This window comes from Primulina tabacum, chromosome 11, assembly GCF_025594145.1.
Source record: "Primulina tabacum isolate GXHZ01 chromosome 11, ASM2559414v2, whole genome shotgun sequence".
Lineage (NCBI taxonomy): Eukaryota > Viridiplantae > Streptophyta > Magnoliopsida > Lamiales > Gesneriaceae > Primulina > Primulina tabacum.
The window spans coordinates 38,958,924-39,103,102 of NC_134560.1; the positions used below are offsets into that span (position 1 = coordinate 38,958,924).

General features: G+C 34.3%; 14 protein-coding genes across 21 annotated transcripts; 4 read left to right on the forward strand and 10 right to left on the reverse strand.

The window, feature by feature from the left end:
- The first annotated feature begins 961 nt into the window (after nucleotides 1-961).
- On the forward strand, nucleotides 962-4,809 carry LOC142519436 (beta carbonic anhydrase 5, chloroplastic-like). Of its 2 annotated transcripts, XM_075622452.1 has the most exons (10): nucleotides 962-1,088; nucleotides 1,166-1,277; nucleotides 1,378-1,445; nucleotides 2,397-2,549; nucleotides 2,625-2,673; nucleotides 2,751-2,864; nucleotides 3,004-3,057; nucleotides 3,323-3,411; nucleotides 3,493-3,598; nucleotides 4,421-4,809. In XM_075622452.1, exons 2-10 carry the CDS (start codon nucleotides 1,194-1,196, stop codon nucleotides 4,619-4,621), a joined length of 918 nt encoding a protein of 305 aa, XP_075478567.1. In that variant the 5' UTR covers nucleotides 962-1,088; nucleotides 1,166-1,193; the 3' UTR covers nucleotides 4,622-4,809. The 2 variants fall into 2 exon arrangements, with proteins under 2 accessions (XP_075478567.1, XP_075478568.1); XM_075622453.1 differs by lacking the exon at nucleotides 962-1,088 and having other exon boundaries at nucleotides 1,095-1,277; nucleotides 2,400-2,549; nucleotides 4,421-4,808.
- A 508-nt stretch (nucleotides 4,810-5,317) lies between these two features.
- Nucleotides 5,318-6,628, reverse strand: LOC142519855 (uncharacterized). The gene is made up of 2 exons (XM_075622874.1): nucleotides 6,439-6,628; nucleotides 5,318-5,943 (listed from the first exon to the last, which is right to left on the reverse strand). The coding sequence occupies exons 1-2, from the start codon at nucleotides 6,626-6,628 to the stop codon at nucleotides 5,318-5,320; spliced, it is 816 nt and encodes a 271-aa protein (XP_075478989.1).
- Nucleotides 6,417-8,245, reverse strand: LOC142518837 (uncharacterized). 2 transcript variants are annotated; one of them, XM_075621661.1, is made up of 4 exons: nucleotides 8,160-8,245; nucleotides 7,666-8,026; nucleotides 7,145-7,440; nucleotides 6,417-6,999 (listed from the first exon to the last, which is right to left on the reverse strand). In XM_075621661.1, the coding sequence occupies exons 2-4, from the start codon at nucleotides 7,986-7,988 to the stop codon at nucleotides 6,686-6,688; spliced, it is 933 nt and encodes a 310-aa protein (XP_075477776.1). In that variant the 5' UTR covers nucleotides 7,989-8,026; nucleotides 8,160-8,245; the 3' UTR covers nucleotides 6,417-6,685. The 2 variants fall into 2 exon arrangements, with proteins under 2 accessions (XP_075477776.1, XP_075477777.1); XM_075621662.1 differs by lacking the exon at nucleotides 8,160-8,245 and having other exon boundaries at nucleotides 7,666-8,144.
- Nucleotides 8,246-22,231: 13,986 nt separating this feature from the next.
- LOC142519856 (uncharacterized) lies at nucleotides 22,232-23,464 on the reverse strand. Its single transcript, XM_075622875.1, has 2 exons — nucleotides 22,478-23,464; nucleotides 22,232-22,435 (listed from the first exon to the last, which is right to left on the reverse strand). The coding sequence occupies exons 1-2, from the start codon at nucleotides 23,462-23,464 to the stop codon at nucleotides 22,232-22,234; spliced, it is 1,191 nt and encodes a 396-aa protein (XP_075478990.1).
- Nucleotides 23,465-52,144: 28,680 nt separating this feature from the next.
- LOC142517998 (serine/threonine-protein kinase PEPKR2-like) lies at nucleotides 52,145-56,066 on the reverse strand. Its single transcript, XM_075620564.1, has 4 exons — nucleotides 55,687-56,066; nucleotides 54,580-55,607; nucleotides 53,253-53,549; nucleotides 52,145-52,763 (listed from the first exon to the last, which is right to left on the reverse strand). Exons 2-4 carry the CDS (start codon nucleotides 55,328-55,330, stop codon nucleotides 52,405-52,407), a joined length of 1,407 nt encoding a protein of 468 aa, XP_075476679.1. The 5' UTR covers nucleotides 55,331-55,607; nucleotides 55,687-56,066; the 3' UTR covers nucleotides 52,145-52,404.
- Nucleotides 56,067-57,669: 1,603 nt separating this feature from the next.
- Nucleotides 57,670-59,330, forward strand: LOC142518210 (uncharacterized). Its single transcript, XM_075620934.1, has one exon. The coding sequence runs from the start codon at nucleotides 58,017-58,019 to the stop codon at nucleotides 59,298-59,300; it is 1,284 nt and encodes a 427-aa protein (XP_075477049.1). The 5' UTR covers nucleotides 57,670-58,016; the 3' UTR covers nucleotides 59,301-59,330.
- Nucleotides 59,331-60,873: 1,543 nt separating this feature from the next.
- Nucleotides 60,874-74,911, reverse strand: LOC142518946 (2-oxoglutarate-dependent dioxygenase 19-like). Of its 4 annotated transcripts, none has more exons than XM_075621809.1 (4): nucleotides 74,636-74,911; nucleotides 61,771-62,009; nucleotides 61,361-61,688; nucleotides 60,874-61,292 (listed from the first exon to the last, which is right to left on the reverse strand). In XM_075621809.1, the coding sequence occupies exons 1-4, from the start codon at nucleotides 74,864-74,866 to the stop codon at nucleotides 61,032-61,034; spliced, it is 1,059 nt and encodes a 352-aa protein (XP_075477924.1). In that variant the 5' UTR covers nucleotides 74,867-74,911; the 3' UTR covers nucleotides 60,874-61,031. The 4 variants fall into 4 exon arrangements, with proteins under 4 accessions (XP_075477924.1, XP_075477922.1, XP_075477921.1 ...); XM_075621807.1 differs by lacking the exon at nucleotides 61,771-62,009 and adding an exon at nucleotides 74,269-74,507; XM_075621806.1 differs by lacking the exons at nucleotides 61,361-61,688; nucleotides 61,771-62,009 and adding exons at nucleotides 73,815-74,142; nucleotides 74,269-74,507 and having other exon boundaries at nucleotides 74,636-74,910.
- Nucleotides 74,912-78,802: 3,891 nt separating this feature from the next.
- Nucleotides 78,803-82,014, forward strand: LOC142518724 (uncharacterized). Its single transcript, XM_075621534.1, has 4 exons — nucleotides 78,803-79,111; nucleotides 80,434-80,897; nucleotides 81,027-81,751; nucleotides 81,900-82,014. Exons 2-4 carry the CDS (start codon nucleotides 80,459-80,461, stop codon nucleotides 81,927-81,929), a joined length of 1,194 nt encoding a protein of 397 aa, XP_075477649.1. The 5' UTR covers nucleotides 78,803-79,111; nucleotides 80,434-80,458; the 3' UTR covers nucleotides 81,930-82,014.
- A 13,569-nt stretch (nucleotides 82,015-95,583) lies between these two features.
- LOC142519857 (RING-H2 finger protein ATL54-like) lies at nucleotides 95,584-97,037 on the reverse strand. The gene has a single exon (XM_075622876.1). The coding sequence runs from the start codon at nucleotides 96,814-96,816 to the stop codon at nucleotides 95,584-95,586; it is 1,233 nt and encodes a 410-aa protein (XP_075478991.1). The 5' UTR covers nucleotides 96,817-97,037.
- Nucleotides 97,038-97,839: 802 nt separating this feature from the next.
- LOC142518771 (bifunctional riboflavin biosynthesis protein RIBA 1, chloroplastic-like) lies at nucleotides 97,840-102,330 on the reverse strand. The gene is made up of 7 exons (XM_075621585.1): nucleotides 102,075-102,330; nucleotides 100,817-101,201; nucleotides 100,506-100,727; nucleotides 99,861-100,183; nucleotides 99,659-99,788; nucleotides 98,658-98,954; nucleotides 97,840-98,207 (listed from the first exon to the last, which is right to left on the reverse strand). Exons 1-7 carry the CDS (start codon nucleotides 102,122-102,124, stop codon nucleotides 97,944-97,946), a joined length of 1,671 nt encoding a protein of 556 aa, XP_075477700.1. The 5' UTR covers nucleotides 102,125-102,330; the 3' UTR covers nucleotides 97,840-97,943.
- Nucleotides 102,331-104,113: 1,783 nt separating this feature from the next.
- On the reverse strand, nucleotides 104,114-110,161 carry LOC142517655 (long chain base biosynthesis protein 1-like). Of its 2 annotated transcripts, none has more exons than XM_075620015.1 (13): nucleotides 110,027-110,161; nucleotides 109,059-109,293; nucleotides 108,885-108,979; nucleotides 108,231-108,322; nucleotides 107,832-107,925; nucleotides 107,653-107,725; nucleotides 107,405-107,537; nucleotides 106,488-106,662; nucleotides 105,746-105,886; nucleotides 105,575-105,670; nucleotides 104,782-104,923; nucleotides 104,521-104,648; nucleotides 104,114-104,444 (listed from the first exon to the last, which is right to left on the reverse strand). In XM_075620015.1, the coding sequence occupies exons 2-13, from the start codon at nucleotides 109,171-109,173 to the stop codon at nucleotides 104,271-104,273; spliced, it is 1,458 nt and encodes a 485-aa protein (XP_075476130.1). In that variant the 5' UTR covers nucleotides 109,174-109,293; nucleotides 110,027-110,161; the 3' UTR covers nucleotides 104,114-104,270. The 2 variants fall into 2 exon arrangements, with proteins under 2 accessions (XP_075476130.1, XP_075476129.1); XM_075620014.1 differs by having other exon boundaries at nucleotides 109,059-109,306.
- Nucleotides 110,162-119,880: 9,719 nt separating this feature from the next.
- Nucleotides 119,881-123,755, reverse strand: LOC142518217 (2-carboxy-1,4-naphthoquinone phytyltransferase, chloroplastic-like). The gene is made up of 10 exons (XM_075620952.1): nucleotides 123,618-123,755; nucleotides 122,805-123,072; nucleotides 122,542-122,645; nucleotides 122,378-122,449; nucleotides 122,144-122,282; nucleotides 121,915-122,021; nucleotides 121,727-121,817; nucleotides 121,499-121,648; nucleotides 121,106-121,171; nucleotides 119,881-120,211 (listed from the first exon to the last, which is right to left on the reverse strand). Exons 1-10 carry the CDS (start codon nucleotides 123,746-123,748, stop codon nucleotides 120,083-120,085), a joined length of 1,257 nt encoding a protein of 418 aa, XP_075477067.1. The 5' UTR covers nucleotides 123,749-123,755; the 3' UTR covers nucleotides 119,881-120,082.
- Nucleotides 123,756-129,894: 6,139 nt separating this feature from the next.
- LOC142519858 (protein FAR1-RELATED SEQUENCE 5-like) lies at nucleotides 129,895-130,785 on the forward strand. The gene has a single exon (XM_075622877.1). The coding sequence runs from the start codon at nucleotides 129,895-129,897 to the stop codon at nucleotides 130,783-130,785; it is 891 nt and encodes a 296-aa protein (XP_075478992.1).
- Nucleotides 130,786-136,084: 5,299 nt separating this feature from the next.
- LOC142519003 (2-carboxy-1,4-naphthoquinone phytyltransferase, chloroplastic) lies at nucleotides 136,085-139,735 on the reverse strand. Of its 2 annotated transcripts, none has more exons than XM_075621877.1 (11): nucleotides 139,408-139,735; nucleotides 138,534-138,783; nucleotides 138,305-138,408; nucleotides 137,979-138,050; nucleotides 137,713-137,851; nucleotides 137,529-137,635; nucleotides 137,228-137,318; nucleotides 137,117-137,155; nucleotides 136,921-137,031; nucleotides 136,714-136,812; nucleotides 136,085-136,593 (listed from the first exon to the last, which is right to left on the reverse strand). In XM_075621877.1, the coding sequence occupies exons 1-11, from the start codon at nucleotides 139,491-139,493 to the stop codon at nucleotides 136,459-136,461; spliced, it is 1,233 nt and encodes a 410-aa protein (XP_075477992.1). In that variant the 5' UTR covers nucleotides 139,494-139,735; the 3' UTR covers nucleotides 136,085-136,458. The 2 variants fall into 2 exon arrangements, with proteins under 2 accessions (XP_075477992.1, XP_075477993.1); XM_075621878.1 differs by having other exon boundaries at nucleotides 136,714-136,779; nucleotides 139,408-139,732.
- Nucleotides 139,736-144,179: the final 4,444 nt, after the last annotated feature.

Below are 144,179 nucleotides of genomic sequence, written 5' to 3' on the forward strand. Positions count from 1 at the left end.
AAAATTTTATTGACATGTAATTCTGAGTTGGGGAAGTTCTATCCTTCATCGGAGCTTCTTCTCAAGCTCAACCTTAACGTATCGACGGTTCGCGCTGGACGAATAAAAATGGCGGCTTTTAACGGAACCGTAATGCCCACGTCTGGTTTTTAGCTAAAACATCAAAATCACCCCTACAAATTCATCTAAACGATCAAATTGATTTGAAACTCATGATTTCAAATATTGGGAAATTGATAGTTTATTTTTTTTAAAAAAAAAAAACAATTGGCACAGCAGGATTCCGATACATTGAATAAATTTTAAAACGTGAAATATATGATAAACTTGAATTATAGAGAAATTAAATGTGATTGCTGGACGATATTCAACTTTAATGATGACGATAATTAAGTCTAATTGCACTTGGTGTTAATCATTAATGCTAAAATTTACATGTTCTAATAATTTATAATATATAATGTGTATTTTATTAGATGCGACTTCATTTTGACAAAACAAGACGTTCACGCTGTTTTCTGATAAAATTCACCAACTTACAAATTTATTTTAATTTTTATCTAATATTATATAAGATTATATCACCATATCACTTCTTGACAAAAACTTGTGTGAGACGGTCTCATGTGTCGTATTTTGTGAGACAGATCTCTTATTTAAGTAATTCATGAAAAAGTATTACTTTTTATGCTAAAAATATTACTTTTTATTATGAATATCGGTAGGGTTGATATGTGTCACATATAAAGATTCGTGAGAATGTCTCATTTAATACTAAGATAGTTAAATTTTTAGATAAATTAGAGATAAGTTGGAGAAAAAATCGATAAAAAACAGAGAAAAATTGTTCGAATTTAATAATAATAGAGATACATTGAGCTAAACTATCCAATTTTTCTTCATTTTATTGATTTATTTATTTTTGCAATACCTTTTTTGTGAGATCCATTTTTTCAACACTCTTTGTCCTCGATTCAATCGATCGATTTTTAACAAATAGAAAACGTTGTTATCTCCGTCTTTCTTGGAGGACACGTGGCCTGCGATCCTACCAACGAACATTTGTTCCAGACTGACACTAGATTCACGTATTTATGCAACTATCAGCTGTATGATTTCTTCAACATTTCTTGATTTATCGTTGGCTTAGCAGCACAGTCTGCAGGTTGGAAGTGCTGGAAATAAATCTGTTAATGGCTAAGGCACTGTTTCATTCTTCACCGCTGTCTTCTTCCTCTTCTGTCGATATATCCATGACTCCAGCAAAAGCTTCCACCGTAAACTTTTGTTCTTCCTCTTGTTATCTGTCTTTGTAAAATGTATGCAATCCTGTCTGATTTAATTGAAATTGAAGTGTTGTTTCTTCTTTTGGAGCAGATCTTTGGTACCCGTTTGAGATCTTTAGAAATTGAGCATACCCATTTCAGATTTCCGGATTCTTTCGGGTAGGTGCTGCAAAGTTCAGATCTTTCTGCTTATTGTTTTCTGTAGGTCTTGTTTGTTGATAAAATCGTTCTTTCTTTTCTTGTGAGCACAGCAGTTGTGTATAGGCGTTTCGTTTGCGATAACATATGGTTTTTGATTAAAATAAAATAAAAGTTTTCTGCATGTCGAATATAACATATTTGATGAAAACTTTGATGTTTTCTGATATTTGGTCATTGAGTTAGTCAGGTCTTACTCGTGGTAGGATAATTGCAAATGATAATTTGAGAAACAAAATTTCAGTCCAAGGATTAATTTGTTTAGAACACCTAACCGAATTCTCCAAGGAAGATCAAGTTTCACATTTCATGCCTACACGTGTTTGTTTATATATAGTGATATAATGAAGAATAGAAACTGGTGTTTGATCTTCTTGTATAGGCAATGTTAGGCAATTCTATGTGTGGCACACATGACATGTTTATTTTGCAGATTTAAGGAATTTGAGTATGTGCCTCTCTGTTTTCGCATATATTCTTCATGAAAGAACAGGTGTAAGTCTTGATGGTGGGTTTATCTCCAAGATTCCATTTTTCATGACCATTTCGTACCAAAACCAGAAACTCTGGCCTTCAGTATCACCAGTAATATTATTTGGAATTTGTAGTAAGATTCTGTACTATGGTTCTACTGAGTTACTAGAGGATTGATTTATGTAGCCTTATAAATCTTATCAAATCCTTCCTACGAATATAAATGGGACAGGGGTATTTTAGGTATATTCGTATTCTCTCGTGGTGTTTCTATGATGTGCTTCACTTTTAAGATTCTAGACTCCCATGAAACACTATGAGGTTGATTCAAAAGAGACAAGCATGCTTCTGTTTAGAATTAAATTTGCGTCTTGAGATATTTGGTGTTGTACTAATTCAGTGTCTTTTATGCTGTCTACTTCCTTTCATGGATACTAGAAGGAATCCAACATTCCGATTGAACGCTTTAATTGAGTCTCCAGTCCTAATTTCGGAGATCATGGATAAAAGTGCAGCAGTAACCGACAAGGCACTCAATCAATTCAAGGAGTTGAGACATCGATTTCTTGGTTTCAAAAAAGAGAAATACTTGTAAGATAATATAAATCTACCTGAAATTATAAAATCAAAAACTTCCTTTGTTTTACATTCATCTCATTTTTGTAGGCAAAACTTAGAACGTTACCAAAGCCTTTCCCAAAACCAAGCACCTAAGGTATCATTTTCGGTTCCTTTACATCAAATTTTAAAAATCTTGAAATCACGGTAAAATTCTAACATTTTCAAGAACAGTTCATGGTGATTGCATGTGCGGACTCACGAGTTTGCCCTACCAGCATCTTAGGATTTGAGCCAGGAGAAGCCTTCGTGGTTCGCAATGTGGCAAACTTGGTGCCTCCTAACGAGGTATGATGTAGACATTATCTTGGGCTTACAAAACTTTAAATTCAGAAGCATGATAGTTTACTCTATATGAATTGATTTTTGCGATGTACTATTAAAGATGCTATCTTGTACGTGCTTCCCATATATTCTTCTGATGCAGAATGGACCTTCGGAAACAAATGCTGCCCTTGAATTTGCTGTTAATTCTCTTGAAGTAAGTAATTATCCGCTACAAACAAAATGATCGAACTTTAGATTGTCTGCCACTCTTATCAATTTTCTCTAGCAACCATCTATAAAAAAATGATGAAAATATTAGGAATTTAGGAAACATCTGCTAAGATATCACTTTGAAAGGTTTTAAGAAAACCACAAACGGTTTGAAAGATAAAAAAAATGTTTTTGTTGCTTGAAATTTGAACATTTTCATTTTATCATAATGTGTCTCATGACATCGGAACATCAACCAATTTCTACAGGTTGAAAATATACTAGTTGTTGGCCACAGCTGCTGTGGAGGAATCAAAGCATTAATGAGCTATCAAGATGAAATACATTCAAATTCAAGGTCTTGGTTAATTTCTCACTTCTTAAATTATGTTCGTCTTGACTTCATAGTGTTTCTTACGCCCTCTTACTTGCGTTACAGTAGCTTCATTAAAAATTGGGTGGTTGTTGGAAAGACAGCAAAGTTGAAAACAAAAGCTGCTGCTTCGAACCTCAACTTTGATCAGCAGTGCAGACACTGTGAAAAGGTGTATTTCCTGTCATTCTCTGGTGGTATTTACTGTCTAGCCTCTTATAGATGTTATCAGACTTAGATTTTTAATGTACCATGTCGTATAAAATGCAATAAAGGTTGTTTTTTAGCTCTTGTATCATGAATATGCCCAAACATGCAAATTTATGAAACTTATAAAAGGAAATCTGTCTTCAATCATACGTTTTAAATGAAGATTGCAAACCCCAAAAGTGGAAGTTGATGTATGATCAAACATGGTCTTAAATTGTTTGTAGATTTGGTACATTATGGTTGTCATAGGAGTTTTCTTAAATAAGTCCTGAGAACATATTAATAAGATAAATTTTAAGACCGATGACATTTTACTATAGCAAAGTTATATTTGATTACAGGGATGTATTCGAGTCTACGGTCTACTAGTGTTTTAGCAGCTGCCTACTTGAACTCTGCTCGAAAAATAATAAATACGGAAGCTTGAGTAGGGTCAATTAGTAGTTTTTAAGCTCGATCTCTATTCTAGTATTTTTTTGAGTGATTTGAGATTGAACTCCATGAGTTCAATTTTCAAGCAACAATTGAGCTCCATTTTTTTTCAATTATTGATATAAATACCCTTCAAAGGAAAGATAATCGTTAAAACATATTGTTATATTTTGAAAAAAAAAAATCTTGTGCTCGAGATACTCCACGAGCCTCATGCCTCAGGGTCCGTCGTTAAATTTTTTGGTCCATATAACAACTCAAGTTCGGCATTGCCATTGTTGGCGCATACACAGGCTAGGGTGCATCCAGTTTCGTGGCTGAATATTCATTACACTCTGTTCAACTTGTGCAGGAATCTATTAACAGGTCATTACTGAACTTACTCAGTTATCCATGGATAGAAGAACGGGTAAAAAACGGGATGCTTTCAATTCATGGTGGCTACTATGATTTCATCGATTGTACATTTGAGAAGTGGACCCTTGACTACGAGGGAATCAGTTTGAAAGCCGATGGTGCTTACTCAATTGGTAACCGAGAATTTTGGAGCTGAGTTTGCTGTCATAGGTGATCCTTTATCTTCGATACCAGACTAGGTTGTTGTATCAGTCTCTTAGAGATTATGTAAGAAATGAAAAGATTAATGTCTGAATTTCAGCTTTTTGTACATTTATCTTTTACAGATACAGAACGTAGACTCTTTGAAAATGAATTTTTTGGATGAACTTGTTGTGCTTTAATTTGATTTCAGTTGACAGAGTTGTTTCAGTTAAACGTGCCATGCAGTAATTAAGAGAAATTCATGTATCCTATAAATCTCATCATCCTGAAATAAGAGAAATTCATGTATCCTATAAATCTCATCACAGGATGTTGAATTTATGAAGATCAAAACTCCTAAATTAAATTGTACTTTGTAAACTATTTATTAATTCAATTGAATTAAAACGGAACTTACAAAATACCCAATAATGTTTGTGTGCATATAGAACTCTTCCACGGGTATTTTCATTTATGATTTTACATGGAAAAAAAGAGTCAGAGTAATGTTTGGTCTAGTCATATATAAGAATATGACTAGGTAAGTGCACGTGCGATGCATGTGGAGATATATGTTTCAATAATTGTGCAATAAATATTATAGAGTAAGCAATTCATTGACAAAAGTTTTCAAACTAAGCAATAGAGAGATAAATCTATATAATAATAAGACTTCGTGTCTATATAAGATATAGTACGATAATAATTTTCAGTCAAGGTTGCAAACAACAAAACAAAGGATTACACAATATACTAAGATCGTAGCAAATAACCTACGCAAAGCAATAGGCATGTGAAAACTTGCTGCCTCATTTAAACACTCAAAATTACTCTTATCACTTTCTAATAGCCCCATACGTTGTGCTGCTTCCTTGAAAGTGAAACAAAATATTCCACGAACAGTGAGCAAATCAGAGTAGGACTTAGGGCCTCGAACATGAAGAAGTAATAAACGATGATAATACCTCTCACCTTCTGCCGGATTTGCCGAGTTAACACGTCCGATAACCTGTCTTTGTTTCTTTGGTTTCCAAGTTCTAGTTAGTCGATCCCAAACAAAATGCTCTGGGAATTCAGAATATAAGAAATTCGTTGCTTCCACAATGTGCGAACAAGTCTTAAAAAATTCAGTCAACATAGTTTTGGAGACACGTTCGCATGCCAACACATTGCCCAAGTTCTGGTAATTTGAGAAGGTGATCATGTGCTTGTCCGGTAAATGTAGAGGCAAATTGATAACTTCATGAGAGATTTCATTCAGATCAAATTCAAAAATGCGCCACACTGATTCTGGAGCAAACACCCAGCGAGCATCCTTAAATGCTCGTATTTCATCTACAAATGAGTTAGAACTATGAGGTGATAAATGAACACTTATTTTGTCATGGCCCTTGTAAATATATTTGTATAAATATTTTACAGCCGTTAGCCCAGAACAAATTTCAACATTGATATGACAATCATAGCGATAGAGTAGATAAGGATTATAAGGAACAACCCATTGAGAATTCAATGTACAATTCCGAACCTCAACAAAGCGACCATCGTTTCTCCTCCTGTACATATATAGGGTAACCATCAGATCGTGAACATAATATTCTAAAAAAGGGCGAGGATAATGGTTTTTGCATTTTTCATTAACCATACATGGGCATTATAAATTTAACGTGCCACAAGGTCCATGCATCATATGTCGTGAGACCAAACCAAACAATCAAGGAAAAACATCTTTATATGGAAGCTCAGTAACAACGTAAGAGTCGAACCTTTTAGGCGAGTTAATCTTATAATTAGATTGCAGGATAATAATCATATGACAATAAGGTAGACCTCGTTTCTGGAACTCGATAACATAAACATAAGAAACAACATGGCCAAATATAGACTTTTTAAGAATCTGGTCCTTAAGATCAAGTAATTTTGCACGAAACACTCGAGAGACCAAATCTGGACGATCATGAGCAAGCTGACCTTCAAATAAATTTTCTCGAATCTCTTTCCAATCTGGATTGCAAGTCATCGTAATAAACAAGTCAGGTTTTCCAAATTTCTGAACCAATGCAATTGCATCAAGATATCAATGTCGCATATCTCTTGGACCTCCTATGAAAGATGCTGGTAAAACAACACGTTGCCCGACCTCACTCCCACGTGATTCACCATTGGCTACACTTTCAACCGCACCCTGGTACAATTCCGACCTTATCTCACTTTGGTGCCTTCTGTAGTAATCTAATCTCGTTGTTTCTAGTTTAATGGACATATCGACAACAAATTGTTGCAATAATAGACCACCATACAATATTAACGAAGTGTTGCTGCCATGAATTTGCAACCTGTAACAATAGTACTCCCTACAAGAAATCATCCTATCATTTTTTCCACGAACAACTGCATGAAACAAATAAAATACACACAAATTAGTTGCAGGACAAATATATAAATATATGCAGCCGACCATTATCTTGTTTGTCTGGGGGAAAATGCAAGAAATAATTACTAAAATTGAGTATGGGGTAAAAGATTAAAAACGCACCACGACTTTCACCAGCAATAATACGATCGAAGGAATTAACATCTGCAAGTGGTAGCACACTTTCATGCACGTCAACATGGGCATACCCATTTTTTACCTTCAGAATATTCTGCTGCCACCCATTGTCCCCATACGGAAAAAAAAACGGATATTGCAAGGAATCATAATAACCATAATAATGTTGTATTTGATGGGTTTGACCATCACGACCACAAGCAACTATGTCCCTGTTATGTGGAATGTTAGCATCATCATTGCCTTCGACCCAAATAGCCGCAACTTGATCATCGGATGGGCTGTTATAACATTTCTGGTCAACAGGAACATTTTTGGAAATATGCAATCTTAAGTTTCTGATTGAAGAATACTGATTTATCCTCTTTAGAAGTTGTGCATAAGGGTTTACTTTCTTTATGTCCATCAGCAAAACCATGAGTTCTCTGTCAACATAAGCGTCCGGGAAAACGAACATCCTATTTTTCAACTCATTATCGTTGTCCCAAAAATAAAGTTAGAAATACCTTGGACCATCCGAATTAGGTATAAGTGGTGGCAATGAATGGAAAATCTGGCCAGGCGCACGAAATGTGTATACCCCACGTTGAAGAGAAGCCGATTCCTTGTCAAGCCTAACCCCAAATGAAGTGAAAGAGAGAACATTGTTGTACAATCGTACTTGACGGCAGAATAAAATAGCTAAGGGAGACGATGGGTCCTTGAATAATTCCAGCAAGGCAATCTGAGTAATAGGAGATGCCAATCTAATCTTACCACAGGCGCAACAAAAATATGGAGCTTCACAAGGGAATCTATGTGCGCCACAAAATTGACATGAAGGAACCATTGGCAAGACACTGATACCAGCAATATCTCCTTCATTGTCTGAATTTTAAAAAGAAATGCAATTGGGGAAAAAACCCACGTATTTCAAGTGCGAAAAAATGAACATAGGAAAACCGAGCAAAAAAATCCAAGTAAAATAAAGGCACGATGAAAACAACAACAGATTACTTACAAATAGGAGAACACGCCAGAGGAACGGATACAATATGTGCTGTATGATGGAATTATGTCATTGAACGACAGCAGCACATGCGATAAAAAAATATAAACAGATCAAAGGGGGAAAAACAATCCAATCGTTGCAAATAAACATGGTGAAAATAACAGAGCAGCCAACGTTGGAAGTAGATAAACCGGCACCACCAACACGCTGAGATTGAGCATCGCTGCTGCCAAATTAAAATGATTACATGAAACTCTTTAAGATAACACACATAGCTAAGAGGGAAAATAACGTTAGGAGAACACATAGAAAATACAGGAACTCGGAAGATGCAAAAGGGCCGCAACAAAGCAAGCAGGAGAGAAATGAAGAGAGCGAAACACATACCCTGAGACAAATCCTGAGATGGCAGCCAGCCGTCTACCCTGCGCCATGAAAAGTAGAAGAAGTAAAACCAAAATAACAGAGAGAAATTGAGGATCACAGCGACATAAACAAATTGCAGGCGATAGAAATCGACGAGTTCACTGGAAGGTGGATGAAATAACCCATCAACAGTAATGACCATGGTGAAGCAGTAATAGGAAAGGAAGAAACGTAGAAAGAAAATAAATGAGAAGGAAATAAATGGGCCCATATATCTATCAAATGGTAGTAAGCAGCGAAAAAATTAATCCTCCATGAAGCCAAATTGCAAAATCTAGAAATATAAGAGTACATAGGGGAAAACATAATTGAAAGTGACATATATGTATGTTAGATGTTAAACTAAAAATTTCTAATCTTTGTCATATTTCAATATCTATATAATATATGATTTTATTAGTTCATATTTAAAAATAAACTTGTTAAAAAATTTACTAAGAAATGTAAATAAATAATTTTTCTGACATAAAATTTAAAAAATAAATAGAAATGTGTATTAATGTCCAAATCCATTTAAGATGGACAATGAATTACAAAAAACTCTTAAAAAACCTATTAATTTAATTTGCTAACTTAAATTAACAAGAAAATTTAAATAAATAATTTTTTGACATAAAAGTTAGGAAAGAAAGAGGAATGTGATTAATGTCCAAGTTCATTTAAGATGGACAATGAATTACAAAAAAAACCTTTAAGATAACCTATTAATTTATTTGCTAACTTAAATTAAATAAATGAATAAGGACATATAAGAAAATTCACAAATGAAAGTGATATATTTATATATACTAGAAATAATGTACGTGCGTTGCACGTGAGAAACATATGTTGAAGTAATTAGAACTTGAAATAAAATTAGTTAACTCAACAAAAGATAATGATAATAGTATTATAAAATTTGACAATTCGTGTTAATTAGCATATGTAACTAATTTGAAAAAAAAAACGTATTTTTTTAATTTTAAAAAAAAGATTTGGACTACTAAAATTTTTTTCATATCTTTTTTATCATATTTTTTTTATTCGTCATATTCTCTCAATAATGCATATATTTTATTATAATATTCAATTATTACAATCTTTTTTGACAATCAATGATACGCAATTTTTTGTTTACAATGTTGTTTGATTATTAACCTCTTTCATGTAAATTGACAATAATTTCTATTGGATGTTTTACTTTCCTAGTCACTTTTAATTTATTAGACACTTATACTTGATAACATATAAACTACACATTATTATTAGGGGTGAGCAAAATTTCGGTTAAACGGAATTAACCGACCGAACCGAGTCAATTTGGAAATTCGGTTCGGTTATCTCAGAAATTTGGTTTTCAAATTAAAAAAAAATTCGGTTATATCGGTTAATTCGGTTCGGTTACGATTTTCAAATTTTTTAAATCGGCTAATCGAATTAACTGATGTAATAAATACTATTATTTAATAAATTTTTATTATTTATCAATGTTAATATATTTTTTAATTTTTAATTTTAAAATCAGCCCTAATTCTAAAAAAAAATTTTGTGATGTATGTGATTTTATGTTTTTACGCATTTGTAGACTGTAGTGTTCAAAAAAATTACATATATAATTAAACTTAAATCACAAATTTTTTTAAAAAAACTAATCGGTTAATTCGGTAACCAACCGAATTAACCGATTTTAATTCGATTCGATTTTCATCGGTTTTGAAAATTAATTCGGTCGGTTCGGTTATTGCTAAATATTTCGGTTCGATCCGGTTAGGATTAATTCGATTCGGTCGGTAACAGAACCGACCGAATGCTCACCCCTAATTTTTATAACAATCTTTCATCACATAAAAAGTACTGATGAATTGATTTAAAAAAATATTGATTAAATGTTGTCATTTATTTGTAATTTATAATAATAATATTTTTGACAATAAATCATCTTTTTACTGACTCTTATGACACTTTTTTTAATATTTCATATTAACTCATAAGTATAATTAACACAATCAAATTATTAATGTCATATTGGTATTATCTCCAGAAAAATAATATATTTAATTTTTCTAATTGTTTAAATATTTTAACGAGAACATTTGTGTACCTTTATATTGAGAAAAATTCGTCGCTTTTATAAAGTTTGAACGGTAAATATAACTTTATAGTATTTATTTAATTTGGAAACTGAATTCATTGTATGACAAACACTTCTTCCATTTCTATTTTTTTGTGTAACCCAAGAGAGTTAATATTTTTCTCCTTTATCTTCTCCAACTCACTGTAAAAAGTTATAAAAAAATATTTAGATCTAGAAAAATATTTTTATTTATTGTTTTTCTTTTCTATATATTTTGTTATATGTGAACATATATTCTAGTTCATTGTCTTAATTGACATATATCTTTACTATATAATTTGTGTACATTGAAGATGAATAAGTTCATTTGTAGTTTTTGATTACGTGGACTTAGGTTGATATATTAATATGTGATATACATAGATATAAGAATTTTCAAATTCAATTTATTCACAACGATTTTTCATAACAAAGGATAACTCAAAATAATAAAAATTAGGATTCATAATTATTTTAAATATTATATAAAAATAATATGTCGAAACTTTTTTGACATTTTATTTGCAAAATACAGTGATAAATGCATGTAGGTGCACTATTTCATTGTGACAATTATAACTTTATTTAAATATCTTATTTCTTACTCAAGGATCAAAATCTGTTTATTTCTTATTTTGATAATCGACAAATCCAATATTTCATTTAAATATTTTTGTTAATAATATTTACGTGAGTTTTATTGTATATTTATCTAATTTGAAAGGGATAAATTATAATTCAATATATAATAATATTTGAAAATTATAGAATGCTTCTAAATTTAAAAATCGAATAACATGTAAGGGATCAATTCAAAACTAAAAGTTGATGCAACATGTTTCTTCTAGCTTTACAATCGAATAATATAGGATCGAGCGTTTTTCGCTTTACCAAAAACTATAACTGATGGTAACTATACAAGTCAAATCTTTAAATCATACAACAGCTCAAGTGCCTACCCATCTTGGACATTTATTGTACCAAACAATCTATCTCCTAATAATTGCACCAATTTCAATCAATGAAAATCAAAGTCGCGATCTTGGCTTTGATGCTAGTTGTAGACTCAAACATTTACTGTTTTATCAAAACCTATAGATTATGGTAACCGTGCAAATCAAATATTTTAAATAGTGTAACAGCTCAAGCACAACATTTCAATTATTCTGCCCAACATGATCAATTATTGTACCCAACAAATAAGTTTATGCAAATAACATTTTACTATATCATATGAATTTATAAGACATTTGAGTAGAATATATACTGGATATTCTACATAAGTAGTAGAGAAAAAAAATCATTTTTCATTTATTTGAAAATTTGTATTTTAAAATAAAAGAAAAATTAGAAAAATTCAAAGTACATCATTTTCTAATTTCGAATAACGATCACATTATTATTACGTTACAATGATAAATAAATTATTAGTTTTAGTTTATCATCATAGTCTTTACCTCAATAAACACATTTTCGAATGTAGGAGTTAAATTTAATATTGACATTAGATAATTATAGTATTAATTCTAACATTTTTTTTAATTCTTCTCAAAACATTACTTTTTCTATCTTCAAATATATTAATCTATTTATTATTGTATACAAAGTATAATAATTATTTGGTTAATTGATCACATAAGATTAGATGTTTAGAAAAAATTCTAATATATCTTTAAAGACCAATAGATGATGAAATTAAATTTGAAATCAAGAAAAAAATTAAGAAAATGTAGAACACTTCAATGAATAAAATTTCGCTTTGTACAGTGACAAAACATAAAGTGAGACCAAGTGAGATAATTATATATATGAGTCTCATTCAACTTAGCTCATTATAATATTTTTATTAACCCACTTTGTCCTTTGTTTTTACTTCACTAACTTTGCAGTGTGACTCATTCAAGCATTAATTTTTTATTTTTTTAGTACATAGTGGCCTCCACTCTCACCGACTTCAATCTTTAGAAGTCGGTATTAGTAGTTTATAGGTAATATACAATTATTTAGTTTTTTATTTTCTGTCTTTTGATTAATTGTGTAATTTTTTATGTTCTACCTAATTCATTTTTAGAATTTTTATAATCATGATTAGAAGTGTTGCACGCATACAATATAAAATTAATATATTTTAAAATGATAATATTGAAGTATCGAATAAATGTATTAAATCATTATTTAAGAACTTTTAGAAAAAGAATATATATCATAATTCAGATTTAAAGATTAACATACAAATAAATAATTACGATGAATATCTTATAAAATAAATGGTGTTAGCCCAAAAAGATAAAATATGATTATTGTAAATGAATTTTTCTTAATTAATTAGAAAATTTTCAGCAAATGCGCTGAATTAATTAGAATGTTTTCAATATAGTATGTTGATAAATGTTTTTCTATACGAGTTAGTGATCGAGTCCTTATGAACATTTAAAAAAATGTGTCTTTAGTTATATTAACGGTGTCTTATATTTGAAATATTAAATGAAACAAATTATCAAGATAAATTAGGAAATTCAAGAATATGTGATTACTCAATTAGTTTAACTGACACGCTCTTTAGTATGCTGATTTAATAAATGTTAAATCCACAATCACTGAGTTTGAAAAGAATTTTTGTAGAATAAAATATAATTATAATAAATTACTTGATTGTATATGTAATAAAATTTTGTATATTTCATATATGTTTGATTTATTTCATTTATAAGGTTGAAATTTTATATATTATGATATAAGATTTGTTATACATATTAACATCGCTAAATTCATTAAAAATTTATATATTAATTTCCGTTACCATATAATTCTGGTTTCGCCCGTTTGTTTGAATTTATTATTCCTCATTTTACCAAGACCCATAATATGTCAAACATGAAAGTGAATATTAATTTAAAGAGATGATAATATTTATAAATTGTAATAAACATATTTACCCATCATGATACTGATAAAACTAACTTAAAAACAATATGTTCACGAACATATTGTCAGGAATCCAAAAATACAACTCAAATGTCAACTTTGACACTCAATTTTGAGTGACTGCCAAAATGTCTCAACAACCCACAATTTTTGGACAAGATAGTAACATCACAATTTTGAAATCAAACAAATATTTTCCATTTTCAAGAATTCATGATTGAAAATCGATAATATTAAATATATAGATATTTAATATAAACTCGTGCGAGTTCATTTAGACTCACATTTAAATGAATCGACAAAATTTCATCCTAACTCACTTAAACTGTTTGGCGGTGCAGGCCAAACCGATAGACCCAACCCAAATTGACGGCTCAAATCACAACGATCTTAATAAACATATTTACCCTTCACGATACTGATAAAACTAACTTAAAAACAATATGTTGACGAACATATTGTCAGGAATCCAAAAATACAACTCAAATGTCAACTTTGACACTCAATTTTGAGTGACTGCCAAAATGTCTCAACAACCCACAATTTTTGGACAAGATAGTAACATCACAATTTTGAAATCAAACAAATATTTTCCATTTTCAAGAATTCATGATTGAAAATCGATAATATTAGATATATAGATATTTAATATAAACTCGTGCGAGTTCATTTAGACTAACCTTTAAATGAATCGACAAAATTTCAACCCAACTCACTTAAACTGTTTGGCGGTGCAGGCCAAACCGATAGACCCAACCCAAATTGACGGCTCAAATCACAACGATCTTAATAAACATATTTACCCTTCACGATACTGATAAAACTAACTTAAAAACAATATGTTGACGAACATATTGTCAGGAATCCAAAAATACAACTCAAATGTCAACTTTGACACTCAATTTTGAGTGACTGCCAAAATGTCTCAACAACCCACGATTTTTGGACAAGATAGTAACATCACAATTTTGAAATCAAACAAATATTTTCCATTTTCAAAAATTCATGATTGAAAATCGATAATATTAGATATATAGATATTTAATATAAACTCGTGCGAGTTCATTTAGGCTCATCTTTAAATGAGTCGACAAAATTTCAATCCAACTCACTTAAACTATTTGGCGGTGCAGGCCAAACCGACAGACTCAACCCAAATTGACGGCTCAAATCACAACGATATTTTACCGTGTTTTATTTAAATAATTCATAAATATAAACCGCAAAAAACTTTTTGTTGCAAAAAACTTTAATTTAAACACATAAAATTCTAGCAAACTGTCACATGAGGACATGAAAAAAATTAATAAGACACCAAAGAAAATTTACAATTCGATAATGAGTTATTTCTAAACTTTAATTAATTTAATTTACATAATGAAAAGATAAATAAAAAATCTAAATCATTGGATTAAAAATAACATATAATAATGTGGGTAGTCATAAAAAAACCAAATACTAATTTACATAATGAAAAGATATCATTGGATAAAAATAACATATTATCATGTGGGTAGACATAAAAAATTAAATACTAATAATCACACATATTTAAAATATGTATAAGGAAAAAGAAAAGACACATTTAATAAGTAATTAATGTAAATCAAATAATTAATAAGGAGATAAATAAAAATTAATAAGGAGATAAATGGAAATTCACATATAAAGTCACATATTTATATATACTAGGAATGATCACGTGCGATGCACGTGTGTGATTAATAATGAAAAATATAATAACGAGATTTAGATAATTTTTAAAATCATTTGAACATCTTGTTTATAAGTATTTATTAATCTAAATATATCATAACACAATAAATAAAAATACATCATGAAGATAAATCATATAAATTCACTTATTTATATAACATTTTTCAATTTGCATGATTATAACATAATGACAGTTCTATCAAATTAACAAAGATATTCTTCATCCAAATATCATTCACAATGGAAAAAAATAAAAATAAAATTAAGAGAATAGTAAATTTACTAAAACCAAAATCATAATGTATTTAAATAGAGTGCATATAGTGATGTCAAATAAAAATCTCTTAATTAACTAAATTATTATACTGATGTTAAAATAAAACCCCTAAACTTGTTATTAAGTTAAATATCAATTGTGTTTTTGCTAATTTTTAACTCCTTGCAAATTTTGTTTAACTTTTTCCTTTTTTAGAATAGATATTATACATCAACTCAAATATTTTAAACGGTATAGTAGCTCAATCGTCATGATTCGATCGATATATCCAACAATGACAATTATTGCACTCCAACAATATCAATAATTACACTAATTGCAATATATATAATCGATCTCATGACTTTGACTCTTATATATACCAATTGTAAGATCATGCATTTGCCGCTTTACCAAATGTTATAACCGAATAACGATGCAACATTAACTAAAATCTTTTAAAATCGTAAAACAACTCAAACGTCATATTTCGATTGTTATACCTTACATAAACAATTATTGCACCTAACAAATATGATATAGTTGTTATTTTACATTCTAGAAATCATTTTTCTAAATCAAATTTATCATCACTAATCAAATAATTTCATCGAACACAAAGTAGTTTTAATTACTAATAATAATTTAAACACAAATATTAATTGTTAGGGTGACCACTCTATGTCCTCACCTATGTTTCATTAAGTTGCAATCATAGAAATAATGCACAATGAATTAGTAAACATAACTTAGTTAATTTAATAAGTGAGTAATATTAAATAATAATTTTGTTATTTTGAAATGTGAAAAATAATTTATATATATATAAATTCATCATATATAATGATAAATTAATTAATATGTAGAAAAGAGAAAAAAATTGTTTTTTATGTATGTAATTTCATCATATACAATTAAAAATTAATTAATAGGTTGAAAAGAACAAACAAGATAACAAATCAATATATTTTATATGATGATTTCGTAATAGAATAATGCTAATATAATCATACTTTATATTATGTTTAGAACGCAATTAAAAATTGATAACAAAATATATAATAATAGAAACTTTAATTTTAAAAACATTATTATTTAAAATATTATCAAAATACATGATTGAATCATAAGTGAAATCAATAATTATTGAGTAACTATTTATTTAATTATTACTTAAATCAATTTATAAAATAAAAGAAAAGAAATGATATAAATATTAAATATTCATTAGCAACCATGAAGAAATACACTAATTTTAGTAACAAATTTTAGTTAGCAAAAAAAAAAAATTATGGATAAATTGATAAATTCAATATGCATTAATATCTAAAGGCATTTAAGATAGACATTAAATTATAAAAGAACCCATCAAAAAAATTATTGATTTAATTTGCTACATTAAATGAATAAGGGTATATTGGAAAATTCACAATTTGAAGTCATATATTTATATGTATGTTAGATAATAGATGTTAGATTATTCAGAAATTAGATAAAGTTAAAGTATTGTTTACAAGAGTTTATTTTAAGCACTCTCAAACTTTTAACCCATAAAATATTTGGAAATTTTACATAGAATCTAAGAATAATTTAAAATAAAATCTTGTAAATACTACCTTAATCTCTTACATCGTGCTCATATTATAAAAGAATGATGAATGCTCGAACTCGAACTTTGTTGCTCTTATCGCAAGCTAGACTTATTTATGTATGCGTAATTGACGTTTCACACAGCTTCACAAGATCGATTAAACCAAGTTGTTATATGAAATCTTATGTATAATCTTATGAACCATTATAAAGTTTATTATAATTTTTTACAAAACTTGACGTAGGACAGAATTATTACGGCTCTTAAGCTAGGTAGACTTGATAACTTTATAGGAGCTTGATTGAAGCCTGTGGAATTTTAAGAAACTCGAGTTGAACACTAGTATATATCATCACCTACCAGTTTGAATCATCATTGTAGGTGTCCAACTAGAAAATTGTGATCTGTATTAACAGATACATAATTGGCATTATCAATAAAGAAGTTGAACTAACCTTTACTTTTCCTGCCAACCAGGCCAAGAGAGCTCTTCTTCTGCACATCCCATCTCTATATAAACAGGTGCATGTACATTTTCATGCATCATCGGGCCAAAGAGAAATTTGCTCAATAATATATTGAATTATCAATCTGTCTTCTGCTGAAAACAATGGCTTATAGCAACAATCATACTATTTTCTTTCTGTTGCTTATTGCTTTATCTTCGATAAGCAGTAACAGGATTCAAGCAGAGGCACGGCACCTGCTGGTAACAAATTTGGCTGAAGTTCCAAAGCCTGAGTTGCCCACTTTGCCAAAACCTGAGTTGCCCACTTTGCCAAAACCTGAGATTCCGAGTCTTCCTAAGCCGGAGCTGCCATATTTGCCAAAACCCGAGCTTCCTACACTGCCAAAGCCTGAGCTTCCTACATTCCCAAAGCCAGAGCTGACAACTTTACAAAAACCGGAGCTGCCCACATTGCCAAAACCTGAGCTTCCTACATTGCATAACCCTGAGCTTCCGGCATTCTCAAAGACAGAGTTGCCAACTTTGCCAAAACCAGAGCTTCCTACGTTGCCGAAACCGGAGCTTCCTACATTGCCAAAACCCGAGCTTCCTACACTCCCAAAGCCTGAGCTGCCAACTTTGCAAAAACCAGAGCTTCCGACATTGCCAAAGCCCGAACTTCCTACACTCCCGTAGCCTGAGCTGCCAACTTTCCAAAAACCAGAGCTTCCCACATTGCCAAAACCCGAGTTTCCTACGCTGCCAAAACCTGAATTGCCTAAACTGACGGTGCCAGAAGTGCCAAAAGCTCCATAAGTTATTGATTGGGATTTTAAAATGATTATCATAGGGTGGAGTGCTAGAAGTTGTTTCGAAGGTCATTTAGGGTGATTGATACAAGATTCTATTGTTGAGTTTGTTTTTTCTTTTTCGTTGTTTTCATTTGCTTGTACCTTTGTTTAGAGATGTTACCTTTCCAGTGTCCTGATGTTCTTCAGTGAATCGTTATACATTTCATATATAGTTTCAGTTTGCTTAATTTCTGTTGCCTACTAATTTGATGATCGCATCTATCACCCTTTCTTTTCTTGTCTTTCTTTCTTTGTTTACTGCACAGTTTCTTTTGTTGTGTGACCTATCTATTGGCATAAAACTCATCGACTTTTTTTGTTTAGTTTAAGGAACAAACAGTATTCATTGATAAATCAGACAGCAAAGCAACCATCCGCAGAACCATTTGTGCAAAAAAAAAAAAAAAATCTGAAATATGCTCATCTAGTGCCTTCATAGAGTTTAGATTTTGAATATTTCCTGAAGTTTTGAACTTTCAGATCTCTACAAAATCTGAACATAAAAGGGGAAAAATATTAAATAATCGACATATGAACCAAGTACCACAGGTCAAATACAGCTTAATGCATGGATGCTGATTTTGGTTTACATGGTTTGTCAAGTCTTTTACCCCTGTCAAGAACCAACTTGCTGCTGGGTTTCAAAATTTCTTGGTTAATCCATCATTTAAACCCAGATGAAAAAATTAAAACAGAAAGTTTTTAGCTTTCCATTCATGATTTAAGCTTATTAAGATGAGGGAAAAGGCCAGCAACTAGATAATGTGTAATGTGCGAAAAAATTTCCAACCAAATCCACCTTTTCCACCTCTCATAATCGACATACATCATCTATAAGTAGAACTAGGGTATCAGAACTTGGGAAATAAAGCAATTTCTGCTGCTAAAAACAAACTTTTTCTCGCTTGTCTCAAACATGGGATACCACGGCTACCCTCGTTTGTTTAATTGTTTCTGCTGATCAAGTTGCAACGATTGTAATCCTGGCAGTTGTTGATAGTCAGTCGTAACTGAATTTACTAGAGCTTCCTTTACCCAAACTGCATGGCCTCTTGGATACATGGGAACTCAGACTTCCACCATTGCCAAAGGTGGAGTCCACTCATTTTCATGGTCTCCCAGAGCAAAGCCTTCCCACTTTCCCTAAAGTGGGATGGACTAAATTCCTAATCTTTGGTCATTTTCTGAACTCTCCGAGATTTTTAAGCCCATTCACTAATTTCTGAGTACTCCGTTGTTTCTTCCCATTTAAGCACTGGTTCCTGAGATAGAAACTGATCAATACTCATGGTTGATTGACAAATTTTTCCGTCAGCTAGATGCGATTCACGGAAAGAATTTCTACTACATGTGCTGAGTGCCTTCTCTGTCCAGACATAAGTTCTCGATATTATCCCAGATAATACATGACATCTATGGTTGACTGTGAATGCCGTTAAACATATCGCTTTTTATTACTGAGAACCTGAGATGCAGAAATATGATTGAATAAGATGCACGTTATTTCTTTGCTTTCATTCATCAACATGAACGCTAACTAAGCAGAAATGAAGATGAATTAGGTAATGGGCCTATACCCCTGGTGCCAAAACGATGAAATATATATGACGAAAATTAAATTTATAGTTCAATGTCATGACGATTATGTGCAGGACCAGCTATGATCATTCCCAACCAAAAACTAAGGTGTATTCCTTATTTTTGAGTAAAAACCATGAGAAGAAGAGAAACTATCAAGCACCACAGTCCATGGTAACTTTAGTTGATAAAAATATGTCGTACAATACAAGATCTTCAGTCCTATAGAGGGAATTGAGGAAAGGAAAAAAAAGTAATTCCTTAAAGTTGGGCATTCATTCAATTCTATTTACTTAACAAAATCAATCTAAGATTATCTACCACTAATTAATCTGCCTACACTAAGTCACAGAGGTTCTTTGTGTCGTTCTAAGATGATTTTTTAGTCGCTTTACGTTAGAGCCAAAGGGGAAAAAGATAGTTCACGCCTGGTGAATATCACCTGGTGGGCTATCCACCGTTCATTGTCTAGAGCCCACGCATTTTGTGGGGTACCTCACCAATCCAAAGGTCATGGCTACACAGGTGAAATTCACCCGGTGTTCATAGAATCCACCAAGCAGAAGTGCCTCGAAACTCAGAAATGGTTAAATCTTTTTGAGGGCCAAAGCAGCCTGGCATGATATTATCACTTACCAGCTCTGCCATCAACAGCATGTGCAAATTTTTATTGCTCGCTGTAACTTTTACTACTCTGGACCACCCCCTCAATTCATGTTTCTTGATGGCATTTATGCATTTATTTGTTACTGTAATATTATATTTATAAGCACATACATGTAGTTGTTTGGTAGTCAACAACCAGATCAACTGCCTTTATAGGTGAAGCTGGAGTAAGGTGAAGTAGATTCAAGAAAAATAAATGCTCAACGGGTGGGGCCGTTCCATATTCAAGAATCCTTATTTTTCAACTATATAAACCCTCTCCCAATCTTTACATTCTTGCACCATTCCGCTAATCCACTCAAACAATTAACCATGGCTTCTTGCAAATTTTTCTGCTTATTAATCCTCATTTCCATGTCATTTTCAGGCATGGAGAAAGCCTCAGCAGCTCGTCGTCTCCTGACCACCCCGCTTTTTTCGGGAATCAATCCCACTCTTCCTTTCCCTTCGATTCCATCATTCGGAACTCCGGGATTGTTTCCACCATTGGTTCCGGCTCCTTATACCGATCCAACGACACACTCGATCCCGAATTTCCCACAGTTCCCACCAACCACTACATTCCCCGGTGTTCCAAACTTTCCTACTGTTCCATTGACTCCAACTTTCCCTACTCCAGATACTACCACCACTCCTTGAAAAGTAACAAAATGTCACAGAGTTTGTATCAAGTAAAAGTAATGATAAGTGTCAAGATTCAAGGAGAAGGGCTATTATTTGCTTTATAGCATGTTTTGAACTGACTAGTGGTATCAGTTATATATATATGCCGTTTAATCTGGTTTTAGATTATATTTCAGTGTGTATTTATGTTTAACTACTGGTTTTAGGGGCTGAGAATGATCTATCTTTGATACTGTTTACAGAAATAAATATGTAGTATTGCTTTTATTATTTGTTAAATGAGTTCTCCCCGTCTAGAGTTTCATTTCTTAACTAAGCTAGAAGCAAACCAACAGGGTCAGACCAGGAGAAGCAAGCGACTGGCAATCAACCGTAAAAAATCTACAAATTTGACACTTCAATATTTTGAAAAAGTAAGCTCTGCCCTTCAATATTTTTAAAAAGTAAGTTCTGCCCTTAATTCTGAGTATAATAAGACATATATTCAATCTCGTAATCGATATCAGAATCATTGTCACGTGTGCAATTTTTATTAATTGTAACTTGTTACAATGATGGAGAGGGTATTATTAGGGAATATCCATTGGTCTATTGTATGGTATGGCTGTCTATGCTACAGAAAAATCAAAATGTGGCATTTGAATCTCTTAATGGCTTAAAAATTCAGAGTTGCGTTTTGATAAAATAGCAAAAACAAAGAAGAAAATTATCGTGGTGACGCACCAAAACCCACTTTTATATCTTTCACTCATTCACTGTCACAATGCATTTACTTTATAATAATAACACCCGAAGTAATTATTAGAAGAAAGAACAACAGGATCAAACTCCTTAGCATATATGCCATGAAAAAAGCCAAGAAAAAGTATCACAAATAACTGAGAAACCTGTCTTCTACCTTCACACAATCAGTTCCACCATTGATGTACTGCAATCCCCTCATCCTTCACTTTACCATACAATGCTAAACACTGCCAATAAGCCCTCTTGCTCCCATTCGCTTCTCCATCTTGCCATTGGTTATTGCACTCCAAGAACAATTCAACCACAAGATACAATGTCCCCTCTTTTAGCATCTCCTCCACCAAATCTGCCTCGGCTTTCATCACGACCTAGTCATCGCATTCCAGATTCTTTGTTAACCAAGTCGATACCTCCGTTCCTTGAACGAGGACACCTTCCGATAATTCACTGTTACTCACGATATCCAAGTCATAAACTTCGAATTCTTGATCCCTCATGGGATAGTTCTTGTAAAACCAGTCAAGTGCACTCGAGTCATCTGAGATAAAGACTCGGCGTGGGTATTCATCCAACGAATCCTTCAAAAGATCAGGAAGGAACTTGATTTTTCGTGATGTAAAGCTTGATTTTCTTAAGAAGGCTTCCCGCCTAGGGGGTTCGAGATATGCATCCTCCAACCCTTTCATTGCAGCTTTCTTTTCATCCACTGTAACGCCACTTAACACTTGATCCGCAGGGGGATTCTCCCTTCCATTTGAGGATCCCCGGTTTTTCCTCATCGCCACCACGGTGTTCTCCAACCTTCTTAGATACACAATCTTGTAATTTCTTAGCAATCTTAGCTCGGTCGAGTGTTCATCACCCAATGGCGATATCACCAATCCCCCATCCTTTACAACACCATCAAACACCTGGATCCCGTTAAAACTCAAGGCGAACACAAAATCAAACAACCTGTTTTCAACAACCTTCTTGTGCTGAAGATTAACTCCGGTGAGCAAATCAATGCCAGCATCCTTCAAGAACTCAAAATCATCTTCAATTTCACCAATGCCAGCCCCCAAAATGAGACCTTTATGGCCTTTCTTGATTAGGCCTTCGTCCAACAAATCACGGAACAAAATAGGCAGAATTTTGAACCCACTAGCGATGACTAAATCGCCACCCTTTTCGTACAGAGTACCATTGGATGAGGCTCTGATCATAGAGCCAAGTGTGGGCAATGCCAGAATAACCATGGCCACGAACATAGATCTTGACATGATACGCAAAACCCGCGATTCAGGTAGCCTGATTACCAAAACGGTCGGAGAATTCAACCCAAATCCAACCCCATTCAGCTTATTCGAATCATACCCAATATTCTTAGCTCGATATCCTCGACCCAATTTATCCATCTTAGGATTAAATTGAACCAAAGAAAGAATTTTTCTGCACTGACTTCTGTGATGTTTTCTACAACAGAAACAAAGCTTAAACCAGAGAATCAACTGTTGAAAGAGATTGAAAAAACTAGCACTACAATGACGGGAGCAATCTTAGCGAGAGCAAAATCTAGCAGCCGTGTGGTTTCCACCCATGAGAGCAACACGAGTACTTCGGATTCTACACCATAGAACCATCAATTGCCTCAATCTTGCTAATTCCATACTCGTCCTATCTCAAACCCCCCACCAAACTTTAACAAATCCATTCAAAGGGTGCTTCTATTCATATTTCGAGCACAAGAAACAAGAAACACTGTCTGAAACTCAACAAACACCAATAAAAGAGAGAGAGAAATACAATGGTTGAAGAGAAAGAAGGGTTGGTGTGGAAAAGAGAGAAAAACAAGAAAAAGCACTGTGCTTCAATGAATGTAACGTGAAAAGGTTGAAATTTTGTTGATGGGTATTTGTGTGGGGACTGTATGTTCGTATATAGCATGGTGAACGGAGGGCTGTGAATGGAATGGGCCTCGCGTGTGGGGACCGTGGGGACTCGAGGATCATTGTTTAAGGATTATTTTTTGCAGGCTAACTGTACTATGATTAAGGGGTTAAGGAGAGACGAAGGGTGCTGCGATAGTTAAGGTTTTTGTTTGGTAGAAATCGATTCTTCTCATTCCATCAGGGTAAAAAATTGATTCTTTACTATGTGAGGGAAAGATGAGCTGTTCAACGGGATTATTCGTGTTATAACCGTGTCTTGAGTTTAAGGTACACTTGAATCTTAACAGTTTTATTTTTTTTCTTATTTAATAAGATGTGTACACATGTAAAAACGAATTTTATAGAACTAACTTAGGTTGATATCTACGTTACGAATAAGTTTTAAATACGTTCGAGAATATCCGACGAAAACTCTCTTGCTAATTTTTTTAAATTACTTTTTATGAGTTTGAGTTTGATTTTGTTTGTTTTTTTTTTAAGTCAAAAACTTATGTTAGACGGTCTCACATATCGTATCTTGTGATACATATATCTTATTTGAGTCATCCATGAAAACGTATTACTTTGTATGTTAAGAATATTACTTTTTAATTTGAATATCGGTAGGGTCGACCCATTTTACAGATAAAGATTTGTGAGACTGTCTCAGAAAAGACATACTCTTTTTTGAAATGAAAATGAAAAAACTTCAAAAAATTGATTTTGTTATACTTCATATTTGATGAAAAAACACAATTTATTTAACTAGACTATGGTACAATGGAAAGTCGACATTTGACCATCAATTTTAACCATGAATGTTACTCATGATTAATAATTGTTTTTACTTTATTTGAAAATTTTCAAATATTAATTATGTGAGCAATAATATTAATCATCTATAAATTAAGGGCAAAAATTTGTGTGAGATGGATTTCTTATTTGGGTCATCCATGAAAAATTATTATTTTTTATTGTGAATATTGGTGGGGTTGACTCGTCTCAGAGATTAGGATCCATGAGACGGTCTCACATTAGACTCATTCTAAATTAAATTCTTCTAGTACGCTTGTGAAAGATATCATTTCAGGACAACACTATCTTTTTTTTAGCACAATCCTAGTAATTCTAATTATTAGTAAAATATACACAAATGTTGTATGTGTTATTATTATTTTTAATTTGATCAAATAATATTAAATAATTGACACGAAATTATTTTCAATTTCGAAGAATTGTTCGATTTAAAAGGATGTTTTGTTTAGATTATTTTCTATGTAAAATATGAAGTGATTCGAGAAGATTTTTAATATGGTAAAAAGAATAATTTTGAAATTAAATATTTTGGTGTTATTTAAATTAGTTACTTAATAATATAATAATATGGACGTACATATTTCTAATTAAAACCACCTCCGTGGTTCATAGTAAATAATAATGACAAATCAATTTTTTTCTTATCCGGAAGCAAAATTTAAAAATTAAATAATTTGCATAAAATATAAAATATATATTATAATTCTAGAATAATCGCCCCATCTTACTCATCTTAATTCGGAGCGTGATTGAGTAGGATTGATTTCTATTATTATTATTATTATTATTATTATTAAAGTAGAGGAATGACGAAAGAGGTCTATTTTGAATAATTCGGTAGTTCACGTGACCACCACTTTAAATTATTTCATACTTTTTATATATAACAATGTAATGGATACATACAATATAAATATATAATATATATGCACCGTGATTGTATATAAGTTGATTAAAATATTAGATGGTATTGAAGTTATTAATTATACGATTTCTCGTGGCGTACTCAAATCAAGTTGACATATATGTCATACGAAATATGAATGATCGTTTGCCGAGCATTTTGACTCCAAGAGCTGCAATAGCTTGTGTTCTAAAAATGTATACACCGATAAATTAGATCGAGTTTGGAGTTAAAACCAAGCGAAAAACACTCGAAATAGTCATTCGTTGATATTTTTGTATATCATGTGTAATTAAATAACTGAAAAGGGGGTAGATTAGTTTTTGCATTCCTCAGTTCAGCTATGGTGACAACTGAACTGACGAATACTCTAACTGATCCAAACAGTTTGAAAACAACAGTTAATCAGAAAAATACACAAGATATGTTTATGGATGTTCGGAGACTTCAACTGCTCATACGTCACCTCTTCTACCTCCTCGGGTAGGATTCACTTGAAAACTTTGTTTTATACAACTCTTTGTACAAACCCACTCAGCTAGGACTTACACTACTGCCTAACTGAACTCCTATACTAGACTAAAAGCAGCACCTTTCAGTCAACACTTCTTTAATCTATATGTGAGAAAGACTATATACACAAGTTTATTGTCTTTGTACAAGACTGTATTTGAGTGGTGTGTGTGTGTGAAGTGATATTTGAAAACTACTCGAAAGTGTTCTCACACACTGAGGAAAATATGCTTCTAAACTAAGCTGATAACACGATGAAGTGTTCCATCTGGGCCGATTGCTTCTTGTAAGCTGATATGCAATATGTGTGTCCTTTCTTTTGTTCTTCACACACTCTAGTATGTGCTATCTCTTCTTGTGTTTGCTGATGGTCTTGAGCGTGTATATATAGAGGCATTGAGACCGTACTTCAAGACTCATCATATGTGATCGTTGCAGCTTTGAATGTGTTCTTTGGTATATGTGTCTTGACTTTTCTGACATGCCTTCAGGAATCTCTCGGCTTTAATCTTTGCTGCAACGTCCATTATTGTACCTTTGATTGTACATGTATTTGTATCTTTGTGCGTAGCTGGAGTCCACTAAGATAAGATAGTCTTGATCTGCAACTGAATGATTCCTAACTGATGTTCCTAACTGGTCATCTGAACTGATCTTCAGTTGGGCTGGTGAAATCAGTTGACTTACCAGTTGAACTGATTTCACTCTTTCAGTTGAACTGGTCAGCTGGGTTCTTCATCAGTTGAGCTCTTCATCATCTGACCGGGCTTCTGAAGGTCTTCTGGTAAACTACCTATCAGTTGGACAATCAGTTGAACCGTTCTTTGAGATATCAGTTGAGCTGATTCAGTTTGGTCGATCAGTTGGTGTTTTCAGTTAGCATCTCGATAGCTTCAGTTTTGGCTCGTTTAAGTTCCAGCTTCCTGCGCACTAAGGTAAATCATTAGAAATAAAATAACAAGTTTTGTTAACAACAAAATCAAGATTGCGAACATGAAATTTCCAACAAATATAACATTTTACTTATGATATGTTGCTTTTCGAAGATTGTGTATATTTGTTATGTATATGTTCAAACGATTCCCGCTTACTGAGTTATGACAATATCACTCATCTTTTAATTTCTCGCCCCAGTTAAGTCTGAAGAGCAAATTGAGAAGTCTATTCGAGTTTTAATATGCTTTTGCAAGTTTGTTTATGTTTTAAAATTTTACGTTGTAAAAACAGTGTCGATTATGATTTATAAATGAGTTGACTAGACTTTGATAAACTAAGTTTGTTTTTTTCAATTGCGTGGTTGTTAAACAACACCGATGTCGACTAACACTGGGCACGTGACGTGAACTTTAAATGGTATCAGAGCAGCGTTATTCATAATCCGGTAGTTGTTAAACAACACCGGTGTTGACTAACAACAGGCTACAAAATTAATATATATTGAAGTTGTGTTTATTGATGAGTTCATCATCAACTTGCTACCTACATTGTAATGAACTTGCGATAGTAGCAGGAAAAAAAAAACCTTAAACTTGCTACCTACATTGTCAAAACAAACTCCTCTTATTTGAAGTACAATTCAACAAATCTCAGCATACAACCCGTAGATCTATGATCGAATACACCCCATTTAGCCATAGTTAGCTTTAGCAGAATATCGTGAATCATCATATTCAGTTTGCAATAATTATTGATCAAAATCTCGATTTGGTTTAAGATTATTGTTTTTAATGATGCATGCTTGTATAACCGGTGAGTTTTACTCCCTTTGATGCATATTTTGGTTTCTTTCATGGAAATATGTTAAACCACTTTGTTTCCACAAAGAGATTTAGAAGAGAAAATTTACATGGAACAACTTGAGATATTTTCTGCAACTGGACAAAAAATAAGGTTTGGAAACTTGTGAAATCTCTATACGGATTTAAATATAGTGAATGCGAGAAATGTGTATATGTAAACTGAAAATGGTTATGTTATTTTATGTCTTTATGTAGACGAAATATTTTTCATTGGTAGCAATGATAAGACGATTAAATCCACCAAGAAGTTGTTAAACACAAGATTCGATATGAAAGATTTTGGCTTAGCCGATGTGATCATTGAGAACATCCGAAGGGCTAGTGCTAATTCAATCACATTATGTGGACAAAATCCTCAAGAAATTCAATAAGGATGACACTACATTGGGTAGAACCCCGATAGATACTAGTCAACATCTATTAAATAATCGAGGTGAGAGTACTCTCAATTAGAATACTCTCGAGTCATTGTAAGTCTGATGAACTTAATGAGTTGTACAAGACCATACATAGCCTATGCAGTAAAAAAATTGAGTAGATTCACAAAAAATCCAGGAGTTGAACACTGGAATGCAATTATCAGATTGCTATAATACTTGAGGTACACTCGTGATCATGAAGTGCACTATAACAGATATCATACTGTTATTGAAGGATACAATGATTCAAACTAGATATCTGATATGAAATACTCAAAATCTACAACTGGATTTGTATCCATTTTAGGATGTGTAACAATTACGTGGAAATCTTCTAAACAAACTATAATAGCCAGATTCACAATGAAATCTGAGTTTATAACTCTCGACAAATGTGCTGAAGAGGCTAAATGGCTGCGTCAATTCTTTGAAGATGTTCCATGATGGGCAAAACATGTGCCGGCTATATGTATACCTTGTGATAGACAATCTGCAATTGAAAGGGCACAAAACAATATGTATAATGGTAAGTCTAGGCATATATGTCGCAGACAAATTACAATTAGATAACTACTCTCAACTGGACTTATCTCTCTTGACTACATAAAGTCAAAGGATAATATAGCAGATCCGCTAACCAAAGGATTGAACAGAGAGTTAGTTGTGAAGTCATCAAAGAGAATGAAGCTTAATCCTATAGAATAAATTGGTGCGAAGAAAAATTCAACATACGCTGACTGGAGATCCTAAGAACTAGGTTTAATGAGACAACCTAATCGCACTAATTTGGAGAATCACTGTGGGAGTTATCTCTAGTCCATTCCTATTATGAAGCAGTGAATGTTGAGGATAAGCTTACAGCTTGTAATGATTATGATGAGATGAAATATAAAATCACCAATGTGAGAGAGAAGTGGGGCCGCTTCGAAGGAATTGATGGGCTCAATTCTAGACTCTCTTGCAGAACCAGGAAGGTGTCCATGGCCAAAACCAACACAATTATGAAAACTTAATAGTATCGGGGAGATTCATGTGTGAATTATATCCTAATTTACACAACTGGCTGTACAGTTCAAAGACATCACGTATACTGTCAACCAGTGAGTTAATGTGCTTTCACAAAGGAAGGTTCAAAGGATAACACCTACCTATCATATACAAGACAAGCTTAAAATGTGTTATACTTTATGGAAATGTAATAATGATTGGTCAAAAGGCTCTCTCTCGCACACCCCGGCACGGGGAGAGGTGCAAATCATAGCTTGATTTGAACTAGAAAAGGCTTGAATTGTGTGCAAGCGTACGAGCTCATTTCCACCCATTTACCCTATCTCCAACCTTCAAGGCGACATGGATCATCGCTCCACAAGCCACCGTAATCTTAAATCATGTCAATGTCTTCAACACCGTATCTCCAAATCCGCAACCATTTTTTTATGGTTTTCACAGTGCACCAAATCATGATTTTCTTGAACGGACTCGTCGAAATCTTCAGCATTCACGATTCTACTCTCAGTATCCATCATGTAACCATTTTCTTGACAGTAATTTTTCATCAGGTCGAAGACCTCATTATAAGAAGATATGGGGATGTGTTATGTTATTTACCAATTTAGACAACACAAACAAATACTCACATCAATACTCAGAAATATGAAATATTTTCTAACCACAAAATAGCAACCTTGCAATATTATTTAAACCACACGAAACACAAGTAGAAAGATATAAAAATCCATTAATTTTCTTTCATCTGCAAAAAATTCCACTTTACATGGTCATGCCCACTTCAAAAAGGCTATTTTCTTGAAATTTATCGTCACGGGAAAGACTCGTTTCCACCCATTTATCCCCTCTCCAACCTTCAATGCGACGTGGATCTTCGCTCCAATGGCCACCATACTTTTCAATCAAGTCAACGTCTTCAAAGCAGTATCTCCAAATCTACCACTATTTTTCTTATGGCCTTCAAAGTTCACCAAATCATGATTTGAACGGGCTCCTCAGAATCTTGAATCTTCAGCATTCACGATTCCACTCTCAGTATCCATCGTGTAACCAATTTTTTGGCAGTATTTTTTCATCAATTCGACGACCTCATTATGATATGATATGGGATGTGTTATGTTATTTATCAATTTGGATAACACAAGCATATGCTCATATCAGTACTCAGAAAAAGAAGAGTTTTTCTAACCAAAAAATGACAATCTTACAATCTCATTTAAACCACATGCAGCACAAGTAGAAAGATACAAAAAATCACCAATTTTCTTTCATCGGCAAGAAATTCATATTTACATTTCCATGCCCACTCCAAAAGGACTATTTTCTTGAAATTTATCTTCACATGGAACTCGGGTTGTTTCCACCCATTTACCACATCTCCAACATTCAAGGAAACGTGTATAATCGCTCCACAGGCCACTATACTCTTCAATCCTGTCAACTTCTTCAACAATGTATCTCCAAATACGCCACCATTTTTCTTCTTGCCTTTGCAGTGCATCAAATCATGATTTTCTTAAACGAGCTCGTCGGAATCTTCAGCATTCACGATTCCACTATCACTATCTATCTTGTAACCATTTTCTTGACACTAATTTTTCATTAGTTTGACGACTTCATAAAACAAGATTTGGGGATGTGTTACGTTATTTAACAATTTGGATAACACAAACATATACTCATATCAATACTCACAAAGATGAGAATTTTTCTAACAAAAAATAGCAACCTTATAATCTCATTTAAACCACATAGAGCACAAGCTGAAAGATACAAAAATCCAATAATTTTCTTTCATCACCAAAAAACTCATATTTACGTGTTCATGTCCACTCCAAAATGAATATTTTCTTCAAATTTATCTTCACGAGTAACCTGACTCATTTCCACTCATTTACCCCTCTCCAACCTTCGAGGCGACGTAGATCATCACTCCACAAACCACCATATTCTTCAATACTGTCAACGAATTTTCAACACTGTATCTCCAACCTTCAATGCGACGTGGATCATCGCTCCACAGGCCACCATTGTCACATACCCAGCCCGGGCCGGCACCTACGTTATTTCACAATGGGTCTCTGTAGCAACTACTTCGTATTCGTAATCGTTTTACGAAAATGGTTAACCCTAGTTGCTGTAGAAGTCCATTGCAGCCCTTTATAAACTCATTTTAAATCTTTAATTTTTACCATGTGGGACAAGATGTATCACAATTACCCATCTTTCGAACGCGACGTCCTCATCGCGGCCTGACCCCTCGATCCACCAGCGCCGAGAATCTAGAGATGACTCCTACACGTTCAAAAGATGGCTCATGTCATGTAGCACATTGCCTCGCAAGTTCAAGAGGTGGCTCTCATACATGTAGCACTTTGCCCCGCATAGCACTTATTTTATTTCATCAGCAAAAAATTCATATTTACGTGGTCATGTCCACTCCAAAAGGATATTTTCTTGAAATTTATCATCACGGAGAACCCGGCTCTTTTCCACTCATTTAGCCCCCCTCTCGAACCTTCAATGCGACGTGGATCATCGCTTCCACAAGCCACCATATTCTTCAACCCTGTCAACGTCTTCAACACTGTATCTCCAAATCCGCCACCATTTTTCTTTTGCTTTTCACAATGCACCAAATCATAATTTCTTGAACGGACTCATCGAATTCTTCAGCATTCATGATTCCAATCTCAGTATCCATCGTGTAACCATTTTCTTGCCAGTAATTTTTCATCAATTCGATGACCTCATTAAAAGAAGATATAAGGATGTGTTACATTATTTACGAATTTGGATGACACAAGCATGTAGTAACATCTGCGCTCAGAAACATGAGAGTTTTTCTACAAAAAATAGCAATTTTACAATCTCATTTAAACCACACGCAACACAAGCATAGAAATACAAAAATCCATTATATTTATTTTATCAACCAAAAATTCCTTTTTATGTGGCCATGCCTACCCCAAAAAGACTATTTTCTTGAAATTTATCTTCATGGGGAACCCGACTCGTTTCCACCCATTTATCCCCTCTCCAACCTTCAAGGCGACGTGGATCATCGCTCCACGGGCCACCATTGTCACATACCCAGCCCGGGCCGGCACCTACGTTATTTCACAATTGGCCTCTGTAGCAACTACTTCGTATTTGTAATCGTTTTACGAAAATGGTTAACCCTAGTTCATTTAGAAGTTCATTGTAGTCCTTTATAAACTCATTTTAAATCTTTAATTTTTACCATGTGGGACAAGATGTATCACAATTACCCATCTTTTGGAACGCGACATCCTCGTCGCGGCCTGATCCGTCGATCCACCAGCGCCGAGAATCTAGAGGTGGCTCCTACATCAAAAGATGGCTCCCGTCATGTAGCACATTTCCCCGCAAGTTCAAGAGGTGGCTCTCATACATGTAGCACTTTGCCCCGCATAGCACTTATTTTCTTTCATCAGCAAAAAATTCATATTTACGTGGTCATGTCCACTCCAAAACGATATTTTCTTGAAGTTTATCTTCACGGAAAACACGGCTCTTTTCCACTCATTTAGCCCCCCTCTCGAACCTTCAATGCGACGTGGATCATCGCTCCACAAGCCACCATATTCTTCAACCCTGTCAACGTCTTCAACACTGTATCTCCAAATCCGCCACCATTTTTCTTTTGCTTTTCACAATGCACCAAATCATAATTTTCTTGAACGAACTCGTCAGAATCTTCAACATTCACGATTCCACTCTCATTATCCATCGTATAACGACTTTCTTGACAGTAATATTTTATCAGTTCGACGACCTCATTACAAGAAAATATGAGGATGTGTTATGTTATTTACTAATTTGGATGATACAAGCATGTAGTAACATCAACGCTCAGAAACAGTAGAGTTTTTATAACAAAAAATAACAATCTTACAATCTCATTTATATCACACGCAACACAAGAATAAAAATACAAAAATCCACTAATTCTTCAGCATTCATGATTCCAATCTCAGTATCCATCGTGTAACCATTTTCTTGCCAGTAATTTTACATCAATTCGATGACCTCATTACAAGAAGATATAAGGATGTGTTACATTATTTACGGATTTGGATGACACAAGCATGTAGTATCATCTGCGCTCAGAAACAGGAGAGTTTTTCTACAAAAAATAGCAATTTTACAATCTCATTTAAACCACACGCAACACAAGCATAGAAATACAAAAATCCATTATATTTATTTTATCAACCAAAAATTCCTTTTTACATGGCCATGCCTACCCCAAAAGACTATTTTCTTGAAATTTATCTTCACGGGGAACCCGACTCGTTTCCACCCATTTACCCTTTCTCCGACCTTCAAGGCGAGGTGGATCATCGCTCCACATACAACCATATTCTTCAACCCTGTCAACGTCTTCAACAGTGTATCTCCAAATCTGCCAGCATTTTTCTTCTGGTTTTCACAATGCACCAAATCATAATTTTCTTGAACGGACTCGTCGAATTCTTCAGCATTCATGATTCCACTCTCAGTATCCATCGTGTAACCATTTTCTTGACAGTAATTTTTCATCAATTCGATGACCTCATTACAAGAAGATATAAGGATGTGTTACATTATTTACTAATTTGGATGACACAAGCATGTAGTAACATCTACGCTCAGAAACATGAGAGTTTTTTTTTGCAAAAAATAGCAATTTTTCAATCTCATTTAAACCACACGCAACACAAGCATAGAAATACAAATTTCCACTATATTTCTTTTATCAACCAAAAATTCTTTTTTACGTGGCCAAACCTACCCCGAAAAGATTATTTTCTTGAAATTTATCTTCACGGGGAACCCGACTCGTTTCCACTCATTTATCCCCTCTCCAACCTTCAAGGCAACGTGGATCATCGCTCCACAGGCCACCATATTCTTCAACCCTGTCAACGTCTTCAACACTGTATCTCCAAATCCGCCACCATTTTTCTTCTGGTTTTCACAATTCACCAAATAATAATTTTCTTGAACGGACTCGTCGAATTCTTCAGCATTCATGATTCCACTCTCAGTATCCATCGTGTAACCATTTTCTTGACAGTAATTTTTCATCAATTCGATGACCTCATTACAAGAAGATATAAAGATGTTTTATATTATTTAATAATTTGGATGACACAAGCATGTAGTAACATCTACGCTCAGAAACAGGAGAGTTTTTTTTTGCAAAAAATAGCAATTTTTCAATCTCATTTAAATCCACACGCAACACAAGCATAGAAATACAGAAATCCACTATATTTCTTTTATCAACCAAAAATTCTTTTTTACGTGGCCATGCCTACCCTAAAAAGACTATTTTCTTTAAATTTATCTTCACGGAGAACTCGACTCGTTTCCACCTATTTACCCCTTCTCCGACCTTCAAGGCGAGGTGGATCATCGCTCCACATGCCACCATATTCTTCAACCCTGTCAACGTCTTCAACACTGTATCTCCAAATCCGCCACCATTTTTCTTATGGTTTTCACAATGCACCAAATCATAATTTTCTTAAACGGACTCGTCGAATTCTTCAGCATTCATGATTCCACTCTCAGTATCCATCGTGTAACCATTTTCTTGACAGTAATTTTCATCAATTCGATGACCTCATTACAAGATGATATAAAGATGTTTTATATTATTTAATAATTTGGATGACACAAGCATGTAGTAACATCTACGCTCAGAAACATGAGAGTTTTTTTACAAAAAATAGCAATTTTTCAATCTCATTTAAACCACACGCAACACAAGCATAGAAATACAAAAATCCACTATATTTCTTTTATCAACCAAAAATTCCTTTTTACGTGGCCATGCCTACCCCAAAAAGACTATTTTCTTGAAATTTATCTTCACGGAGAACCCGACTCGTTTCCACCCATTTACCCCTTCTCCGACCTTCAAGGCGAGGTGGATCATCGCTCCACAGGCCACCATATTCTTCAACCATGTCAACGTCTTCAACACTGTATCTCCAAATCCGCCACCATTTTCCTTTTGTTTTTCACAATGCACCAAATCATAATTTTCTTGAACGGACTCGTCGAATTCTTCAGCATTCATGATTCCACTCTCAGTATCCATCGTGTAACCATTTTCTTGACAGTAATTTTTCATCAATTCGATGACCTCATTACAAGAAGATATAAGGATGTGTTACATTATTTACTAATTTGGATGGCACAAGCATCTAGTAACATCTACGCTCAGAAACATGAGAGTTTTTCAACAAAAAAATAGCAATTTTAAAATCTCATTTAAACCACACGCAACACAAGCATAGAAATACAAAAATCCACTATATTTCTTTTATCAACCAAAAATTCCTTTTTACGTGGCCATGCCTACCCCAAAAAGACTATTTTCTTGAAATTTATCTTCACGGAGAACCCGACTCGTTTCCACCCATTTACCCCATCTCCAACCTTCAAGGCGAGGTGGATCATCGCTCCACATGCCACCATATTCTTCAACCCTGTCAACGTCTTCAACACTGTACCTCCAAATCCGCCACCATTTTTCTTCTGGTTTTCACAATGCACCAAATCATAATTTTCTTGAACGGATTCGTCAAATTTTTCAGCATTCATGATTCCACTCTCAGTATCCATCGTGTAACCATTTTCTTGACAGTAATTTTTCATCAATATGATGACCACATTACAAGAAGATATAAAGATGTTTTACATTATTTAATAATTTGGATGACACAAGCATGTAGTAACATCTACGCTCAGAAACAGGAGAGTTTTTTTTACAAAAATAGCAATTTTTCAATTTCATTTAAACCAAACGCAACACATGCATAGAAATACAAAAATCTACTATATTTCTTTTATCAACCAAAAATTCCTTTTTACGTGGCCATGCTTACCCCAAAAATACTATTTTCTTGAAATTTATCTTCACGGAGAACCCGACTCGTTTCCATTCATTTACCCCTTCTCCGACCTTCAAGGCGAGGTGGATCATCGCTCCACATGCCACCATATTCTTCAACCCTGTCAACGTCTTCAACACTGTATCTCCAAATCCGCCACCATTTTTCTTCTGGTTTTCACAATGCAACAAATCATAATTTTCTTGAACGGACTCGTCGAATTCTTCAGCATTCACGATTCCACTCTCAGTATCCATCGTGTAACCATTTTCTTGACAGTAATTTTTCATCAATTCGATGACCTCATTACAAGAAGATATAAGGATGTGTTACATTATTTACTAATTTGGATGACACAAGCATGTAGTAACATCTACGCTCAGAAACATGAGAGTTTTTCTACAAAAAAATAGCAATTTTACAATCTCATTTAAACCACACGCAACCCAAGCATAGAAATACAAAAATCCACTATATTTCTTTTATCAACCAAAAATTCCTTTTTACGTGGCCATGCCTACCCCAAAAAGACTATTTTCATGAAATTTATCTTCACGGGGAACCCGACTCGTTTCCACCCATTTGCCCCATCTCCGACCTTCAAGGCGAGGTGGATCATCGCTCCACATGCCACTATATTCTTTAACCCTGTCAACGTCTTCAACATTGTACCTCCAAATCCGCCACCATTTTTCTTCTGGTTTTCACAATGCACCAAATAATAATTTTCTTGAACGGACTCGTCGAATTCTTCAGCATTCATGATTCCAATCTCAGTATCCATCGTGTAACCATTTTCTTGACAGTAATTTTTCATCAATTCGATGACCTCATTACAAGAAGATATTAGGATGTGTTACATTATTTACTAATTTGGATGACACAAGCATGTAGTAAACATCTACGCTCAGAAACATGAGAGTTTTTCTACAAAAAAATAGCAATTTTACAATCTCATTTAAACCACACGCAACACAAGCATAGAAATACAAAAATCCACTATATTTCTTTTATCAACCAAAAATTTCTTTTTACGTGGTCATGCCTACCCCAAAAAGACTATTTTCCTAAAATTTATCTTCACGGGGAACCCGAATCGTTTCCACCCATTTACCCCTCTTCTCGAACCTTCAATGCGACGTGGAGCATCGCTCCACAGGCCACCATATTCTTCAACCATGTCAACGTCTTCAACACTGTATCTCCAAATCCGCCACCATTACAATGCACCAAATCATAATTTTCTTGAACGTACTCGTCGAATTCTTCAGCATTCATGATTCTACTCTCAGTCTCCATCGTGTAATCATTTTCTTGACAGTAATTTTTCATCAATTCGATTACCTCATTACAAGAAGATATAAGGATGTGTTACATTATTTACTAATTTGGATGACACAAGCATGTAGTAACATCTACGCTCAGAAACATGAGAGTTTTTCTACAAAAAAATAGCAAATTTACAATCTCATTTAAACCACATGCAACACAAGCATAGAAATACAAAAATCCACTATATTTCTTTTATCAACCAAAAATTCTTTTTTACGTGGCCATGCCTACCCCAAAAGACTATTTTCTTGAAATTTATCTTCACGGGGAATCCGACTCCTTTCCACCCATTTACCCCTTTTCCGACCTTCAAGACGAGGTGGATCATCGCTCCACATGCCACCATTCTCATGTCCACAGCCCGGGCCTGCACCTACGATATTTCACAATGGGCCTCTGTAGCATTTACTTCGTATTCGTAATCGTTTTACGAAAATGGTTAACACAAGTTGCTTTAGAAGTCCATTGTAGCCCATTATAAACTCATTTTGAATCTTTAATTTTAATCATTTGGGACAAGATGCATCACAATTACTCATCATTTCAAACGTGACGTACTCGTCGCGGTCTGACCCCTCGATCCACCAGCGCCGAGAATCTAGAGGCAGCTCCTACAAGTTCAAGAGATGGCTCCCGTCATGTAGCACATTGCCCCGCAAGCTCAAGAAGTGGCTCTCATACATGTAGCACTTTCCCCGCATAGCAGTTATTTTCTTTCAACAGCAAAAAATTCATATTTATGAGTTCATGTCCACTCCAAAAGGATATTTTCTTGAAATTAATCTTCACGGAGAACCCGGCTCTTTTCCACCCATTTACCCCTCTTCTCGAACCTTCAATGCGACGTGGAGCATCGCTCCAAAGGCCACCATATTCTTCAACCATGTCAACGTCTTCAACACTGTATCTCCAAATCCGCCACCATTTTCCTTTTGTTTTTCACAATGCACCAAATCATAATTTTCTTGAACGGACTCATCGAATTCTTCAGCATTCATGATTCCACTCTCAGTATCCATCGTGTAACCATTTTCTTGACAGTAATTTTTCATCAATTCGATGATCTCATTACAAGAAGATATAAGGATGTGTTACATTATTAACTAATTTGGATAACACAAGCATGTAGTAACATCTACGCTCAGAAACATGAGAGTTTTTCTACAAAAAAATAGCAATTTTACAATCGCATTTAAACCACACGCAACACAAGCATAGAAATACAAAAATCCACTATATTTCTTTTATCAACCAAAAATTCCTTTTTACGTGGCCATGCCTACCCCAAAAAGACTATTTTCTTGAAATTTATCTTCACGGGGAACCCGACTCGTTTCCACCCATTTAACACTTCTCCGACCTTCAAGGCGAGGTGGATCATCGCTCCACATGCCACCATTCTCATATGTCTCCAGCCCGGGCCTGCACCTACGAGATTTCACAATGGGCCTCTGTAGCAACTACTTCGTATTCGTAATCGTTTTACGAAAATGATTAACCCAAGTTGCTGTAGAAGTCTATTGTAGCCCATTATAAACTCATTTTCAATCTTTAATTTTTCTCATTTGGGACAAGATACATCACAATTACTCATCTTTTCAAACGCAACGTCCTCGTCGCATCCTGACCCCTCGATCTACCTGCGTCGAAAATCTAGAGGCAGCTCCTACATGTTCAAAAGATGGCTCCCATCATGTAGCACATTGCCCCGCAAGTTCACGAGGTGGCTCTCATACATGTACCACTTTACCCCGCATAGCACTTATTTTCTTTCATCAGCAAAAAATTCTTATTTACGTGGTCATGTCCACTCCAAAAGGATATTTTCTTGCAATTTATCTTCATGGAGAACCCGGCTCGTTTCCACTCATTTACCCCCCTCTCTCTAACCTTCAATGCGACGTGGATCATTGCTCAACAGGCCACCATACTCTTCAATCCTTTCAACGTCTTCAACACCGTATCTCCAAATCCGCCATCATTTTTCTTTTGATTTCATATCGCACCAAATCATAATTTTCTTGAACGGACTCGTCGGAATCTTCAGTATTCACGATTCCACTATCAGTATCCATCGTGTAACCATTTTTTTACAGTAATTTTTCATCAGTTCGACGACATCATTACAAGAAGATATGAGGATGTGTTATGTTATTTACTAATTTGTGATGACACAACCATGTAGTAACATCAACGCTCAGAAACATCAAAGTTTTTCTAACCAAAAAAATAGCAATCTAACCTTCAATGCGACGTGGATCATCGCTCCACAAGCCACCATACTCTTCAATCCTTTCAACGTCTTCAACACCGTATCTCCAAATCCGCCATCATTTTTCTTCTGATTTCACAATGCACCAAATCATAATTTTCTAGAACGGGCTCGTCGGAATCTTCAGCATAAATGATTCCGCTCTCGGTATCCATCGTGTAACCATTTTCTTGACAGTAATATTTCATCAGTTCAACGACATCATTAAAAGAAGATAAGAAGATTTGTTATGTTATTTAGTAATTTTTTATGACACAAGCATGCAGTAACATCAACGCTCAGAAACATGAGATTTTTTCTAACAAAAAAATCGTAATCTTACAATCTCATTTAAATCACACGCAACTCAAGCATAGAAATGCAAAAATCCACTAATTTTCTTTTATTTGCAAAAAATTCGTTTTTACGTGGTCATGTCCACTCCAAAAGGATATTTTCTTGAAATTTATCTTCATGGAGAACCCGACTTTTTTCCACTCATTTACCTCCCTCGCCTCTCTAACCTTCAATGCGACGTGGATCATCGCTCCACGGGCCACCATACTTTGCAATCCTGTCACCGTCTTCAACACCGTATCTCCAAATCCGCCACCATTTTTCTTCTGGTTTCACAATGCACCAAATCATAATTTCCTTGAACGGACTCGTCAGAATCTTCATCATTCACGATTTCACCCTCAGTATCCATTGTGTAACCATTTTCTTGACAGTAATTTTTCATCAATTCGACGTCCTCATTAGAAGAAGATAAGAGGATTTGTTATGTTATTTACTAATTTGAATGACACAAGCATGAAGTAACATCAACGCTCAGAAACAGGAGAGTTTTTATAACAAAAAATAGAAATATTACAATCTCATTTAAACCACACGCAACACAATAATATAAATATATAAAATCCATTGATTTTATTTTATCCGCAAAAAATTCCTTTTAACGTGGCCATGCCTACTCAAAAAAGACTATTTTCTTGAAATTTATCATCACGGGGAACCCAACTCGTTTCCACCCATTAACCCTTTCTCCGACCTTCAAGGCGACGTGAATCATCGCTCCACAGGCCACCATTCTCATGTCCCCAGCCCGGTGCTGCACCTACGTGATTTCACAATGGGCCTTTGTAGCATCTACTTCGTATTCATAATATATTTACAAAAGTGGTTTACCCAAGTTGCTGTAGAAGTCCATTGTAGCCCATTATAAACTCATTTTAAATCTTTAATTTTTATCATGTTGGATAAGATGTATCACAATTACCCATCTTTTCGAACGTGACTTCCTCGTCGCGGCCTGACCCTTCGATCCACCATCGCCGAGAATCTTGAGGTGGCTTCTACAGGTTCAAGAGATGGCTCCAGTCAAGTAGTACATTGCCCCACAAGTTCAAGATGTAGCTATCATACATGTAGCACTTTGCCCCGCATAACACTTATTTTTTTCACCATCAAAAAATTCCAATTTACGTGGTCATGTCCACTCCAAAAGGATATTTTCTTGAAATCTATCTTCATGGAGAACCCGGCTCTTTTCCACTCATTTACCCCCCTCGCTTCTCTAACCTTCAATACGACGTGGATCACTGCTCCACAGGCCACCATAATTTTCAATCCTGTCAACGTCTTCAACAACATATCTCCAAATCCGCCACCATTTTTCTTCTGGTTTCACAATGCACCAAATCATAATTTACGTGGTCATGCCTACTCCTAAAGAGACTATTATCTTGAAATTTATCATCACGGAGAACCCGGCTCGTTTCCATCCATTTACCCCATCTCCCACCTTCATGGCGACGTGGATCATCGCTCCACAGACCACCATTGTCACATCCCCAGCCCGGGCCTGCACCTACAGCAAAAAATTCCTATTTAAGTGGTCATGTCCACACCTATTTATCATCACGGGGAACCCAACTCGTTTCCACCCATTAACCCTTTCTCCGACCTTCAAGGCGACGTGAATCATCGCTCCACAGGCCACCATTCTCATGTCCCCAGCCCGGTGCTGCACCTACGTGATTTCACAATGGGCCTTTGTAGCATCTACTTCGTATTCATAATATATTTACAAAAGTGGTTTACCCAAGTTGCTGTAGAAGTCCATTGTAGCCCATTATAAACTCATTTTAAATCTTTAATTTTTATCATGTTGGATAAGATGTATCACAATTACCCATCTTTTCGAACGTGACTTCCTCGTCGCGGCCTGACCCTTCGATCCACCATCGCCGAGAATCTTGAGGTGGCTTCTACAGGTTCAAGAGATGGCTCCAGTCAAGTAGTACATTGCCCCACAAGTTCAAGATGTAGCTATCATACATGTAGCACTTTGCCCCGCATAACACTTATTTTTTTCACCATCAAAAAATTCCAATTTACGTGGTCATGTCCACTCCAAAAGGATATTTTCTTGAAATCTATCTTCATGGAGAACCCGGCTCTTTTCCACTCATTTACCCCCCTCGCTTCTCTAACCTTCAATACGACGTGGATCACTGCTCCACAGGCCACCATAATTTTCAATCCTGTCAACGTCTTCAACAACATATCTCCAAATCCGCCACCATTTTTCTTCTGGTTTCACAATGCACCAAATCATAATTTACGTGGTCATGCCTACTCCTAAAGAGACTATTATCTTGAAATTTATCATCACGGAGAACCCGGCTCGTTTCCATCCATTTACCCCATCTCCCACCTTCATGGCGACGTGGATCATCGCTCCACAGACCACCATTGTCACATCCCCAGCCCGGGCCTGCACCTACAGCAAAAAATTCCTATTTAAGTGGTCATGTCCACACCAAAAGGATATTTCCCTGAAATTTATCTTCACGGAGAACCCGGCTCGTTTCCACTCATTTACGCCCCCCCCCCCCCCCCCCCCCCCCCCCCCCTCTAACCTTCAATGCAAAGTGGATCATTGCACCACATGCCACCATACTCTTCACTCCTGTCAACGTCTCCAAGACTGTATCTCAAATCCATCACCATTTTTCTTCTGGTTTTCACAATGCACCAAATCATAATTTTCTTGAACGGACTCGTCGGAATCTTCAGCATTCACGATTCCACTATCAGTATCCACCGTGTAACCGTTTTCTTGACATTAAATTTTCATCAGTTCGACGGCCTCATTACAAAAATATACGAGGATGTTTTATATTATTTACTAATTTGGATGACACAAGCATGTAGTAACATCAACGCTCAGAAACAGGAGAGTTTTTTTAACAAAAAAATAGCAATCCTACAATCTCATTTAAACCACATGCAACACAAGCATAAAAATACAAAAATCCACTAATTTTCTTTTATCAGCAAAAAATTCCTTTTTACGTAGCCATGCATACTCCAAAAAGAATATTTTCTTGAAATTTATCTTCACGGGGAACCCGACTCGTTTCCACCCATTTACCCCATCTCCAACCTTCAAGGCGACGTGGATCATCGCTCCACAGGCCACCATTGTCACATCTTCAACTCGGGCCCACACCTACATATTTCACAATGGGCCTCTGTAGCAACTACTTCGTATTCGTAATCGCTTTACGAAAATTATTAACTCAAGTTGTTGTAGAAGTCCAATGTAGCCCATTATAAACTCATTTTAAATATTTAATTTTTACCATATGGGACAAGATGTATCATAATTACCCATCCTTCAGAACGCGACGTCCTCGTAGCGGCATGACCCCCCGATCCACCAGGACCGAGAATCTAAAGATGGCTCCTACAGGTTCAACAGATGGCTCTCGTCATGTAGCATTTTTTCCCGCAAGTTCAAGATGTTGCTCACATACAAGTAGCACTTTCCCCGCATACCATTTATTACCCCGTGTCCCTTGCCGGTGACCATTTCTGATACCATTCTTTCACATCTCAAGCTCGGGACCACGTCTGCGTGATTGCACAATGGGCTCATATAGCAACAACTTCGTATTCGTCCTCATATTAAGAAAATGATTAACCAAGTTGATATATAAGTTAGTTGAAATCCATTATAAACTCATTTTAAATTTTAAATTTTTACCATGTGGGACAAGAGGTGTAACAACCGTACTCTTCAATCCTGTAAACGTCTTCAACATCGTATCTCCAAATCCACCACCATTTTTCTTCTGGTTTCACAATGCACCAAATCATAATTTTCTTGAACGAACTCGTCAGAATCTTCAACATTCACGATTCCACTCTCATTATTAATCGTATTATTTTCTTGGCAGTAATTTTTCATCAGTTCGACGACCTCATTACAAGAAGATATGAGGATGTGTTACGTTATTTACTAATTTGGATGACACAAGTATGTAGTAACATCAACGCTCAGAAACAGGAGAGTTTTTATAACAAAAAAAAAAGCAATCTTACAATCTCATTTAAACCATAGGCAACACAAGCATAAAGATACAAAAATCCACTAATTTTCTTTTATCGGCAAAAAATTCCTATTTATGTGGTAATGTCCACTCCAAAAAAACTATTTTCTTGAAATTTATCTTCACGGAGAATCCGACTCGTTTCCACCCATTTACCCCCTCTCCAACCTTTAATGCGGCTTGGATCATCGCTCAACCGGCCACCATAATCTTAAATCTTGTCAATGTCTTCAACACCCTATCTCCAAATCCGCCACAATTTTTCTTATGGTCTTCACAGTGCACCAAATCATGATATTTTTTACGGGCTTGTCGGAATTTTCAGCATTCACGATTCCACTCTCAACATCCATCGTGTAACCATTTTCATGACATTAATTTTTTATCAGTTTGATGACCTCATTATCAGAAGATATGGAGATGTGTTTTGTTATTTACCAATTTGGATAATACAAGCATATACTTACATTAATACTCAGAAAGAGTAGAGTTTTTCTAAATAAAAAATAGAAACCTTACAATCTCATTTTAACCACACGCATCACAAGTAGAAAAATACAAAAATCAATTAATTTTCTTTCATCAGCAAAAAATTTCAATTTACGTGGACATGCCATGCCCACTCCAAAAAGACTATTTTCTTGAAATTTATTTTCACGGGTAACCCGACTCGTTTCTACTCATTTACCCCCTCTCCATCCTTCAATGCGACGTTGATCATAGCTCCATATACCACCGTACTCTTCAATCCTGTCAACTTCTTCAACACCGTATCACCATATTTCTTTGGCCTTTGCAGAGCACCAAATCACGATTTTCTTGAACGTACCCGTCGGAATCTTCAGCATTCATGATTCCACTCTCAGTATCCATCTTGTAACCATTTTCTTGATGGTACGACCTCATTATAAGAAGATACGAGGATGTGTTATGTTATTTACCAATTTGTATAACACAAACATATACTCACATCAATACTCAGAAAGTTGAGAGTTTTTCTAACCGCAAAATATCAACATTACAATATCAATTAAACCACACGAAGCACAAGTTGAAAGATATAAAAATCCACTAATTTTCTTTCATCTGCAAAAAAATCCAATTTACGTGGTCAGACACATTCCAAAAGGACTATTTTCTTGAATTTTATATTTACGAGGAAGACTCGTTTCCACCCATTTACCCCTCTCCAACCTTCAATGCGATGTGGATCGTCACTGCAATGGCCACCATACTCTTCAATCCAGTCAACGTCTTCAACACTGTATATCCAAATCTGTCACCATTTTTCTTCTGGCCTTCAAAATTCGCCAAATTATGATTTACTTGGACGGACTCCTCGGAATCTTCAGCATTCACGATTCCACTCTCAATATCCATCGTTAATCATTTTCTTGACAGTAATTTTTCATCAGTTCGACAACCTCGTTATAAGAAGATATGGGGATGTGTTTAATTATTTACCAATTTGGGTAACACAAGCATATACTCACATCAATGCTCAGAAAGATTAGAGTTTTTCTAACCAGAAAATAGCAACCTTAAAATCTCATTTAAACCACATGCAGCACAAGTAGAAAGATACGAAAATCCACTAATTTTCTTTCATCAGCAAGAAATAACTATTAACGTTGCCACGCCCACTCCAAATGACTATTTCTTGAAATTTATCTTCACGAGGAACTCGATTCGTTTCCACCAATTTACCGATCTCCAGCCTTCAAGGCTACGTGCATCATCGCTCCACAGGCTACTATACTCTTCAATCCTGTCAACCTCTTCAACATTGTATCTCTTAATCCGCCACCATTTTTTCTTCTAGCCTTCGTAGTGCACCAAATTATGATTTTTTTGAACAGGCTCGTCAGAATCTTTAGCATTCACAATTCCACTCTCACTATCCATCGTGTAACCATTTTCTTGACAGTAGACTTCATCATAAGAAGATATGAGGATATGTTTTGTTGTTTATCAATTTGGATAATACAAGCATATACTCACATCAATACTCAGAAAGAGGAGTGTTTATCTAGCCCAAAACTAGAAACCTTAAAATCTCATTTAAATTACACGCAGCAGAAGCAGAAAGATACAAAAATCCACTAATTTTCTTTCATCAACAAAAAATTCCTATTTGCATGGTCATGCCAGCTCTTAAAGACTATTTTCTTGAAATTTATCTTTACGGGGAACCCGGCTTGTTTCCACCCATTTACCCCCTCTCCAACCTTCCAGGCGAAGTGGGTCATCTCTCCATAGGCCACCATACTCTTCAATCATGTAAACGTCTTCAAAAATGTATCTCCAAATCTTCCACCATTTTTTTTGGCCTTCAGTTGTTCTGAAATTCTATCGACATATTATTTCCATCTATATGTTTATTTCCAAAATTTTCGAATAATTCTGTTCAAACCCTGAATCTGCCCAAAATGGCCTTAATACTTACTGTTTTCTAATTTTTATTATTACTGTTTATTTTAGGGAATGGCTCCACTGGCTCTCTTGAGACCTCGCACTCGTGCACATGACGTCATTCGCATGAAGCATCTTGCCCTCGACAACCAAGACCACCTGATTAAGCGCCTTAGAGCCTGACTAAGTGAGTGAAGGCAAGAAAACGAAGTGCTGATTGCATGTGAGGCAAAATTGCAAGAGAAACTAAAGAAGATTGTCATCACTGTGAACAATTAAGAGGAAACAACATCTCGCTAAGGGAAGATATCGAGACCTGTAAGCACCGAGAGGAGAGACTACGTAGAGACATTAAGGAATTAACTGAGGAAAAACAACATAATGCAAGGAACAAGATGAGGTTAGAGGAAGCCTGTGCCGCCATGAATACGAATACGAAAGTCACAATTAACGATCCGAATTCAACAAAAGGAAAATTGACTACGTATAGGAATATGAATATGAATATGAATGTGATGAATATGTTTATGTTGAAATGAAAATGTTTATGTTTAATTTTATGCATCTTCATGACAATGTTATTTTAGAGACAAGTATTTTCATTGTTGCATGTAAATTGTATATGTAGTACTTGTTATCAAGATTATGGTGTGTTGAGTCTTTAGACTTAATGAGTGTGATTGATGCAGGTGATTATGAAAATAATATTAAGGAAGGTCTTGATGGTTGACTTTGCTGGACTGAAGGTGCACATAACCCGAGGACCAGCGCTTATCTTTCCGCATTTATGTTTATGATTTATGTTAAAGATTTTACGACTATTTATTTATGCCTTTGAGATGTTTTTGAGAGGTTGATAGTATGAGCTATACTTTTCAAATAAGGCTTTTAGGTTTGATAAAATGTTGGATGATTTTATGTTTGGATTATTTTATTTGATTTTCAAATTATAGTTGATTGATTTATTTTTAAAATGGTGTCAAAAATAGTTTATATGGTTGTATATGTGTTCGACCGAATTGTGAGAGTTTAAAAAAAATTTCTAGTACTTTTTTTAAGAAAACGAGTAGTGGACGTTTCAGAAAAAGTAGCAATCATCGAGGACAGACTCAAAGTTGCACAAGACAGACAAAAGAGTTGGGCCAAGCTAATGGAATTCACAGTTGGTGAAAAGCTTATATAATGGTCTCACCAATGAAAATAGTCATCCAATTCAGTAACTGAATCCTCGGTACGTAAGACCATTTGAAATTCTGGAGAGGGTGGGTATATTGGCTCACAGACTAGCATTGCCACCAGATATGTCAAAGATTCACAATGTCTTCCACACAGGGCGAGAACTAAAATATAAAGAGGTCCCTATGCAATGGTCTAACCACACAGGGCGAGAAATTACTTGGGAGTTTGAACAGAAAATGTGCAAGCAATATTCTTACCTTTTCAAAGATCAAGTCAACTCAAGTTTAGAGAACGAAATTCCAATAAGAAGGGAGAGAACTGAGAACCACGGTTTTTGGGCATGTAATTATTAATTTAATTATATACATGTATAATATTTTATTTTCGGAATTTTGGTATTACTTTAAGTAATAAAAGTTCAAAAAAAAGAAATAATATATGGTATTCAAAATTTCAAACCAATAAATATATTAAATTCAAAAATCTAATGCAATATATTAAAGGATTTCGAAATTTAGGACTACAGTATCAATCAAATTTAGAAAAAAATTAATTAATGAAAGGTAACTTTTGCTCAACAAGGAAGCTAATTAATTTAATGTGGTCTAGGTATGTTATGAACCTGTACAAGAAAGCAATATACATTCAACCACCTAGTCCAATATAAATTCGAAAATTATATAAACTCGGGGACTAAGTTTTTGAGATTTAATAAGATTATATGTATGGAAGAATTATCTTCAAATTATGGAAGAAATATCAACCAAGTTATAGTAGGATTTTCACCTCACCACATATCAATACCCGGGTTTTTTTAAAAAATAATTTAATTTTTAAAATTAATTTCAAAAATAATTTTTTTAAAAAAAAGGTTTGCAAAACTACCACAATCCGGGTTTATGAAGCGCGGACGCTGCTCCACGTGAGCAGCGTCCGTGCTTCGTAAGTGCGGACGTGGCGCACACGTGGAGCCACGTCCGCGTGACGGAAACAACCGTCGCTCATATTAGCGACGGTTTAACAACCATCGCTATTCCGAAATTTTGGAATTTTCATTAACATCGTACATTGCACGCTACGGATAATTGTATTAACACGCCGCAGATAATAGTATTAACAGCGTGCACATGTACGACGCGGATAATCTTAAACTTTCAACGGTTTGCATCTTTGCAGCATGCAATGTGTGCTGCGAAAAATAAATTTGCGCGCTGCGAAAAACCATTTTTGTAGTAGTGAAGACAGAGAAAAAAACAGACAAAAATTCATCACGAAAAAAGTTTTTTCAGGAACCTCTACTATTCGACCTGGTTTTTTCAGTGATTCAGGGATGACTGACTTTCTTGTCTGTTTTTTTCTATGTTGAATATTAGAGGTTCCTAAAAAACCCAGTTTGAATAGTAGAGGTTCGTGAAAAAACTTATTTCGTGATGAATTTTTGTCTGTTTTTTTCTATGTCTTCACTACAACAAAAATAGTTTTTTGCTGCACGCAAATTCATTTTTCGCAGCGCACATTGCATGCTGCAAAGATGCAAGCCGTTGAAAGTTCAAGATTATCCGCGGCGTACATGTGCACGCTGTTAATACTATTATCTACGGCGTGTATATGCACGCCGTTAATACAATTATCCGTAGCGTGCAATGTACGACGTTAGTGAAAATTCCAAAATTTCGGAATAGCGATGGTTTTTAAACCGTCGCTAATATGATCGACGGTCTTTAAACCGTCGCTGATTCTATTTTAGCGACGGTTAATAAACAGTCGCTGATTCAATTTTAGCGACGGTTGTCAGCAACCGTCGTTGACTCAATTTTAGCGACGGTTGTTAAAAACCGTCGCGGATTCAATAACCGTCGCGGATTCCATTTTAGCGATTGTTCTTTTTATATAGTCCGTCGCTAAATATTCCTTCGCGCGGACGTGGCTCCACGTGTGCAGCGTCCGCGCTTCGTAAGCGCGGATTGTGGCAGTTTTGCAATTTTTTTTTTTAAAATTAAATTATTTTTAAAAAAACCCATCAATACCCCCATCCCATTCTCGAAAATTACATCTTTAAATTCACTTTATGTTACAAAAATCCTCTCCCCGAGTACTGTCAAAATTTTTGAGTCAAAGTTTTGTCAAGTATCGAAGTGCAACCCAAACGCTGTCTGAATGCATGCAGTGGTTCTTCAAGAATTTTGAACCAAGCTATCCATCTTCAAGTTCTTTTTTATATCAAATTTGAAGTAAATAGACTAGTTTTAAAACTATAAACTTTGTTTATGGCTTAGTTCGTTTTGGAAGCTTCGTTGGTACAATGAGCATTCAACTAGATATGAGTGAGAATCACCAACATACGATAAGTTTATGACCCTTACACAGTGAGGTTGTAACCGTTATATGGCATCACCTCCTTAGATGAGCAAAAATTAGGGATTTATATCAGTAAATCATTGAAAGTATATGAAATCCAGTGCTTATGCGAATGTTATGCTTACGTTTATGCATATGATATATGTTATACGAAATATGTTATGCATGATATTCGTTATGTATTTGCTTGAACAATCTTCGCTTACTGAGTGATGATCATATCACTCACCTCTCACTCTCTCTCCTCAAATAAGTCTGAAGAGCAAATCAAAGAAAAAGAACATGACCAATTTTGGGGCTGATAATAGAGAGGAATCAAGAAGTCTAGTTTAATTATGTTTTTAAAATTTTATTTTAATTCAAGTTGTAAGACGTTTTCGCAAGTTTATTTATGTTTTGGAATTTGTTCGTTGTAAAGACAGTGCCGATTATGTTTTATAAACTAGTTGACTAAACTTTTATATACAAGACTTATTTTCAATTGTGTGGTTGTTCCAACAATATCGATGTTGACTAACCTCGGGCACAAGACATGACAATTTACGGTAATTCAAATTCTAATTTTGGATGCTGACTTATGGTTTAGGAAAATTTATATGAAAGTGTTTTAATAATATATTGTTGTATAAACTTTCTATCCCAAAATATGCTTCCGATAAGAAGAGGAGTTAATGAAAAAGTTAAAGAAAGTAGGTGTAATAGTGCATCTTGATGCTTTGAATGATTTTGAAATATAATAAATATAGTAATAATAAGAGTAAAAAGAAGACGAAATTTTAATGTATCTAGTGCTTAATTGGTGTTCTAATGATAACCTTAGGATGAGCATTTTTAGGGGATTGTGGAGATAACAAATTACAAAAGCTTTGCTCATTTTTATTACATTTTTAATCAAATTTTATTTATTCAAAATGGATATATATATATATATATATATATATACACACACACATCATTTTCTACTCATTTTATGCTGAATCGAATGGTTAAGAAAATCTTGAAATATTAGATTGTTTCATCAAATATATGATATAATAAATATAACATGTAATATATTGTTAAATCCATCGTATGCGAAGAAACATTTCAGGCTATGAGTTGGGTCGAGAATTGTTACACTTTGTGCATTAATAAATAAAACTACATTCAAGTGTTCAGCAAAATGCAAAAAAATAAAGATAAAAAAATGTTTGTTTAAAGTTAAATAAATTTATGCAACTCTATACTTTGGATAAAACATGTACAGTGTAGGTGTGCACCCTTGCTTGTTTCAGTAAACTTCTGAATCAGCTTTCCACTAGTGTCCGAACAAACATATTTAAGGGGTGGGTCAAGTCTGTTCCTTAGAGCCTATTTAGCATTAGACTTCTGATTCGGGCTCCAAGATACAGAATAGCAGAGAATGGAATATCTCTAGGGAGACACAGTTGGAATGAGTAGAAAATGTCGCTCATATTAAATAAATAAGAAAAAGAACCCTCAAATTTCAAGCTCCATTTTCCCTAAAAGACTGGTTTTACTAATACGCAAAATACATTACCTTATCCAATCATCTTAAATTAAATCCAGGGTTCGTTCCTCCATGTACATCGTATGCATACATTCTAGTTTCAGAAGAAGGTTCATAAGTTCAAGCCTGAACAGCAGCACTATCACTAGAAGATGCAGGAAACAAATGAAAACAGGAAACTAACCTCAATATCCCACGACTTACACAAATGATTGATTTCAGCCAATTCTACGCGATCTAAACAATGAGTTTTATGGCAGCCGATCCTGAAATCACACTTAGTTGCATATCATATAACAGGTTGCTAGAATACAAGTATTTCGTCAAATTCCTCCAACCAATAAAAGGCACACTATATAGAAACAAACACTTCATTATGTCATCTTCGCATGTTCACTGGGTCAAACTAAGTTGATAAACAGAACATGATCATTAGCAGTGAATTTCGTGAAGTTAAAGTTCAGTAATTATGTACAGAAGAAGTTAGTTCATCACATACCCATAGTCACAGACACGACTTATTTGCCGCCTCTCGGCATACAACTTTTAATTTATCGTCAATCCCTGCTATATATAAAACTGCGAGATGCATACACCAGGCTATAGTCACGGTAGTCAAAATGCTGTACAGAGGTTGCTACTCTTCAAGTTAGAGGAACACTCCTGCTGGATGGGTCTCGAGGGGCTGCATATCCTGCTTCTTTTTGGCTCAGATATTCGAACATGTGAAATTGCCACTGCTAGAACGTCAACCAGTCCATTGTCATCTTCACCTATTTCAGTAGAACTACAAGAAGCGAAAGCTGGATTAGAGTCGTCACTGGGAGAGTTGAAGGACATTATTTGTTCTCTCTCTGACTCTAGTCTATCAGATGTTAGGTGCCTCGAAGTGGATCTCGAATGGTTCTTTATCTTTGATCTGAGAGTTAGGGTGTTAATAATTGGTTCTGTGTAGAATGAAATCCACGGATGTCCTGGAGGAAAGAGAATTTTTTCAAGTTAGCAAGAACATAACTCATTGTTTCGCAAAAGGGTCTCTAGAGTTGCCATTAGTAAATTCGGGAGCATAAGAAAACAAAAAACAGGTTCAGGTTCAAACACAAATCCAAAATAGGATACCCTCAATTTACTTTTCTTCAATTTAGTTTCCAACCCAAAAAATATGGACACAAATGAACTACATATTTTATAAGATTCGTTAAAACACTTCATCTTGAGCTTGTATCCCATATAAACATTTATGTACAAGCAAGAGTACGTAAAACAATGTCATGTCCAAACCAATGAAATGTATTTTAGTTCATTTGAGAAATAAATCAACATGAAAAGTTCTTGATGTTTTGCTATAGATCTAAATGATCATCCACAAATGATAATCCCCACCAAAGCAAGATAACCACATCTCTCAATACACTATTAATTTACATAAACAATATCGGAATTGATAAAACCAGATCACTTACTTAAAACTTCATTTGCAGTAAACCTCGTCGAGATACTTCGTGTCAACATTCCAGAGAGCAGGTCACGAGCAGATTGAGATATTGTTTCCCACATACCGCCACTAAAATCTAGTTTTTCTTTCTTAATAGCCTCGAACATAGTTTCCAAGGAATCTCCTTTAAATGGAAGCAGACCAACCAAAAGTGCGTGAAGCAGGATGCCAGCACTCCAGATGTCAACCTTCTCTGAGTAATCACCCACGAGAACTTCTGGAGCAACATAGGCAGGACTTCCAACGACACCAGTCAAGCTCTGACCTGTAATGGAAAATGCATTGGCATAAATGTTCCAACACCTTAAAATACCTTTAGCTCCTTTTTCAAACACTGTCACAGGATTAATTTTCCATCATAAGTTTTTTCCTATTATATTTTTAACACACGTGCACCCAAAGTGAGTTGAACTAGTCAACTAAGTTGCAGGAAAATTACTCCATCACAGACACCGTCGTAGCAGAAGTGAACGACTTCCATAAGCTGATAGAACTTAGATCTTGTTGATCCATTTAATCTAGTAGATTACATTTATTCAACGTAGTTTAGCCTTTCACTATCTGCTATGACTTGTTTCAAGTTTCAAGTAAAATAAAATGTCCAATTGGTTCCAATGGTGCTAACAAATTTTGCCTGTTTTCTTTTCAGTCAAATCTTCTCAGACAAATTGAAAGAAGCAAGTCCAAGTCTTTCTTATTCCCTTTCCCCCAACTTCTCTAGCTCAACAACAATGCACCTGCAGCCTTCCTACTATGGAAAGTCAAATACTATGTTTGCTCTGTGTGCGTGCGAGAGAAAGAGAGAGAAGTCAAGTATATTAACTTATCTCCTCCATATTGTAGGAAACAGAAACTTGCAAATACTTGACAACTTAGGACAACATAAACATTGTATACCGGTCCTTGAAATGACCTGCTGACTGATCGGGTGAGGTATTCATAATATAGTCCGCATCTCTCTCAAGTTAAACATACTCTTAGAGTAACGTGATAAGTTTATTCCACTGCTAAATCAAAGTTTAACACAATTGAAGTAAAAGGATAACTTTCTAACTCACGGAAATTCAAATGTTCATTCATAATAATCACCAAGGTATTGACATGGAAAGGATTCACCTAAATCAGAACCTTAATTTACTGTAAGACCGCTCAAACACTAAATTAGTTTAAAATCTGCTGGCCACAAGGCACAAAGTCTCAACGCAAGCAACGAAAGAAGGCATTCCTTAAACAATATAAATGACACATTTTACCCCCACATAACAGGTATCATAAAGAGTGTATTTTGAAATTACCGTCCAAAATTCTGACAGCTAATCCAAAGTCCGCGAGTTTCACTTGTCCAGAAGATGTTAGAAGGATATTTTCAGGTTTTATGTCCCTGTGAACAACCCCCATCTCATGGCAGTATCGCACGGCCAGCATCAGTTCCTTGATCATGTTAGCAGCCTTCTGCTCCGAATACAAGCCATGTTTAGCCATCTGATCAAGCAATCGTCCCCCAGAGCAAAGTTCCATTACTAGATGGAAAGATTCAGCATCTTCATACACTGCTTTCAATGTCACAACACCAGGATGACCCGAAAGATGCTGCATTATCTCCACTTCCCGATGCACAATCTCCTCCCCTTTGCGCAAAATCTTGCAAGCAAACTCCTCCCCAGTTGCCTTGCTCCTACACAACACTACCGACCCAAACTTTCCCTTTCCTATTGTTTTAGCCAACTCATAGTCCTGGTCGATCTTCTTCTTCCTACCTAATCGAGTTGCTGAATCAATGCATCCGATTTTCCTCTTAAGACCTCTACCTGGATGTTCCAAACTTGATGCCCCACATGCCGGAGCAGTGGCTATTCCATTAACAACACTTCGACATGAATCAACAATTTTCGAAACAACTACTTCCTTGCACTTCTTTTTCCTTCTTGAATAATCTTCCAGTGACAAATGTGACCAAAGAATCGCCAATTGAGTTTGTTCCTCAGAAACTTTTTCACATTCTCCCGAGATCTCGACTCCTTTCCTCTTCTTCCCAAGACAATCCATTAAAAGATATCTAAACTTCTAACTTTTTCGAAGTTCGAGAAATCATAAGCACTCTTAAAATCAAAGTAAATCTCACTATTAACTGAATCTCTTAAAAATACTTATCTAAAAAACTTAAACAATCAACTGAATCCTCCCTTCACCTAATTTTCCCAAATTCCGATCAATCTAAAAGCAATCAACCACTGAAGTTAAGGTACCAACCGATTAGAACTCCATATTTATGTAATATCCTGCAATTTTAGCATCAAAACCTAATGCAATCGATCCGACCACCCTGAATAAAAAGAAAAAAAAAGAAGATAGTTTCCTTCAGATATCAACTAAAGAAGTCCCAAGATCTCTCAGACTCTTACCTTCACATGCACAAAGTTTCTTGTATCTTTTTCCTGCAACGTGTTCACGTAAACGGTCGAGAAGTTATACCCATAACCTTGATCCTTCATTTTGCAAAACAATCTGCAATTTATTACGTAATCAATGCAGAGAAGAAACCCTAGGAAAATCCTGAATCAAATCCCCCAAATCTCTCCCGGAGAAAATCAGGAAAAATCAAAAGCTCGAGATCCATATGGCTGAAAAGGGATGAAGGCTACATATTTTTCGGCTATATTTACAGGCAATTCACGCAACGATTCGGAAAAGCTAGAGAGAGGAAGAACGAAAATGGGTAGAACAAAGGAGTCTTCTCCGAATAGGAAAAGGTAAAGCTGTGCGGTACATTTCCTGCTGTATTGTACAGTTCACTCTGTATTACTGTACGGGGGGACGCACGTGACCCTTTAAACGACCGCCGATGTTCTGCATTCGCGCGAATCTGAATCGATCCAACGGTGGAGGAAACACCTTTCGGGTTGGTATTAACGGTGGTGATTTGGTGGCACCATTAGACGGTTGGATTTGCTTCATCATTTATTATAGTTAATAAGTTTTTGATCTTTATTTATTTATTTATTTAAGCATTATTCATAAATTTATCGTTGTTATCTTAATTAATGAATCCTTAGTTTGCATACGTAAAACTTTCCTTTGAATATAAGCAATTAAAACGCAATTAAAACGAAATAATTTATGAATTTCTTTCCTAACACAATATCAATTGTATGATCAGGTCTCTCTACATCTGCGACAACACAGATGAATTGTTTCGATATATATTTATAATAAAAAAATAATAAAACTGACAAAAAAAAACAATATTTTTTACTCAAACTAACATGTATTATATAATATACTTTTGATATACAAAATAAGAACTTATACTAAACAATATTTTTGCATAACATAAATAATAAAAAATGAAATTTTTGCAGTAAAAAATTATACTTTGAACATAAAAGTAATATTTTTCATGGTTCGAATCGGAGGTTCGTCTCATAAATTTGACTCGACAGATAATTTTACAAAGATTTTTGTGTAATTATATATTATCAAAATATGTTGAGGTTGCAATTGGGATTGGTATCCACCTGGAGATAATATCTGTGCCTAATCGGGGCTTTCATGTTATATTGAGCCCACCAAACATGTGGTAGATCAACTTGTGGGTATCAAAGTTTGTTATAATTTATTTATTTATTATTCGGTTAATGTTATAATTGAATAAGTTTAAACTAAAAAATGTCAAAAAACATTACCAATACAAGTCCTTTAAATTCGTAGTGTGGTTGGAACCCGAACCAAACTCGACCTTTGTCATCCCTAAATACAACTAACTCGTTATCGATATTCATGATTTGAAAAATTGAAAAGACATGAATATGTTGTTTAATGTACGCCATTTTCATACAAAATCATCAAATTAAGCATAATATAATGATCTATGGCAAAAACTTGTGTTATCCATGAAACGGATCTCTTATTTGGGTCATCCATGAAAAAATATCACTTTTTATGCTAAGAGTATTACTTTATATTGTGAATATCGATAGGGTTGACACTTCTCACAGATAAAGATTCGTGATACCGTCTCTTGGGTTCCATCATCTAAATTTAGAGATTCCAAATCCAATTTAGTTTCTTTGATATTCTCAATTTTTTTTTAAAAAAAATAATTTCATCGGAGAGTTACATCTTGTACTTATGATAATCAATTTCAATAGTGTGTATTACTTTTATGGCAAAAACTTGTGTGAGACGGTCTCACATGTTGTATTTTGTGAGACATATCTCTTATTTGGGTCATCCATGAAAAAAATTAATTTTTATGCTAAGAGTATTACTTTTTATTGTGAATATCAGTAGGATTGACACGTGTTACAGATAAAGATTCGTGAATCCATATCACAAAATATCTGCTCCATTTTTATTTAGAGAGATTTCAAAATGCATTCCCACTTAATTTACACACTTTTAATTTTTGTTTGACTCAAATTCCTACAATAATAAAAAATCAATTACGGTAAGGCAAATATATGTAATTGAGAGCGTCGGTTGAAAAGCATGATTTCATGAATGTTCTTCCAGTTCAGTCTTCAATTCCTCGATTCAGCCACTTTGATTTAAATAACACCAGAAATTGGTCTATGATTCACGAGAGAGGATCATTTATTGGCTGCAAAAAAAATAGCGATCACTCGCTAATGCTCATAACATGTTTGATCAATTGTCACACTGAGGTGATATTGTAAGATAGAAATTTGAATTTGTAGCCTCATTTGTTAGAATCTGAGATTTTAACTTGAAAATGGGTTCTAGATATTTGCAAAATTGTCTTTTAGGAGCTAAACTTTTAATCGGCGGGCGAAATGGAGTGTTGCATTCAAGACTGGTGTTGTATCATTCCACAGGGGAAGAAGGAGAGGAGATTTTAACGTCGGAATGGTGTGAGAAGGCCTTTCTGAAGTTGAAGAAATGGAGCCATACGCTGAAAGAAGTGGATTTAATTGGTGGCAGGCTAGTGAATATTGAGGACGGTTCGAGAATCGTTGATGAAGCTTTGGAGCGCAAATTGCATGCTTTCAGATCCATTGTTAGGGCCTTCATTGGGATTCCTTTGATGCAAGAAACAATGAAAAATAATTTAATAGCTTCATTTGGTAGCCAAGATCAGTGCAGAGCTTTTCAGTGTTTTGGTAAGCCAAGTGAAAGAGAGAAACTTCAAGTAACTTCTTTGACTAAAGTTGCCGACATTTTGAGCATTTCTGCGCAGCAAAGGAAGTTGGTCAGGCATACCATATGCCCGCAGGTGACACAGCATCACATATGGATGGGTTCGCTTCAGGAGATACTGAATGGATTGAAATCTGATATTGACGTTCTGATTCATTGCCACCATCCAAGTAAACAAATAAGATTGGCGCAGCAAATAGTTGTTGGCTGTCTTAAGTTTCTCAAGTCGTTTACATCTTATGATGACCCTGAGTATACCTCCTGGATGCGGCCCAGACCTATAAAACAAGTGTTGGATTCCACCGAATCTCGCAAATGGGAGGAACTTCTTGAGATGTCCATCGATCTCATTAACTGTCTAGGTGATGAAAAGGAATCAGCTTTCCATGTTTCCAAACTTGAGGTAATGAAAGAAGGGCTCTATCAGATCAGGGATGTGTTGGTAGATAAGAACATTGGATACAAAGAGACTCGGCACCAGGAATATTTGGAGCAGAAGAAGTTGAAGACGACATTGGGTCACTCATCGCAATGTTTATTTACACTTCTGCTGTATTACCTTTATGGCAGTGTTAAAGATATTGAAGTGGAAGTTCGCGGAGGCACGCATACAGTTGCTGGCAGCGGTAACTTGTGCTTGTATATGGGTAAGATTCTTACATCAGATGAGGAAAAGGTCGTGTGGAATGGGGTGAAGCAACTGGATAAGGCTCTTGGCCTGTTCAAGTTTGTATGGGAGACAGCAAACATGGAAGGGAATTTGGAGGTGCAAGGCCATTTGTGGTGTGTTGGGTCTGAGAATAGGTCACTTTCTTATCGAGGGATTGTGTATTTCATACATGGTATAGATTTAAGATGATATTGGCACCCCACATAAAGGGAACTTTAATTTTCTCAATATTCCTAGTCTTCAGTTTGTGCGTCGAGTCGTACTTGAATCCAAATTTTTTTCGGGTTGGTGTCTGGTACTAATTTTAGTACAAACATATATTGAATACTTTTTTTTTAAGTTTTAGATTTTTATGTAATTAATAATTAAGAAAATATTACTCAAAATATATATATATATATAAGGAAATACAAAAGACAAATCCACAAATACTACTTGAAGATTTTTGTATTTGAAAATAGATATGACAATTTTTATTGAAGATGTTTTCGGATTTTAGCGAAGAAGGAAGAAAAAAACAGAAGAAAATTTCATATACCCGACAATTTCGGGTCGGTTTCGATTACCTGACTTGTCGGGTCCCAACAAGATAAACCCGAACCCGACCCGATTTCCACCTGTAACTCCAAGATTGCAAAAACTTGTATGAGACGGTCTCACGGGTCGTATTTTGTGAGACAGATCTATTATTTGAGTCATCCATAAAAAAAAAAATTTTATGCTAAAAGTATTACTTTTTATTGTGAATATCGGTAGGATTGACCCATCTCATTCATGAGACTGCCATACAAGAGACCAACTCCCCCAAGATATGGTCTAATAAATCGTATAATACTTTCAATTCTTCTAAATATTTGCCCAGAGTCATCGCAGAAGCCATAAAATTTTTTATAAAGATATACTATCTATTTTTCTATCAAGTATTTTGATGAAATCGTAGATCATATTTGACTGACACGATGAATAATTTTTTATGAAAACTTCAGCAAATTTAAATAATTATTACATCAAACAACGAACTCAAACCGGCGGAATTGAATTTGACTGTTTTCCTACAAATCTAATAAAGTTTCAACGATCAAAACTAATTCATCGACAATAATAAAATGATATCACTACAAAAAAACAAAACAAAAAATTGCTAGAAAATGAAACGTGTACCAAATATAGTCAAAAGCATTATTGAATTTGACCATATTGTGTATTAGTCCTCAATGGCTACTGTTGTTACGTTAGCTGTTGGTAGTTGGGTAGATCAACTTTATGTGAGACACTATAATTGTTTCTAGAAAAAATTTCCAAATCTAAATTAAACACATAAACTCATCCGCAATCAAGATTTTAAGTTTGAGACGAAGTTTCAGGTTCGAGGCGAAGTTGTAACAAACTACTTTTCGTACTAAAAAATACATAAAATTTTCTTTTCTTATATTCAAAAATAGTCATAATATTCAATATTTTTAATAAACACAAATTCTAGTAAAAATTTGGCAAAAACTTGTGTGAGACGGTCTCACGGATCGTATTTTGTGATACGGATCTCTTATTTGGGTCATTCATGAAAAATTATTACTTTTTATGCTAATAACATTACTTTTTATCGTGAATATCGGTATGGTTGACCCGTCTCACATATAAAGATTCGTGAGACCGTCTCACAAGAGACATATTCTAAAAAATTTATATTCATCATACACTCAAGATTTTTTTAAAACTATAAATTTACTACAACATCTAAATTTTATTTATTTTGCAAAAGATGTATAAGAAAATTCCGTATGCCGCTAAGCGGCAAGTATAATTAATATTTAATACAAACATGGATGTAGTACATATGTCGATCCCATAATAATAAAGGTTGTAAAATCCTGCAATTATTTAAAAATTACACATTATAATTAAGCATAGAAGATAGATGTTCTATTCATGGTAATCAGCTTGGATCTTCAAGCATTCCAGGTTTCCTTTGCCGCCATATTGATTGCTAAGCATTGTCTCCACATATTCTATGTATTTCATCGGACCATATAAGGCGCGACCGTCACGTTTCACCAATTCCTCCGACGGGCTCACAATCACATCCGGTGCTGGACCATTCGCCAGGACCACTGAAATCCTGGTCGCCTCAGTGTTCACCACGGCCCTATGCTTTACACTTTTGTATCTTCCGTTACTAAATATCTGTTCAATAATAAGTTAGTATCTTGTCGAAATCTATACTTGGAGAACTCGATAAAAATATAATTTACCTCGAGATGATCTGCGGTGTTCACCAAAATAGAATTTTTGGGAGAGTTGGTGTGGAACCACTCTCCGTTGTGCTCTATTTGAAGGCCAGCAACTCCGTTGTGAATGAGGAATGTTAGAAGACCATGATCAGTGTGTGGAGGGATCCCGATTGCGAGATCAGGCTGCGGGCATGGCGGGTAGAAGTTTGCAGCGTACAACTGAAAGCAAGAATCCAGGTTCATAGCTTCATCCATGGATCCTGCTTCTAATTCCAAGTTCTCACAAATTCCCTGCAGGAGTTTTCTCAGAACCCATCGGCTTTTTTCTGAATATTCGGATACAACGTCCCTGGATAACACATTATACAAGTAAATATTGTATCCAACCGAAAATTGTGAGATCCATCTATACGATTAGTTATAAATTATACCTTAGATGCTGTGGTTTCTCTGGACAGTAAAAGTTAGGATGAACATAGGACTTCATGAAATCCCTCCACAAGAGAATCTTGTCGTTTGCAGTGTTGGCAGTGCCACTGCCGGCTTTTATGGGATCCGACGCACTCTTAGCCTCGTACCGCCGCTTTTCCTCCTCCGGCAAGTCGAAGAACTCCAAACTTGCGTCGATTATGGCCTTCATCAGTGATTCTGGGATCCCATGATTTATCAGCTGCAGAGGTTTTTTTGAAAAAATCAAGAGAACGTCCTTAGTATTTAATTATTTCCTTCAAATAAAATTATCTGTTAAAAAAAATAAATAATACTAATAACCAATATAGCTAGATTCATGAATTAATTTTACGCTTCTGTTGAAACTCAATTACATATATATAATAAGTTCTAAAATTATTTAATTCAATATAAAAAACAGAAGCTTTTTAAATTATATTTCACTCATTTATTAATTATATAAAAGAGAATCCAAGTGAATGCATGTGGTTGAAGAACATACCACAAAGAATCCCCAATCTTCACAGGCTTTGCGAATATCCAAGAGGGCAATGGACCGTTGATCAGCATTATCCGAGACGAGCATGGAAAAATCGACAATCGGGAGCGAATCCGAATTCGAGCCTTTAGAATCATTGATGAAAGTGAACTGGGAAGGAATAGATTTCAGGTCCGGAGATTGGGCAAGGTCTTTGACGCACAAATCATTAACAGGAGGAACCGTGGGTGCCATTTCTGGTGTTTGTGTGTGTGTATTCGATCACTCAAATATTTTTGTTGAGCAAATGAATATAAGGAGTGGCCATTTATAGGGACCGGGGAGTGCCCATGCAAGTCAATAATATCTGCTGCCGATTTAGTGTAATATATATTAACAGTCACGTATTCATGGAAATTTTAGAATAATTTATAATAAATGTTAGAGAAAATTTGGTTTTTATACTTGAATAATTCTGGGTTTTGCTTAATTCAGTTTCCAACTAACTTCTAATTTTCGTCTATTTTGGTCAAACTGCTAATATGCATGGTATTGGACAAGTCAGCAATTTTCGATATAGCGTTGACACTTTTTTCTTGTCACGGCAGCATTTTCAGGTGTCACGTCAAGACTCCAATAAAATAAAAATGAAAGCCTGAAAAATCAAAGTTAGCGTACCATAACAAAAATCTGAAAACTTTGAAATGGACCGAGAAAGTTATTTATGTTGAATGTTATTGATGTTTGTTCATACAAACGAGATTATCTATTCATAAAGTGGCTTTTTGTTTGTGGAGAAGGTCTCTTGTGAGACGATCTCACGAATCTTTATCTGTGAGACGGATCAACCCTACCGATATTCACAATAAAAAGTAATACTCTAGCATAAAAAGTAATACTTTTTCATGGATGACCCAAATAAGAGATCCGTCTCACAAAATACGACACATGAGAACATTTCACACAAATTTTTATCTTGCTTATATTAAACTAGAGATCAAGAATGGAACACCTAATAAAAAATATTTTTGCTATCCGACAACAAATTTCTCTTAAAAAATGTTTCGATTGAATGTTTGTAATGGTATGAATATCGACTTTTCTTGTTAGAGTGGCCAACTAAATGCAACGGGGTAGGCAAATGTAATAATTAGGTAGGCTCATCATATATTGGTTTTTATGGCATCAATATTTTAAAATTATATTTATGCCAAATTTATCATTATTTAAATATTAAACGTTCATTTTGTAATTAAGATGGTGCAACATCTGTCCAACATGATAATCAAAAAAAAAACTCTTGGTGCATTTTTCCTAGTCAAATTGAATGAATGAATGAATGATGGCTTGTTTGGCTATGTTGCAGAAACAAAAGTTGCCACAAAATTTGCAGCATACACATAACTGAAAGCAAGAATCCAGGTTCGGAGCTTCATCGATATCCTGCTTAAAATTCCAGGTTTTCACAAACAAATAACCTATACGATGGATTAGTATTTAAAAAAAAAATAACCCTTTACGTACGCTCGATGAGTGCACGCGTGCGATAAAATTCATATAATTTATATTGTGCGACGTATTTTTGGTATTCTAAATTTATAATTGATAGATGATACTATATTCTTTTTTTTTATATAATAATAATCATGTTGTAGGTATAATTTTATGAACGATATTATTTGGTATGTGGCCATCCCTAATATCGAGGTTTTAGAACGAAGTCTTTGGGGGTATGAAAGCAGATTGTCTGCCGCACCTATCTATCCCCATCATGTCTTAAATGATTGAACCTAAGTTGGTCAATGGATGACTCGTTAAAAATAAGAAAAATAACGTGTGAATCAGAAGCAGATTGGTCTCACGCTTGTAAAATTTTGTAGAGGTTCAAGTTCGAGTTTGAGTTCGAGCTCGAGTTTGCACACCTTTCTCCGTGTTTAAAAAAAAAGAAAAATAATTTTGAACTTAGAGTATAACATCTTCAAATTTATGGAAATATATACATCGTGCGTGAATATGTAAGTAAACAAACAAGTCGTGTCTTTTAGTTTATATCTAATTGTGAGAAATAAGATTTTGGTTCTTTTAAGTTGTCTTGTTTTTTATTTTAGTTATGTAACTTGTCAAAATTTGAATTTTATCTATTATTCGGAATTTTTTTTTCTTTGGTCTTTTTTTGACGAAACCTATTTGACATATCAAATATTGCTTATTTGACACCGATTGTATCTTACGTGGCTCATACGGTGCAAATAAAGTTTTGTTAAGAAAAAATAAAGCGATAAATAAATCAGAACAATAATCAATATTCAAAATGTGTGGGAAAAAATTTTCATTTTTCTTATAGATTTTAATATATGAAATATATGTTTTATTATCGACACACGAACTATATAGAAGAGTATCAATATCAATTACTAATATTTGTTAGATTTAGTGATTTCGAGAAAAATAAGACACAATATTTTAATAGAAAGTTGATTTTACCCAAAGAGTTTTATATTATTTTTTTGAGTTTACAAGGCTCTATAAATGTTTCTCACATCGGAAGTGTAGAGGCAAGAAAGTTTGCAGTTGAAGTATTTTACCCTGACTTGAAAGTTTGAAGTTGAAAATATTCACACGTTTTTTTGTGGGAATTCTCGTGTCTGTCATCATCTCAAACGTGGAAAAGCCTTTTGTTTACAATACGTAGGAAATAGGTTTTGAATCACAATAATTATTTTTTTTAAAAAAAAATCGATAGAGTGTTATTCGTCTCATAAAAGTTGAAATTTGAATTGTATTTTAGAATATTAATTTGATAAAAACCAATTTAAGGTGAATGAGAAATTAATTATTTGAGATCTGATAGATCTAGGTTTTTATCCAAAGCATGTGATCATATGAAGAAATGCGATCTGAACTTTTCGAATTCGAAATGAACCCAACAAAATTGAATCTGATCAAGGGATACGATAAAGTGGTTATGGCTCGCTCACCAATTATATACCATTATATCAATATCTGACGGATCATATTTAACCTCAAATCTAGATACACAAAAAAATGAAAGTCGTCATATATTTGAATAATTTTATCTTATATCATCAGCACCGCATGTGAAGTAAAAATCGTATTAAGACAAATAGTGGAACTCTAACCTCGATTTCACCCTCTGTTTCAGTTTTGTCTCGGGATTTTTTGTAACATAAACCGCGACAACCTTCAGCCAATTTTATTTTGCACCTCATTCAGGTACCAACACAATATTGAATATAAACTTGTTTGATAGGTTGGAAAAATGACATCATTTTCCTCACCTTACAGATTGAGTTCCGATAATGTTGCTTGAAGAAGGTTTTAGTTAGGGATGGCAGCAGATTAGGTTTGGCTAATCTCGCTATCCGTCCCGGACCTGAAAATTCGAGGGTTCAATCCAGGTTAGACCTATTCATGAACCTGCTTAGAATTAAATATTTTTTGAATTTTAGTCATATACAATAAAAAAAACGTTTAAAAACTAATAAGTCATTAATTTTACTTTCCAATTTTATATCAATATTATCTGGGAACAAAATTTTTTTTATCAGAAGTTAAAATCTATTAATTTATATTCAACTCATAACAAAATAAAAATTATAATTATATATTTTCATTCTAAACACATCATTATAAAATGAAAAAAAATTCAATATTAAAATATTATAAGATAAAACATTGGCTAATTTTTCATGGATTTCTTAGCTAGATTTTTTTTTTCTCTTTTTGCTATAAATAGTCATGCTTTTTCGAGATTGTAAAAATCGCTCAACTTCAAATTTATGAAAAATTCAATAGTATTTTTAACTCAAAGATGAAAAATGTGTTTTGTTATTAATGTTTCTAATAGGAATCTATTTAATCATATAGAATGAAAACAAAAAGTATGTTAAATTCAAAAGTATATATACATTTTTGAAAGCTGAATCAAGAATCCAAAGTGGTCATCTTTCAGCAAGTATGAAATTAGAAATCATATTTAATATATAACTTTATGAATATTGAAGTTTTCTATTCAGATTTAGTACACAAATTTGAATTTCTTGCAATCAAAAGTCACTACTAATAAGTCAACCCAATATATGTTTATTTTGTTTAAGTGAAACTATTATTAATAAAAAGAATAAAAAATATTTAAAAAATCATATATTATTTTGTTTATCAAAATTTTAAACAATAAATAAATATTTTTAAAAAATTCAATTTTTTTTTCACTTATTAGATGAATACATTTTGACTAAAAATGTAATTATCATGTTATATCTGTACATCGAGACAATTTTTCTTTTTATAAATAATATTATTTGTTCTCAAATACAGAGGAATACATCGACTCTCCCATTAATATTTATCTAAAAACGATCAACAAACATAAAAAATCAATAATTGACTCATTTATATACTGAAAATTTTACCACAACTTATTTGCACGTATATTAATCGGAGAGTTGATGTATTCTACTAAATATTCTACTCCTAATTATATTTCTTGATTCGATGTAATAGATGGCATAGTGATATTTTAAAGCCTATGTACAGAAATTGACTCATTGGAAAGAATCAAAATAACACTGTCTTTCGGGAGTGTGCGAGTTGTTTGAGTTGATCAGTGTTTGACAAATATTATAAGTTCGATTCTACTACCAACACTTTCTTATAAGACGCATTTGTCGTACAAAGTTCGTCAAATGTGGTTTATTTGTCTAACATGATTTGAAGGATATTGAATATGTTAGCTCAGTGTTATCCATTGTGCACCAAAAAATAACGATAAAAAATTAGATCTTATAATATTTTTTTCGAGTTTACAATGCTAAATATTAAACCGCATATGTGAAGTGAGTTTTCAGTTCTAGATGCTTTCCGATCCCCTGACTTGAAACTTTTGGACACACATTTTTGTGGCATCTGTAGTCAGTGGAATTTACTAGGGAAAATAATATTGAATAAAATGCTTATTTTTCTAGAAAAAATCTAACTTTGTAAACAGACATTAATTAACTATTTAACGCTTTATGGATTTAGGTTGAAAAACATACCAAAAAAGTTGAAGCCCGTGACTTGTAATACCCCAGGTATTGTTGAAATGTTTTAAGCCTTAATGAAAAGAAATTAAGCAAAGAAAAATTCAAAAGATTGTTCTGAATGCCAAGAGGCGCCCGGCGACGCTGATTGAATAAAAGTTGCGAGTTTTCATGATATTTTGTATCCAAATTATATCCCTTTACGTTTTTCAGCAGACTTTTAGATGAAGAGACACCTCTTAGATGAAACAACATGTCTTTAGTGATTGAGATCTATAAATACATGATCAAATACAACAAGAAAACGCTTTTCATCATCAGATTTTCTACATACATTGCATTCATTTTGCTTTCTCCTCTACTTCCTTCTTTTGAAAGAGATAACACTTCATTTTTCTGGTTGTTGTTCTTACAATTTACAGTAATATTATTATAAGAAGAAGTTGTTGTATCTTGAGAATAAATTGTCATAAACCAAAGCACTAAGAGGGTAAAATTCTTCTTAAGTAGAGAGTGTTCAACACTTGCCCCAACTCATCAATCTTGTTGCAGGATTCATTTGCCATTATCGAAGATTTCTAGGTATCACTGAAAAACAATCTTAAGAAAAATCCTTATCTTGAAACTCGAGAAATGACCTCTTCATCTACTACAACGGTTGTTCCAAATCTCACAAAGAGAAATTCCAAAAAAGTTTAGTAGTGCATAATTTAAAGATGACAACAAAAAATGTTGTTATATCTTATATTACTCCTACCATTCACAAAAGCGATGTTGATATACAAAAAAAAAAAAAAAAAAGTTGCAGTGGATGGATGGAACCAAAGTGATTTTCTATGCAAGAACTATATTTTGAATGGACTAGACAATGTACTCTATAATGTGTATTGTCAAGTCAAAACTGTGAAGGAACTATGGTAGTTCGCTCGAAAATAATTGCAAGGCAGAAGATGATGGCTCAAGAAGTTTATAGTGGGAAGGTTTCTAGACTTTAGTCAAGTGCAAGAACTTCAAGTAATCTTGTACGAGATTTATGCAGAAGGAATGAGAATGAGTTTCAGGGAGTTTTTTCAAGTTGCCGCTGTGATTGAGAAACTCCCTCGTATATGGAAGAAGTTCAAAAACTATTTGAAACACGAGAGAAAGGATATGTGACTCTAAGACATAATAGTGTGATTGAGGATCGAGGAAGACAACCGCAATACAGAAGCCAAGGCAAGTAAAATGGTTGCGAAAGTTAATATTTTGGAATCCAGTAACCAAGGAAAAAAGAGAAATTTTGATTGGAAACAACCACCACCACCAAATTATTAAAAGAAATTCAAATTAAACTTTTATAACCGTGGAATATAAAACCACCCTGCTAAGGATCACAAGAAGCCAAAGAAAGGGAAAGAGCAAGCGAACACGATTCAAGAAATGTTGGTACCATTTGATTTTTCTGAACTTGACTTATTTGCTGTTGTTTTTTATTAACAAACTTGGTGGACAACCCAAACGATTGATGGGTTTATACGGGTGCTACTTGTCGCATATGCTCCGGTAGAGATGCTCTCTTTCATGCACTCTATTTTATGGGAGAATCTCTACATGAGAAATTCTCCTGTATCGGAGATAATGGGACTTGGAAATGTCTTGAAATGACATCGAGAATGGAAGTGACCTTGTTAATGTTGTTCCAGACATAAGAAAGAACATTGTGTCGGGTTCGTTGTTGGTCGAACATGGTTTTAGGCTTGTATTTGAGTCTAATAAATTTGTACTGACCAAGAATGGTCATTTTGTAGGGAATGGGTATCTGGATGAGAACCTATTCAAAATGAATGCAATAGCAATTCGCCGCAAGATTGATGTTGGTAATAAAATTAAAAGTTCTATATACTTGCTTGAATGTTCTGATTTATGGCATATTTTTTATGACACGTAAATTTTAATTCTCTACGACATTTTATGAATTTATAATTGTTGCCTAAATACAAATTTGATTCAGCACATAAATGCGAGATATATGTTGAAGCAAAAATAACCAAAGCGCCTTTCCATTCTATTGAAAGACGTACAAATCCTCTATAACTAATAAACACAGATCTTGGTGATTTAAGGTTTGTGCAAACTAGAGGAGGCAACAAATATTGTGTAGCTTTTATTGACGATTGTACGAGATACTGTTACGTGTATCTTTTAAGAAGTAAAGATTAAACACTTGAGGCATTCAAAAGCTATAGAATCGAAGTTGAGAGTCAACTTAGTAAGCGAAATAAAAGTATTCGTAGCAATATAGGAGGAGAATATAGAACACCATTTGATGAGTTTTATTCATCTTTGGGCATTATACATCAAACTACTGTACCATACTCACCTCAATCAAATGGAATTGCCGAAAGGAAAAAACCAAACTTTAAAGAAAATGATGAATGCCATGCTGATAAGTTTGGGATTGCCACAAAACTTGTGTGAAGAAACGATATTGTAGGCTAATTATATTTTAAACGAGATTTTTCACAAGAAAAATGACAAAAAGATATGTGAGTTTTGGAAATTTCATAAGTCTTCCTACAAATATTTGAATGTGAAGGGGTGTTTGGCCAAAGTTGAAATACTAAAGCCAAAACAAGTCATAATTTGTCCAAAGACGATTGACTGTATATTCATAGGATATGCACTGCAACATTAGCGCATATAGATTTACAATACATGAATATGAAAATTCTGAAATGAGTGAAGACATGACTATTGAGTCTAAGAATGTCATATTCTTTGAAATTATTTTTCCTTGCAAGGTAAGACAAGAAAAAAATTCTAGAAAAGAAAAAGAGAAATGGTGAATGAATGTTCTACAAGTATTAATGAACCTACACACAATGAGGATGTTAGAACAAACAAATGTCTCTCAGAAGAATAGGAACCCAGACGAAGTAAAAGGGATATAACTTTGAAGTCTTTTGGTCCAAATTTTCACACTTTTATGTTGGAAAGTGAACCAAAAACCTTAAAAGATGCATTGCTAGCCCTGAAGCTCCATACTGGAAAGAAGTCATCAGTACATAAATGGACTCCATTATGCACAAATGTACTTGGGAATTAATGGATATTCTACCAGGTGCTAAGGCATTAGGATGCAAATGAATCCTGAAAAGTAAGTATAAAACCAATGGTTCAGTAAAAAAAATACGAGGTCATGTTGGTGGCTAAATGATATAGACAAAAGGAAGGCCTTGATTTTTTCAATATGTATTCACCAGTTTTAAAAATAACTTTCATTTGTGTATTCATCTCAATATCAGTTCTGCACGACCTTGAGATACACCAAGTGTATGTCAAAACAACATTCTTGAATGGTGAACTTAAAGAAAAAATATGTATAGAATAACCCAATGGTTTTATAGTTCGGGTTCAAGAAAGGAAATTTTTTCCGACTCATCAAGTCCCTATATAGACTTAAACAAGCGCACAAACAGTGACATGAGAAATTTGACAAAGTGATGTTGTCAAATAGTTCTAAAACTAATTAGTGTGCCAAATGTGTCTACATTAAAGGCACTCGAGATCCTTATACAATAGTGTGTCTGTATATAGATGAAATGCATCAAGGCAACGAAGAAAATATTGACAAAATATTTTATATGAAATATATGGGTATTACTGATGTTATTATAGAGATCAAAATCTCTAGAACTTCAGAAACAATAGTCATATCTTAATCTCTTTATGTTAAAAGTTTATTGAGAAAGTTTAAAGCTTGTGACTCCTTCCCAGTAAAGACACACATGGACGTAAGCGTCCATTTAGGTCAGAATCATGAAGAACCAGTGTCTCAATCGGAATACTCAATTATTGGAAGCTTTATGTACATCACTAATTATACTCGACCGGACATCACTTGTGTGATAAATAAGTTGAGCCGATTCACGAGTAATCATAGTGAGCTGACTTCGTGACCCAATAAATCTGATAGTACTATACTAAGAAAGGTTCAATGCCAAAAATTACTTATCGTGATGCAATAATTTTCCATGTATACTCTCTTTCGACATTGCATACATTAATTTCATTTATGTGGGGGATTGTTTGAAATGTTTTAATCATCAATGAATATAAATTAAACAAATAAAAACTCAAAAGATTGTTCTGAGCGACCTCTTAGGTGCCTCAGCGCCCGACAGTGCGACCTGGAACAATCAAGGCTGCATGCGCCTCTCCAGTTCCATGGATTATTCCAAGGACATAGGGGAAGTGCCTTAGGGTCTTCCTCACTGCCCTTGAATTTCCAGGGCCATAAAAGAGGCACGTAGGCACCCGTAAAATGGCTCATAGGTGCCCGACGGCGGTGATTGACTAAAATTTACGAGTTTTATGACATCTTGCACCCAAATGGTGTCTCTTGGCATTTCTTATCAAACTTTTGGATGAAGGGACACCTCTTAGATGAAACAACATATCTATACTGATTGAGATATATAAATATATGATCAAAGACAACAAGAAAACACTTTTGATCATCAGATTTTTCTACATATATTGCATTCATTTTGCTTTCTCCTCTACTTCCTTTTTTTGAAAGAGAGTACACACTCTTTTTTGTAGTTATTGTTCTTACAATTTGCAATGTTGTTATTGTAATAAGAATTTGTTGTATCTCGGAGAAGAATTGAATAAACCGAAACATTAAGGAGGACAAAATTCTTCTTAAGGAGAGAATATCCAACATTTGCATTATGAACTCATCAATCTTGTTGTAGGATTCATGTGTCATTATCAAATATTTCAAGATATCACCGAAAAACATTAGTCCCCTCTCTTTGTCGACAAAAAATAATTAAATTTTTATTTTTATCAAATCATATAAATTTTTTAATGAAATCTTTTGGGTAGGGGCCATTTCTGTCTTGGCGTATCCAAGCAATTTGATTTTATATATTAGTGAATAAAATAATCATATGAAATTTATTCTTTAAAAAATCCTAAATACTTAATAACATGGAATACTTATTGAATTTTGAGTTGGTTCCAGGAGGCCACCAACTTTCATCTTACAACCATTTGATTTTCTTGGCCACCTTTTCCTTTGTCCTATTAATTTAGTATCCCTAGTTTGGTCCATGAACGGAGAATCTGATAATAGACTCGGGTAGATGAAAGTATGGAGGTCTTTTTTGGATTCAATTAAATAAGTGAATAATAAGATTTTCTGGTTCGAGGATGGAGACGAGTATTCTATTCTTATTCGATCCAAATACTCAATTAAATATTATATATATATATTTATATACATATATTTATTTATATTAAAGAATGTTAATACTAATATATTTTGTTGAATGAATATAGTTGAATAGAATGAAAAAAAAAATTATTAATATATAGCTTAAAATAATGGTATCGGATAATGGTAACAGAAATCTTTATCCATAATTATAACTGAAAAAATTATAAACTTATCTTATTTTTAATTTAGTCCATAAAAAATTAGTAATTAAGATAACAGGTTTCTAAACAAAATAAAATTCATATTTAAAATATAAATGTCCCGAACCTATGTCTCTTTCCTTTGTAGGAAAGGTTTGTGCCAACTTACCTATAAGGTAGTGACATTATTTGAATATTTCGACTAAGTAATAGATCAAATTTGACTCATTTGTTCAAAAGCACATTCATATTTATATATAATATTGCTTAATTTCTTTTTAACTAATAAAAATTTCCTTAATATGATTATTAATTTTATGTTATAAAAACTTAAGGATATTTAGATAATCATTAAACTTTTGTCAAAGTTAAATCTAATGAATTGGGGAATAAAAGATGATGCCTCTAAAATTGCCATATTTGGGCGGATCTAATCCTATATCTGAAATTGGTCTAACCCATTAGTGGTTGTGCTTCATTATTAACCAGGGGTCGGAAAAGTCCGAGCTCGTACTCTCTTTCAAAGAAAGCCGAGCTCAAGAACATATCAAAAGGGTCCAAGTCTGTGAAAATTCTGACAATATCGAGCTCAAAGACCATTCTCTAAAGTTCCAAACCTATCAGTGTCAGTGAGAAATCCAAACCCAAAGTAAAATTTTGTTGTCCGAAAATGACTAATTCGTTTGACACTTGGAAAGGCTTGTTCGTCACTTCTTCCCCACCCTACAAGTGAAAGGGAAAATGCACACTTGGAAAAGGACACCGAGGACCTAATAAGAGAAGCATTATTGAATTTGGCCACATTGCTTGTTAGTTCTCAACGTGCTGCTACTTGGTAGATCAAATCAATATTTTTAATTTAAAAAAATTGGTCAAATCAATTCAACCATTCAAAAATAACTAAAAATAGAAAATGATGCTTTTGATTTCTTGTACCATGACAAAAATCGTATAAATGGAAAAAATTGTATTTTAAGTGCTGTATCTTTACGATTTGTGATTTTGATCATTTATGTTGTCATATTTCATTCTTATCCACTGTATTTGGTTTTTTCAAGCAATTTTAATTATTTTTTCTAATGTAATGAAATTAATATACCTCAAGATGATCTGCGGTATTAACCAATACAGAATTTTCTGGAGAAATGGTATGGAACCACTCTCCATTATGCTCTATTTGAAGGCCAGCAACTCCATTGTGGATCAAAAATGTCAAAAGGCCAGGATCAGTGTGTGGAGGGATCCCGATCGCTTGATCAGGCTGCGGGCACTGCGGGTAAAAATTTGTAGCATACAATTGAAAGCAAGAATCCAGGTTCAGAGCTTCATCCATGGATCCTGGTTCCAATTCCAGGTTTTCAGAAATTCCCTGGAGAAGTTTTCTCACAACCCATCGACATTTTTCGGAATACTCGAATACAATGTCCCTAAAAATTCTCATAGTTAAAAAAAAAAGAAGTTAAAATCTTTAAATGTATCATGTTCAGAAATTTAGTGTCGAATTAATACCAACTTGGTTACTTCATTATTACATTGGATCGTAAGTTTATTACCGTAGATGTTGAGGTTTATCCGGACAGTGAAAATGAGGATGAACATAGGATTTCATGAAATCCCTCCACAAGAAAACCTTGTGGTTTGAACCATTGGCAGTGCCGGCACCGGCTTTTATGGGATCCGACGCACTTTTGGCCTCATATCGCCGCCTCTCATCCATCGGTAAGTCGAAAAACTCAGAACTTGTTTCGATTATTGCCTTCATCAGAGTTTCTGGGATCCCACGATTTATCAACTGCAAAATTTTTACAATTTAATTAACTTGTTTCAAGAGAATTTAACACTAAAATACTGGAAACCCATTTTTCAAACAATTTTTTTATTGTAAAAGAAATACTTATAAACTGCTGTTTGGGAGCATACCACAAAGAATCCCCATTCTTCACAAGCTTTGCCAAGATCTGAGAGGGCTTGGGACCGTTGATCAGCATTATCGGAGACCAGCAGGGAAAAATCGACGATTGGGAGCGATTCCGAAATCAAGCCTTTGGGATCGGTAACAAAATTGAATTGAGAAGGGATTGTTTTGATATCCGATGAATTGGCTAGGTCTTTGATGGACAAATCATGAACAAGAGGAACTGTCGGCGCCATTTTACTGGGAGGAGCAGATAAAGATTGTGAGGGTGGCGAGATATATATATACTAATAAAGATTGTGTACAATTTTTTTCTAATAAATATTATTTATATTTAAATAAGAGTAATATTATTGTTGTAAACATTAATAAAGGGTTATTCTGTTATTTGAGTAAATTATGTTTATTTGAGATTCATATCATACTTTTAAAAATTATCGAAAGATTAAAGTGTAATTTGAAATAAAACACAAAATAAAAACAAAGTTTAATATGTATATCATATAAGGGCAATTTTGAGAGAAAAAATATGATGTTTTTCTGTCTCTATTAAAGAGATTATGTATATAGACGTATAATTTAAAATCTTCGAGTTGTACTATAATCATCAGATATAAATTTTATTAAAATCGTCAATGAGTTATAATTAAGTAAATAAAAAGTTTATTATATAAGTTGGTCTTATTATGATTTTAGTTTTTTATTTAGTGTTGAAAATACTTATATTCTTAACTGACGCAGGTTGATCCATAATCTCATAATGTACAAAAATAATCTCACCTTTTCACATACACACAGACATATTTTTGGCTCTAAGCTATATTTTTTAAACAAATCAACACATAGTTTATAAAAAAAAACATGTTTTTTGGCTCTAAGCTATATTTTTGAAGCAAATCATCACATAGTTTATAAAAAAAAAAAACATGTTTCCTCATTCTAAACACTAGTGCACCGAAGCATGCAACATAATATTTTTTATAATTCATTTGATTTATATTTAAATGAGGATCAAAATATAATTATAAGAAATAGTGAGGGACTACACTGTAATTTTAATATATAAATTAAAAAATAAATTGAAAATTAAAAGAATAAAAAAATATATAAATTAAAAAATAAATTGAAAATTAAAAGAATATAAAAACGACCTCAGTAAAAATTGAACATATAACATAAACCCCAAAAAACAATGACTCTATCCGTTGAGTTACATATAACTTATATTAAAATTTTAACATTTTATTAATATATATAATTGTAACGTCTACTAGTTTAAAAAGTGCGGAAATATTTTTTTTTAAAAGCTCGCATTTTCAAAATATCATTTAAACGTTTCGCATGCATGCGCTGCACAGAAAAATATAACATTTAAAAATGATCTTAAATATTTGTCAGTAAAAATAGCGCATTTTAAAATAACCAAACACGTCTAAAATCATACGTGAACATAAACGTATAAAAATCTTAAAAATCATTAACGTATGAAAATATTTATCTCCTCTCAATCTCCTAAATCGAAATGCGGAACACATGTGGTCCTCGGGTCGTGTCACCTTACCAGGTCTGCCTACTCAGAGTACCTCCAGTCTCCTCATCATTAAGCTCACCTGCATCACACACGCCTAGTGAGTCTAAAGACTCAACACACCTGTACCAGGAATAACAAGTACATATACATAGCACACAGCAGTGAAAAATATCATACTCAACATATCTTTCATGAATTTAAAAGCATAACGTAAACGTGTCGTGTAAAATCGTATCGTTTCAAAGCATGTCATCTCATGTCATCATATACGTATACGTGTCGTGTAAAATCATATCGTATTAAAGCATGTCACCTCATGTCATCATATACATATACATTTTTTTTTAATTGAATTCAGTTCATTAGTTGTGACTTTCGTATCAGCTCTATCGTATCAGCTCTATCGATGGATCCATCTATGTATAACCACAGTACTGGGCAGCGGGGACACCAGCGACACTCTCATCCGTCAACTGGGCCTTGGCCTATCATATCATCATATCATGTCAATGTAAATACGATCGTCGGGCTCCCTCTGGGGCCTTCTCCCGTAAACGGGCTCCCTCTGGGGCCTTTTCCCTCACGATATCTCCAATCATATCATCATGTCATCGTGTCATCGTGTTAGTCACAACTAAATCACTTCCTTTAAAACGTGTCATCATATTCATCACTTAAAAAAATCATGCATATACGTAATTTTTTTTTCCTTTAAACCAAGCATGCACCGTATTTATCATAATTGTGTAAAAATCATAAACATGATGCATAAACCTTTAAAACATAATGTACTCAGGGCGCTGCCATGACCAAAATTTCACCCCGGGTGTAAATTGACCATTTTGCCCTTGGAAACCCAAAATTTTCGTTTTTCCCTTAGACGTAAAATTTCACTTCTTTGACATTTTCTTAATTCCATTGACTCTAACATGTCCCAAATAATTATTTAAGCCTACATGAACTTTTCCATATTTTTATTTGGCTTAAATCTATGACTTTTAAATTAATCTTTAAATATAACCTATTAATGCGTTTTAATCCCGAATTAAACCAAATCTTAACATAAAATTCCAATTTAAAAACTTAGACTTTCAATAATTATTTAAGCTTAAATATAATTTCTCATAATTTTATTAAGCTTAAATCTAGGTATTTCAATTAATCCTTTAATTAACATTTCGTGAGGTGACTAAATCCCGGATAAATCTAAAACTCATTATTTTGATTTGAAGCTTACTAAACTCTTAAAAATATCCCAAAACATATTTATAAGCATTCCTAGACATAAACTCGAGCTCATTTCATAACTTAACCAAATTGTTTTAAAACTTGGACCGGGGACCCGATTTTAACCCGAATCGAACCGAAATTTAACCAAAACTTTCCCAACTTTTTACCACACGTTATAAACTCTTAAAAGAACTTAATTTCCCCAAAACCAGCCCCTTAGCCCTTCGAACAAACCTTGGACAGCAGCTGGAAAAAGTCCAGCAGCCATCACTCAACCTTTGCCGAGACCCAAGCACGCAATTACCATCCCTACACCATAGCCGATTGTTCCAGCCACCAACCAACCTTTCTTAGACCATCCTAGGACTTTCCCAAACCTACTGAACCCACGAAAATCAGCACATGCATACTGGAACTCACCGCTTCTCGCTAGACTCCAAGGAAACCCAATTCACGAATAATTTCCTACTCTCTCGATCAGCTGCGCTTGAGTCCCTTTACTGCTCGTGCTGAACCCTTCCAACGCAACAAGGTCACGACTCCAGCTTAAAACCTTTCTTTTTCTGTGCTAACAGCCCCTCATCACACATTACAGCAGTCCCCTTGCAACATTTCAGAGAAAACATGAGTAGTGAACAAAAGATGCATGTGTTTGAACAAAAACCGAGGAATCTCCATGATATGCTTTGGATCGTGAATTCCACAAACAAATAAACATAATACAGCATGTATATAACGTGTATGATGCAGCAATAAAAGTACATGGCGTGCCTTGATGATTCCTACGCAAGAACGTCGAAGAAATGAGCAACGGGGAAGCACCGGAGAATTTTGCTTCAAGAAATGAAATTGGCCGAGAGTTGCATCCATGGAGATGCTGAAACCCACATGCAATGTTGAAGGGAAGATGGGAGTGTCGGCTGATGTAGAGTAAATGGGTGTAGGGCATGGTTCGCCGAAACTGGAACGGAACGGCCGGACGGGCGTTTCGGAACCGGAACGGCAGCCACCTTGACGAGGTTTCGGGGTGTGTAGGTTGATGGTTTGTATCGGCGTTTCATATACCGAAAACGGGGATATAACGGTGGAAAACGGGGATGTAACGGTGGAACGGAACCGGAACGCAATTCGCGACGGTTTTTTTTTAAATCGTCGCTACTAGTGACGGTTTTATGTATGTAGCGACGGTTTTTATTCAACCGTCACCGATGTTAAATCGGCGACGGGTTTAATAAAACCGTCACTATAGTTAGCGACGGTTTGAGTAAAACCGTCGCCAAATTAAAATCGACGACGGTTAAATAAAAACCGTCGCTAAATTTATTCGAATCATCACTTCTCTTTGCTTTCTAGTACAAATAATGCAATTGTAGGTCCTAATGCACGTCGTATCTTTGCTTTGTAGTACAAATAATGCAATTTTGAGCACATGCAAATATTACAATCCGATATTCCAAACTCCGGATTCTAAATTTAAAAAAAAAGTATTAAGTCGGAGTCATGGGACGACACTGTCGCGGATTCTGACCGCGACAGTGACACTGAGGAGTCCCGTGACTCCTCCTCTTCCTCTTTAAATTGCACAGATGTCCGCATTTTGCTAGCACACCGAATTTACTTTCTCTGCAAGTTTTCATCTGCACACCGAATTCAATTGCAATTCAACACCACCGATCTTCGCATATTTTCATCCCAAGTGGAATCATTTCTTCTGATTCATGTATTAATTTATTTTATTATTATTGAATTAATGTTGTTTTGTATTGTATTTTTTGTAATAATGTTTAACATTGACATGTTATTATTTTGATCGTTGATCTGATAATTTATTTCGTACTAGTGAATATTAAGATGTAACGTTATTGATTTTTTTAATTATATTTATTATTGGTCGTTGATTTATTCTAGTACGAAACAGAGCATATGCAAGTATTTTAAAAAAAAATAAAATAAAATTAGGAATTTATAAAAGTGTTCATAATAGGATTACGAGTACTGTATTTTCCTGGCCCTTATCCATTGAAGAGCGACTAAATTCATCTTAATAAAATCTTTTGTCGTATCTTAATTTTAAATTAAGCAATTAATATGTTAGTATAAAGAATTATGGAAAGGAAAAAAAAAACCAGACAGTGAAAAAACAAATTAATAAACCGAGTGAGGGTCATTATTATTATTATTGTTTTCTAAAAGATGTAAATAGCTCACTGTAAACTTTATTAGAATCTTTATTACAATAGTAAAAATTAATAATTATGTGATAAAAAATTACATTATTAATACTAACGATAGTAATTAAAACATTTTGATTTATAGGTATTAAATCTCACCCATTATTTTACATTTATGTTGTTAAAGTAATTTTATATGAAAGATGAAATTTTAAATAAAATTACTTTAAAATTTAAAAAATATACTAAGATAAAATTACTTAAAAATATAAAATATACTAAAATAAAATTAATTTACATTTAAAAAATATACGCAAATAAAATTACTTTAAATTTTACTTTAGTAAATTTGATTAGTTACATTTTGATGATAAAAATTATAATATTTGTTATATAATGATTTTTTGTTTGCAAGATGGCTGATTTTTTGTTTCCGGAATATTTGTTATATAATGATTTTTTGTTTGCATGATTACTTAATTTGAATATATTTCGTTAGATTTGTGTGAATATATGTAGTTGGACTTGATATATATATAAATTATAGTTAATTTATTACTTAATTATGTGTACATGATTATATTTTCTAAAATATAATATAAATATTATATCATCTGAATTGACTCAACGACTTTTATTAATAATAGTTTGGCTCAAATATTAATTCAACTATAAATTTATATTATATAATTGTTAAAAACATATTCAAACATTCCTGAAAAAGAAAAAAAAAACAACCAATTTTTTTCTACTTATATTTTTGTGCATTTAAATAAATATATACATTATTATATATTTGGTTTATGATTTTAAAATGCAAATCAGTTACACTTTCTTCTTGATACAATTTGTCAATTTCTTTATTTTAAAGTGCAAATCAGTAAATCCTATGAACAATGGCTCCAAAACTCGAAATTGGTTGGGAGTTTGGTAAATCCATCGGAGGTGATAGAAAGACAATACAATGCAAACTTTGTGGAAAAATTATAACTGGTGAAATTACAAGATTAAAGCAACATATTGCTCATGTTGCTGGAAATGTTGAGTCATGCACTAAAGCTCCAAAAGAAATATCATTGATGTTCCGGAAACATCTTCAAGATACTAAGAACGAGAGAAATTTAATCAAAAAGAAGAAAGAAATTGCTATTAATGCAATTCAACAGAGCATACATGGACTCGATTATTGCAGTGACAGTGGAGATGATGATAAATTTGATAATACCTATGAAAAAACTTTACAAGATACGGAAAATAGGGCACTGCGAAAAGCAATGAAAGAAAGTCGTAGAACAAGAGCATTTGAGGAAGATATGCAAAACCGATATGGTTCAGGTAAATAAATATTTCATTTTTATAGTTGATGCATATCCGATATGGTTCAAAATTATTGTATCATTTTAAAAACTTAATTTTAATGGAGTAATATAAAAATTCTGATTAGATTATATTATTTAATTTCAGGAAATGTTGGTGGTAGTTCATCATCACCAAGTGCAAATCCCAATTTAAGAAAACAGATGACTCGTAGCTTTAGCGTAAGAGAGGGAGCTCAGTTACCATCGAAAGAGATTGATTCTTACATGTTTTCATCAAAACGAAAGAGTATAAAAAATTGGTTTGCTCCTGAAAAGGTCAAAGATGTTGGGAAGGCTATTTCAAAATGGTTTATATACAATGCAATTCCATTTCATGCAGCAGATAGTGGTCCATACTACCAAGCAATGATTAATACCATCGCAGATGTTGGACCTGGAGTACAAGGTCCTTCGGGACGTCAAATAGGTGGTGTTTTCCTGGAAGAGGAGGTAGAAGATATCACTATATATTTGAATACATTAAAATCCAAATGGCCAAAATATGGACGTACAATAATGTGTGATGGTTGGAGCACACGCAACAAGCATCCTATCATTAATTTTATGATATACTGCGATCGCAACATGATATTTCATAGTTCAGTGGATTGCACAAACAAAAGAAAGACAGCCGATTTTATATTATCTCTTTTGAATAATGTTATTGACGATATTGGAGAAGAAAATGTTGTACATGTGGTTACAGATAGTGAAAGTGCAAACAAAGCTGCTGGACAAAAATTGATGATTGAAAGACCTCACATGTTTTGGTCACCTTGTGCTGCACACTGCATTGATCTTATGCTTGAAGATATTGGTAAGATGACAAAGGTAAAAAGGTGCATTGATAAAGCAAAGCAAATAACAAGTTTTATATACAATAGTGACAAAATCGTGAACTTAATGAAAATCTACACAAATGATCGTGAATTGTTGAGACCTGGAATCACTCGCTTTACTACTGAATTTATTTCTTTAGAAAGTCTCGTCCGGTATTGTCAAGATTTGAAGAGATTGTGCACTTCAGTTGAGTGGCATGAGTACAACAATACAAGCAAGAGAAGAAAATATGTCGAAAAAATTACAGCGATCATTTTGGACAAAATTTTGGAAGTCGGCTCGTGATATATGCACATCAATGGAACCTCTCGTCAAAGTTTTGAAGTTGGTTGATCAAGACAATAAGCCAACGCTGTCGATTATATATGAAGCAATGGATAGAGCTAAATTATCTATAAAAGAAAGTGTGAAAGACTGGCAATTGTACTGGGATGTGATTGATGAGCGTTGGTATAATCAATTACACCAACACCTACATGCTGCAGGTAAAATTAGATTATATTTACAAAAAATAAATCCATTGTTGTGGTTATCGTTATATAATTTTAAATTTGTGTGTTTTTAGCATATTTTCTCAATCCAATGCTCCAATATTCTGGAACATGTGTTTACACTTGTGAAGTAAGACGAGGATTGAAGACAGTAATCAAAAGACTAAAGCCCGATTTAAATACACAAGCTGCAATGATTAATGAGGTATGATATTTATAAGTTTTGATTAACATATTTTATATCCAGTATACTATAGTTTTTATCAAACATGTTTCACAGATTAAATTGTTTACTGAACAAATTGGAGAGTTTGGATCCCCACTTGCAAAAATGGCGGTTAAAAAAAGTCTTCTAGGTTTGAATTTCTTTATGTTTTTTCATAGATATTAAAGTTATACAATATATATCATATGTTTCATTTCTCAGCTGAATGGTGGAATGAGTATGGTGAAGAAGCTCCCCACCTAAGAAAACTTGCAATTAAAGTTCTTAGTCAAACATGTTCATCTTCTAGTTGTGAGAGAAATTGGAGCACATGTTCTTTAATACATACTAAGCTTCGCAATCGTTTGGCGATTGAAAAATTGCATAAATTGGTATATGTCCATTACAATATGCGGTTAAGAGTACGAAATTTGATGCAAAAATGTAAGGACCGTGTATCGTATTATTGTAAATCTTATGTGATTATCGATAATTCATGAATTTGATATATGATTATGCAATTGATGTATATTATGACAATGAAATTGAGAAAATGAATATTGAATATGAATTGACGTTGTAAGAGCTCGAGTGGAGAGGCCGGACACCAATATAGTACAAAAATTAATATGTGTACAGAAGATGTGGCGCCCGGGCGGTAGAAAATGACCGCCCGAGCGCCAAGGTATGTAAACTTAGTGTTCGGGCAGAACTTGCGGCGCCCGAGCGGTAATGTTTTACCGCCCGAGCGCGGCATAAATCACACTCGGGGACAGAATGTCTCGCGCTCGGGCACGAGAATTCTACCGCCCGAGCGCGTGATCAGTGGGGATAAGAATAACTTCTTTCCTTTTTTTCCTTCATAATTTCTTTTCAGAAAACTTCGAGGAGAAGTTTGGAATTCGATTTCCTTCGTCCAAATCAACTTCGAAACGCTATCTAAACGCGAAACAAATTATATATTTGTGATTGTCGCGTCGAGGGCTTCTGACTGAGGTAATTTTCTTCTAGTTCCAGCAGCTCTAAATATCAAAGTGCTGAAATAGCCTGTATTTGAAGTTGAAATTCCTGTATGTAGTAGACTAACCGACAATAAACTCATATTTGAAGTCGGAATTGAATTATGATATGATTTGGATTTGATATGAATTTTTTAAGTTTCAAATGATATTTGAAACTCATGTTAATGATTTTGGATTATGTTATTGATTGGAATGAGTATGTTATTGATGTAGATAAAGTGTTATATCAATATCTTCAGGCTACATCAACTGGAAACAAAGAATTGAGGTATGTTGCGACCGGGTAACATACGACAGGTATCTGTATTATATGATATATGTCGGATTGATTTGATTGATTGGAATGAGAATACATGTCTATATGCCTTATTTGTTGATTGATGTGGCATACATGACATTGAGATTGAGATATCGATGTATAAAATAAATGTTTTGTTAACACACATCGTTTGATGCATACATCGATACATGACATGTACGTTGAGCTATGATCCTTGGATACCCTGATATGATTTGATTGGATTCTGGGGTTTGTGAACACAATGCTATGTTTGATATTATGTGACCCTTAAAAACATAGACATTTGTGGCCCCGATGATTGGATATGAGATTTGGGATTTGATGGCGCTTTGTCGACGTTATCATACGAGTATCCCTTATCGAGGCCGGTGTGCCAGCTCGAGCATTGATTTGATAGCGATTCGATTGATTCTGACATGTGCTCAGTGGATGGGCATTTGACCTGATACCTCCACGACATACATGCATTGCATACCATATATCATTGTTTAGATATATGTGGTATATATGATGGTTGTTCCATACAGAGCTTTGCTCACCCCCAAGGGGGGCTGTTGTTGTCTTTGTGTGTGGACAATAGCAGGTACTCCAGGATATCAGGAGACCGGAGAGGGTACTTCTGGAGGGAGCCACAGCTTGGGCTGAGGTTTTATGTTTATGTCTTGTTCCCAGTATATATGTATATGTATCTATATACCGGGGCATGTCCCGAGGATATGAGTTGTTTGTATATGATCGGTTTTGATTACGTGTGGGCATGTCTATGACGTGAGATTAAATACTATTTTTAGTATTCAAATAAAATGATTTGGGCTCATTGTAAAGAAAATTTAAACCCGTTTTCCGCTGTAATTAGTTAACCCTAATCAGATTGCATTGTAATAACGATTAGGAGCTAAGGGCCCCACACAAAAAGTGGAGATGATGGTTACTATAATCCTATAGATCTTGATCACATATTCAAAGATGATGATATTTTAAATGAATGGACTAGAGATAATGAACCCTCTGTGTTGCAAGATGATGACTTAGAATGGTTAGATCAAGGTCATGAAATATCAAATGCCCAAGAGAGCAACAAGAACAAAAACAATGAGGGCACCTCAAGATTATCAAAAGGAAAAGGAAACATATTAAATGAAAGTGATGAAACTGACAATTACGATAAAAATGACGACAATGATGATAATGGTGATGGGAACAATCGGGAAAGTGGCAAAAAACATGGAGATGCTGATCAAGCATGTCAAGATGATCAATATGATACTGGCATGTCATGGGCACGGGGGAAAGAGAATTATTATGCAACACAAGACACTGATCATGGGTATCGTCCTGGGATAGAAGAACAACGTCGCTTTTTAGCAAGTTTGACAGGGTTCTCGAGTGCTGAAGAAGATGAACATTTTAGTGGATCTTCAGATTCATATATGCGTGTTGAAGAGGAAATAAAAAAATTGGGCTTGGGGGGTCACCATCAATTTCAGTTTGGAGATTATTCGAGAAATTACCATTGGAGCTCTCAAGATTTTGGTCGTGGTGCCATTGGATATAATGAACCAGACTTTGGGTATTCTCATTATTATAGCACAAGACATGATGATTTATCATCTCATGATTATGGATCGTCTCAATACACCGGTTCTAGGAATAATCAATTTGAGAGATTTTCTAATAGTGGCCGAAATAGATATCATAACCCTCAAGCACCAGCAGCCACTGGTATTAGACATGATGGTCATGGTTCTATATCTTCAAGTGAGGCCAGTAATTCTTTTGGACATCAAGAATTTGGAGACTACCATCGTCGTGACGATACATTATTAAATTCTCCCTCATTACACCATATACATTCAGTTTCAAATCCACTATTCAATGCATATCCACTAGGACAATTTAACACTGGTTTATATCAGCAACCATATGGTGGAGATCAATTTTCTCAACTGAATCCCGAAGAAGAATACACTAATGATTTTGTTCCTCCACGTCATTCTTCATGGTATTAGTCTCGATGCACTACAAGAAAAAGGCGAAAGACAGCGGTTTTTAACCGTTGTTGTAGGTCAAAAAAACTGTTGTTAAAGCCACTGTTGTTAAATGGTGCGCTCAAAGACAACGGTGAAAAACCGTTGTCGTAGACATCAAAGACGACGGTGAAAAACTGTTGTCGTAGGTCTTGTAAAACCGTTGTTAAAGGCACTGTGGCTAAAAGGGTGAGTTCAAAGACAACGGTGAAAAACCGTTGTCGTAGACGTCTAAAGACGACGGTGAAAAACCGTTGTCGTATAATTGAAAAATCGTTGTAAAACAAAAATTTTGCGACGGTTTTTCAAAATCATTCCGTCGCTAGTAGCGACGGTTTACTATTCCGTCGCTAATTAACGACGGTTATTAAACCGTCGCTATTTAGCGACGGTTTTTTATGACTTCCGTCGCTATTTTTTTCGTAAAATAAAAAATATTTACGGTTATAATTTGAAAAACATAATAAAATAAACTAACAATCTTACTAAATTAATATATTTATAATCTTTAACTTAAAATTTAAGTTTAAAAAAAATCGTAGACAAAACGTAGAGAAAAAAAAAATTGAGAAGTAAAACTAACTAAGAAAATGAGCTGGGGTGAAAAAGAAAATGATTAAGGAAATGGATATTTATAGAGACGTGTGCGACGGTATTTGACTAAACTGTCGCTAGTAGCGACGGTTTTCGCTTAAACCGTCGCTAAATTAAATCCGCGACAGTTTGGTTTAAACCGTCGCTAAAGTTAGCGACGCATATGCGGAAACTGTCGCTAAAGTTAGCGATGGGATTTTAAACTGTAGCTAAATTTAAATTTAGCGACGGTATTTTGTGAAATCGTCGCTAAATATTAACCGATTTTTTAAAAAAAATTAAAAACTACGACAACGTTTTTTCAAAAACTGCTGTCTTTAACCAAATAAAACACTAAGAAACAACAACGTTTTAAAAAACCGTTGTCGTAGTTAAAAAACCATCCGAAAGACAGCGGTTTACACAAATCGTTGTCTTTGACCCTTGACAGAATCTTATATAGACAACGTTTATTAAAAACCGATTTTTTTAAAAAAATTAAAAACTACGACAACGTTTTTTCAAAAACTGCTTTCTTTAACCAAATAAAACACTAAGAATCAACAACGTTTTGAAAAACCGTTGTCGTAGCCCAAAAAAACCATCCAAAAGACAACGTTTTTTAAAAACCGTTGTTGTAGTCTAAAAAAAAACCGCTTATAGACAACGTTTGTTAAAACCGTTGTTGTAGCCCAAAAAAAAGCTCTTAGACAACAGTTTTTAAAAACCATTGTTGTAACAAAAAAAAACGCTCATAGACAACGGTTTTTTAAAAACCGAAAACCGTTGTCGTAGACACATAAAAGACAACGGTTTTTTAAAAGCCGAAAACCGTTGTCGTAGACACATAAAAGACAACGGTTTTTTAAAAATCGTTGTCTATAAGCGGGGTTTTTTAGGCTACGACAACGGTTTTTGTTAAAACCGTTGTTAAAAGAAAAAAGACAACGGTTTTAATAAAAACCGTTGTCGTATGAGTTTTGTTGATTGAAGCTTTTCTTGTAGTGATGATATAACATTTACAGGTACCTTTCTATATAAATGTTTGTTTTCATCAACTTATATTTCATTTCTCATTGTTATTATATTATCATATGATATGAGTAATTTAATAAGCTTAACATTAATTTCACTAGGAACATTGGAAAGCAAAGCACATCGGTTGATGTGAGATGATGAATCTTGAGTCTTCTTCCCGCTGCATCCATCAATGAAAGACTAATAAAGAAGAGACCGCAAGTCAACTATTTCTATTGAGAAATTTTCATTACAAAGTGTGAAAAAACTAAGTTAATTATAAAATATTTCTATTTTAATTGATGTTAAATAATTTGTAACATCACTTTATATAAGATTTGATGCTTATTATTAGTCCATCACTCTAAATTGATTCAAATCTGTGCGAACTTATATATATCCAATCGAAAATATTTTAAAGTTTTAATTAATTAAATACAAATAATTTTTAATATTATATTTAATTTTTGATATGGTTGGAAATATTTTAAATATAAAGACGATATAAATTGTGTTCAATAAATTGTTAATAAAATTTTAAAAATATTTAAATTTCTTATTTAAATCAAATAATCTATTTAAATGATATTTATTTTAATTTTTATATTTCTAAATATTTTCCAAAATTTTTAATTTTTAAATATTTATAATTTTTTTTTTAAATATCCGTTCTGCGACCGTTCCGCGAAATTTCATTGTAACTGAAACGGTAGCATCCGTTCCGATCTCCGCGACCGCGACATCGAACCATGGTGTAGGGTAGCCAAGTACAATATTTAATTAATTATTAATCAACTAGCTAATGGGCCTTAGTGGTTTAATTAAAAACTTAAAAGAGCTTTAAGTCCAACGAGCTTAAAAGTTTACCCATTAAATCCAAACACACTCTCGAAAAATATTTCGTGTTTGAAAGTTTTTTAAAATATTAGCTGAACCCTCAAAAAGTCTCCCGATTCAATAAAATTTACGTACCGTTAAAAATTAAAATCATGCAGGTAAAAATACCCAATAATTCCCAATTCTTGAAAAATACCTTTAAAACATCTTAAAATAATTAATAAAATTTAATCATGTAATAAAAAAATAATTTTCCTGATAATTCTCCGGTCTCCGTTCCTCATTTGAGCGCGAAATGAAACTTAAAAATCTTTAATGTATAACCTTTAAAATTTCGTGAAATAAATTCTATCATGCATGAATTATTCATAAAATGCATAAAAATAATTAAACACATATTAACGAAATAAAAATGCATTTAAAACTTTAAAACAATTTAATAAAATACCAAAGAAATTTAATAACTTGCATGCAGTTTACGTGACCCTTCAAATTTTCGGGACATTACAATAATTATTAAAACGGACCATGATATCAAAGTTAGTTACTCTAAGTTTCTCAAACTTAATAACATAGTATAGATAATATATATTTCAAAGCATCATGCATGTCTCATTGTTATTCAGTATCACCACTGCCCATTGAGACCCTGATAGCCACAATGTCCTACATTCTTCTTTAACAATATATTTCAAAATATAATTCGTAACATCACAAAATAATAATAAAGCTATTCTTTTACTAGAGACATGTGTATTTCTAATGGAATCAACAGAAATGTCTGAATCACTTGATTCATCAGAGTTATTTGATATAGTTGAAATTGAACCCTCATATCCTAATAAAGGAGAAAAACAAGTGAAAAATTCAAGTATTTTTCCAAAAATAATAACTCATGTCAATAACCCTTCAAATCATCTTTAGTGACCAAACTGCAGTTCTGTGTCCTTCAATCCAATAAATATTTGTATATTTTGCTTTTCACTAGGAACTCTAGTAACTATGAAGAATTGCTCACTACTAGTTATCATATCAGGCATTGTGGAAAACGCCAAGAAATTTTCAATGCTATATGGATCATCTTTTGGTGTTTCATGTATAAAATTTTGAGTCCCAAATTTTTGGAGCACACGATCAAGTTGATTAGCTAACCTAGTGGATATAAGACCCAGTTTTTCTCCACTCTCGTTTTTTTTCTCTTTCTTTGCTGCTTAGAGTTGTCAGTTCTCATTCTTGAGTTTTTGTAACTTCTTGGTTTTCAGTTATCACTTTGAAACTTTCCATCTAATTGAACATCTCAATCATTTGTATCGTCATTGAAATTATTATGAATTGGTTTACCCTGATGGTGCTACTGCTCAATATATCCAGCTGCTATAGAACTTTTAAATATTTTTTAAATATTTTTGTCCAATAAATCTAAATTCTTGGGTCCCCTCAACGTAAACTTTTCATATTCGGGATTTTCTTGTAATTTTTAATGTAACAAAAAATAAATAAAAATAATTTTATAAATAAGTTGATAAATCTTAATCCGCCTTAGTGTGCAGTAAAAAATTGTGATTTAATGGGGAATAGTTCGAAAAATTTTAACTTGTAGAAAAATGGAGTAAAAAAGCTGAGATATGATTAAGGGTGGTATATTGTATTGTACCGAAAATTATATATCATATATTATATCGAAAATTACGGTATAAGCAAATTTTATACTTATATTCGGTACGTATAATTAGCATACTGATTATACCGAAATTATACGGTATACCGAGATTTTGCATGTTATCGGTATATACCGTTTTATATAAAAAAAACTTACATTTTTATAAATTTATTGTTTCATATATTTTTTCGATCTTTCGGTATCCCGATATATGCCAAAATTTTAAATTTTATATGGTTAATGTACCAAAAAATTCGGTATCGTACCGTATCGAAAGCTTGAGTGTATCGAAAATTCTGTATTTTTTGGGTACAATAATCATAATACATCGGAAATTCGATATTTTTTTCTCACCCTAGAGACGATGAAAAATGATCGGCTAGTAATTGTTTTGGTTTTAGGTTAATGAGAAACTAGTTAAAAGCACAAAATTTAGGCTTTTAAAAATACTCTATTTCTAGCTTAAACAAGTGCTTTTTTAAGCACAAAAACCCATCCAAACAGATTCAAAATTATAAACGCACTTTTTTTTTATTAAAAATAAAAGTACTTTTCTTAGTTTAGCTTTTATACCAAACGCATATTTTTAGCTTTTATACCAAACACACTCTTAGTCATCCTGTTTCAGTTTTTCGTGAAACACAAATCTTTTGGTTTTTGTTTTGGTTTTTGTTTTTGTTTTTGCAATTAAGAGATTGAGCTGGTGGTAAATTTTATGCATATATACCTTGACTTTAAATTAAAGTGAATTAAATTGTCATTATGGATGACAAATCCCATTATATTTATATATTACCAAGTGGTCAAAGGCGAATTATTGTATATTGACTAATAAATTAAAGTGCTTTCGGAAAAAAATTAAAGGTATGACCCTAATGAAGCTTAGTTATCCACAAAAAAATCTTTTGAGATCATCTCATTAATTAAATTTATAAGACAAATATCTGATTTAATACAATCTATGAAAATTATTTTTTTTATGTCCAAAATATTATTTTTCACTCCAAATGTATCATTTTGTGTTAGTTATGTTATCCAAAAATATTATGTAATACATGTTGATTTGAGTTATATGTATTACTTTTCATGTAATAAAAAATATACAAAAAAAATGATCAAGTTACATGAACAATAATGCAATTTTTCTTATTTTTATGTCAAAAGTATATTATGTAATATATAATAATTTGAGTTAAAAGTATATTTTTTATGTCAAAAGTATTAATTTTCATTGTATAAACCATGTCGACTCATTTCTCGAATTTTAATATATGAGACCGCTACACAAAAGACCTCCTCGATGGTCTAAATGAGGGAAATCTTTGAACGACAGATCAAACCCCCTCAATTTGGAGTCACACTAATTGTATTACATTTTAAATATATTGATAGATTTTTTGTTGTTGATAAATACCCCTTATAAAAGTGACGAAATCATTTGTTATGTTTGGTGCTCTAAACAATGTTATAATATACTCAATCAAGACTCGTTTGCCCGAATTATTAATAAACTAAATTCACCAAAAATTATATCTAAACAAAATACAATAAATAACAGAAAAAATATTTTGTTCATCTCTTTATTAAAATTTATGTGATTTACTATATTTTGTTTATATATATAATATTTGATGCGTTTAATTTTTTTAAAATTTGTGGAAACGAGACATTTTTAAGTGAAATATATCACAGTTTGAAGCATCAAATATCACAATACTCTAAGTCGTAAATTTTGAGGCAAAAGTATTTAAATTTTATTTTTTTTGTGGATTGTTCTTTCTCATATGATCTCTAGTCTCCTCAAAACTGGAAATTTATATTGAATAAAATGCCCATTTTCTAGAAGATCTTACTTAGTAAACAGAGAATAATTAGGGATGTCAATGGGTCCGGGTTTTACCCAGACTCGCAATGGACCCGCGTGTATGGGGTGGGTTTGGGTATACTAAATGGGTCATGGGGCGGGTTTCGGGTCCAATTTTTCAGACCCGTCCGGATATGGGGCGGGTCATGGATCCTATAATACCCATCCCATATATGTATATATAAATACTCTAGGATTTTCGTTTTATTAATTTTTATTTTTTTAGTAGCTCACCTCAAGCATAACAGTCTTAACTATTCCTATGTAAACTGTTGCATTTGAATCTGCTTTTAGCAATAGTGGAAAAATAGTTGGTCCTCATCTTAGTAGACTTAATTCGACGACTTTGGAGGCATTGATGTGCTCGCGAACATGGTTGTGGGGTGAGGTGAAACGTAAATGAATCACAGTTTTATTTTGTTATTGTACTTTCATTTTAATTTTTTTAATGTACTTTCTCTTTTTAAATTACATTTTTTACAATTTGAAATTACAGTTTTGTTTTTTCAATGTACTTTCTTATTTAATTTTGTAGTTAATTCTTCAAGTAGTTTACCAACTTGTCCCACCATTCTTGATGAAGAGGAAAATGATCCCGAAGAATATCTCTGAAATATTGCCTACTCGCTGATTTTATATTGATCTATTTAAATTATGTTATGATTTATTTTTGGAGATGTCAAGATTTTTTTGGAGAGCTACTGTAATTCTTTAAGTCGTGAAAATACTTTGTTTGTTATTATTAAGTATGGTCAAAGACATGAATTAATTTTCCACAATGTTGTATTTAGAGACTTGTCTGTTTCATAATTCAGTCATGTGAAAAGAAAGATTACTTTTTTTATTTTAAAAAAATTCGGGTCTCACGGGTCTACCCGGCCCCGTTTCGTATTCGAGGTAGGGTGGGTCCGAAGAATATTTAACCGGAGTGGGACAGGTAATGGATCAAAGTTTTTTTCATGGGGAGAGTCTTGGGTTTAACCAAACTCGCCCTATATCCGCCCCATTGACATCTCTAAGAATAATCCCTCCTTATTGAAAAACAAACAATAAAGTTATATTGTGTACCATTAATTTGAAATATCCTCACCACATCGCTTTCCTCGATAATAACATATTTATTTAGAACGTGATAATAATAATTTTCCTCAGCCTACCAGTTTTGATCTTGCAACCCAATTTGATGAATCGATACAAATTCATTTTATTAAGGATCAATATAATTATATTAAATCTTAAATAGTCTGAATTAATATATATATATTTTTGACGATATAACTCATAGTCATTATTTTTTGGTGTACACTAAATATGTGTATACATTCTATAGATGTGAGTTTTATAATGGGTGGTGTTTTAAAGGGACGACGAGTGGCGGAATGTAAGTCTATATAATAATGTGGGGAAATCGAGATTTTAGTTTTGTAAGATGACATTTTTTGGATTTTAGTTATATAACTCCTCAAAGTTTGGTTTTCGTCCAATAATTTTTTTTAGTCCTTTTTTCGTCGAAAGCCACTAAACTTATCGAATATTGTTTATTTGATACCGATTATCTCTAATATATGTGTGTGTGTGTGTATGTGTGTGTGTGTTTAATTATAGTCACATGAGTCATGTATGAGAATATCAATGTCAAATAATCAATATTCACTTGATTTAATTATTTCAAGAAAAAATGACCAAAACCAAACGAAATCCAAGTTACTAGATGAAAACCAAACTTTAATAAATTACACGAATAGTATCCAAATGTTAATTTAAGGGTCGGAATAAGTATTTAATTTTCGCAATAGAATCATATATTGCATCATATGAAAAAATAATTTTGATCTTTTTATAGTCGTTGAACTAACACACTTACGGCATCAGTATGAAAAAATAATTTAGAAGTTTACTCATTTTTGTGGGGTTTCTCACGTAACATGATTAAGAAAAATGGAAGCTTCCGTTGAATATAATAATATTGAATAAAATGCACATTTTGTAGAAAATATGCCAATTTGAAAATTTTAATATTTAGGTTGAAAATCATATAAAATCAAATGAGATCTAATACCCAATATTGAACTAAATGGAACACCACATTTAATTTGGTCTAACTTGGTACCCTGTCATTTGACAAAAACTTGTGTGAGACGGTCTCACTGGTCGTATTCTGTGAGACGGATCTCTTATTTGGGTCATCCATGAAAAATTATTACTTTTTATGCTAAAAGTATTATTTTTAATTGTGAATATCGGTAGGGTTGACCCGTCTCACAGATAAAGATTCGTGAGACTGTCTCACAAGAGACCTACTCCCTATCCTATTAATTTAGTGATCCTATTTTCAAAAATTAAAGGGTAATTAATTATTTCATTTATGTAATCTATACAGATTAAAGTTCAAAATTCAATCAATTTAAAAATTATAATATACTTTTTTTTCTAAAAATTTTATGGATCAAACATGTATGTAAATGGTTTTTAAGTTTTTACAAACGTATAATGTTAACATTTATGAAGAGAACTTCATCATTTTTCGCGAATGTGGTTGATATTTTAACAATTTTATACCTGTGAATTTGAATTATATATACATACATATAAACACGAGATAAACTCGATTGAATGCGTAAAATTTATTCACAACTAGAGTGCGAATAACAAAAAATGAAATGTAAATAACAATATTCATACACATACATACATATTTATTTATTTATTTCGAGTTTCAATCATCGGGTTTGTTCTTCATTACGAGGCAGTCAAATACGAATGTATGTATTCCAATTAGCCCGACCATTAAGGTCCTTTTTGGCTTAATAAAACACACACATATATGTACAGTGTATATATATTATATATACATATATGATATATTATATTAATATACACACATAATATATAAATACAGACATATTTACATTATGTATATCTATTTTATTAATATATATGTATGTATGTATATATTTATATTTATATATATTATTATTAATAATTTATTAAATTGTTTTTATTTAAATGTATAGTGTGTAAAAAAAGGTGGGGAGGGTTCACGTTCGGGTCTTAATTTTCTTTGGCGAGGTGGATCCTGGGTTTTGCCGAACCCTGGTCGTTGTCATCCCTAACTAATATGTAGCATATGATTGACACATCTCATTCCTATGTCTGAGCTGTAAATGAATCAAGCAGGTTTGCGAGCTTTTCAAGTCGAGTCGATAAATAGTTGATTTGTATTCGAACTTATCAAATCCGAGCTGAACTCGAACATGTTTGAATTTTTTTCGAGTCGAACTGGAGCCAAAATTATTTTGTTCGATAATTTGCGAGCAGCTTTCCAAATTTAAATTTTATTGATATAATATAATTATATATTAAATATATATATACATGTTGAGACTTTCGGACTTTTTGAGTTTTCGAACCTTCATTCTCGGACCTTAATATCTGGGAATATTTCGAATAGCTCGCGAATATGTTCAAACATTTCGAGCCGAACTCGAACAAAAAAAATTAAAATTTTCGAACTTCGAATCGAGCTCGAACTCTAATATACTTAATTCGAGTCGAACTCGAGCATTAAATTTTTACTAATATTTGGCTCGATTCAGTTCGTTTACACCTCGATCCCCTCCTAATCACCTTGGAATGGTATGTGAATAGGTATTCCCACCATTTGGTCTGGGTTTACTCATTCCATCTCCAAATTTTCCTATTTATATGTATTCCTCCAAATTTTCCTATTTATATGTATTCTTCCATTTTTTATTTTTCAAATACTTTAATAACAAAATTTTATCTTTTATTATTTTTATGAATAATAATAACAATAAAGTAATATTTATACTAACAAATAAATATTAAAAGTTTGGTGGGGTAGAAAACTCTCTGATGTTGGTAGATTTCGAGCTGGAGTTCCAGCTCTGCCACTGTGTCTCGAAAGGAATACTCTTGCACTGCATGAAACTGATCTTTTCATAGAAGAAGACCCTGTTCGGGAAGGTCTCGATGATGAGGAGCTTCCAACTAATCTCAACAAGTTTCGATGGATCCCAGCACTTTTTTCAACAATCCCACCATTTGTTTCTTTCATTTCGAGACCGGAAGTTTCATCAGATTGAGCTGAAGAAGCGTTGGCGATGGCTTTTCTGATAACTGATGCCGATAAAGAATCCACTGAGACTGATCTTCTCGTTGGTTGAATCCCATTCTCTTCTACTCCGTAAATTTCTTTCATCTCTAGTCCGATTCGAGCCCGGGGTTCGTTTTCTTCCTCAATCCTAACTCTCAAGTCCGAATCCTCATTCTCTGCACCAGAAGCTCCAGCCTGATCGTTAGCTTCCTCCACGCTGCCTGAATTCGGAGGAACGATCACGTTCTCTGATGACGGAATAGGCGCTGGGTTGCTCACTATTCGGGCCCGACACATCGGGCAATTCGTGTGTGCTCTGAGCCAAGTATCGATGCAAGGAATATGGAAAGCATGATTGCATTTAGGCAGCAACCTAAGGCACTCATTTTCTTGAAACTCACTCAAACAAACAGAGCAATCTGTTCCTTCTATAATACCACCACCTTTCTCATACTTGACTATCGCAATCGAACTGACCACAGATGGATCAAGACCAACAGTTCTTATGTACCAGATCGGATGGTCGACGACCGGCCCGTGATCCACATCAAGAAACTCTTCCCGGCCCGACTCTTCATCGTCAATCCTGGCTGATCGAGACCGCCATGGCCTCCTTGAGTTATACCAAGTCAAAAAGATCTTGGAGATTATGTAACAAGCAAAGAAAAAGAAAGATGTGGCCAAAATGGCTAAGGATACGGTGAGGAAACTGGAAATAGTAGAAGGTTTGTGCGGTTGGTCATCATGGGGTTCGTGATCCCCCGGCAGCGACAGCGGCGGTGTTGGGGTGTCCATGATCGGAGTTCTGCAACAACCAGGGCATACAAACATACAGTTGGGTGGACATAATCCCTTGGGGTTTATCTTGGGGTCACAAAAATTTATTTGGCAGCTTGTATCGGAATCCGATTCATTCAACAGTTTTCTATGGCGAAAAGCCATGAAAAATTTGGGAGAATGGTGAAGGAAGAGGGAGAATCATTCGGGTTTGCTGTGGAATTTTACCATTTCTTTGGTTTGCAAATTTTTCTTGTTGACTTAGGTATGTGTGGTCGTTGGTCGAAGCGGCGGGCCTGGGATGGTTTGATGTTGCAGTTGCATGCCCGAATTCGGCCCGGATTGACCCAATCCGGGTGTTCCATATAAAATGATTTGAAAATATAAATTTGGATTGCAAATTCTCGCACTCCATCCTTGTGTACAGGATGAAATGGACATTTAGATCTTTATTATTGGCATTGATTTTATAAGATCACCCACGTATATAAATCTTGTTTTGTCTCACAAAATAAGCTCGTACAAATATGACCACAACTATAAATTAATCTTAAAATTTAAGATCCCTGTGATATATGTGGACAATCTAACTTTAAGAGTAGATCTCTTGTGAGACGGTATCACTGAATCTTTATATGTGAAACGGTCAACCCTACTAATATTCACAATAAAAAATAATATTCTTAGCATAAAAAGTAATATTTTTTCATGGATGACCCAAATAAGAGATATGTCTCATAAAATACGACCCATGAGACCGTCTCACACAAATTTTTGCGTAACTTTAAAACACGAAAAACTACTTGATTTATATACATTAAATTAAATTTAATCTCCATTTTTCTTTCCCTCTTTTTTTTTTGGTAAATCCATTTTTCTCTCTCTTAATATAAAACTATAATTGTTACGTTACCTAAATCTTATGTGATTCCAACAATCATCATAATTCAACATGTTGATTTATGCATGCACAAAAAAACTCTTATGAGATTGTCTTATGAGTTAATTTTATGATATGGATATCTGACTCATTAAAAATATTATTTTTTATGTCATAAATATTAATTTTCACTACAAATATAAATAAAATCGACTCGTCTCACGGAAATATATCTGTGAGCTTGTCCCACAAAAGACTTACTCAACCATACGACTAACGAAATATAAAAAAGAATAATAAATGCTCTCTTAAGAATCATGACATGCTCTTATTCTGCCACGAAAAAAGTAAATATTACCGCAATTGCTATTTCGACATCACTACAAGATGGAGGGTTGTAGACATGTAGAGTTCAAGGTGACTCGGGTGCAACCGGAACCCCTGCACTTGGTGGATTGTTCTTGGTGACGAGGGATGGATAGCCATTTGTATCGAGCCCGTAAACATGGCCCATTTTGTCCCGTTTTGTCTCCATGTATCGTTTGTTCTCCTTAGTGATGGTGGTATAAAGTGGAACCCTGCCCGAAACTGCTAGACCGTAGCCTTTGAGCCCAGAGTACTTTGTAGGATTGTTTGTCATCAAATTCATTGTTCTAACACCAAGATCCCTAAGTATCTGCATAAGATTACACAACAGGATTTTCTTGTGATGAATCGAACCATTTTGCATGACAAATATATTTCTATGTCTGAAAGACCAAAGCAAATGGTTAGGCTCCTAGGACTAGGTTTGGGTTTGAATCAGACCAGGTGTCGGCAAACATAATCCTGATAGACATAGGACCATGCATTCCAACTAAACATACAGTGTGAAAATCACACAACAGTGGGGAGTACTTAAACCAGTAAGCCAGTTCAACTACTCAACATATGAAGGTAAACAACAATGAAGATACAAGAGTCGTGGATTAGTCTGCTCGTTTCCACTAATTCAACTTTCAACATTTTGTTGGCCACTAAATTTCTTCGTCCAACAACTAAGCATGTGCGAGGCCAATAATACTGTCCAGAGGTTAGGAACGTTAAAAAAATTTAATGCTGTGCATGAAGTTAGATAAGGTAATACCTGTGCACCAATCCCATACTCTCTTGAATCGACAGGCAAGCCCAACTCTTCATTAGCTTCAACGGTGTCACTTCCCGCATCTTGCAAGTTGTAAGCACGAAGTTTGTGGCCAAGACCAATTCCCCTCCCCTCATGACCCCGGAGGTAAACCAAGACTCCCCTGCCAGCAGCTTCAATCTGTTGCATTGCAAGCCCCAGCTGGTTTCCGCAGTCACATCTGGCTGATCCAAATATGTCTCCAGTCAAACATTCCGAGTGCACTCTCACAAGAATATCTTGTCCATCGCCAATATCACCCTGTTGCACCAGAAATGCCAATGAACAAACTTCGAGATTCTTAAATGAATAAAGCTGGAACCCAAATCCGTATGTTGACATTTTGTTTGCTGCATTAAGAGTGATTTTCGAAATAAAAATAAATAACAATTGGGGGACAAACCAGTTATAGTATATAACTATTTCAAGCCACCTTCGATGAACTCAATATTTTGAAAAGGTGGTTTCTGTCATAGTGTCAGAGCCATCATCACCATATCACAGGTCCAAAACTCCTGTTTGCAATCCCTTTAGTCTCAATTAAATTAGATATTGGATAGTTATTTTGGGGTTTTAGTACTCAATACCCAATTAAAATAAACGTATACACCTTGGGTATGAATTTCAACATAAATTTTGGCCCACGGCATACATAAAGGCCGTGTTAAATTATAAAACCACATTGGACCATGTTCCATGAGCTCGAATTTCACAAAAATAAATGATTTCTAATAAATCCTCGTGGTGTCAAAACAAATAAAAGAAAGGTGCTCTTTACACGTGGGTATTGGGTTGAATAGGGTTTGAGTGTGTGCATAAGCAAAAAAGGACATGCATAAGTGTGCACATAGGGAAGCTCTAGTAAGCAAAACTTAGGATATAGTTTTACAGTATGTCAACAAGGCACCATCAATGATCAAGGAACTTGAAATGTGTCCAAATTTCTCATATTATTAGTTACTCACCTTGACCATTGCAATATGTTCCATCCCGTCCAAAATTGATCTGTAGCAATAAGCTGTGAACGGACCCCAAGTAGTTGGTATACCAGCAGCAGATGCAGGTTCCACCAATCTGTCCCTCTTTCTCCTATATCTAAAAAGCAAGGCCATACCTTTTCAGGATATGTAAGTTTGGCGAAGAAAGAAATTCAAATGAACCAGCTACCTTATCAAGTCAGCAATAGATATAAGCTTCAAGTTTTCTTGTTCTGCAAATTGCCGAAGCTTTGGTAACCTTGCCATGGAACCATCATCATCAACAATCTCACATAAAACTCCAGCAGAATCTAAACCAGCTAGCATGGAAAGATCAACAGCAGCTTCCGTGTGCCCAGCTCGTTTTAGAACACCTCCCTCTCGGTACTTTAGTGGAAATATGTGTCCTGGGCGGTTGAAATCCTCAGGCTTAGAATCTTTTGATGAAAGAGCCTTAACTGTTGTTGCCCTATCACGTGCCGAGACACCCGTAGCTGTACCATGTTTTGCATCCTACAAAAAATCCATACTTTGCTTCCTCAGAGATCTATTTTCTGATATGTCGGACTAATAAAAGCTTCGCAAAGCATTATTTGGGCATGTTCATATGTTCAAAAACTTGTGTTTGATCATGCATGGGTTGAATAGCCATAGACAATAGATACTACAAACCATATCTTGTCTACCAAGACAGTTCTGCTCAATCATCATTCTCAAAACTAATGCGAAACATAACCATAAGATTCGCTTGCTTAGAAAGTAAACTGGAATCAAACAATAAAGAGCAAAAAGAAGTTTATGTTTGATTATTTACATGCAAAGAGAAACAAATTACCACTGAAACAGTGAATGCAGTACTAAGTTTCTCCTCATTTGCTTTATCAATAACCATCAAAGGAAGCTGCAATCTCTCTAAGTCCTGCTCTTTCATGCTTACACATACTATTCCAGTACCATGCCTCACAAAAAAAGCCATAGCCTCGGGGGTTACTTTTGAAGCCGCCATTATCAGATCTCCTTCGTTTTCTCTATCTTCATCATCAACAACTACAACCATCTGCAATTTTGGTATTAAAAAAAAACAAGATGAATTTGTAACCAATTTCTGCAGGTCCCAAATCAAGAGGCATCGATCTGATTACCAACCTTTCCTTCACGAATATCTTCAATGGCCTCAGAAATAGATGAGAAACCTGGTGTTGGCAAGTCCAAATCAAATTCACCATTATCAACAGGAAAGCCACTATTGGTTGGTACCATATCGGCGGCAAGTGCTCCTAATACTACAGAATCAGATTGCACCTTAATGCCAGCCAATCCATTAATTGTGACATCATTTTTTGCATCATTAGAGCTAGTGGAATGAGAATCCGCACCACCTTCTTTGGAAAACAAAACGGATTTAATTTTCCCACTAGCCTTGACGCTGAAACCTACTTTTCCACTCCATTGATTTAAGGACTCCAAACCATTCATAGAACAGATATTTTCATGGTGGAGACCATTGAACTGTCTGAAAATTTTCAAGACTCTGCAATAAAAATAGATTAGCTACTAATTTAAGTCATCATACGGGCAAAAGGACGGAGCTTAACCCATGAAAAAATTGTTTCATGTCACACATGCACACCAGTTGCAGATTCCAGAAACTGGACCCCCTGAAGGAGAGCCATTGGACTAGGATGCAACACAGAAAGAAACTCAAATACTTGCAAACAAAACACAAGTTATTTATTTATTGGTGGTGTTTAGGCTCATTTCCATCACATCCCATGTTCATGGAGACCATGATCAGTCGAGGATATTCTAGTAGGGGCAAGGACTACTCTCCATTCCCGTGCATAATCTAGTTTTCTGTTCATTTGATGACCCTTAAATGACCAATCCATTCGATTTCACAAAAAGAGATCATCTTCATATCTGGTATATCTGAACAATATATATTACTATTCAGAAAATTTTTCGACATCTACCGCACACAAACAGTGAACAGAGATGTAACCAAAAGTTCTTGAAGAACTTTCAGTCCCCTAGTTAACAGACCTCACATCTCAACAAAAGCAGATAAAGAGCACGATTGGTCACTAGCTTTGCTTTAAGATCCAAACAGGAAGAATAATCTCTACTGTACCACATTCTAACATAACCCGTCATAAAAAACATCTCCGTGACAAGATTTTGGCACAACTTAATAATAATTTGATTAAAAGATTATTTTTTTCCCAAAAAAAACAAACAAACAAACAAACCGGAACAACATAATTTAAAAGTAGAAAACGGGCAGAAAGAAAACTCAATTCAAAATCCAAACTTTTGTTCATGACGATACAAACAATCATCAAACATTAATATTTACACGATAAAATACAAAAAGGACACCAAAAAACACAGAAAACAAGCTAACCGAGAGCGAGAAACTGGGGTCAATGAATAAGAAAAACCAATGGATGCCATTCTTTTTCTTGAATTCTGAAGAACCCTTATTGCGCTTTGGGTTTATTACCCTTCAGCAGACGAAAATGAAGAATCAGATTAATAAATGCGAGAACGGGTTGTCACCACCCAATGGGGGTTTGGTGGGCAATGGAATGATTTTCCTTTTCAACCAAATTTTATGTTTTCATGAATCAGTTGTACGCAAATGGGCACCCTTTTGTTGAACAGCAGTGTTTTAAAACACACGTCTAAGTTTCAAGCTCGACAAAAACGCTCAGTTTAAAATAAAAGTGAAAAAAAACCCGTTAAATTGTAGTTTGATCGAAATAAGCATAATTAAGATGTTTAATTAAGTGTATTTAAACATAATTAATAGTATCTATTTATTTTTAAATTTTTATTTTGAAGATATGTTTTTTATTTTAAAATAATAAATTAGGTTTATAATTTAGATGTTTATTTTTAAATTTTAATTATGATTAAACATATCTCATAATGATTTGACAAATATTTAGCATATTTTAATGTGGTCTAGTTGCAAAAACAAATAAAGATTGCAATTTTGTGATTTTTATGCTTTTATAAATATGAAAATTAATGCATCAAACTTAAATTTATCATATTTATGTATTATTTTATCTATTTATTGATTTGAAATAATTACAATTATACTAAAATAAAAAACGATTTTTCACGCTTAAACATGTGCTAATCTCGCTTAAACTTAAAAAGCTTGGAGCTCGACATCCGCGCTTCGGGGCGCTTCACGTTTTTTAGAACCTTGTTGAATAGTCTCATCCTGTCATGGTCCATACAGACTACAGTAGATAAAGATACAAGTTATATATACACCAATATAGGTCTCAAAAAGAGACCCCTAAAATAGCCAAGTTGGTCTCACCTTCTTCCATCCCTTCCCGTAAGTCTTAGGATCGAGCCCAAAAAAAATGTCATCTGAAAATGAACAATATTATATTTTATGTTATACTAACATCCTTCGATGCATACGTTATGTTCATTTGTTTTGTAACTGTCGAGTTTTATGATAAATTGATTTGGATTAATTATTGATTACTCATTTAGTAGATTTATTTTTTTATTTTATTTTTTGAAAAAAATTGAATCAACTTGTTGTTTTTCTACTATATAAAGATAAGTCTCTTGTGAGATGACCTCACGAATCTTTATCTGTGAGATGAGTCAACCCTACCGATATTCACAATAAAAAGTAATACTCTTAACATAAAAAGTAATATTTTTTCATGGATAACTCAAATAAAAAATCCGTCTAATAAAATACCAACCGTGAAACCGTTTCACACAAGTTTTTGCTCTAGATAAAAAGCGATGGATAGATATACAAAGTGCAAATTGCTTCTATTGATTTTTCCAACTTCCACAGTTGTTTACTTTGACTTTCAACTATTATAGGCAATTATTATAATTTCTTTTGAACCATAATTCTATAATTTTTTACATCCTTCAAAATTACAAGATATGACATGTACATTGTACGTGGGTATTCCCGAATGTCCATGCAAAATAGATATATTTCAACTTAAATTAATTTTTTTAAAGAAAAAGATATTTGAAAAACCTTATTTTAATAATAAAATATAAAAAGCATAAAGTCAATAATTCTTATTAATTAAAGAAAGAAAGTGCATGGAATTTTCAACCCTGACTTTTATTCATCCTTACATTGAATATCCAACTTCGTGTACGCTGCATGCATTTTGACTCAATGGAATTCAATGTTGCTCCACAACCCAAATCATAATAAATAATATACCTTTGACATAAAAATCAATTAAAAACCCTTCCTCTTCCATGTCCACCACCCCTCTTGCCGGCACCGTGCCCTTCCTCTGCCAATGACATCTGGGTCGCCGAAAGATCTTGGTGGTGGTGGTGGTGGTGGTGGGTAAGAGGAGGGGTTTGGAATGGACCAGATATTGGGTGATAGGGGTAGTAGGCATGCAAACTCTACCCTACAAAATAAATAGCTACATCCAAACTATTTACTTCTCTTACTAGTAGTGTTTGACAAACAGAAAGTGCATTGATTTCCATGTACAATTTGGTCTATTGTTTTTTGCACTAGAAATTAATCAAGGGGAAAAAAAGAAGCCCTTAGTAATGGAACATAATCCGGAGGATGAAATCATTCTTCTGCCAATACAAAATCAGCAACTTTCTTCAATGATTTGCATGCATTTCTTAGATCGGATTCCGTATGAGCAGCAGACACATACAGCCTAATTCCAGCAGGTAATTTGCATTTGTCAACCGTGGATCGTTTCGAAGTTGCCACAAAAATGGAGTAGTCCTTCAATAACTGTAAGCACATTAAATTATCAAGCATGTTTTCGGGACTATGTTATTCGTCCAAGTGAGAAGTAGACACCACTTACATGATCACAAATATCTTGAAGCACTTGTAGATCTGCCTTCAAGAATCCTGCCGACTTTTTGAGCCTAAGAAAAACTATGGGTGATTGTGGATCACTTGTTGTTTCAAGTCCTTGTATCTCTGACACACCTGGAATATTACACAACGTTGTTATAAAGGGAAAGTGGCAATCGTTTACATAGAGTTCAATATCAGTCAGATGCAACCTAGTTGATTAAATAATGGGAGAATAGCCAAATGATCCACAAAAAAAAGTAGAAACCTTTATGTAAAATAGCTACATTTTCCTTCAATTTTGTGAGAAGATTTGGACTTTCTTCCAAGATATCGATGGCAGTAATTGCAGCACTTGCCAGATAAGGAGGCAAGGAGGCAGAAAATACATAACCAGAACTACTGAGACGCTGCAAAAGGAGTATAGCAGTGACATTAGAGAAGATAAGCGGCACAAAAAGCAGCAAAATATTGTTGACTGCGAATGTTAAAGTACAACACTATTGCTAGTTCACTCATGAAACAGAATTTCTGAAAAAAGCGGTTTCAAACTTAGCATTAGAATCATGGTCATTAAGTTGGTATTGTTTGTTTATTATCAGACCTTTGTTAATGTCTGATCAACATGCACAACACATCTTGATATTAACTCCGGCACATAATATCAGATCTCCGGCATATACATGAGAGTTTATCAAAGTACAAAAAAATTGTTGAGCCACTTCCAATGAGCTTGAGCTAGTGAGAAAAGTGGTTCTAATAGTAGAATCCAATGAAATGGGTACCAACAGTTTTTGTTTCTCAATCCTGAGCAGTGTCTGGGAACCAGTGGAAGTTATGATCAATACTGCCCCAACTCATATCAATTTGTGTCAGCAAGCATTGTTGAGCACTCAACCCTCTAAAAAAACATATGATACTCTAAAACACAGCAATATACTAGTTTGACACAGCAACTACAGACTATTCAAGAGAGTTATACCATTTATCTAAAGAATAAGGGATTAAATTTAGTAGCAACCATGTTTGTATCCCACACAATGACTCAAAAAAAAACCCACCTGATGATCGATAACTCGGGCACTCCCAGTACAAAATCCTCCTTCACTGGCCAATGCATGCCCCATTACAGCAGTAATAATATCTACCTTCTCAACCTATCCCAAAAAAAATCAAGATAAAACTACATGGATATATTTATAACTTGTAGATGAATGGCCAAGGATACTTACCGGAACTCTGCAATGTTCGGTTAGGCCTCTACCAGAACTTCCAAGAACACCAATAGAATTGCTTTCATCTAGGATTACACGGAATCTATATTTCTCCTTCAGTTTGATGATTTCATCCAATGGAGCGATTTGACCAGAATTCTGGAAGTGGCACGTGATTGGTCAGGAATAAACCTTTCAGAAAATTCAACTTCATTTCAAATATAGAATAAGTACAAGACTCCATATGGAAAACTAACATAGAACTTAATTGAAACAGTTCCCAATTTTTCAAGTAGGAAGTGAGACTCTAAGGCACAATAGCTAGTGTACAGGCCATCGGTAGATCCTCAAAAAAAATCTGATGCATTCAATGCAGGTAATAGTAAGATTACGGCCTCTGGATTGTTCATATAGCTTTGGGTGCTTTGGCTGAAGGAAATCCTCCATTCTCAAATTTTCGCAAGTCATTGATCATATGAACTGTGCTCAGAAAAAATGACAGGCTATGTTTGAACTTCCATCATATCATATATCATATATTAACTAAAAATGCAAAGGTTTTTGCTCTCAACCATTAAGTTTCAAAGGATGATCTCCTATAAGCATAAAAAGAAGCTAGTGTTCAAAGTGTAGATCAAGGACTTGGTTATCAGAAGAGACAACTTGGAGTACATGTGCTCACCACATCTGAGAAAAAAGAATAAAAATAGAAATCATAGTAAATGAAAAAACAAAATGCTATTTCTGTTAGAGAAGATACCTGATATATTGCTTCTACAACGATATAGCGCCTAAGCTTCTCCGCTCGTTTGTTTTCATGGGTAACCTTCTCCAAAATACTCTGTAAGGACTTCGTATCATTGTGTTTGAAAAAAATTATTGTACTTCTAGAGAGGTGAAGGCCATTTTGTATCCCCCAGTGGACTCCCTCATCACTGCAAGATATACCCACCACACCCAGCCAAAAAAGAAAGCATAGAAAAAAACAACATGTTATGATTAACAAGAATCATTATAGAAACCCAACATATAGTATTTATATAGAAATTAGATCTCCAGTATAAGCAGCTCATATATTCATACGTCACAGCAGTAAAATAAAGATATAATCTGTGTCAGTGACACAAGAAAGAGGAATACATAGTACATTTGATAGAATGATGAAGGTGATGTCCAGCATTTTCATGACAAGATTAAAAAAAATTCATAGTAATGGAAAAAAATTATTGTACTCTGACAGATAGTTGCAGACATTTTGAAGCATGAATAAAATCAACATGGAAATTAACATGCTTACATTGTTCGTTAGAAAGAGGAATGCAAACTAAGAACAGAATGCCAGGAGCACAATTTTAAAGAAGGTGGAGTAAGTACTGCCAAAAAATGAAGAAGGAATCATGCTTGTGTCAATGAGTTAGATCCCCGCCATTGATATCCGATAATAAAAGCAAAAAAAAAAAAAAAAAAAAAAAAACCAAAATGAAAACTAGATCAGAGTTTGGCCATGTTCAGCTTAGCACTCTCCCACTGGTGCTAAATGATATCAGATTACTTTCAAATTTTCTACATTTAAATAAACCATAACTTGAACCCAACTAAAATTTTCAGGAATTTCCAGAAGGATGTTATGTGGCACAATACAATAAAATGAACCACAAGTATTTCGGAAAAACTCACACGACGACAATATCACCCTTCTTACAAAATGCTGGAATCGTACTAAACATTGTGGAAAGCCCATAGGAATAAAGTATAGAGTCAGTGGTTCCAAGAAACTTTGCTATTCTGGCCTCACAATCAAGGTGAACATCTGCATCAATTAAAAATATCGACTGCATGGTGTTATGGTGAGCAAAATTAAGGAGAGGCACATGATGAAGTAATGGTGCAAGAGCTTCAGTTTATGACAACATATCAGATCCTACCAATTGTCCCATAAAATCCACGTGGACCACAAGAACCAACACCGTATTTTTCCAGCGCTTTGGTACATGACTCCTGCTTCAAAACAACACTATTATTGAAAACCATGTAAAGCAACAAAGTAAAAGAAAAACAGAAGAGAATATTTGCTATTTCTTGACAAGAGGAAACTTTTTCTTACTTGTAGCTTTTCGTGCCCTAAAAAGCCAAGGTAATTCGCTGATGTGAAATTCACAACTTCTTTACCATTGATTACAGTATGTGTTCCAGCAGCACTGGATAATGAAAATAATGAGATAATATGAAATCTGAAAGAGTGTAAGGACTTCAAAATATAATTCTTCATTTGATGAAGCAAGACTAACAGAAATTCAAGCCGACAATCAAGATACACATCATCACTTCTATTATTAAATAATTTTATGTCAGATAATATAGTAAATGCAGTGAAAATTCATGTCATATAAAGAAAGCATATATCTATTCTAATCAACTCTCATCCTTTCTTTATAGTACCAATATCAAAAATTGCCTCTGCCAGAAAATGAACTTGAGAAACAATACAAGATGAAAATCTCACCTTTCCAATACCGGGGGTTCATACTTCATCTCTTTAGTAATAGAAGGAATGAGGGATTCCGGGACCCATTCATCACATAACTCATCTATTTCCTAAAAATCATTGCCCAACCATGTATATCACAGTGTCAGCTTAGATGACAAAAAACAAGATGTTAAAATGGAGAATCTAGGAAAATACAAGTAAAAAGACAAGTCTCATGCTGGCTGCAATTTTAGAAGCAAGCAAGAAAGAAGAAATTTGCTTAATCAGCATGGCTTTCCTAGACGTGAAAGGTATAAAATCCTTCTTCAAAATTGGCTTATCAAGGCATTTGCATAAACAGCAAATAATAGAGCAAGGACCGAGGACACATACTAGCCTGTCAGAACATTTTTCCGCATCAATGATGATTTGTTAAATATATATTATGAATGCTTAATACTGTCCATCAGCAAAATATTTATGTACCACGTTTTTTCTATTCCACAGCATTCATTTACAGCAAAAGAATGCATGAATGAGAAAAGAAATCAAACAAACAAAAAAAAATGAATTAATTGAAAAGAAGCTCATTTCATGTCCTGGCAAACCTTGCATTGGAAGAGCATCGCTGTATCAGTTTGAATAAAGGAAAAGTAAAGAAGATAATAATTCAGAATATGAAACACAAACCTTCTTCGTCAATGGTCTTTTTGGTGGCTTATAACTTTTTTGGGATACAAGAAAAAGAATTACAACCAAGAGAAGACCCTCCACAAACAAATGGCCTACAGAAATATAAACTCATGACAAAATTCACATAATATAGAAACAAAACACAACACACTTTCAAAAAAGATAGCGAACCTCCAATTGGAACTCCAAAGATAACAGCTCGAGTAGAAGGTGCATCAAGTACCAATGTCACCCAATCTGAAAATGACTTCGCCATACTTTCAAATGCCGCCAACATTGTATCCATTGACTCTAGTTGGAATTCACACAAAGGCTTACACCACTTATCGGAACCAGAAGCTAGTACTCTTTAATTCATATCACGGAAAACTTTCACCACGGTTTTGAATGAATGCTTGTTCAAGAGCTGGAACCAACAACTACTAAATCAAACATTCATTATAGTCACTCTCCAGAAATAACTAAGACATTCACGATTGCATCTACAATTCAGACAAATAACACAAGAATGTGTTCATATGAAAGATTGAAGCTTATATTTCATGTTTAAGCCCCCGGACTTGGACCCACTCTGCTGTGAAGGGCAGGCTTACACACAGGAGAGGCAAAAAGATTTAATCTTTCAATGAAATATGCCCAGAAAATGCTAGTGTCGCTTAAAAAAAAACCCCAAAATCATCTCCCAAAAAAGAAAAAGCATTACTCTCTCTTGATTGGATAGATTTGAGATTGGATAGATTTCGAATCATTCCCACTTATTAAAACCACAGGGACGCCGATCCTATAATTACAAGCCCTTCACGTGTACATTAGATCCCAACAATTACATAAGATCGACAAATTTAATAGAGAACACAGTCATATCCATCACAATTCGGAAGGCGTAACACCATTCAAAAACAAGAAACTCGAATTCAATCATTCTGAACAGAGAGCTAGAGCAACACGGGGAGTGAGTCTGGATACTATCAGACGCCAAGTTAGACTGTACACGAAGCTCAACAGGCTCGGATTCAACCATTCAAGCATTCCATATCCTCAATCAAAAATCAATAAAATGGGTGGTCGCCAAAACCAAACAGATCTGCATATTATCATCATATCACAATCCCTTGAATCTTGAGATCGGATACACTTACCTCCAATTCCACCGTATCAATCGTTATCGCAGACAGAAATGGGAGAGAAGATGCAAAAAACTCTTAAGAGGTAAGTAAACTTAACCAGTTTTTTTTAAAACAGGAAAAAGGGAAATTTGTTTTATTTTTCATAAACGTTACAATTTTTAAGATTTTTATATGTACACTGTGATATCAACCATGGATATGAAAATAACTAAAATTAACAAAATTAAAAATTAAAAGATTAAAATTGAAATCTGATAACATATATAATTATAATTACAAATGATAAAATTACAGGATCAAAATGTAATTTTTTTTCTAAAACATAACAGGGGATTCATGGTTCGATTTGAAAAATATATAAATAATTATTAAAATATATATTAAAAAAAAACTATTTTTTTATGAATTTTCTAAATTATCATATTTATTAATAGATTATTTAAAATCATCATCATTTTAAATTTATTATCGATAAAATTTATGAAACTTTATTTTTTTAAATAAACAAATTACTTTACACACATAACTATGATTATTAATAAAGAATGAACTGAGATAGTTAATATCGATGGTTGAGTTAAATGTATATGGGTGAGAACAGTCCTGAGACGAGTGACCTTCTGAGAATTTCTCATACATTAAACTGATGATGTTGTATTGTTTGATCTGGTTGGCTAGACGGACTGTAAAAGAGTGACATCAGACCTTAACAGGTAATATTATTTATGCTGGGGACATGATTGACGATAGAGAAAAGACAAGACTGTTTTTTCTAATGGATGTGAGACAACTAACAACAGATAGACATAGACATCCACAGACTCATGAGCTTACCAGCCCGACTATTAGCACCCAGGTAAATGTACTCTGCGTCGCTACAAATATAAGAAAATAAAGTTGCACATTGGTTAACAGCTCGAGAAGCATATTTCTATACTTTTTGAGAGATGTTGGGTTAAGCGTGCATGTATGAGAGTAATAGTGAGATGAGTGACCTTTTGAAAAGTTATCGTGCGTTAAACTGTTGACACTGAGCCGCATGATTTGGTTGACTAGATGAGCTATAAAAGAATGACGTTAGATCTTAACGAGTAATATTGTCTCTATTGGAGACGTAACAAAATAAATTATAAGACTGATCTCTAAAGGGTATAAGACAGCACCAGCAGATAGACACGCACTTCCCCAAAGTCATAGGCCTAAAAGCTCGACCCATTAGCATTTAAGTAGGTGCACTCTGCGTGCCACAAGTATAAAGAAATGAAATTACTTATTGACTAACAACTATAGCTTTTGGTCTAATAATAAACGTTTGATTCTAAAATTGATGATAAACCAAATCAGCCTGAACCGGATTCAAATCAATCATTTCAGTTAGTATATAAATATTTAATTTTCTGAAATCTGAAATAAAAAAATTTAAAAATCAGAAGTTTTATTTAAAAAAAAATCTAATATAAAACTAAATACAATAAAAAATTACATTGAATTGAAAAATCAATTATTTGGTTTGACTGAATTTTTTGAAAAACATAACCGAAACCAAATTAAATAAACGAACTGATTTTTTTTTTTTAATTAAAATCACTACATTTTCGAATGAAATCAATTCGATCTATTATTTCAATTTAAATAAAAATTGTACTCAACCTAAGTTTCCCTAATATTATTTATAATTTTTATTATTGATTTTGTTAAATCGCAATATTATTAATATTTCTAATATTATTATTATTAACTTATGTGATCAATAAAGTTATTCTTAGTTTATTTCTTATTAATAATCATATGTAACTGAAAATTTAAAAGAAAATAAAATTTCATATATTTCATTAATAATTAACAATTAAAAAACATAGTTTTGATAGATTAAATCACAGAGAAATCATCATCCTACAATTTTCGTATGTTGTGAAGGCACAGAAGAGATTTCAAATATAGAAAACCAGCACCACAAACAAGAAACAAAGATCAAACTAGGTGGATAAGCAGATCTGAGGAATCTTTACCGCATCATTGATTCTTTTCATGCAAGAAGTGATTGCACTTATTGCATTGACTCATCTGGGGCCAAATGTAACTCTGAAATACCAATAAAGTCACTCAAACTCATACATAATGCATGGACGGGATAACCAAACTGATTTGAGAATGCTTCAAGAGTGTCTCAATCACAGAGTAATACAAGTTAAAGAAATTCAAAATTGCTAGATTGGCTCAAGTTACTAACTCATTTTATTAATCCGCATATCCACAAACTTTGCAATCTTGTTTTTTGGCTTATATGGCATGCGATTGATACTCTACAGCATATATGAATGTCCTGTGTTCAGCCCAAAAAGGAAGAAATGGCTCAAAACATCTCTGAAACTACCACTAGATCTTCTCAGACTTCTCTATAATATCTGCGGTGACCCAATTTTGACATTCACAGATTATATTCAAATCCTACTTCTAACAAATAATCGGATACAAGAATATTGCCAAAGGCAGCAAGCTAGTGATAACATCACAAATACTTCAGACGGCTTCAAGACTTTTTACATAATTGATTCTTCAACTTGATTCTCAGCTTCATCCCATAAAACTATACAGTAGAAGCATGACAGTAAAGTTGGGGCATTGTCACAAGAAATGTTGTGTTTTCTGTGAAAGTTCCTACCATTTTACACATATGTTCCTTCCAAGGGGTTGATAACCATTTGATAAAAAATTTCAGTGCGGTCCTACATATCAAAAAACTTATATTCCATTCTGCTATCGATCAAACAAGATAAATTTCACTGGGTAAGGCATGAATATCGTATATAAATTTTCACTTGATAATGAATCTGAATTCTCATCCCTAGCAAATAAAATTCACGCATTTTTAGATAATGAACTTACCATAACAGGATATGCTAATGACATATCCTTCATCTTTCTGATAACGAAAATAATCAAAGAACCTTTATTTCTCATTAATCTTAGTATATTTAACTATTCAAATAGCTGCCACACACTCCAAGCAACAAAAAAAGGAGAAATTTAATCCTACAACATAATCACATTCACTCAAGCGCAACATCAAACATAAACTAAAGAAACAAACGAAAATTGCAAAAAATATCAAAAAGAAAAACAAACTGATGATCCATAGGTGATCACGTCATGAAACCAGTAACATCAGATGTAACAACACCATTAGATGAAAAGAAACGTACAGCCCAGATTTCAGCCGGCACGGGAATGATGATTGAAAGGGTGCAAAACCAGGTGTATCCGACGATGAAGCGGTCGTAGCTAGCCACGTCTGGGCCGGCAAAGTACCTTAGTATTACCCCCACCATCCCCGTTGTTAATGATATCGATATCAAATAAAAAAAACCCCACATTCTCAGTTTCTTGATTTCAAATCTCCTCAATTGTAATTCAGAGATGTTGATAAATTCTTGTAGACTATGTACAACTCCCGCTGAGTCAGAAGTCAATGCCATATGATTGCCTTGTGAATTTAACAGAAGTTGGTTACAAAACAAAAAGGAATCAAGAAATGAAACCGAAAAGGCAGCTAGAGATCACATATACAGGATCAGCAAATATATATAGATATATTCAGAAGGAAGGCGTTCTATATATATGAAGAGGGCTGAGATATCAATTCAAGAGTGTATCTACTTGTGCGAGAAGAAGTGAGATACAAGAGTGAATTGTGGTTCTTTGTGATTGTAGCTAGAAACCGAAGGGATCATTGAGATTGTCTTGTTAACTCCTTGTAACTTGATCTTATTCAATATATTGTTCTTTCCTCCCCGTGGATGTAGATCGTATTGATCGAACCACGTAATTCTTGTGTTCTGCTGTGTGTGTGGTTTTTGGCATCTTACGGTTCTCGTGTTGGTGCTTGAGTCGGGGTTCTTGTCATACAGCGTTAGTTCTGATTTTAGTCACTACAATTGGTATCAGAGCACCAGGTTGTTTTTCTTGATCGATCGTGAATAAAGAACGATGGCAACAAGAGTTGATGTGGAGCGGTTCGACGACAGAGGAGATTTTGGGATTTGGCGAAGAAGAATCCATGCCATCCTCGTTCAACAGAAGGTGGCAAAAGCATTGGGGGGTTTCAAGAACCTACCTGAATCTCTTTCAGAGGAACAGAAGAGTGAACAAATGGAATTAGCTTTCAGCACTCTAACTCTACATCTTGATGATAAAGTGCTCAGAGAAGTTTCATTAGAAACAACAGCAGCCGGCTTGTGGAAAAGATGGGAAGAATTATATCTCACCAAATCCCTACAAGATCGTATTTACTTAAAGAGCAAGTTTTTTGGATTCAAGATGAGTGAAACAAAAACTACAACAGACAATGTTGATGATTTCAACAAGCTGCTACTTGATCTTGAAAATATTGGAATCAAGATCGATGATGAGGACAAAGCGATCATTCTATTGAACTCCCTTCCAAAGTCCTATGCAACCTTTGTTGAAACCCTGAAATATGCTAGAGATTCATTGTCCTTGAATGATGTACAAAAGGCCTTGAGATCCAAAGAAGCTGATGGACTCATTGAAAATCGGTTTCTATCAACTGCAGATAGTCTCATGGTGCGTGGAAGGCCTGAGTACAAAAATGATAAAAGGAAACCTCGGAGCAGACCAAGGAGTAAATCAAGGAATAGAACAATAAAGGGCAAATGCTTCCACTGCCACAAGGAAGGTCATTATAGAAGAGATTGTCCAGAAAGAAAAAAAGGCCAAGAAAACTTCAAAATCCATGGTGAACTAGAAGTCGTTCAAGATGGCTATGAAAGTGCAGAGGTACTCTGTATTTCAAATCAGAAAACTGATGATGAATGGGTAATGGACAGTGGCTGCTCTTTCCACATGTGTCCCAGCAAGATCAATTTGGAATCATACCAGAAATCGGATGGAGGACAAGTGATTCTTGGAAACAATAAGACCTGTAAGGTTGAAGGGATTGGCACTATAAGACTCAAACTCCGTAATGGCACTGAAATGGATCTAAGTGAGGTAAGATATGTGCCAGAATTAAAGAGGAACTTGATCTCTCTTGGAGCACTGGACAAGAAAGAATGTACCTTCAAATCTGAAAATGGAAGGCTTACAGTCACAAAAGGATCACTTGTGCTCATGAATGGCAAATTAATTAATGGTCTGTATGTACTCTCAGGTAATACTATTGTCAATTCCACTGCTCTTGCTACAAAATCTGCTGAAGGCACAAACTTGTGGCATTTGAGGCTAGGCCACATTAGTGATCTTGGCCTGCAAGAATTAAGTAGACAGGGACTAATAACTAAGTCATGTGTCACGCCACCAGAATTCTGTGAAGTGTGCATAAAGGGCAAAGCAACAAGAGTCAAGTTTACCAAGGCTGTGCATAAAACCCTTGCACCCCTTGAGTATGTGCATTCAGATTTGTGGGGGCCTTCTAAGGAGCCTTCACTAGGTGGTGCAAATTACTTCATGTCCTTAGTTGATGACTATTCCAGGAGAGTTTGGGTGTACCCATTAAAGCATAAAAGTGATGCCCTTGACAGGTTCAAACAATGGACAACACTTCAAGAAAACCAAACTGGAAAGAAGGTGAAACTCTTAAGAACAGACAATGGATTGGAGTATTGTTCTAAAGAATTTCATAAATTCTGTCAAGACAAAGGGATTGCTAGACGTCTAACAGTCCCTGGCACACCACAGCAGAATGGTTTGGCTGAAAGAATGAATAGAACACTCCTAGAACGTGTGAGATGCATGATGTTAACTTCAGGGTTACCAAATGTCTTTTGGGCCGAGGCTGTAGTTACTGCAAGCTATCTAATCAACAGATCCCCATCAGTTCCACTAGGATTTCTTACACCAATGGAAAAGTGGACTGGAAAACCACCATCACTAGATTACCTTAAACCTTTTGGATGCACAGCGTTTGCCCATGTTAAGCAAGGAAAACTTGAACCAAGAGCCATTAAGTGCATGTTCCTTGGCTATCCAGAAGGTGTTAAAGGATAAAAACTAAGGTGCATAGAAGCTGGAAAAGGAAGAACATTTGTTTGCAGGGATGTGACATTTAAGGAAGAAGAATTTCCTTTGAAAATGAACCATGAAACAACCACCTCAACTGTTAATGAAGTTCTTGAACCCACTGTCACACCAGTTGAGGTGGAGCTATCATCTTTCCCTCCTGAAGCTGATCATGAAGTAGAAGAGAATCAAGAACCCCCAAACATTCATGAGTATCAATTGATCAGGGACATACAGAAGAGAGCTATAAAACCACCTCAGAGATATGGGTATGAAGATATGGTTTCTTTTGCTTTGACAGCAGCTTCTCTCATTGAAGAAAATGAACCAGCCTCATTAAGAGAAGCCATGAACTCTGTGGATAACAAACATTGGCTGAGTGCTATGAAGGAAGAAGTTGAATCACTCGAAAAGAATAACACCTGGGAACTAGTACCCACCGCAAGCAAGCAAAAGGTCATTAGACCAAAGTGGATATTCAAGAAAAAGGAAGGTATCATAGGAGTAGAAAATCCTAGATACAAGGCCAGACTTGTTGCTAAAGGTTATGCTAAAACTGAAGGTGTGGATTTTCACGAGATCTTCTCACCTGTTGTTAAACACAAATCAATAAGGAGTATCCTATCCATAGTTGCTAAGGAGGAATTAGAACTGGATCAGTTGGATGTCAAAACAGCTTTCTTACATGGTGAATTAGATGAAGTAATCTACATGCGACAACCTGAAATGTTTGAAGTAAAGGCTGATATCCCAATGGTGTGCAAACTCAAGAAATCAATATATAGCTTAAAACAAGCCCCTAGGCAATGGTATAGGAAATTTGATGATTTCATGATGAGTAACAATTTCAGAAGAAGTGAGTATGACTGGTGCGTGTACCATAAAAGGTTGTTAAGTGGTGAGAACCTTTATATACTCCTATATGTTGATGATATGTTGCTGGCCAGCCAAAACAGGGGTGCAATCACAAGTTTGAAGGCAGAACTTAGCTCAAAGTTTGAAATGAAAGATCTTGAACCAGCAAGGAAGATTCTAGGCATGGAAATAACAAGGAAAAGGTCTGAAAAACAACTCTTCCTCACTCAAACTGGATATGTACGAAAGGTCTTGCACAAGTTTAACATGTATAATGCTAAGCCTGTGCAAAACCCATTAGCAAATCATTTTAAACTCTCAACTGATCAAAGTCCTTGCACTGAAGAAGATAGAAAATACATGAAAGACATACCATATGCTAATGTGGTGGGCAGCTTAATGTATGCCATGATCTGCACCAGACCTGATTTAGCTTATGCAATCAGCCTAGTAAGTAGATTCATGGCTAATCCAGGAAAGGAGCATTGGATGGCACTTAAGTGGATACTAAGGTATGTGAAGGGATCAGCGAATATGGGCCTGGCATTTACTGACAGAAAAGAATCAAATGAGTTATTTACAGGATATGTGGACTCAGATTTTGTAGGCAGCATTGATACGAGAAAATCACTGACAGGCTATGTGTTTACCTTGTATGGAACAGCAGTGAGTTGGAAGTCTATGCTTCAACCAGTGGTGGCCCTATCCACAACGGAAGCAGAGTACATTGCTGTCACAGAAGGAGTGAAAGAAGGAATCTGGTTCCAAGGGTTCCTGAAAGATTTGGGCTTTAATCAGAAAGCAATACTCATTCATTGTGACAATCAAAGTGCAGTGCATCTAACTAAACATCAAGTGTTTCATGAACGGTCAAAACGCATAGATGTCAAGCTACACTTCGTGCGAGAAGTAATTGAAGCAGGAAGGATACAGGTTGTGAAAATCAGTACACATGATAATCCAGCTGACATGTTTACTAAGGTGCTTCCTTCAATAAGCTGCATTATTGCCTGGAACTGATTAAGTTAAAAATAGAGACAGAGCCTTAGAAGTTAAGGCTCAGAAGGAGGAAGAGCAATTAATGTTGATATGAGAATTGACAACAAGGTGGAGAATTGTAATTCAGAGGTGTTGATAAATTCTTGTAGACTATGTACAACTCCCGCTGAGTCAGAAGTCAATGCCATATGATTGCCTTGTGGACTTAACAGAAGTTGGTTACAAAACAAAAAGGAATCAAGAAATGAAACCGAAAAGGCAGCTAGAGATCACATATACAGGATCAGCAGATATATATAGATATATTCAGAAGGAAGGCGTTCTATATATATGAAGAGGGCTGAGATATCAATTCAAGAGTGTATCTACTTGTGCGAGAAGAAGTGACATACAAGAGTGAATTGTGGTTCTTTGTGATTGTAGCTAGAAACCGAAGGGATCATTGAGATTGTCTTGTTAACTCCTTGTAACTTGATCTTATTCAATATATTGTTCTTTCCTCCCCGTGGATGTAGATCGTATTGATCGAACCACTGTAATTCTTGTGTTCTGCTGTGTGTGTGGTTTTTGGCATCTTACGGTTCTCGTGTTGGTGCTTGAGTCGGGGTTCTTGTCATACAGCGTTAGTTCTGATTTTATTCACTACAGTTTTCTTGCCCATAAATGCATTGGGATAACTAAGATTGCAGATGGAGGAGATGGGAAATTCTTGGATTCGAAGTTTCCTACGCTTTTTACGTTATTGCATGTAACTAGGAGACCGAAAGTTGTAATTTTCAGATAATATTAATAATAATTGGGAAAACTTCATTTTAGTCCTACAATTTTGTTGGTTTGTTATTTTACTTATCGGTCTCATTAAAATTTCAATTTTAATATTATAATTTTAATTTTTTTATTGAGATCGCTGATATGACACTATACACATCAATATTATATCAACATTACAGTAGTTTCATGTCAACGCCAAGTCGAAAAATAACTAAAATTATAAACAACAAAAAAAATAACATACTAAAACTAAAATTTATAACCTAAATGATTAAAATTACAAAAAAAAACATAAAAAAAAGACAAGCATATAACACAAAAATAATTTATTGATTCAAGATCACACAATCTGACCACAATTTCTCTCTGGATTGAAGACTTGACCGAAGCGATTATCTCACTTTGTTTGCACTCTTGTTTCCGTATATGAAGAACTCAGTAACATGCAATCGATCAACTAGAATCATTCACAAAATAAAATGAGTCAGGAATTTACGTGGTTCGGTTTTTCAACCTACGTCCACGGCAGCCGGAAACAATAGAAAATCCACTATGAAATCAAGAAGAAGTATTTTACAGAAAACTCTCTGTCTAGCATTATGAACCCTCACTCCTCCTTATATACAAAAGCTTGACCCTCTTTTATATATGTGAATAACTAACTCCTAAAGTAGTTAGCAACCGCTCTCTTGATATGACGATGCCTTGTTTATAGATTTATATTCAAGCATTTGACATAGGAGAGTCATTGGCAGACCGGAGTGAATCGATATTCTTCCTTCGTTCTTGATACTTAATTCCAAGGTCTCCCACACACGCACAGGGCCAACTTCTTAACAGAAAAAAAATGAGTAAAAGTTTCATTTTACAACTTTTCGACATATTTATTTTGATAAAGTTATTTATCATAAAAAAATCCAAATCTCAAGTTTTTAATTTTTTTCAGCCCGAAAATTCCCAGATTTATTTGAAAATCTAAAACTAGTATTTTTCACTTTAATAATTAATTAACCACGATGAAATTAGAATTAATTACTTAACTTATTATATTGATAATGGATCGAGTCATGGTAAATAAAATTAAAGTTAGATATCTAAATGCATGCGAGTTAATTTTTTTAGTATGAAAAATTTTTGTTATGAGCAAGTCTCGAGTCAAAAAACTCATACCAAACTGGAGACGTTGATATCAGATAAGCTATAAGTCATCGGCTAACTCAAGATGTTACAAATTCTCAGTATCTTTCATATGTCTAATAACACCAATCACATCGACATTTTGTGAAATATATTAAATATTTTTAACAACATTCACATATATATTTGCTCATGGGGTCTCCAACACAGACATTGGAATATCAAAATTAATATATTTATTAATATACTACACTCGAATTTAATTTATAATTTTGGGAGTTAAAAAAGTTAGAGGACAAGCTTAGCAGAAGCAGGTGCAAGCATTCTGGTAATCATCAATCCAGCGGCTAATGCTGCACCGAATACAATGTGCAATCTCACAGACAGATATTTTGACATGAAGATCTTCGATTTGTCCTGTTCATTTCACAGATAAACCTTATTAAGTAGAATCAAAATTTTGTAATATTACATTTCAAAATAAATATAAATTTATGTATGATAAAATTTTATATTATTAAGAAATTATCATAGAAATATATTAGTAAATAAATTAGTATAGATATTATATATAAATGAAAATTGCAATTTTGATCATTGATGGCTTATTTGCGAATTCGATAATCTATGCTATCAAATTTCAGTGTTAATATTGTATTTTCTGATTTTTTGTGATTTTATTCAGTTTTCATCGGGAATACTGATTTGATATTAGACACATCACATCAGTATCGTACTTGTGTCATATCAGTATCATGTCGTAAAAACAGAGTAAAATTACCAAAAAATCAAATATAACGTCCTAAGACTGAAATTTGATAATACAGATCGCCAAAATTGTAAATATACAAACACACAAAGACCAAAAATACAATTTTCAATATACATTTATATATATAATCATTATTGAAGTTGAGGGATTTAGTGTATCTACCTTTGACATCTTGATGTGACGTTCTTTTTGATAAACCAAAAATAACCCTTCTCAAATTAAAAAAATACTCAATTTTTATTTGATAAAAAATCGTAAAAACATATTTTAATAAATATGTATCTTATCTAAAACTGTTATATTATCCTGATAAATTATATATTTACCTTTATCTATATATTGAATTTTAAAATAATAATATCACCATAAACTGTATATTTATATATATAATCAAAAAAACATTTTTAAAGTTTTAATTTAATATATCTATAAATTTTTTAGACAAAAATTATTTTTTAAAACAAATAATTTAATATGTATTAATATATAGCGTGCACATAAACACTAATATGTAATAGTTAAAGCATGAATATACTAACCTTGTGATTCTCCTCAACAAAACCAACCACTAAGTTGGCCACCGGTAGGGTCACGAAACCAAGAAACTGGGAAAAAAAAAGGATACATTTTATTTAAAAAACAATGGAAAACATGGATTTCGACGTTTGGAATAAGGATTTGAGTATGTCTCGTGTGACACTCTCACGAATCTTTATATGTGAGACAGGTCAACTCTATCGATATTCACAATAAAAGTAATACTCTTAGCATAAAAAGTAATATTTTTTCATGGATGACCCAAATAAGAGATTTGCCTCACAAAATACGACTCGTGAGACTGTCTCATACAAGTTTTTGTCTAAGGATTTTTTTTGTCCACGGACCGGAAAACATAAGTGAAACATGCAGTTGAAAGAGTCGTGGTCACATACAACGCTAGGAAAAGGAAGAGCATGGAACAATCCAAGAGCCAGTACAAGCGAGTAGAGCCCAACAACGCCAAATTTCACCACTTTAGAACCTTTATCAGTCCCAAGCCTGACCAAAGGGGACATTTTCCCGACAGCCCTATCGCCGCTGATCTGAGATATTCAGGCACACCTCAAGTCACACAAAAAATACATCGTGCTAAAGAAAGAGAAACCGAGTCGGAGTCGAACCTGATGGAAATGGCTGCAGAAAAGGATCAGGGCTGTGGTAAAACCTATCAGAAGTGATGGCCAAACAACCGTCCCCGATATCGGCAGCTCGCTAACATCGTGGGATTGATTAGTCTACATTAGGTACGGGTCCTCGAGTGGTAAAATTTTAAGGGCATGCACGAACTTGAAAAACGAAAGTATAGTACCTTGTTCGGCTTTGTAGCAAGTAGAAGGCGATGGTCGAGAGTGGGCCGTATGCCAGCATGAGTAAGGGCTCTCCCACGCCAAAATAACTCAAACGAAACGGTGGACACTGCGCATCACATCATAATTTTATTATTTCCACTCTAAAAAAAACTCGCATCAAACGGTTTAGGAGGAAAACTTAATATAGAAAATTCAACTGGTAAGAGATACAACTCATAATACTTTTACCTGGTAAAGGAAGAAGCAAAACGCAGCGAAGGCCGCTAGTATTATTGAACGCCCGCTCGCAGCGGCTGCAGCCACGCATGAAATGCCGAAGAAACCGATAACAAGCAACGACCAAGCGATAGTGTTGATGAGTTCGCGACTAGATATATGGATAGTAATATAAGACACACATCAGTTAAATCGTCACAGAAATAAAATTTGCAAATCAAGAAAATGAAACTGGGTGATTCTAACCTGCCAAAGAGATTGACAACGGATTCTTTCTTATCCTTATCTGCTCCAGTATCGAAATCATAAACATCGTTGCTGCAGAAAAATAGCTAGCAGACTGATCAAGCCATATAATTCGAAAGTGGTCATCAAGAACACAGCAGAATCATAAGCTCGATGAATCTAACCTTAAATTGACCCAAACATTAATGATTACAAAAGACGCCAACGACACCAAAAAGCGCCAGAACGAAAACTGGCCCGATTGCTGATATGCAGCTGCGGATCCCACCTGTTCGAATATCACATAATTGTAAGATATAAAACAATAATATTGAATGCATGGTACAATAATCATACATTATAATGATAGGATTGCTGTAAACCAGCAGAACACTATACTCAGCCGGCAACATAGAATTAATTAAGAACAATGTTGGCGGAAGCTTACAAGTACTGGAATAAGAGCAACAGTGTACATAGGTAGTTTGGCGGCTCTCCATATCAAAGTCGATCTCGACAATTCTTCTCCGGCCACCCTTTCTTCTTCAACTGGAGGGTTATTCAGCAGTTTCAAATCTGCAACCTCGGCTGTGCATTTTAGGATAAAACGAGGTTGTGTAGCTTTTCTTTTTGAGGCCAACAGACCCGTGTATGCCTTGTTGCAGCTGCCGAATGACCTCTGCATCAAATGTTGCGTCGACAAGTTCGAATAGTACCTGAAAATACAGACAAGACAAGGCACCCATTTTACTTTGAAAGTGAAAAATGTTAGAACAATTTTTCATAATTTATTTAGTTTGTTGATAACGAACAAAATTTACGGCTGAGAAAATTATGGGGATGTTCTGAAAATTACGGGGATCGACCCAAAAGCTATTCAAAAACCATACAATCGTTTCGCAAGGGGTAAGGCAACTATTTGGAAACAATATCTTGTTTCATGATTCATTTTCATGAAAAAATACATTGTTTCATGAAGAGTCGCGTATGTTCTGAATCAAATTTTGTTTCTATATATACACTCAGAGAAATTTTTCTTATATCCATGTGACTAAAACGAGGAAGAAAACATTTCTTAAAAAAAAAAAAACGTTGTATATGTGCCTTGGAGTTCATTTATTTAGATTCGAAATATTCCCTCGACAAAAACTTGTGTAGATATTACGAAGTTAAAGAACAGTGCAAATGATCCAAACTTTTTAATCCAATTTGTTTGGAAGATGATGGAGAAGATTAAGTGGTAATTGTAAACTGGACTTGCCTTGCTATTCTGTGTTTCATCGGACGGCACCCTTCATTGATCATGGTGACACCAAACCCATTATTAGCTTTGAAAACAGATGTTGCTGCCATTGCTGAAAAGAAGAAGTTAAGTGAAGAAGATATGAACATCACATGAATGTAGTGTGATACCTATAAATACATGTAAAGACTCGTTTGTACCGATTCATAATTAATGTGCAAACCAAAAGTCCAACTTTGTCTTAAAAAAAATGCAAAGAATTAAAGTCCATCCTCGAGTAAAATGGATTTGAATAATAAATACACTGATAATATATATACGTAATTGGGTCGATATACGTTACATATAGAGTAAAATATTTTCCTTATGTTTTAATATATCATGTTCAATTGATTTTTTGAATTTAAAATAAAAATTTGTGGAAATAATGTTTTCAATTCAAAAAAAAAAATTAATGAAATTAAGTGTTGAAGAGTCGATCGGAGTATATTTAACAGAATATCGATTGTAAACATTAAACAAAACAATCCCATATCTTGCGTATATCATATATGTTGACGAGTAGATCTCTTGTGAGATGGTCTCACGAATCTTTATCTGTGAGACGGGTCAACCCTACCGATATTCACAATAAAAAGTAATATTTTTAGCATAAAAAGTAATATTTTTTCATGGATGACCTAAATAAGATATCGATCTCACAAAATACGACCCGTGAGACCATGTCACACAAGTTTTTGTATACGTTGATATCTTGTTTTGTTTCTTTTTTTTTTTACCCCCGTAATTTTTATTTTTATACAGAACCCTAAATTTTTTAATTAGAATTAATATTCTAAAAAAAAAACATGGAATCAAAGTTTCGGTCGTGTCGTGCATAGATTAGGAAGTCCACTCCATCGCGCCGTATATTTTAGAATTTTCGTTGAATTGGTTTGTAACATGTTAGTAGACCACAGTAATCCATCCACTTCTTTCAAAATATAATTTATAGAAAAATCTATTCATTTTATGTGATTTAATAAAATAGTAAATCATTCTTTTCATCCAACCCCCAACCAAACCAACCCCCCCCCCCCCCCCCCCCCCGCTGTTCCAACTATCCGACTAATTGCTAAAGGAACTTGTTGAAATGATTTATTCGACCCTACTCTTCTAAAGTATTCATCCGACGACGGTAAAAAAAAACGAGACATGTTTTTTAACGTTATCGAATTTATTATTGTTTGTATAGTGTTTCATGTAAGTTACTGTGTTTATATTTTTTTTACAAAAAAAAGTTCCCTTCTGAAACTTGATTTTCTAACTTTGTCGATCTTTCGAAATATCACATTGAAAAATATTATCCTCATTTCTGTACTATCTTGACCGTTTTGGTATTTTGTATTTACCTAATTTGTTTATTATTTTTCATAGAAAATGTGAACGAGTTAAGAAGGTTGAACAAGATCCTAATGCCTGATGAGGACCGTTGTCATGAAAGAAGTCAAATTTGTTGTGTTATATATATTTTTTGGAGTAGAATTATGTAAAACCTTATCAATTAAGAAATTTGCACCAAATGACACGTTCGATTGTCACATAATTTCATTAATAAATAAATATCATGTCTGATCACTACAAAAAAAAAAAAAAAGTTAGCGACGGTCAAAACCGTCGCTACAAGGGTATGGCGACGGTTTTAACGACGGTTTACATGTCCGTCACGGAAGGTCGCGTCGCCTTCTATAGCGACGGTTTCTCAATAACCGTCCTTAATATGGCGACGGTTGTTTTAAGAATACCGTCGCTTAGCGTAGCGACAGTTAACATAAACACCATCGCTAAGTTAAGCGACGGTTATAAACAAACCGTCGTTAAAATAAGCGACGTTTTTTCAAAAAACGTAGGCGACAGTGTTGTATAAAACCGTCGCTCTAATAAGCAACGGTTTTGTCATAAACCGTCGCAAAAATAAGCGACGGTTCCGTCGAAAACCGTCGCTATAATAAGCGACGTTTTTTTTTTTTGAAAAAACCGTAGATTCATGAAGCGACGGTATTTAATCCAAATACTACGCAAAATTTCATAAATATATCACACACAAATCTCCTACAACGATGATATTTAAAGGTAGTATCGGTAACCCCGCAAGCAATACACACAATTAATAAGAGTTTCAGATCAATAACACCATAAAAATACAAACAAACAATATCAAATAAAAAATTCGATAGCCAAATACTACGCAAAATTTCATGAAGCGACGGTATTTAATCCAAATACGACGCAAAATTTCATAAATAAAATACTACACAAAAATAAAATATTAAATTTTCTGTAAAAAAAACTCTTTAAAACCCTGACGTGCGCGAAGATATGCAGATCTACGTAACGTGGAAAGATCACACCGACGAGCAAATCTACAAAATTAATACGAAAAAATTAGAGTACAAAAAAAAAAAAAAAACATGAAAAAAATTGATAGACCTCAAACTCAAAAAAGGAGCAAATCGCTGAAAAATTTTTCGCAAACCTGGGTATATATAGAACCATAGCGAGACTAGCGACGCTTGCATATGGAACCGTCGCTATTTGCAACGGTTTTACCAAAACCGTCGCGTTTACAACCGTCGCTATTAGCGACGGTTAAATAAAACCGTCTCTAAAAGCGACGGTTAACAAAAACCGTCGCCTAATCGTCGCTTTTGTTTTTCAAAAAAATTCCCTTTGAGAAATGTAATCCATATTACTAATCTACAAATAATAATACAAGTGTTTGATACAAATGTTGTAAAAAAAATCAGAAAAAAACGTGGAAACGGCGATTGGGATGCGATCTCTCAGCATGGCGTTCTCCGACGACTGACTGACACCCGATGACCCAACACATCGACCCGGAGCCATCTCATCTTGATATAAGGTGCTGGCCATCGACCCACACCTATACATCCCCCCCTTCTTCTTCCCCACAACCACAGTCTTGAATATGCTGTTCCTCGACTGTGGGCTGGGACAGCTTTGATTTTTTTTCATCGACTCAGCCATGTAGCGTTCCATCTCCTCCTGTGATGTTGATAAAAAATGAATCATATCGATTTTTCTTAATGTAACGTTAATGTGAATAACGAAATTTCATAAACTTAAGTGGTGGAGGTGGAATCGCGGGTCAACGAACGATTACTAAATTGTTGAAAGAAAAAATTTGTAGCGACGGTTTGACTACGGTTTTAGACAAACTGTCGCTAACAGAGATCGGCGATAGTTATGGTTTAACTGTCGCTATTGGCAACGGATAAAAAATATTGTCACCTTCTATTGCGACGGTCTCGTTTTAGTAATATATTGTCGTCTTCTATTGCGACGGTCTAGTTTTATACCGTCTCACATGGCAACGGATAAAATACCCGTCGCCTAATGTGGCGACGGACATAATCATTAACGTCGCTAAAGACGACGGTCAAAAATCCTATCGCACAAAATGCCGACGGGTCTGTTCTAACTGTCGCAAAATAGCGACAGGTTTTCAAAAACCGTCGCTATTTCAGCGACGGTGTTTGTGTTACCGTCGCTACGGTCGTTAATGAACCGTCGCTTAATTTATTAGGCAACGGTTTTGTATACAACCGTCGCTTCATATTATATTAGGATGAAATTTTTTATAATAAATATTTTAAAAGCCAGCTGTTGATTATTCTTCTTACGTACAAAGAACTTTAATTTTTTAAATTTTATTTCAAAATATTCAATTTTCGAATTCTTGACGTGATTAGTTACGCTAGCATATTGACTATATTGAGAAAACAAATTATCTTCGTCTGTTTTAAATTATCTTCGTCTGTTTTAAATTATGTTCGTTTATTATAATATTCCTTCTTTTCTAAATAGTTCATATTTAATTACATGCGTCGTTACTCATTCCTATGAAATTTTATATATATATATATATATATATATATATATATATATATATATATAAAAACTGGTTCAAACACGACGTATCTATATCTTGGTTATTATATTTTAAACGACCCGCAGTGTTTGAATAAATATATATATTTATATATATTTCGTTCATGACTAATTCAAACTTGGGATGAAATATTAAATCAACATATGGAAAATTAATCCGACTGACTTGAAACTTAAGATGACCGAATGCCGAATGTGTGAATGAATATTCTCACTTAAATATCGTAAGGATATGCTTTAGGTGTCGTTTGTTGTATCTTCTTTCGAATCTTACGTATTTGTATAAATATCCCGATTTACTTTAGGCAAAAACTTATTTGAGACGGTCTCACGGGTCGTATTTTGTGAGACATATCTCTTATTTGGGTCATCCACTGAAAAAGTATTATTTTTTATACTAAGAGTATTATTTTTTATTGTGAATATAGGTAGGATTGACCCGTATCACAGATAAAGATTCGTAAAACCGTCTCACAAGAGACATGCTCATTACCTTATTAGGTCAAAGAGTATGTGATTACCACCATCGGTAAATCTTAAAAAAAGATGATGCAATGGTACGTGGAACGAATAAAAGTGCTGAATTGTCTTTGTTTCAACACATCAGACTTCTCCTTATCAAACATAAAAATGTGGTTGGACCGGACCTTACTCGTACGTTGTTCTTTCAATATTATAATGACTGTTCTGTTCAATACTTAATTTTATGAAATAAAATATTAATATTAATTCATATACATGGTCGAGATAATTCGGTTTTGTACTGTAAATTGAACACTATTTTGTAAAATGCATATCATTTACAGTTTTGAAAACAAATTCAAATTTCTAATAATAAATAAATTGCAACCACCAACCAAATTTGACGGATCCGGATCACCTACCACTGTAGGTGATGCTGTGCCCTTTTATTTTTTTTTCTATTTCTTTCCCTCTCTTTTTTTCTTTTGTTTTCCCTCCATTTTCCTCATTTTTCCTTCTTCCACAAATATTATTCACACAGTTTTGTTTTCTTCTCGGCTATTTCATCTCATCTTTTTTTGTCTATTTTCTTCTTCTCATTTTTTTTCTCTCTCACTCAATTTTATGATTTTTTTTTTATTTTTAAAGAAAATACTATAACATACAAGGTTCGATTTTCTTGTTTCTTTAAATGTCTAATTCTTTTCCTAATTGTTTGGCTATCGAATTTTTTATTTGATATTGTTGGTTTGTATTTTTATGGTGTTATTGATCTGAAACTCTTATTAATTGTGTGTATTGCTTGCGGTTACCGATGCTACCTTTAAATATCATCGTTGTAGGAGATTTGTGTGTGATATATATAATTTGTATATATATGTATGCATGTATAACCATGTAAGATTATATTTTAGCTCATGATATTCAATGATTCTAGGTAAGGATGATAAATTTTTCTTGGCTTTCTTGCTTATGGCTTTGTTTTAACATTATTTTAAATTTTTTTTAAAAAAATATATATGGTTCGGATCTATATTAGATTAGTAGATTATATATGTATCAAATATTTAATCAATAATTATAAAAAAAATATTGAAGAATATATCGTGATTTTAAATTATGAATTTTCCTATCATTTTTGTATTGTTTAGAAAATTGGTCTTGATGTATTTTTAATAGTTAGTAAAATATTAGAAAAAGAATTATTGTTATAATCTAATCTAAAATTACTTTTTTTTAGTAAGAATATTATACTTACCACTACTAAGGATATCATTTGAATATGAATTTTGTACGAATTTTACATCTAGTAGAGTGAATATGGAGCAATACAAAATACTTCATGCAGATCAACAAGACAATTAGGCTATTTCATCGTTCTCTTGTACATGACACGACTCGCCTGGTTTAGAATTTTGATTGACACTGATTACAATTGACGTACTTGACTTATTGCGTTTTGACTTATTGCTCTTGGAATTAGTTGAGAAAAATACTGTTTTATTATTAATTATTGCATTTAATATGTAACAGAGAAATTTATTGCATTTTTTGTCACCGTCGTTGAAAACTGAGACTGAAACAAGCCAAAAAATTTATTGATACTTTCATATTCTTGATGGATTCTAGTTCAAATATCGAAGTCAAGCCTAAGATTGGTATGGAATTTGATAGTCTAGACGAGTCTTGGAAGTTTCGGGTTGAATATGGTGGGAAAACTGGATTTGGAGTTAGGAAGCATTATTTTAACAAGAACAAGAACAACTGATTTATAACTTCGTATAAATATGTTTGTTGCAAGGAAGGTGTTCGTAAAAAAGACAAAAGAAATTCATCGACACTTAATTCTCGGCTTGAGACTCGAACAAATTGTAAAGTAAGAATGGACGTCACATTTGTGGATAGTAAATATAATGAGTTTATCGAAGAGTATAATCACTCACTCCATCTTCAAAAAACAGTTCATATGTTGTCTTCCCAACGTAAAATTACAGAAGTTCAAGCCTATGAGATTGATTTGGCAGAGGATGTTGGGCTTAAGAAAAAATCAAATTTTCAGTTGATGAGTAAGCATGCAGGGGGAATAGATGGTCTTGGTTATACAATGTTGGATGCTAAAAATTATATTCGATCTAAAAGACAAAGAAGTATGGTATATGGGGAAGTTGGTTGTCTGATGCGATATTTTCAACAACAATTATCTAAAAATCCATCATTTTACCATGCTAATCAGATGGATGTGGAAGAACAGATAACTAATGTTTTTTGGGCTGATGCGAGAATGCTAATCGACTATGAGTATTTTGGTGATGTTGTGTCAGTAGATACCACGTATTGTACAAATCGTGCATACCGACCACTTGCTATCTTCTCAGGTTTCAATCAACATAGAGGAGCGGTGATTTTTGGTGCAGCACTTTTGTATGATGAGACTGCATCATCATTTAAATGGTTGTTTGAAACTTTTTTAGAGGCACACAAGCAAAAAAAACCTCTCACTATCTTCATTGATCAGGATCAAGCTATAGCAAAGGCCTTACTGGAGGTGATGCCTGAGGTATTTCATGGATTTTGCACATGGCATTTGATGCAAAATGGCATCAAACACTTGGGAAACTTGATGAAAGATGGTTCTCATTTCTTAACTGATTTTAAGATATGCATGTATGGCATTGATGATGAGACCCGATTCGAGGAGGCTTGGAGTATTCTACTAGAACAATATAATATTCAAGAAAACACCTGGCTGCAATCCACTTACAATATAAAGTAGAAATGGGCAGCTTGTTACATGAACAAGGCTTTCACACTTGGTATGAGGAGCACACAACTCAGTGAAAGTGTCAATTCTGATATCAAGAGTTGTATGAAACCCGACTTAGATATAATGCAATTTTTTAAGCACTTCGAACGGGTCTTGGAGGAAAAACGGTACAATGAGCTAAGATGTGAATTTGAGACACGCCAAAAATTACCGAGATTAAAGCTAGAGAGTTCTCCTATGTAGCGTCAACTTTCTGAAATTTATACTCTCACTATCTTTCATCTATTTCAAGTGGAGTGTGTTTTGTTCGCAGCTGCTTACATAAAATATAAAAATGAAACTCAACCATTATTTGAATATGTTGTCGGGCGAATTGATAAAGAAGGAAAATGGAGGGTAACATTTAATCCTAGCACAAAGATGATTTCATGTAGTTGCCGAAAATTTGAGATGACTGGATTACTGTGTTGTCATGCTGTGAAAATATATGATGTGCAGGACGTAAAAAAACTGCCAGAGCAATATATCTTGAATAGATGGACGAGAAAAGCTAGGAGTGGAGTGGTACACGATTGTATGGGCAATGAAGTCGAAGAAGATCCTAAACGAGAAAGTACAGAACGGTATAGAAAACTTTGTATGATGCTCGTAAGACTGGCAACCGAAGCCTTTGTCCACCCATCAACTTTCTCTTTTGTGCATAATTCGGTGTGTGATCTAATCAAGCAAGTCATGGAAATGCGTTTGACTGAAGTGAGCCAAGACAACAATGGTGGTGTCAGGACATCATCGATAGGACCTTCTATGATACAAGCAAAAGGATTCAAGAAAAAAAATAGTGTGAAAAAGTCAAGAAAGTTGAAGAGTTGGGTAGAACTTCAAGCAAAACGAAGAAAAACAAATTTGAGAGTCGAGGTAAATTTACTACTGTTAATACTTTTTTGAAATAATGCTCTTGAGTAGTTTTTTATTTAAAAAATAGCCGATTAATATTGTTAGTTGAAATAAAGTCTCAAAACGTATGAATTATTTATTTTTGATGGAAATATGGTGTTGAATTTCAGTTTTTGATATTGCATGATGGAAATGTTCTAAATTTTAATTTAAGCATTAACATGCTAATAGTTTTATATTGTTAAAAATTTTGTTCATTGAAAAATAAAATTAATAATACTCATCAAATTCGAAAAAAATAATACGATTTTTCACATGTAAAAATTTAATATAGTAATTTTTAATGAAAAAATTATTAATTTAACATAAAATAATAAAAATGTTTATATTGTTTCATATAAAATTGTTGGCTAATATTTGTGGAAGAGGGAAAAATGAGGAAAATAGAGGGAAAACAAAAGAAAAAAAAAAGAGGGAATAAAAATAGAAAAAAAAATTAAAAAAATATAAAATAAAAGGGCACAGCATCACCTACAGTGGTACCACCATTGTAGGTGATCCGGATCCAAATTTGACACGGTTTGACAAAATGCATCCTTTATCATTAAAAAATGTGCCACATCACACTTACCATTTCTCCAACATGAAAACTTGAATTTAATCATGTCTTCACGCTATTAATGCGGCATCTCATATATCCTCATTTATGTATAGATTCTAACTGAAGTTGAACATAAGTTCAGTTTGTCAATGATAACAGCCTTTGTGAGCATATCGACGTGTTTCTTACTTCTAGGAATATTCTCAAGTATCGAGACTTCATCTTCTAGTACTGATATGATGAAATGATATCGAATCTGTATATGCTTTGTCCTAGCATGATAAAAAAGATTTTTTGATAAATGAATAGCACTCTGACTATCATAGCATAATGTGTCCCCTCAAGCTTCTGACCCAATTCATCTAGAAATGATCTAAATCATATCGTCTCTTTGCTAACTTTTGTAGCTGCAACGTATTCAGCTTTTGTAGTCGATGATGATTGTGCTTTGATTAAATTAAAATGACTAGCCAAAAGAGTACTTACAAGTTTAGTTTCATCCATATTAAATATGTTAATAACCTTTTTCACGTACTATTCTTGATATAACTTCAAGATTCTATTCACTCGGTCTCTTAAAATCCTCATTACAAGGATTTGCTTTGCAGAACCCAAATTCTTCATAGCAAATTCTTTTGATAAATCTTTCTTGAGTTTATCAATCTCCTCCAGATAAGCTCATGATGTCAGCATATCATCTACATATAGCAGTAGAATGATATAAGAACCATCAAAATTTCTCACATAACAACAATTATCAGCCTAACACCTCAGGAATCCATCAAACTTCTCGTATCACTGTCTTGGAGCTTGTTTGAGACCATACAAACTTTTCTGAAGTTTGCATCATTTTCCCTTGTCCCACGTACTTCAAAGCTTTGTGGTTGCTTCATATAAATTTCTTCATCTAGGTCACCATGAAGAAACGTCGTATTACATCTAACTGCTCCATATGTAAATCTTCTTTTTCCACTAATTCGAGTACAGTCCTGATAGTCGTTAACTTAACCACTGGAAAAAAAATCTCGGTGTATTCAATGTCTTCTTTTTACTGAAAAGCTTTTACAACAAGTATTTCCTTGTACCTCTTGCTACCATCATGTTCTTCTTTTAACCGGTACACCCACTTGTTATGTAATGTATTTTTGCCTTGCGAAAGTTTTGTCAACTCCCACGTCTGGTTGGATGACAATGAATCCATCTCATCTTCCATTACTAACTCCCACTTGCTTGATTTATCATTTTCAGTGCCTCTTCATAAGTCTCTGGTTCGTCTTTTTCTATCAACAAAATATAGTGAAGTGCATGGGAATATCTCTGAGGAGATCTAATTGTTCTCACAGATCTTCTGAGTTCAATCACTGGAGTTTGTGGGTCATTGTCTTGTGCAGCTTTTTCTTCATCTTCTTGGTTACTGCTCTTTGATTCATTCATAGGAATATATGTCAATGACACTTCATCACTCTTCTTGATTTCGGGACATTCATCTCCAGATCCAATGTCTGACATGTCCTTGTAAGAACTTGCTCATTGAAGATTACATCTCTACTCCGAATAATTTTTCCAATTTTAGTCACCCTAGAAACGATAACCAAACTCACTATCTTCATAACCAATAAAGAAACACTTTTTTGATTATGGATCGTTTTGTTTTGCTTACTGAATCATTATGAACATATGATAGACAACCAAATACTTTCAAGAAATGAAGGTTTACTTCTTTGCCGTTCCACACCTCTTCAGGTATTCTACAGTCAAGCGGTACCGAAGATCCTCTGTTGATCATATATGCTTTAGATTTAACAACATCTGTCTAGACTGATTTCAGTAATCCAGAATATAATCTCACGCTCTTAGCACGTTCATTCAGAGTCATGTTTTAACCTTTCAGCTACACAATTTAGTTAAGGTATACCAAGAATGGCTTCTCCATCTTGATTTCATTCTTTGCACAATATTTTTTGAACTCGTCGTCTTCATATTCTCTACTATTATGAGACCATAAGCACTTCACTTTCAAATCGGTATCATCCTCAACCACGACTTTCCATTTTTTAAAGATCTCATAAATATCATATTTATTTGTCAGAAAATAAATCCAAACTTTCCGACTTGTATCGTCAATAAATGTGACATGGTATCTTGAGCCTCCAAGGGATGTCACAAGAGACTGTCTCCATACATCAGTATGAATCAGCTCTAACTTTGCTGCTTTCGGTTCTCTATCGTCTTTTGAAAAACTGACATTTTTCTGTTTTCCAAAAATACAGCTTTCACATAACTTGTGTTCAACGATCTTTAACTTTGGTAGCTTCCCATTTGATACAAGCATCTTCATTTCCTTCTCACTCATTTACCCAAGCCTATAATGTCATACACTTAAATTAGCTCTAGCATCCATAGCTTCTAATGTATCCTGGCAACTTGAAGTCATATAAAGTGTCTCTGTTTTATTTACTCGAGCAAGAATCATGGCTTATTTGTTCACTTTCTAGGAATCATCACCAAAGATCACATTATGGCCTTAGTCATCGAGCTGTCTCACCGATCAGATTACTTGTCAATTCGGTACATGCCTTAACTTTGTTAATTTTTCAAACATATCCATTTGATATTTTCATCCTGACATCACACATGCCAACCATTTCTAAATATTTTCATCAGTTGAGAAAACTTTTCTGTAATATCCAACGATGTATCCATCGAATACATCACGATTATCAGTGGTATGAAATGAAGCTCTTGAGTCCATAACCCAAGAACCAATCGGCTTTTCCATGAATAGTAATAGAACATCATATACCTACTCAGTAACAGCATTTGCATTATTTATTGTTGATTTGTAGTTCTTTTTCAAGTAACAAGTTTCACCACAATTATAACACTTTAAATTCTTTTCAAAGTTGCTTTCGTCTTTTCCATTTCTTGACTTAGATCTACTACACAATCGGTTAGAACTTTTTTCGCCACTCATGTTCCTTCCTGTGTCATCGAGAATTAGAGCAGATCTCAATTAACAACCGCATGGTGCATAGTCCAGAAGAAAATTATTGTGTTTTTTCAGTTTTTGCGTATATTGTCTACAAATTTTTTTTAAATGCAATTTTAACTGCACAAACTAAATAACAAAAAAAAGTTTAATGAAAATTATTAAAATTTAATTACAGTCAAATACCTAAAAATTGAAGTTAGAAACTTTTAACTGTCTTTGTCTGCTAATGAGATAATTTTTTTTAATGAAAATAATTAAATTTTAATTACAGACAACTGTCGGGCACCTATAAATTTAAAATTTTCAGATAAAATAGAAACCTTTCAATAAAATCATAAAATCCAACTCAATTAAATGTTTAAAAAGTCTACAAATTATTTTTTTTCTTCTTGCATCATTCAAGACACATTCTTTGTTCCACGATTAACCATTTTTGTCCATTTGCATGTCTTTTTTTTTTTTTGGGCATGTTTTTTTTATATGTATGGAGTGCGTGACTGTTTGTCGTCACTCACCAAGTGATAAGGATTAACATGTTATTCACACAAAATGAAAGAAAAATCTCGAAAATAATAAGAAAACACTTGCACTAGTTTTATTCAATAGAGATTAAATTCGTAATAATAAAAAAAATAAGAAATATATCCGACAATGGAAAGTATGTAATAATCAACGTAATTAAAAGATAATACGTTGCCTAAGGAATATGATTTATGCTCATTTATAAATAAATTTAAAAAAAAAAACACACGCACGCGCACACAAATATTAAAAAGGGAAAAAAAACACGAATTCGAAAGCGTAAACGAAGAAATTTGCGAACAAGATCATATTTTTTGTTCGTCAGCCAATTTATAATCAAAACAACCTTTTTTTCTGTTCAAATCCGAATTGCTACTTTTATTTGCCTTACATTTTTGTGTCGCAACCTAATCAAGAATCTATAAAAGAATGTCTCCTTGGTATCTCTCTCTTTCTCAAATTTCGTCTCATGCAGCTCTTCCAACTGATTATATATTCGAAAAACTCCGACGGGGCAGTTGATACTATTAAGTTTTCTGAAAACTACAAAATTTTAAACATTTTTCATTCAAAACTATGACAGCTCTGATCATCCGTTTTGCAACTTCTCCGAAAACTTTTAGAAAGATTGTGTATCGATTAAACTAGGTGAACCCCGAAAAGCCGCGAAATTTCAAATTATAATAGCATGTGGGAGCTGTTTTCTAACAAATAATCTAGCTGCCACCAGCCCTGCTGCTAATGCAAGTCCAAATGCAGCATGTAGTCTCACACAGTAGTATTTGGCCAGAAAGATCGTTGATTTATCCTATTAAACCGAAATTTCATCAAATGATAGACCAAGGATTTTTTCGACCATCAAAAAGATTGCTGATTTTTTAGATTATGTAATAAATCTGAACTTGTGCTTCAGGAAAAATGTTCTCACCTTGTGGTTCTTTTCGACGAAGGAAGATACTAATTTTCCAATCGGAAATGTTAAAGCACCAAGAACCTGGAACGGCAAACGACTATCACCAAGGAACGACTGTGATAAAGTTGAGAAAGTAGCAAAAATGTGGAAAAAATGTTCGTCTTTAAGATGACTCACAGAACAGATGAAAAAGAAGATTTGGCGGAAGTGATAACGACTTACGACACACGAGAAAGGAAGAGCTTGGCCAAGTCCAAGAGCAAGTAAAAGTGAATAGAGCGACGTCACGGCCATTTTGACTACTTTTGCACCCACGTCATTTCCAAGCCTTACCTGAGGTTGAATCCAACATGATGTCTTAATTTGTTCGTTGAGCTAACCATTTCATTCTGGAGGTTTAACATTTCAAAGAACTTACTAATGGGGAGTATTTTCCGACAGCCTTGTCATCCTCGACCTGTATTTTTAATTATCTTTAGTTAATAAAGATATCTGAAACAAGGAGCTACGAGATAGATACAGGGCATACCTGATGAAAATGGCTGCAAAAGAGGATCAAGGTCGTAGTAAAACCAACAAGTAACGATGAAGAAATGGCAGTCGCAGATATTGCAAGCTCCCTACGTCAAGCCAGAGGGAAGTAGCATCCAGGTGAGAATGAATTTGGCCAGAAACAACTTAATATTTGGGTATGATAGTTTCAAAATACGATTTTAGTTTTCTTTCGATGAGCCGTATTATATAATGTTTTAGCTAGAAAAACTTCATAAGTCAAATGTATTCTTAAATTTATACCACAAATTCCATCAAATATACATCTAATCGACAACCTGGTGCCGCTTTGAAGCAAGTAAAAAGCAGTAGTGGCAAATGGACCAAATGCTGCAAAGCATAAGGGTTCCCCCAGCCCTACGTAACCCAAACGAAAAGGTGGACACTGCGACAAAACATTCATTAGCCCTCATTTGAAAATTGGGTTCCAAAAATTGTACCAAAATTTCATGTGTTTGGTACCTGGTAAATGTAGCCACAAAATATGGCATAAACTAAAAGCAACACAGAACGGAGACTTCCAGCCTCAATCGATACACGTGTTAGGCCAATTAGGCCCAGTGCGAGTAGCAAACAAGCAACAATATGAGTTCCTGTTCGGCTTCAAATAGCAATTTAAGACATCATAAGCTAATTTTATCAGTATATTATATTTGATATAGCATTTCAAGACAATTAATCTGTTTAAGGTTGATCATGGTAACCAAAATCAGCCCACTCATTCTCACCTGCCAACCAAGTTAACCACCGACTCTTTCTTGTTTCTATCCGCACCTTTATCAAAATCATGAACGTCGTTGCTGTTTCATCATATATGTAAAAGTCATTTAAGAAGACACTAATCAGATAAACATGCAAAAGTTCACCAAAATCATGCGTCATTTTTATGAATAACACAAGTATCAGAGGCTGATAAAGGAATTCAGGCGAGAGGGACAAGATTGGACGAGGAGGCAAAATGGAGGTTCTGAATTTGGAGGAGTGAAGCTTGTAGTTATAGAAAACTTATAACATGAAGTTCCAAGATTTTTCGCAGCTCCAAGATTTTTTGTACCTTAAGTTGAGCCAGGCTATAACGAGTACTGAAGAAACCAGGAGAGTCAGATAGCGCTTTGCACAACAGTGGCCAGTCTGCCAATAAGCAGCTGCACTTCCTACCTAATTTTTTTAATTAAAATATTCGAAGAAATCAACATTTATACATCACCGAGTAATGAATAATGATTAAAACCCGTATATGTACATGTGCGAGTGTGTGTATAGAAACATTATATCATACTTACAGTGAGAGGGATCAAAGCAACAGAGTACATTGGCAATTTGATGGCTCTCCACACCAAAGTTGCTTTGGAAATATTTTCGCACTTTCCTTCAAGAGGAATGTCAGCACACAAAGCTTCACACTTCAATCGAAACCCATGGCGTAATCGAACAGATTTTAACTGCCTTATGCCTGCCTTATTGAAAGACATTTGACTGCATAATAGTAGCCTTTGAGCAGCATTTGGAAGACATGATGATGCTTGATAAGTCCTGAAATTAGAAGGTCTCACACTCTGTGGATCAATTCAATAATTGTTCTAAAGTTTCCCCTAAACACCACAAGAATAAATCGAACCAAAAATATTAAATTTACTACACTGGTCCGGAAATTCGCTTTCGTGCAGTTTAACCAAAAAAACTAGGGCGATTGTACCGTAAAGCGCACTTCTCCACTTGATTTTAGAGTTCTATTTAGCTTTATTTAACATTTTATTTGAATTACCGTTGTAATTTATTGTAATTACATCCAACATAATGAAAATCTATAATCTATTCAAACTTTACTCCACGTCGATTGGTTCAAACATCCATATAAAAATCTAACATCTTTAATCATTATCGTACTCTTCATCGTAGTGTCAACATAACCTTATCCAATAATGCTGAGTCCAGGTGGGAAAAAGACAGCCTCAAAGAAATTGAAGGAAAAATGAAAGCTCACTTTTTACAAGAACCATCCTTTACAATAAATAAATTCCATCATCACGCATATGTTTTCAATCTTGATGTCCAAGATGAAACAGCCATATTCAAGCAACGGGCACAAGCAAAAATTCAAAAAAAAAAAAAAAAAAAACACATAAAAAGATACTGTATAGAGAAACATGCACTTACCTGTTAGTAATTTGCCTGAATTCGACGAGTTTCTTGGAACAAGATACATGGCTCATATTCCAAACGGAAGCTGCTGCCACAGACATATGGCCAACTAGCTATAGAAGATTCTGGGCAAAAATTTGGTGTTGCGCATATATATGAAGAAATGGGGTCTAAAGCTCAAGAACGATGGATGCTTAATTTTGCTGAAAACGAAGCAAATTTTTTTTAAAAAAAGAATCTTGATTATTTAATCAAGAAAAAGCGTAGCGTGTGGGAAAAGATGAAGCCCATAAATGATGCAAGCAAGAGAATCCCCGACGACAAAATTTCCGTTGCTCTTTCCAAAGCCTTAATCAAATAAAATTATTTTACAAATTTCATAGTTTTATATTTCACAATAAAATGATAATACTTTCAAATAATGTATAAAAATATCTTTTGGAGTAGTTCTCACAGTCTCATGTAAGACGGATACTGATATTCACAATAAAAAATAATACTCTTAGGCTGCGTTTGGTTGCAGGATAAAATAAACTAATGATTAGTATGTAAATGATAAAGAAAATGATTGTCGTAGAAATATAATATATGGAAGTATGTTTGGTAAGATTTTTAAGTATAGGATAATTTTGAAATTTTTGATGAAAGGACAAAATTGTCCTTCCTCTTTTTTTTGTTCTTCCACTCTGGCGCTGGCAGTCCGGCGGTGGTCCGGCGACGGCGATGGCGGTCCGACGAAGGACCGACGACGTCTGTGCGGTGGCGGTCCGGCGAAGGTCCGGCGGTGCGACGGCGGTCCGGCGGCGGCGGTGGCGGTCCGACGAAGGTTCGACGGTGCGGTGGGGGCTGCGGCGGTGCGGTGGCGGTCCGACAAGGGCGGGGGCGGCGGTCTAGCAGCCGAGGTGGTTCAATAGCGGTGAAGGAAGAAGGGTAAAATTGGAAAGAGAGTAGGGATAGATGAGGGATTAATAATCCTACGGAAGAAGAAGGTATTATTTAATCATACGTAATACAACCTAATCATTTATAGGAGGGATTGAGCTGATTAAATAAAAATCATACCAAACGCATGATAAAGAGTGATAAAATAATCTATCCTACTTAATCCGGCCAACCAAATGCAACCTTATCATAAAAAGTAATATTTTTTCATGGATGACTCAAATAAGAGATATCTCTCACAAAATATGACCCGTGATACCGTCTCACATAAGTTTTTGCCAATCATTTGTCGTCGATCATTTTATTTTATAATGAGTCACGTTTCTTTCAAATTAAAAAAATTTGTCCAATTAAAAGCAGAGTTGAGATACCATTTTAGAACAAAAACTTTTGTGAGATTGTCTCAAAGTATAATTTTATGAGACATTTTTTTTACTTGCCAGTTGACCCGACCAATAAAAAATATAATTTTTATATTAATTTATTTTTCACATTATATATAAATCTAATAGATTAATCTTATGGCTAAATTTTTGTAATATTGTATCACAAAAAACAAATCCGTAATATTTAGTATTTTGGGCTTTACTCTTGGGTTTGGGCTTATCCCTGTTTAAATTTCGGTGTAATCTCGAATTCAATCACGGAAGGGGGTAAAATCAACTCTGGTATTTGCTTAGCTTTTCATGAAATTTCTATAAATTTTGAAAGTATATGATATTTGGAGATAAATATTGTATAATGATTGTTGGGATATCCGGTGACTCTCAAGATATGGGCTGCAATAATGTGTCAAGTGGTTGTGGGCTTGGGCCATACACAATCAAGTTGGACAACTTGCAGTGCCGTGAAGGCTGGAAACTCAAGGACAAACTATATATATAGTTGGACTCCAAGATTTGAGAGGATCGGAAGAAACACGCTTGACGAAAGAGGTACAAAAGAGAGGACACTGCACACAGAGAGAGATTGAGGGAATAATCTCAATTGTAATTCAACTTAACTCTAGGTTATGCACTTGTAAAACTCTCTATTATATCAATACAAGAAAGCTGCTTCGTTTTCCCATGGACGTAGGCTATTCAAAGTCGAACCACGTAACTCGATCGCATATTTCTCATTGTTTTTTTCATAGCCTTGTTTCATTGTGCGTGCATGTACGTGAACTTGGGTTCTTGATCGGTTATTTCTAACAATTGGCCCCGTCCGTGGGAAGCGAATCCACGTCCACCAAGATCAAGAAGATGGGTTCCATGAAATACGATATTGAGAAGTTTTCAGGAAGCAATGACTTTGGCCTTTGGAGAATCAAGATGAAAGCCATATTGATACAGCAGGGATTGGTAGAAGCACTCAAGGGTGAAGATGCGATACCAGGTGATTCGAAAGAAAAAGTGCAAAGTCTGGCCAAAGCACAAAGTGCCATCATCTTGTGCCTCGGAGATAAACCGCTCAGGGAAGTATCAAAAGAAACTTCGGCTGCTGGCATGTGGAACAAACTCGAAAACCTGTACATGACCAAATCCCTAGCCAACCGCCTATATATGAAGCAACGTTTATATTCATTCAGATCGGAGATGGAAAAAATATATCTACACAAGTTGATGAATTCATCAAAATTCTGGACGATCTTGAGAACATAGATGTCAAGATGGAAGCTGAGGATAAGGCTCTAATCTTGTTAAACTCCCTTCCAAGCTCATATGAAAATTTGCGAGATGCCATGCTATATGGCAGAGAACAGACCATCTCACTAAAAGAAGTTCACTCGGCAGTACAAGCCAAGGAACTACAGAAGAAGATCCAGTCTAATGGACATGTGCAAGGTGAAAGCCTCACAATTCGTGGGAGAAATGATATGAGATCCTCAAAATCTGAAAGAAACCGATCAAGATCCAAAATCAGAAACAGATACAAATGTTTTCACTGCCACAAAGAAGGACATTATAAGAGGAATTGTCCTGAGAGGAGAAAACAATCACAAGAAAAACCAAAGGAGAATGCCGAAGCTGCTGTGGCTTGTGATGGGTATGAGTCTGCAGAAGTACTCTCAATATCAGAACAAAGCCCTTGCAACGATTGGATACTTGATTCGGGGTGCTCATTCCATATGTGCCCTTCCAGATCATGGTTTGAAACCTTCACTGAAATCGAAGAAGTTTTGGCACTACTGGGAAATGACATATCACACAAAGTGAGCGGTATTGGTTCTATAAGACTCGAGATGCATGATGGAATGGAGAGAATTCTAAGTGAGGTGAGATATGTCCTTGATCTTAAAAGAAAATTGATCTCTCTAGGGACACTTGACTCAAGTGGATATACTTACAAAGCTGAAAGTGGCATACTCAAGATTCAAAAGAGGTCATTAATCATCATGAAAGGACTCAAGAAGAACTCATTGTACATAATCCAAGGGACAACAGTAATAGGTAGGTCTGCCATGGCTCAAACTACTGAAGATGTATCAAAACTTTGGCACCTCAGACTGGGACACGTTAGTGAGCAAAGACTAGCCCATCTATCAAAGCAGAATCTGTTATGTGGAGATCAAGTTCACTACCTGGACCAGTGTGAGTATTGTATCCTTGGAAAAGCTAAAAGAGTAAAGTTTCAAAAGGAAGTCATACCACATCGAGACCATTTGAATATGTACACTCAGACCTATGGGGCCCCTCGAGAAGTCCAACCCATGCTGGTGGAAGGTACTTCATGTCCATTGTTGATGACTTCTCACAAAGAGTGTGGGTTTTTGTACTTAAAACCAAAGATGAGGCATTGATCAAGTTCAAAGAATGGCTCATTGTGACTGAAAATAAACAAGACAAGAAGCTCAAATACTTAAGGACGGATAATAATCTGGAGTACATGTCACAAGAATTCAAGGAGCTGTGCAGAACCAAGGGAATCACCAGACACATGGCAGTTAGTGGAACTCCTCAACAAAATGGACTAGCTGAGAAAATGAACCGCACTCTCTTTGAAAGAGTAAGATGCATGATATTAAACGCTGGTCTTCCAAAGACCTTTTGGGGAGAAGCCATAACCACGGCATGCTATCTAATAAACAGATGTCCGTCCAGTGCAATCAACTTTAAAACCCCAATGGAATTGTGGAATAACAAACCAGCGAATTATTCAAAACTAAGAGTTTTCGGGTGTCTAGCCTATGCACATGTTAAGCAAGATAAGCTGGAAGCAAGGGCTAGGAAGTGCATCTTCATTGGATATCCTGAAGGGGTAAAAAGGGTACAAAGTCTGGAATCTAGAAAGCAATGGTCCGAAGTGCTTCTATACCAAAGACAACTTTTGATGAGTCCAAAATGGGCTATCAGCAAAAAACAAATGCCCCTGGAGGAAGCAGACTGGTCACTGATGATATACAAGTTGAGGTGGAGCCCACAAGAGTCACCTCAACCATGGAGAATGAGATAATTCATGAATCAAGTCCTGATCAAGAAGTGCAAACTCATCAGACAGAACATGATTTGAGATCCTACAAGTTGGCCAGGGACAGACAAAGGAGGGAAATAAAACCTCCAGAAAAGTTTGGGCATGCTGATTTGATTTATTATGCTCTGACGGTAGCAGAACAATTAGAGCTTGATGAACCAATTTCATACAAGGAAACAATATCAGGAAAGAATGGGCATAGGTGGATCAAAGCCATGGATGAAGAGATGACCTCTCCGTACAAAAACAAAACTTTGAAGCTTGTGGATAAACCTAAAAACCAAAGAGTGGTTGGATGCAAATGGATATATAAAGTTAAAGAAGGAATGCCTGGCGAGGAAAAGACGAGATATAAGGCACGGCTAGTTGCAAAAGGTTTCACTCAACAACAA

Excerpts from the sequence above, each read along its gene's own strand:
- LOC142519436 (XM_075622452.1), top strand. The coding sequence starts at position 1,194 with ATGGCTAAGGCACTGTTTCATTCTTCACCGCTGTCTTCTTCCTCTTCT. Across the intron at positions 2,550-2,624 it reads TTCAAAAAAGAGAAATACTT|GCAAAACTTAGAACGTTACC; the intron begins GTAAGATAATAT and ends TCATTTTTGTAG. Across the intron at positions 2,865-3,003 it reads ACTTGGTGCCTCCTAACGAG|AATGGACCTTCGGAAACAAA; the intron begins GTATGATGTAGA and ends CTTCTGATGCAG.
- LOC142519855 (XM_075622874.1), bottom strand. The coding sequence starts at position 6,628 with ATGACTTGCAATCCAGATTGGAAAGAGATTCGAGAAAATTTATTTGAA. Across the intron at positions 5,944-6,438 it reads TATCGAGTTCCAGAAACGAG|ATGAAATACGAGCATTTAAG; the intron begins GTCTACCTTATT and ends ACTCATTTGTAG.
- LOC142518837 (XM_075621661.1), bottom strand. The coding sequence starts at position 7,988 with ATGGTTCCTTCATGTCAATTTTGTGGCGCACATAGATTCCCTTGTGAA. Across the intron at positions 7,441-7,665 it reads CCTAATTCGGATGGTCCAAG|CCCATCCGATGATCAAGTTG; the intron begins GTATTTCTAACT and ends ATGTTATAACAG. Across the intron at positions 7,000-7,144 it reads TATTGCTGGTGAAAGTCGTG|TTGTTCGTGGAAAAAATGAT; the intron begins GTGCGTTTTTAA and ends TGTTTCATGCAG.
- LOC142519856 (XM_075622875.1), bottom strand. The coding sequence starts at position 23,464 with ATGGATAAATTGGGTCGAGGATATCGAGCTAAGAATATTGGGTATGAT. Across the intron at positions 22,436-22,477 it reads TCCTCGTTCAAGGAACGGAG|GTCGTGATGAAAGCCGAGGC; the intron begins GTATCGACTTGG and ends TGCGATGACTAG.
- LOC142517998 (XM_075620564.1), bottom strand. The coding sequence starts at position 55,330 with ATGGATTGTCTTGGGAAGAAGAGGAAAGGAGTCGAGATCTCGGGAGAA. Across the intron at positions 53,550-54,579 it reads AGCTGTCAGAATTTTGGACG|GTCAGAGCTTGACTGGTGTC; the intron begins GTAATTTCAAAA and ends TTTCCATTACAG. Across the intron at positions 52,764-53,252 it reads TACTGCAAATGAAGTTTTAA|GACATCCGTGGATTTCATTC; the intron begins GTAAGTGATCTG and ends TCTTTCCTCCAG.
- LOC142518210 (XM_075620934.1), top strand. The coding sequence starts at position 58,017 with ATGGGTTCTAGATATTTGCAAAATTGTCTTTTAGGAGCTAAACTTTTA.
- LOC142518946 (XM_075621809.1), bottom strand. The coding sequence starts at position 74,866 with ATGGCGCCGACAGTTCCTCTTGTTCATGATTTGTCCATCAAAGACCTA. Across the intron at positions 62,010-74,635 it reads AAGAATGGGGATTCTTTGTG|CTGATAAATCATGGGATCCC; the intron begins GTATGCTCCCAA and ends AAACCTCTGCAG. Across the intron at positions 61,293-61,360 it reads ACACCGCAGATCATCTCGAG|ATATTTAGTAACGGAAGATA; the intron begins GTAAATTATATT and ends ATTATTGAACAG.
- LOC142518724 (XM_075621534.1), top strand. The coding sequence starts at position 80,459 with ATGGCTCCAAAACTCGAAATTGGTTGGGAGTTTGGTAAATCCATCGGA. Across the intron at positions 80,898-81,026 it reads GCAAAACCGATATGGTTCAG|GAAATGTTGGTGGTAGTTCA; the intron begins GTAAATAAATAT and ends ATTTAATTTCAG. Across the intron at positions 81,752-81,899 it reads ATATTGGTAAGATGACAAAG|AAAGTCTCGTCCGGTATTGT; the intron begins GTAAAAAGGTGC and ends TTATTTCTTTAG.
- LOC142519857 (XM_075622876.1), bottom strand. The coding sequence starts at position 96,816 with ATGGCTTTTCGCCATAGAAAACTGTTGAATGAATCGGATTCCGATACA.
- LOC142518771 (XM_075621585.1), bottom strand. The coding sequence starts at position 102,124 with ATGGCATCCATTGGTTTTTCTTATTCATTGACCCCAGTTTCTCGCTCT. Across the intron at positions 100,728-100,816 it reads AAGATATTCGTGAAGGAAAG|ATGGTTGTAGTTGTTGATGA; the intron begins GTTGGTAATCAG and ends CCAAAATTGCAG. Across the intron at positions 99,789-99,860 it reads TCTATTGCTGACTTGATAAG|ATATAGGAGAAAGAGGGACA; the intron begins GTAGCTGGTTCA and ends CTTGCTTTTTAG.
- LOC142517655 (XM_075620015.1), bottom strand. The coding sequence starts at position 109,173 with ATGGATACAATGTTGGCGGCATTTGAAAGTATGGCGAAGTCATTTTCA. Across the intron at positions 107,726-107,831 it reads TAGGGCACGAAAAGCTACAA|GAGTCATGTACCAAAGCGCT; the intron begins GTAAGAAAAAGT and ends GTTTTGAAGCAG. Across the intron at positions 105,887-106,487 it reads TTGTAGAAGCAATATATCAG|AATTCTGGTCAAATCGCTCC; the intron begins GTATCTTCTCTA and ends TGCCACTTCCAG.
- LOC142518217 (XM_075620952.1), bottom strand. The coding sequence starts at position 123,748 with ATGTTCATATCTTCTTCACTTAACTTCTTCTTTTCAGCAATGGCAGCA. Across the intron at positions 121,818-121,914 it reads TTGCTACAAAGCCGAACAAG|CGAGCTGCCGATATCGGGGA; the intron begins GTACTATACTTT and ends CCACGATGTTAG. Across the intron at positions 121,649-121,726 it reads TCTGCAGCCATTTCCATCAG|ATCAGCGGCGATAGGGCTGT; the intron begins GTTCGACTCCGA and ends TGAATATCTCAG.
- LOC142519858 (XM_075622877.1), top strand. The coding sequence starts at position 129,895 with ATGGACGTCACATTTGTGGATAGTAAATATAATGAGTTTATCGAAGAG.
- LOC142519003 (XM_075621877.1), bottom strand. The coding sequence starts at position 139,493 with ATGTCTGTGGCAGCAGCTTCCGTTTGGAATATGAGCCATGTATCTTGT. Across the intron at positions 138,051-138,304 it reads ATAGCCTGGCTCAACTTAAG|CAACGACGTTCATGATTTTG; the intron begins GTACAAAAAATC and ends ATGATGAAACAG. Across the intron at positions 137,032-137,116 it reads TCGGAAAATACTCCCCATTA|GTAAGGCTTGGAAATGACGT; the intron begins GTAAGTTCTTTG and ends ATTCAACCTCAG.